Source organism: Xenopus laevis, chromosome 1L (assembly GCF_017654675.1).
Source record: "Xenopus laevis strain J_2021 chromosome 1L, Xenopus_laevis_v10.1, whole genome shotgun sequence".
In the NCBI taxonomy this organism is placed as follows: Eukaryota; Metazoa; Chordata; class Amphibia; order Anura; family Pipidae; genus Xenopus; species Xenopus laevis.
This window is the reverse complement of record NC_054371.1, coordinates 10,661,294-10,805,472: the sequence shown is the minus strand read 5'-3', so window position 1 is coordinate 10,805,472 and position 144,179 is coordinate 10,661,294. Positions and strand designations below refer to the sequence as shown.

The 144,179-nt window shown below is 42.6% G+C and overlaps 2 protein-coding genes across 5 annotated transcripts in view; both read left to right on the top strand.

Moving 5' to 3' along the window:
* The window catches only part of rnf145l.L (RING finger protein 145-like L homeolog), a 16,700-nt gene extending 4,176 nt beyond the window's left edge, over positions 1–12,524 (top strand). The window contains exons 2-13 of one of the 3 annotated variants that reach the window (XM_018227402.2): positions 1–201; positions 3,479–3,587; positions 3,685–3,776; positions 5,753–5,988; positions 6,069–6,244; positions 7,335–7,475; positions 8,258–8,440; positions 8,602–8,749; positions 9,716–10,072; positions 10,577–10,862; positions 10,947–11,311; positions 11,559–12,524. The exon at positions 1–201 is cut by the window's left edge and continues 215 nt beyond it. In XM_018227402.2, coding sequence (XP_018082891.1) covers positions 36–201; positions 3,479–3,587; positions 3,685–3,776; positions 5,753–5,988; positions 6,069–6,244; positions 7,335–7,475; positions 8,258–8,440; positions 8,602–8,749; positions 9,716–10,072; positions 10,577–10,862; positions 10,947–11,311; positions 11,559–11,654 — 2,355 coding nt within the window. In that variant the 5' untranslated portion in view covers positions 1–35 and the 3' untranslated portion in view covers positions 11,655–12,524. Of the gene's footprint in view, positions 202–3,478; positions 3,588–3,684; positions 3,777–5,752; positions 5,989–6,068; positions 6,245–7,334; positions 7,476–8,257; positions 8,441–8,601; positions 8,750–9,715; positions 10,073–10,576 lie in introns of all 3 variants that reach the window. The other 2 variants (XM_018227376.2, XM_041586871.1) reach the window with 2 other exon arrangements.
* Positions 12,525–24,272: 11,748 nt separating this feature from the next.
* coe3l.L (COE3-like L homeolog) lies at positions 24,273–97,690 on the top strand. Of its 2 annotated transcripts, none has more exons than XM_018227422.2 (16): positions 24,273–24,829; positions 55,053–55,209; positions 55,378–55,441; positions 58,083–58,138; positions 58,665–58,738; positions 62,836–62,904; positions 73,502–73,583; positions 76,403–76,520; positions 76,649–76,779; positions 77,373–77,499; positions 82,591–82,679; positions 90,790–90,855; positions 91,081–91,258; positions 93,929–94,114; positions 94,367–94,570; positions 94,833–97,690. In XM_018227422.2, exons 1-16 carry the CDS (start codon positions 24,696–24,698, stop codon positions 94,862–94,864), a joined length of 1,767 nt encoding a protein of 588 aa, XP_018082911.1. In that variant the 5' UTR covers positions 24,273–24,695; the 3' UTR covers positions 94,865–97,690. The 2 variants fall into 2 exon arrangements, with proteins under 2 accessions (XP_018082911.1, XP_018082903.1); XM_018227414.2 differs by having other exon boundaries at positions 76,646–76,779.
* Positions 97,691–144,179: the final 46,489 nt, after the last annotated feature.

Below are 144,179 nucleotides of genomic sequence, written 5' to 3'. Positions count from 1 at the left end.
ACCTCATTCCTCTGCCCCCCAGTCTCCTCTCGGACATGTCCAGACTGGAAGACATTGCCAACGTGGTGCTCAGGCTTCCCAGCATTGTCGTTTTGGATCTGTTATACCGATGGGACTTCCAGGCATTTACGGAGCTCAGCCGACCGACATACGAAACAAACTTTTTCAAGTCGAAACACTTGTGGAATATTTATTACCTGGGTAAGAAGCGTCTGCTCATTACAGACCCCACTTTCCTAATGGGGATTTGAGACGTCAGTGTGGAGATTGGGTCCAACTAAAAGGACTTGGGCTTTTTCTAATACATTTACCTGTGGGGCACTGCAAAATCAAATCTCTGCAGCTGGACTAGTTACTATCAGTCAGCGCCAACTAGGGATGCACCGAATCCACTGTTTTGGATTTGGCCGAACCACCGAATCCTTCGTGAAAGATTCTGCTGAATACCTAACCAAATCAGAATCCTAATTTGCATATGCAAATTAGGGGAGAGAAGGTGAAAACATTTTTACTTCCTTGTTTTTTTTCACACAATTTCCCTTCCTGCCCTAATCTGCATATGCAAATGAGGATTTGGTTCGGTCAGACAGAAGGATTCGGCCAAATCCGAATTCTGTTGAAAAAGGCAGAATCCCAAATCGAATCCTGGATTCAGTGCATCCCTAGAGCCAACAGCATGGATCAATATGCCAGGGCTTTGGCTACTGATACTGTACATGTTTGTACTTCTCTATCCGCATGGTCACAGTCCAAGGTGAATTCTAGTTTGAACTCACAGGCAGGTGAGGGATCACATGTAACAACAAGTAGCTGACTGAAAGTACTGACACTTGGGTTGTTGAAAAGTACAGGCATAGGACCTGTTATCCAGAATGCTCGGGACCAGGGGTTTTCCCGATAATGTATCTTTCTGTAATTTGGATCATCATCATAAAAATGGGATCATAAAATCCCATTTTTACTTTCTTAAATGAAAAAGAAACCTATCTCCAATATACTTCAATTAAAAAATATGTACAGTTTTATAAGAAACCTGACTGTATGCAGTGAAATTCCCCTTTCATTTACTCGCTCTGACTGCTGAGGAAAGGAAACTTCAAACGGTCCCTAACTGCTCTGCAGGGAAACGACCATACTTTCAAATGACACGGAGGAGGGACTTCCCAGAACTGGAGCAGCTTTGTTTGTTTCCCTGTAGAACAGCTGGCGACCATGTAGAGATTTATATCTGCAGCAGTCAGAGCAAGTAAATGCAGGAGGAATTTCATGCATACAGTCAGGTTTTTTATAAAATTGTACATATATTTTAATTGAAGTACTGTATATTGGAGATAGGTTTCTTTTTCAGTTAATAAAGTAAAAATTGTATTTTATTTTTGCCTTTACATCCTCTTTAATGTTTCCAACTCCAGGGGCAGGGACAAAGATCAGGGAGCCAGATTTAAACAGATAAACTGGAATTCTCAAAAAAGGATTATTTTGCTGCAACAGCAGCTTTTTGTTCATGGATCCGCACACACAAATTTCTGCAGTGGGGAAAGTACCCCTTCTTTATTGATTTATATCCCCAACATCAACGTTTCGGGGGGTACAACCTCCCTTCATCAGGATAAAATTACAAGTGCAGCAAAAACCTTTAAAGGCATAACCCCGCCTCTTTTCCGTTGTGGTCACAAATTCCCGTGTATCCATTATTTCAATTAACCCTTTCCAAATATAATACATTTTCGAATTGAAAAATCTTTTTCATGAAGTGCAAAGTAAAACGTGAATAAATAGTTCATAAAAAATGTGTAAGTCCAGTGTACTATAGGAACCTAAATCCCCGATAATGATGAGTGTAGTACCATATCCAAAAACGATTTTTTTTGCTTTTTAGGTCAAAACAGGTAAGATTTCAACCATAAGTAGTAACATATACAGTATAAATGGTATAAAACATTATTATTTACTACCTTTGTTGCTGTTATATAATATTAATATAAATATTATATAATATTTATTTCTATTCCCTGATTTTTCTCATCTGTGAGGGGAGGGAGAAAAAAGGGAAACAAAACTGTTAATTATCTACACCCTAACATTTTTATCCATGGGGTATAGAAAACAAAAGGGAAAACAAGACAGGGGGCCAGAAGACCTATTCATCATCCGGGTGTGCAGTGCAACACTTACATTTCACTTATTTTGCTGCAGCCACTGGTTCTGCAAAAACTATAAAATCCACATTAGATTACATGACAACACAGGACCCAGTGCAGTCTGTATATTCTGATTATTAATCAGTCTTGCTGTATAGGCTTCTGGCAGATCATTTTGATAATTTTTGATGATCCCTAAGCTTAACCTCCCAACTGAAGCCCAGATCACACTGAGCATGTGCACAGTCTTGGTCTTGCAAAGATGTATAACAAAGTTACAAGATGGTGACCCCCTGCAGCCAACTTTGAAAGCATAAATCATTTGTTTGATTAGGCTTCTGGTGCAGTAAGTTCATGTTAATGTTTAGTATACAAAATACAGCATTTCTAGCATTATTCTATTTTACACTTTAGTTTCCCTTTAAGTCTACTAGAAAATCTTTTAAACTTGAAATAAATCCAATAGGCTGGTTTTGCTTCCAATAAGGATTAATTATATCTTAGTTGGGATCAAGTGCAAGCTACTGTTTTATTATTACACAAAAAAGGGAAATCATTTTTTTTAAAAAATTGAATTATTTTGAATAAAATGGAGTCTATGGGAGACAACCTTTCCGTAATTCAGAGCTTTCTGGATAACGGGTTTCCGTATAACGGATGCAATATCTGTATTTGAAAATAGACATTCACTGCCCCTATGAGGGTCAGGCCTTGCCAAACCAAGTCAGCAGCAGCTTATTGGCGTGTATGAAGTCAAAACCATGGCAATCCTGATGTTTATCAGAATAGGGGCTCAACATGTGATCCAAGCACAGGGATGGGCAGATAGGGCAAATATTAGCCCAAATGAGTAATTTAGATTATATTTATCAAAGAGGGAAGTTAGAGATCTCCACAGTCCGCTAGAGTGAAATTCCGCCATTCTCCATTCATTTCTATGGGATTTTATAAGGCGTATTTATCAAAGGATGAACTTTCACCCATTGATAAATACTCTCTTAAAAATCCCATAGAAATGAATGGAGAATGGCATAATTTCACTCTAGCAGACTGTGAAGATCTCTAGCTCCACTCTTTGATAAATATCCCCCAAAGACTTCAGTAGTAGCTGCTCTAATGGTCCGAGCTCAGTACATCGGTGTCGCCATTAAACACAGTTTTCAAAGGCAAAGCGAAGAAAGGATTATCCAGAAACTCATCTCATGACACCTGCTGTGTTTTAAACATTTTCCTATATGAAGGGACAGCAATTTATTTCTGCCGTCCCCAAGGGGCTGGAACCTTTGTCCTTCTCTCAGTGTATCTGTGTGAATTTGACATTTATTTTGATTTTCCAGCTCATTTCCTATGTGCTGTTCTGCTGCTCCTTCCCCTGCGGTACCTGGTCAATATCTACCTGTATCTGCTGACAGCCCTGCTTTTGTATGTAGCTCACCGGACTACAAGGTAAGTCTCTCTGTGAGTAATGTTCATTCTGGCTTTCTATGATTTCTGTTTGCTGTGCCTTTATGTCTCCCCCTTTCCCTTGCTTTGTGTCCCGCAGGGATTCTATTCAGCAGGAGATGGACTCTGACTTCCCTGGGGCTCTGTATGACGACCCCAATGCTCTGACCCGCATCATCACTGCACTGACTGGTGAGAATGTAACTGCCGGAGATGTGAAGAACTGACAGCAGAGTCACATAATCTGTACATATGAGCAAAGGCTTAAATCAAAGGTGTATTAGCAGCTTTTATTAAAGGGGAACTATTGCGAAAATTAAAATTTAATATTAGCTTCATCATACTGAAGTTTTCTAAAAATAATCAATTAAACATTCTGCATTATTTCTGAAATAATCAAGTTTATATTCACTATTCCTCTCTCAGCATCTGTTTCTTCTCATTCTCTCTTCATGCAGCAGTTGGGTGTCAGGTATTCGACAGTTAGATCCAATATATCTTATAGGGGGCTCCTTTTGCCTAGAAGATATATTAGAGCTCACTCTATTAAACTCACCAGACATCATGTCTCTCTACATGCAGGATTTGTGCAAAAGGCAGTTATTACATAAAAAGTAACATAGTAAGTTAGGTTGAAAAAAGACACACACCCATCAAGTTCAACCTTTGAACTCTATTTTAACCTGCCTAACTGGCAGTTGATCCAGAGGAAGGGAAAAAAGCCCATTTGAAGCCTCTCGAATTTGCCTCAGAGGGGGTAAAAAAAATCTACCAGACTCCAAGATGCAATGGGACCAGTCCCTGGATCAACTTGTACTATGAGCTATCTCCCATATCCCTGTATTCCCTCACTTGCTAAACACCATCCAACCCTTTCTTAAAGGAGAACTAAACCCTAAAACCCTGAAAATTAATGTGGCTAAAAATGCCATATTTTATATAGTGAACTTATTGCACCAGCCTAGAGTGTCAGCTTGTCAATAGCAGCAATGATCCAGGACTTCAAACTTGTCACAGGGGGTCACCATCTTGGAAAGTGTCTGTGACACTCACATGCTCAGTGGGCTCTGATTGGCTGTTGAGAAGCTAAGCTTAGGGCTCGTCACTAATTATCCAGCAGAAAATGAGCTTCCCTGGCTGTAATATAAGCTGATGCTACAGGTTTGCTGATTATTCAATTCTGATGCTAATTGCACTGGTTTCTGTGCTGCCATGTACGGTAGTAATTATGTGTATTAATTACTAATCAGCCTTATATTGTGACATTTCTATTCTATGTGTACTGTATATTGTGAGTGGCTCCCTAAGCTCAGTAAGTGACAGCAGCACAGAGCATGTGCAGTGAATCAGCAGAAAAGAAGATGGGGAGCTACTGGGGCATCTTTGGAGACACAGATCTTTACTGCTAAAGGGCTGTGGTTGCCTTGGGCTGGTGCAGAAGCACAAAACATAATGTACAACATTTCTAGCTACTTTCGTTAGGCTTTAGTTCTCCTTTAAAGCTATGTAATGTATCAGCCTGTACCTCTGATTCAGGGCTCTCACTATAACAAACCCCTTCCCAATATTTAGCTGGAACCTCTTTTCTTCTATTATCTAAGTTATTTTGTTGGATTTTGTTTGTACTGGAGTCAGTTATTTGAGTGAGCTCTAATACATCTGCTAGGAAAGGAAGCCCCCCCCCCCCATAAGATATATTGGATCTAACTGTCAATGATTATCTGTCACCCAACTGCGGCATTAGGGAAAATGAAGAAAAACAGATGCTGAGAGAGGAATAGTGAAGATAAAGTTGATTTCAGAAACAATGCAGAATATTTAATTGATGGTATTTATAAAGTTTCTTATTTCAGTATGATAAGGCTTATATTAAATGTTAATTTTCACGATAGTTCCCCTTTGGGTAAGGCCACACGAGGAGATTTTGTCCGACTAATCGCCTCGTCTTTTGCGCGACTATCTCCCCGAACTGCCTCAGCGTTTTTCCCCATAGGCTATAATGCAAAGCCACCTACGCTAATGCACACGCGGCGATGCGTTTTCAATAGTCGCCCAAAGTTGCCTCAGTGAGGCAACTTCAGGCGACTATAGAAAACACATCGCTGCGTGTGCATTAGCGCAGGCGACTTTTCACGATGACCAAAGAATTGAATGGTTTCTTGTTTCAGGCCTGGTGATTGTGGCCACTCTGTGCTCCCTGCTCTTAAAGACCCGGAACGCCTGGCTCTTCTGTTCTCCGGTATTGCCGCTGCTCGGCCGGATAGTTGGACTCCCGCTTCAGGTTCTGCCTCCGCTCAACAATGTCTCCATATTCCTGACTGTGCTGGGATCTCTGTTCTACCTGCTGTCCAACCTGGGTGTGCTACTCAACCTCTTCCGCAAAGTGTATCAGGAGGTAGTGCAGGTACTGGGCCAAGAGCATCCTGGGTATAAAATGTTCAGGAAGTGGAAGTGGGTTGATCTCTGACGTCAATCTTTCTGCAGGTTCAAGAGTTTGACAGGCTGGTGACCCTGGGAATGCAGCTTTGGGCTCATTTGGCCGTGCCTCTCCTTTTCCTCGTCTTTTGGTTGGTGTCGTTCAGTTTCCATATTGTCTCTTTCCTGTCATCCAAGCCCGGAGCACTGGGCCAGCAAGGGCTGATTTTCATCTTTCTGAACAGGTGCCTTTTATTCCTGTACTGGGTGCACTGCCATTATTGGTGGGAGACTAGATTCACTTACTAGGGGGTGGTTCTAGCTTGACAATGGGTAAGAGAGCAGTCCAAGAACAGAGCCGGAACTAGAGGTAGGCAGAAGAGGCACTTGCCCAGGGCGCAATGCTGTGGAGGCTCTAGGCAGGTGCCTGTTCAAGATTTTTCTGCCTACCCTAGTCCAGAATTCGCTCCCCTCTGCAGGTCTCGCCTACCCCCTCTCTCGCTCACTCCCCTGTCCATCCCTCCTCTGTCCGTCCCTCCCACCATCCCCTGTCCATCCCTCCCTCCTCTGTTCGTCCCGCCATCCCTTGTCTGTCCCTCCCTCCTCTGTCCGTCCCTACCTCCTCTGTCCATCCCTTCTGTGTCCTTCCCCTGTCCATCTGTCCCTCCCCTGTCTGTCCCTACTGTGTCATCCCTTCTGTGTCCCTCCCCTGTCCTTCCCTCCCACCCCTGTTCATCCTTCCCTCCCCTGTTCATCCATCCCTACTTTTTCCCTCCCCTGTCCATCCCTTCCCTGCCCCAAACTGCACCTCCGCTTCCCCTTCTTGTGTGTACGTTAAGGTGCGTGCAAATGCGAGGGGGGGGATAGCTGAGCGGGTTGCTTAGGCCGCCTGGTCGGCTTGGCCCGGCCCTGCCCAAGAACAGCCGTTACCCGGAATCAGAGCTCTGTAAGTAGATGTACTTATCCATGGGTAGTTTGGTACTGGTCCATACACTAACAGACCAAGTTGATTTGCCTTTAAACCAGTTTGTTCCCTTTTGATACGGATCCCCTTAGCCTAGGAACACACTAAGCCTCCTGTATCATTACTTAAAGTTTCTCTCCTTAACAAGTCGTGTAACATTTGGAACGGTTTGGAATCTCCAGCTAAAAGGTGTATTCCATGCAGATATAATTACCAGCAGCTCCTCAGTGGGTGTAAGAATCAGATAACTACTGTGATATAAAGGGACAGGACCTGCTTGTGCAGCACAGCGCCCCCACATGGCAAACTCTGTTCAGTGTTCTGTATTGTCTCTGCCATCATATTCTCCCTGACTCTCCCTCTCCATGCAGTGCTGCCGAGTGCTGTGGGACTCCCTATTGCCTTATTGGTCTGACCTTCACTGTCTCCTATTTGGCCCTGGGAATGCTCAATTTCTGCAAATTCTACCTGCTGGGCTTTGATGCCTTTCGGAACGGCAATGTCATGCACAGGTCAGTAGCGACCAGTAGGAAATGGCTTTGTAGTCTATAAATATTCCTAGTGGTTTTATAAGGTTAGAGTTGCTCCTAATATACTTTGTTCTATACTGTTTAAAGGAACGGTTCAGTATAAAAATAAAAACTGGGTAAATAGATAGGCTGTGCAAAATAAAACCTGTTTCTAATATAGTTAGTTAGCCAAAAATGTAATGTATAAAGGCTGGAGTGACTGGCTGTGTAACATAATAGCCAGAACACTACTTCCTGCTTTTCAGCTCTCTTGGTTACCAGGCAGTAACCAATCAGTGACTTGAGGAGGGCACATGAGACATAACTGTTGCTTTTGAATCTGAGCTGAATGTTGAGGATCAATTGCAAACTTACTGGACAGTTATGTCCCATGTGACCCTCTTATAGTCACTGACTAACTCAGAGTTAGAGAGCTGAAAAGCAGGAAGTAGTGTTCTGGCTATTATGTTACACATCCAGTCACTCCATACATTATATTTTTGACTAACTATATTAGAAACATTTTTTATTTTGCACAGCCTATCTATTTATCTAGTTTTTATTTTTATACTGAACTGTTCCTTTAAAGGAACCTCCGCCCATTTGTCATTGGTTTGATATTGATGTGCTCCCTCTCTCTCCCTTCCCTCCCTTCTTCTGCTAATGTCTGTCTCTGGGATGCTTCTTGTTGATCTTGCCTCCTGCTGTCTCTTGTTGACAATGTATTTGGGTTCCATAGAAAGGTACAGTATGGAGTAATCTGAAATGTACCCAAATATATACAGGGGCGTAACGGAAGGGGTGACCCTAATGCTGCTGGCTTTGCAGACTGGGCTCCTCGATCTTCAGGTGCTTCAGAGAACCTTCCTCCTTAGCATCATCCTCTTCATTGTCGTCACCTCCACACTGCAGTCTATGATCGAAATTGCCGACCCTATAGTGCTGGCACTTGGAGCCACCAGAAACAGGTACTTACATTGTGTCAGGCTAATTAATGGGTAACCCTTCTTTAGAATGTGGGCAGAAAAAAACGACTGCTTATGGAAGAGTCCAAGCATCCTAATTGTGTTGCTCCGTGGAAGTGGCTGAACAGCGCTGCTATTTGGGTCATTGTTGATCTTTCTCCTAGGAGTCTATGGAAACATCTACGTGGGGTCAGTATGTGCCTCTTCCTGCTGGTGTTCCCCTGCTTCATGGCCTACAAGATTTCTCAGTTCTTCCATATGGATTTCTGGCTGCTGATCTTGGTGTCCAGCTGTATGCTCACATCCCTGCAGGTAACCGGGGGCCTCCCATCAGGATACACAGTAGATAACAGATAAGTACTACTATAGTTATTATAAACAAGCTGCTGTGTAGCCATGGGGGCAGCCATTCAAGCACAGGATACACAGTAGATAACAGATAAGTACTACTATAGTTTATATAAACAAGCTGCTGTGTAGCCATGGGGGCAGCCAATCAAGCACAGGATACACAGTAGATAACAGATAAGTACTACTATAGTTTATATAAACAAGCTGCTGTGTAGCCATGGGGGCAGCCAATCAAGCACAGGTTACAGAACAGATACCAGATGTAGAATCCCATTGTATTCTATTACACAGCTTATCGGTACCTGTGCCTTTTCTCCTTTTTTAGCTGAATGGCTGCCCCTCCCATCTTTCGAAAGCAAACCCATAACTTTTACCAGTGCATCTCAACAGTACATTATATTTTAATTTCTTTAACTTTTTGGTGTTACTGTTCCTTTAAACTCAGTAAAAAGTACTTTTTAAGGTTTAAAACACATTATTGGATATTCCCTTTAAATCACATTAAATCCCTTGCCCTGCAATTGCCCAATTTAGACCTTCCATGCTGTGTGCTTCCTGATCTTGGGCTGCTCTCTTCCCCATGGTCAGGCTTTATAAGAGAATCCAATTTCCCTTTGGTTTTTACCCAAGTATATAGTTCTTACTCTCCATATTCAGTGTTTTTGCGTTGCTCTCTTTCCCATAGCTATTATGGGGGGGGGGGGGCTTGTATCAGACTAAATTGACTCCCTGCCAATTTTCCAATTGAATTGGTTTATACAGACCTGGGTACAAGTCTGTACCGGGGTAAATACTGGGAGGAAATTGGGAGGTTCCTGTCTGACCATGGCAAGGAGAGCAGCCCAGAATTACAAAACAACAACAAGGCGGTGGCACAGAATATATGTTGCACCGGGACTCTGCTGACTTATGTTTTCTCTTCTGAAGGTTCTGGGGACACTATTTATTTACGCCCTGTTCATGGTGGAGCTTTTCCATGACAACCAGGTGGAAAAAATAGATGAAATTATTTATTATGTGAATGCGGTGAGTCGCGTCCTGGAGTTCCTCGTGGCTGTTTGTGTCGTGGCCTACGGCACGTGGGAGTCTCTGTTTGGCGAGTGGAGCTGGATGGGGGTCTCTGTGATTATAGTTCACTCCTATTTCAATGTCTGGCTCAGAGCTCAGTCTGGGTGGAAGAGCTTCTTGCTGAGGAGGGAGGCGGCCAAGAAAATCAACTCCATGCCCAGGGCTACTAAGGAGCAGCTAATGGCACATAATGATGTGTGTCCCATTTGTTTCCAGGTAAGTGAAAGGCAGAATATATACGTGGAGCAAAACAAGAGAATCACTGCTTTACTGCACATTCTGTAAGTGAGGTAGTAGCACAGGCTTTTATCCAGTAGCCCATAGCAACCAGTTGAATGTTAGCGTTGTTTCATCTAATTATACTGGATTAGTCCAAGATAATTCAGCTTGTTTCTTCACTGGGGCAAATTGTGGCCACACCCTTATTTATAACTTGTATAACTCTGAATCTGAAGTAGGACCAATGCTGTGAGCTTGAATACTAAGCCAGTTTCCAAGGATGCTCAGTGCTCCTCATGATGGCTGAAAGCAAAAAAAAACATTTAGACTCACACTCTAAATCCTGATGGCTCAAAACGCCAATATCTAGTAAAGCAGTAACTACCCTAATCCTTTCAATAATGCCCACCGTTCTATTTATGTATCTGCAACACACTTGTGTACTGCCCCCATCTCTCTTCTTACACAACTGTCATCTGAATCTTTGTACTTCCCTTACAGGACATGTCTGATGCCATCATCACCCCGTGCAGCCATATCTTCCATGGAGAATGCCTGCGCAAATGGCTTTATATCCAAGACACCTGCCCTATTTGTCACCAGCAGGTGAATCCCCTTGTAGAGGAACTAGGAGAAGACAAGAGAGAGGAGGATGAGGAGGAGGAGGCGGCAGATGAACCAATGTGGGAAGAGGCCACAGCCCATAGATACAGAAGGAACCACTGTAATGCAGACAGCGAGGAGGAGGAGCTACAAGAGAGCGGCCTGGATGCAGCCAATGGAGAAGGAGGAGGAAACAAATGTAATGCAGACAGGGGGAGCGAGGAGGTGGAGCTACAAGAGAGCGGCCTGGATGCAGCCAATGGAGAAGGAGGAGGAAACAAATGTAATGCAGACAGGGGGAGCGAGGAGGTGGAGCTACAAGAGAGCGGACTGGGTGCAGCCAATGAAGAAGGAGGAAACAAATGTAATGCAGGGCCCCAGAGAGAGGAGGTGGAGCTACAAGAGAGCGGACTGGATGCAGCCAATGTAGAAGGAGGAATCAAATGTAATGCAGAGCACCAGAGAGAGGAGGTGGAGCTACAAGAGAGCGGACTGGGTGCAGCCAGTGGCGAAGGAGGAAACAAATGTAATGCAGAGCACCAGAGAGAGGAGGTGGAGCTACAAGAGAGCGGACTGGATGCAGCCAATGTAGAAGGAGGAATCAAATGTAATGCAGAGCACCAGAGAGAGGAGGTGGAGCTACAAGAGAGCGGACTGGATGCAGCCAGTGGCGAAGGAAGAAACAAATGTAATGCAGAGCACCAGAGAGAGGGGGGGGGGAATTAGAAGAGAGAGCGGACTGGATACAGCCAGTGGAGAAGGAGGAAACAAATGTAATGCAGAGCACCAGAGAGAGGAGGTGGAGTTACAAGAGAGCGGACTGGATGCAGCCAATGTAGAAGGAGGAATCAAATGTAATGCAGAGCACCAGAGAGAGGAGGTGGAGGAAGAAGATGGTGGAGAGAACTCAGCCCAAGGAGAAGAATGGCATCTAGAAGGGGAGGGACATTTGGAGGTAACTGAGGGTGGAAAGTAAGACAGTCAGCCTGGGAGGCCAGGAGAAGTCATTCAAGAGATGAAAGTCAGGGAGCTGTGCAGGAGGAGGCAGACATTCAGTAAAGACAACGTGGTTGGGGAAATTGATCTCAGGCACCCCCTAAACTTTACCCCCTGGATGTGCTCTAGGACAGGACAGGACAGGCTTCCTATGCTACAGCTTTGCCCAAAGTGCCAGTGAACTAGAATTCACATCTCTGCTTATTGCCTGCAGAACAGAGCTGGAGAGAGAAGGGGCCTCACTTTAGCAGATTTAGGAGACTGTTGGAGTTCATTTTGTGCAGGAAATTCCACTATTTTGTTAAAGTTAAGCACTTCCTAGAAACGGGGGGTCCTTTAGACCAAAGGGTTAAATGACAATTCAGGGACTATAAAACCTGTGCTGGGAGGAGGCTGCAGGGCGAGTTGATCTTGTTCCGCAGTGTTGCCTTTGGAGGTTACATGTCACAGAGGTGATCGGCTAGAGATGTGGGGGTGAATGTATCCTGCACCCCTGTTAGAGAGAGAGACTTGTAGTTTTGCCCCAGAACATGATCCAGTTAATCAGAGGTCAATCCATTCAGTAGGGTCAGAAGTTGGGGCACCCTGAGGGCCAAGCAGTGTGTCTGGGGCACCCGATGGCTGGAGACTGGCGCAATTACAAGAAGTATTTCTCTGCTTCAGGGTCCATAACCTACGCAGCACAAACACTGACCAGTGGCCTTAATTTCTAGTGTCTGCAGCCGGGGCGATGGGAATGATTGGGTTCCTGCGAGTCTGTTCTTGTGTGGCTGCCATATTGTTATGCCCTGAGGCCTTTCCCTTGTAATATGCAATGCCAATGCACTAAATAAATGTATGAAAAGACCAACTCTGCTGTGTCTCTGTACCTCCCATCCCACATACCCACTGTACGTATTCCCTCCTATTACATTACAGCTATGGGACCTGTTGGCTACAATTCTCTGGACCTGGGGTTTTCCAGATAACAGATCTTTCCAGAATTTGGATCTTCAAATTATTGAGTCTTTCTTATTGAGAAGGCTGCCCAAATGAAAATCTCCAGCTAGAGGCAAAGTGGATGTACAGAATCAGTCTGTGCCCCTTTAAAGTGGACCTGTCACCCAGACACAAAAATCTGTATAATAAAAGTCCTTTTCAAATTAAACATGAAATCCAATTTCATTTTTTTATCAAAGCATTCATAGCTGTTGTAAGCTCATTTAAAAATTTCAGCTGTCAATCAAGTATTGTCTGCCCCTCCTCTATGCCATGGGCATAGAGGCGGGGCAGACAATTACTTTCACTTTTCATTCAGCACTTCCTACATGTCACTGCTCTCCCCACATTCCCCTGTTCTCTTCACCATTTAATTGTGTAACCAGGACATGGGGATGGACATTGTGTCCCCCATTCTGGTGCACAAGATGATACAAGGCTTGTCTTAATAACAGTGTGCACAAAATGGCTGCTGCCTGCTTGCTATCATTTTGAATTCCCAGACTGAAGGAAACAAAATTCAAATAATTTATATAGTGTAATTAAAGTTCATTTTGCTTGACTGATGTGATAAAATAGGATTTTGAATATTTTTTTTGTGTGACGGGTCCCCTTTAAGAAGGCTTTTAATCAATGAATGCTTGCGGGAGGGGCACTGCCTGAACCTCAATCATATGGAGATGGATGTCCAGTTGCAGGTATAGATAGTCTTGCTACACTACAGTAGGGTCACTTACATTATAAAAATGTTAACAATGTTGGCCTGTGACGTAGGCCAAAAATCTCTGTATTCAGTTTCAGGCCTGTTGATTTTCAGTTAGTAACACTACTACTCTAGCTGAGTACAAGCAGCAACTCTTACTCTGTCCGTGTGTCCTGCTGCAGGTTTATCAGGGTCCAGCCTTTCACTGCTGCACACGAAACTGAAACGTCACCATTATAGTTACACAGAGTGTCAGTTAGCAAATTGAACACTAGATGGCGCATTGTACCCACACTATGAGCAGAGCAGTGGAGTTGCACCTCATCAATCATTTTTGGTAACTGATGTTGTTATTGGGTGATTCACCTTTAATTTAACTTTTAGAATGTTATAAAATCTCATATTCCAGGCAACTTTGCAACTGGTCTTTGTCTTAATAGTTTTGCGTTATTTGACTTATTTTGATGTGTTTGCTGCATGTTACTGTGCTTGGGTGAACTTACTAAGGACTATCACCACTAGGGGGCACAAGTCACAAGCCATAGAGCTAACATCTCACCCTGCTGATGCTCTGGGGCCCAGGAAGAAGCTGTCACCATTCCCAGCAATAGGGATGTGGTCTCATTCCTGTTAATAGGAGAAGTAATTCTGTACTTGGGGGTTCGCATTGTATTTAAAGGTTTGGGCATAACTTCCCCTTGAACTTCTCAGCTAAATGACCGCACACATTGATTTGTATGTTTTTTTTGCCCCATGGTCTGCTCGCTATGATCACAACTGAGTCCAATGGATATTGCCCATTTAGTAAAACAGCTCTATGTGGGCAGTAGCCCAGAACAACCAATCGGCAATCAGTTCTGTTGCTCCAGCACCATTGGAATGATTAAAGCAAAAAATGTGATTGGTTGCAAAAGGTTATTTAAAAGCAAATTATCTGCAAAGCATGTGAGTGCACATCTGGGGAAGGATACATGAAATATTAATTTAATCATAAAGTTCATGGTGCGTTACCATTCTACATTATATAGAGAGCAAGGTGACGACGCTCGGAACAGCCGGAAACACTTGAATTCAATACTTATTGTCGTGTAATTGTATTACTTATACTGTATGTGTGTGTGCGTATATATATATATATATATATATATATATATATAGTCCAAAAATAAAAGGAAGCACTCACGGCATAAAGGTTGTTAGAAGTCCTTTACTGAATCATATAAACATCTACGCGTTTCGGTACGTCAAGGGACCGTCCTCAGGACGGTGATACATATGTTTTAAATACAACTTTTTTGCATATTCAAAGACCCTTGGTGCTGGTTTTTCTTGATTGGATTATACACTAATTACATCCGTGCACAGGGGCAGCCACAGCATGGCTTATCTGATATGAGGTGCTGTCTGTTACGAAAATATATATATATATAGCAAGGGCACTGCTGGGGAAGATTTATGTTTTCCTGTGGAGGAACAGGCCTGGGACAGAGGACCACATTAGAACATACAAGGACTCAGACTGAAGAATTAGAACATACAAAGACCTAGACCATCCTGTAGGCAATAAGAGCATTTATACAAGAACCCAGACTTTCCTGTAGGCAATAAGAGCCTTTATACAAAAACCCAGACCATCGTGTAGCCAATCAGAGCATTAGAACATACAAAGACCTAGACCATCCTGTAGCCAACCAGAGCATTTCTTTTATACAAAAACTCAGACCACCCTGTAGCCAATCAGAGCACATACTAAGACATAGACCATCCTATAGCCAACAAAGCATTTATATAAAAACCCAGACTGTTTTTTAGCCAATCAGAGCATTTATACAAAAACCCAGACCATCCTGTAGCTAATCAGAGCTTTAAAACATTCCTGGCATGGGCAGCCTGTAGAGAATGATAACAGAACAGCCCATAGGCTGGAGGAAAGAGCCAATCGGAGCACAGGGATGTTATGTTTTGGGATTTTATCAGAGACAAGTGGCAATTCCAGCAGAAACAGCACCACAAGATTTGAGATTTGCTCCATATGGAAAGCAGGTAATTTATTGACTGTGAGCAGCAAATCGCTTTGTCTATTTCTGTTATTAACTGCCACCTCCCATATGTCCCTTTTCTTTTATACTCTCAACATATACCTATATCTTAAATACCTATATCTTTAGTATATCTTATATACCTATTTACTCTTTAATATTTGGATAGATAATGGGTGAATACATTTTGTTATGATACATCCATTGAGAAGCCCTCTGTTGGTTCATTCATGTGACTACTGCGCTGGCTGCTCTCCTCCCCAGTGTTATGTGTTAGAGTTCTGATTGGCTGGCTAGGATGCTTAGGGAACTTACATTTACATGGAACAGAGGCTTCCCCTGCTGGAGAGAGAGGGAACTGCAGCTCCAAGGAGCAAGCAATATGGCAGCTTAAATGCCAGGGCTGCCATCACAAATCACGGGGTCCCGTACAACATAATCATCTGTGCCCCATTCTCATAATAGTTATTAAACAAACACACATTAGTGGCCAGGGTTTTAAAAAAAAAAAAGCACAGATAGGATGATTAAAAAATGTTCACGCAATGTAGCCCTATTTTATTTATGTTAAACACCAACGTTTTAAAATAATTATTTCTAGCTTATCCAATCACCATGCGGCTCTACCAGGACTTCCTGAAAATACCAATAGTCCAGAAGCTGGGGAGGTGAAAGAATTGTGTAAAAGAAGCTCCACCCGATTCTGGGGCCCCGGCTGCAGATTGAGTTCAGCAGCCGGACCCTCATAAGACCCAAAAAGCCCCTCAGCCCCTTCCTGATGGGGGCCCTGACCTTGGGTGCAGCAGATGCAGATATAGAGCAGGTACCTGTACAATGTAATTTAAGTAACTAAAGATAATTAGTTGTCCCTTTAACTCGCATGGGCTCCCTGCCCGGCCTCTCTGTCAGTATAACAAGACCTAACTGTCAGCTGCATGAAACTGACGCTCTGATGTGATTATGGCTCGGTGAGAGTCACAGCTGGATTCCTCCGGAGCTCAGCAGCTCACACTCGGGCTGGGGTCGGGAAGCAATCAATATGGAATGCAATGGAACTAACAAGGTAATCACACTGCAGAATCACTTAGCAAATCACTGAGCTCCAAGTGTGGGCTCATTCCAGCGCTGCAAGAGGGGCCCAGTCAGGCCTAATCCACAGCAGGATCACAGAGCAGATAATTAGCGCTTCCTGAATTAGCTCCAGGATATTAATAACATATCACTGATATCACATTACTGCTTGTTCTGCTCTTCCTACAGCTGATCAACTGCAGCCTCTCTGGGTCTCCCTGGCACACACAATTAAAGGGGAAGTGTTCTGGTGTTTGTCATTATATAGTAAAAGTACAGAGAACGGCAACCAAGCGCATAAAGGGCATAAAACATCTCAGTTATGAAAGTCTGGACAAGCTGGGGTTGCTTCGATTTTAAATGGGGACTTTTCCGAGGATATGATCGTTATGTATAAATATAAAAAGAGGCTGACAATACCAACCACCAGCATCTCCCATTGTACTAGCTGATATATACGATTCAAAGGGGTTGCTCAGCTTTGAGATAACGTTTAGCATGGTGTACACAGTGATATTTGAATTCGAAACTGGAATGTGAACAGGAGAGGACCTGATTAGAAAGATCAGAAATAAAATGCAGCAATAGCAATACATTAGCAATGCATTTGTTTTTTAGATGGGGGTCAGCGACCCCCATTTGAAAGGTGGGAAGAGTCAGAAGAAGAAGGCGGATCATTAAAAAACTATAGAAAATAAATTACTAAGACCAACGGAAAAGTTGCTTAGAATTGGCCATTCTATAACATACTAAAAGTTAACTTAAAGGTGAACCACCCGTTTAAGAAAGGGTCAGATACCTTTTTAGAATGGCAGAAGATATGGTACAAGGAACGTCTTTCAATTTCATCTCCACTGGATTAATCCGACCCCACGTAATAGAATTACAGAACTGTATAAGCACAGGGATGGACACGATGGAGCTGCCCAACACATCTCTTCAGCTCATCCCTGCACTGACAGTTCTGACTTTAACACCACTTGGAAAAGTGCGCCTGCTTTTCTTTTCACGTTATTCATCACCTCTGGGTTCTGCAGATTTGCTGCCTAATAAATATGTGTTGCTGCAAAATGTTCCAGGAATCAGGAGATCACAGGAAATCTTTAACCTTTTTGTTGCGGTAACTAATTCATTTTCTATTAGGTTTTCTGTTAGAAAAAATGAGAAATGTAGTCTGTTATTATGGGCTGAGTCTTGTAACACATGGCAACCAATCATCAGTTAGCTTTTACTGCCTCTTGCTTAGTGAGTAAACACCTGGTTGGCAGTCATGAGTTCCATCGGTAGATCTACAAAGAGTTTCAGTGAAGGGCAATAAAATACATTCAGATGGATCCTCTGACTTTAAAAGCCTGACCAACAGGGTCTATTCTCCCATGAAAAGTACCTGCTGGGGGTTTAGTCTTCTACAAAGGTATGACTCTCTCCAGCTGACTCTCTCATTGCTTTGTCCACCTGCTTGTAACTACAATGAGGAACACCGATTCCTGACTAGTTCCTCTCCCACTGATGCCCAGTCTTCTTTCAATGGCCTTCATCGCCAATCTTAAGGCCCCACTCTAGCCCTAGGCCTGCTCACTCACATGCTTCACTGGTGGGCTTCCAGCCACTATCCTTACCTCAAACAGTTCCTTATAAGAGCTTCAGACTAGCACAATTGTCACTCCAAGGGTGAGCTATTACAGGACAGTGTTAAGCCAAGCATTTCCCCCCAGACTAAATGACATTGGTAGTTCTTGGGTCTGGTCCCTCCAACTAAAACAGACTGCTATTCTCCTCCTTCTCCTGTCACCATAAAACGTCATTTGAATGCCTTGAAAGGTAATTTTTGTTAAATCCCCTCCACTTTTATACAACAGAGAAGAGCCTCAATGCTACTTAACGGGAGTCTACAGGGACCTCCTCCAAAACTTTCCCTGGGTGGATGGGGTGCAATCTCCACCTACCCATAAGTGACCATATTTCCTATCTAGGTACCTGTAATTTACTTTTACACTATAGAGAAGGACTTTCTACCTCTAGAACTTGCCTAGATGGGGCACCATCTCCACCCACCACCTAAGTGACCCAGTGCTCTACCTAGGGTTCCCCGTAATAGCACTCTTTTCTTGAGAAGGTGGAAATCAGTTTTTGTTACTTCCCCTCCACCTTTTATGTTATAGGGGAGAACCTTAATTCCACTCTCCCTGTCTAAATGTGGCACCATCTCCACTCATGCCTAATTGTCCCTGCTGTTCTAGGGCTAATAAACTTTGAGTAGATGGAAACACAAACTACAGAACAACATAAAAATATATTGGTTGAACTTTACTTCCTTCCTTTACTTCAGCCCAACATATTTATGAACCTCTAATAGAAAAAAAAAACCCTTTCCCTATAAAGAATTACACAATTCTCTGGATGAAGGTTACCTTTTATATGCTATAGATTTAGAGGAATGCCTCAATACTAGTGACAGGGGCCAACAAGGACCTCCTACCTCTAGAACTAGATTGGTCACCATCTCCACCCACCCTCACCTAAATGTTTCTGTGTCCCACCCAGGGTACCTATATTTCAACCCAAAATATTTATGACCCCCCAATAGGAACAAACTGTTCCAAATGTAAAATGACATAATTCTCTGGATGAAGGTTAACAAACTATCACCATTATTCCCACCTAGTAGGACAATGCATTGCTACAGACCAAGTTCTAAGAGATACTGAGGAAGGACAGAAGAAATGGAATACAATGTTTGAATTGAGAAGAGGAGGATGAAATGAAACCTATTCAGGCACAAGCCCCCCACATGCCATCATCTGATGAGTCTACAGTCTGGCATCTGTGTAGCCAAGATGTGTTTAGCGCCAGGTTCCCACCAGGCTTACACCGAACTCCTCTGTTGGACAATGGGGAATTTTAATCATATTCACATGTGTTTTTTACTCCACACGGAACAGAATGATGGATCAGGAGAGCAGTTAATGGCACAGCACATTAACAAAACACTTGGCTTGGGTCGGGACTCGGATTTCATAGTTGTTTTTTTTGTCAGAGAAATATTTTAACCAGAAAAATGAAAGCCCTGTGGGAAGGATGAGAATAAATTGTGGTCCTTCAAAGACAGAAGATTCCAAGTTTATTAAGGAAATGGGAATCCAGTACACGATAAAACTCCAATAATAATTTCTTTCCAGGATCTGCTCCCCCTCAGGATTCTGTCTTCCTATAGAGACCTGGAAGAGAAGAACCATGACTGTTCCAGGCCCAAAATACCTTAAGGTATTGGAAGCTGCATGATGTTTAGTGGGCAAGACAATAAGTCTCCACCAACCCACATCTAAGTCACCTTGTCCCCTGCTAGGGTGCCCCTGATGGGAATTTCATTTGCTTCTTCCCATCCAACCTTTTTTTTAACATAGGGGAGAACCTCAATACTTTGTATGGGTCTACTGGATCCTTCTACCTCCAGAACTTTCTCCTGCCTAGATATGGAACCTTCTCCACCCACAACTAATTGGCCTCTAGCTAGGAGCCCCCTCAAGAGAGGAAAGCATTTTTTATTACTTTCCCTACACCCTTTATGCTATAGAGGAAAGCCTCAATACTACTTGACAGGAGTCAGAATGGAACTCCTACCTCTAGAACTTGCCTAGATGGGGCACCATAGAAGATATTGAGGTTAGTAAGGGAATCCAGGGCATGGAAACAAATCAATAATACATTTATTCCAGGATCCTCCCTTTCCCCCAGGATTCTGTCTTTCCATAGAGATCTGGAAGGCAAGAACCATGACTCTTCCAGCACCAAAAGCCCTTTAGGTATTGGAAACTGCATTGTGTTAAGTGGGCAAGGCAACAAGTCAACTTGGTGAGGTGTTTCCCTCCCCAAACCTTGATAATAAAGTATATAAGAGGCTGTGAAGTCCATGTCCATGATACTGTGGGTCTGTGGGTACCCAACCCATTTCAGGGCTCTAGTATGGATCTGTATATAGGAGGCTGTGAATTAAATAAGTCCATGTCCACAATACTGCGGGTCTGTGGGTACCCAGCCCATTTCAGGGCTCTAGTATGGATCTGTATATAGGAGGCTGTGAATTAAATAAGTCCATGTCCATAATACTGTGGGTCTGTGGGTACCCAGCCCATTTCAGGGCTCTAGTATGCACCTCTGGTGCTTCCTACAGCTGCTGTACACTGGCTGCATTCCAGTATAATCCTTAGCAACACCCATACACCTTTGCTCCATCATTCACCCCAGGAACAGTACCGGCTGGACAAGAGTTAAGAGCTACAACACCAAAGATTGAAACTTGGCCAGGCTGTGTTTGTAGAACTCCTAAAAGGAAAAAAAACAATGAGGGGGTTGCTGGGAATTGCAGCTTCATTGCCCCAAACCAGAGTTATCCATATTCTCTTGCTTACGCCGGTGCAATAAACAGGACACTAATGTTGCACCCTTCCAGGTTTCTGGTCACTGGTCATGAAGGACTTCTTTTAAACTAATATTTTGGTTATCATGCCCACAGTAAGGGCAGGGCCGGATTTACATAGTGGGCGCCCCTAGGCCCAAGGCCGTTCGTTGCCCCTGTCCCCTCCCCTTTGTTTGTGCAAATTTTCATCATCGGGAATGGAGCAAACGGGATTTGCTCTCTGGAAATTTAAAAAAAGATTGTATCTCCAGCGCATCCCCAGTGTTTTTGAACCAATGTGGGCGTGGTTGGACAGCATGCCGTCCCCCTAAAATCCTGCCGCCCTAGGCCTGGGCCTTTGTGGCCTTTCCACAAATCCAGGCCTGAGTAAGGGGTGACTGTTGAAAAACCAGAGAAAGAATGAAAACAAAACCATCTCCCGTGCAACCAATCCAAATGTCATGCCTTGCATTTTATCCACTGGGGAAAGAGATGAATCCCGTTATCTAATGGAGCAGAATTTCTGCCACTTACTGCTGTATATACAGTAATCACGATCAGCCTGAACGTGTCTCTTGTCTAAACTGCCCTGCCCAGTCTGTCCTGCTCTATGGAGTCTTAAATAAGACATATTCATGAGCCAAGAAAAACCACAGGTACTTTCTAATGGAAATATCAAGTGCCATAGAGTGCAGCCTCAATGAACATTATCTCTAAATGCTTTTAGGGAATGTCATGGTCTTACTGATCCTTTAATTCCAGCTCTATCCCAGAGTCACACAGGGGCTCATTTATAAACACTAGGCACATTTGCACCTGGGCAGTAACTCATGGCAACCAATCAGAGGCTTGCTTTCATTGTTCAACCTGCAGGCGGCTTAGAAAAGCTAGCTACTGATTGGTTGCTATGAGTTACTGCCCACGTGCACATTTGCTCAGTGTTTATAAATGAGCCCGGGTCTTGTCACTAGTGATCTGCCGATCAGGATTTCCCGACCCGCATGCGACCCTAACCCACCCTCCCTTCCGGGTTCCTTTTATAGACCGTGCCGCCCGCCCCGCTGATGAGCAGGCGCAGTGTCTGTAGAAAAAGAACCAGGAAGCCGCCATTTGACACTTCTTTGCGGGTGTCGGCCATTGTCCATATATAGGGGAAGGGGGGGGCATTTGCTGGCACTTGTACTTCATAATAAAGGATATTATCCTGCCATATGTACTGTATATATATATATTGTTTTGTTCTGTTTTAAAATGACACAATTCTTTTGAATAAGAACCTTGGATAAGCTTACATTTTGTGGTCAGCACCCCTTCTACAGCTCAGAGCAGCAGTCTAGTTTAGCTCCGCCCCTTCCTTCTGTGAAACTCTTCCTGCTCCTGGATTGTGTGAGGAATTAGCTCCGCCCCTTCCCTCTGTGAGAAGTTTCCTGCTCCTGTATTGTGTGAGGAATTAGCTCCACCCCTTCCCTCTGTGAGAAGCTTCCTGCTCCTGGATTGTGTGAGGAATTAGCTCCGCCCCTTCCCTCTGTGAGAAGCTTCCTGCTCCTGGATTGTGTGAGGAATTAGCTCCACCCCTTCCCTCTGTGAGAAGCTTCCTGCTCCTGGATTGTGTGAGGAATTAGCTCCGCCCCTTCCCTCTGTGAGAAGCTTCCTGCTCCTGGATTGTGTGAGGAATTAGCTCCGCCCCTTCCCTCTGTGAGAAGCTTCCTGCTCCTGGATTGTGTGAGGAATTAGCTCCACCCCTTCCCTCTGTGAGAAGCTTCCTGCTCCTGGATTGTGTGAGGAATTAGCTCCGCCCCTTCCCTCTGTAAGAAGCTTCCTGCTCCTGGATTGTGTGAGGAATTAGCTCCGCCCCTTCCCTCTGTGAGAAGCTTCCTGCTCCTTGACTGTGTGAAGAAAGACTGTGAGTTCTAGAGACTATAATGAGCCTGTGTGTAGCTGTGTAACTACATTCATTATTTAGTCTTATAGGTACAGCTTGTCTGTGGGTTTTACTACAACCATTTGTCACACACAACATTAACCCCTACAGTTCCTTGTCCCGCTGCTCCATTGTGTCCCCACCTATCCCTGGTCTCACACTCACCTAATGGGCCTGCAGCCTCAGGGGCCCCACACCCTCAGCCAGCCGGGCCCCTCAGCCAGAAGCCACACCTCCCCCGGCACATACCTGTACCTTTTCCTGCACGCTGGGGTCAGGGAGGGAGGCAAAGCAGCAGTAGTGCAGGGAACAAAGCTTTTATGGACGTAGATCATAATGGGACAACATCGCTAAAAGTAGACCCCACAATAGTAAAGTATTGGCACTCCTGATATAAACTCTATGTCCTCTCTACAAAACCTGTCTGTGCCCTTTGCATTGACACCCACCTTCACTTATTTACACCCTCCATGATGCCCGACCCCTTCTTACCCATTACCCCTCTCACAGAGGCAGAAAGGAGTCAGCAGGGGATATAAATGTAAGGGAGAGACAAGTAGCAATTGGGGCACATTATGTGAGGGCAAATGAAGGAAAGGATGAGACAGTGAGGGAGAGGCTAGAGAGAAAGCATTCCACTAAGGCACAACCAGTGACAATGAGAGGGGCAGGGAGAGAAGAAGGAGGCAGTTGTGTAGAAGACAGAAATCAATTGAATATAATGGCTGGGAGTAATGGGGGGAGGAAGGTGAGACAGACAGATTGACTGGGAGTGAGAGGGGTAAGAGTGGAAGAGACAGCCTGGAAGCAGTTGTGATAAGGAAAGGAGCAGGAAAGACACAGGAAGAGAATCAGATGCACACGAGTAGAGACAGTTAATGGAGTTGAATGAGGGGAGTGAGAGTGGAAAAGACAGTTGTGATAGAGTGTATGAGAGGGGCAGATGTGGAAGAGACAGAGAAGAGATAGATGACCAAGAGAAGTGACAGCCAGTAACGGGTGAGTGGGATACAATTTGGAAGTAATGGCAGAGTTAATAAGAAGGGCTGGAACAGAAGAGACAGCCAAGGAAGAAGTGATAAGTAGGGCAACAGCCAAACTAGGAGTTAGAGAGGGTGAGTGATAAACACAAGGACTAACAGTGAGTGAGAGGGGCAGGACAGTGAGTGAGAGGGGCAGGACAGTGAGTGAGAGGGACAGGACTGAGTGAGAGAGGCAGGACAGTGAGTGAGAGGGGCAGGACAGTGAGTGAGAGGGACAGGACTGAGTGAGAGGGACAGGACAGTGAGTGAGGGTGAGTGAGAGAAGCAGAAAAGTGAGTGAGAGGGGCAGGAGAGTTAGTCAGAGTGAGTGGAGCAGGAGAGTGAGTGAGGGTGAGTGAGTGAGTGAGTGAGTGAGAGGGGCAGGACAGTGAGTGAGAAGGGACTGACAGTGAGAGAGAGGGGAAGGACAGTGAGTGAGAGGGGCAGGACAGTGAGTGAGAGGGGAAGGACAGTGAGTGAGAGGGGCAGTAGAAGAAGAGACAGTAAATGAGGGAAGCAGGAGTAGAAGAGACAGGGGCAGGAAGGGAAGAGACAGCCAGGGAAGAAGGAGGAATGAGAGGGGCAGGGAGCGCAGAGCAAGAGGCAGCCCGGGCTGGATAAGGGGAGGGAGGGATTCAGCTCTTTCCCACTCCCCTCCTGCTTCCCCAGGGACCCCAGGATCTCAGCCTCCTGCCAGAGAATCTGTGTCCTCCTCCCAGTTCCTCTCTCTTCTACCTGAGATCCGCATCCCTCCCGGACTGACTCCATGGAGCCAAGCGCTGCCCGGAGCCTGCCCTAGGGGGGTAGGAGCCCCGGAGCCGAGGAGCAGCCAGGGATTCCCCTTGGATTTGGCACTTTATCTCCCTAGGATTATTTCTGGGGGGCACATTCATGTTCTCTATCCAGGATTCGCTCTCCCGGGGCGGGCTGAGCATGAAGGAGGAGCCGCTACCTGCCGCCCTGTCCTCCGTCCGCTCCTGGATGCAAAACTCTGGAATTGTGGACTCCAGCACCGCCGCACAAAGGTCAGTCTGACGGGCACTGGGCACCGGGAATTCCCACACGTGGAAGTGTCACAGACAGCACCGGGGCAATAACCAAGTAACCTCTATATAATAACCCCACATAACCAGGACACAGAGAAAGTACCTGTATATAATAACCCCACATAACCAGGACACAGAGAAAGTACCTGTATATAATAACCCCACATAACCAGGACACAGAGAAAGTACCTGTATATAATAACCCCACATAACCAGGACACAGAGAAAGTACCTGTATATAATAACCCCACATAACTAGGACACAGAGAAAGTACCTGTATATAATAACCCCACATAACCAGGACACAGAGAAAGTACCTGTATATAATAACCCCAGATAACTAGGACACAGAGAAAGTACCTGTATATAATAACCCCATATAACAAGGGCACAGAGAAAGTACCTGTATATAATAACCCCACATAACCAGGGAACAGAGAAAGTACCTGTATATAATAACCCCACATAACCAGGACACAGAGAAAGTACCTGTATATAATAACCCCACATAACCAGGACACAGAGAAAGTACCTGTATATAATAACCCCACATAACTAGGACACAGAGAAAGTACCTGTATATAATAACCCCACATAACCAGGACACAGAGAAAGTACCTGTATATAATAACCCCAGATAACTAGGACACAGAGAAAGTACCTGTATATAATAACCCCATATAACAAGGGCACAGAGAAAGTACCTGTATATAATAACCCCACATAACCAGGGAACAGAGAAAGTACCTGTATATAATAACCCCACATAACCAGGACACAGAGAAAGTACCTGTATATAATAACCCCACATAACCAGGACACAGAGGAAAGTACCTGTATATAATAACTCCACATAACCAGGGAACAGAGAAAGTACCTGTATATAATAACCCCACATAACCAGGACACAGAGAAAGTACCTGTATATAATAACTCCACATAACCAGGGAACAGAGAAAGTACCTGTATATAATAACCCCACATAACCAGGACACAGAGAAAGTACCTGTATATAATAACCCCACATAACCAGGACACAGAAAAAGTACCTGTATATAATAACCCCACATAACCAGGGAACAGAGAAAGTACCTGTATATAATAACCCCACATAACCAGTACACAGAGAAATATCTGTATGTAATAACCTCACATAACCAGGGAACAGAGAAAGTACCTGTATATAATAACCCCACATAACCAGGACACAGAGAAAGTACCTGTATATAATAACCCCACATAACCAGGGCACAGAGAAAGTACCTGTATATAATAACCCCACATAACCAGGGAACAGAGAAAGTACCTGTATATAATAACCTCACATAACCAGGACACAGAGAAAGTACCTGTATATAATAACCCCACATAACCAGGACACAGAGAAAGTACCTGTATATAATAACCCCACATAACCAGGACACAGAGAAAGTACCTGTATATAATAACCCCACATAACTAGGACACAGAGAAAGTACCTGTATATAATAACCCCACATAACCAGGACACAGAGAAAGTACCTGTATATAATAACCCCACATAACCAGGGCAGGTACCCACAGATACAGGGGCACATCTATTATACCCACAGATACAGGGCACAGCTATTATACCCATAGATACAGGGGCACAGCTTTTATACCCACAGATACAGGGGCACAGCTATTATACCCACAGATACAGGGGCACAGCTATTATACCCACAGATACAGGGGCACAGCTATTATACCCACAGATACAGGGGCATAGCTATTATACCCACAGATACAGGGGCACAGCTATTATACCCACAGATACAGGGGCACAGCTATTATACCCACAGATACAGGGCACAGCTATTATACCCACAGATACAGGGGCACAGCTATTATACCCACAGATACAGGGGCACAGCTATTATACCCACAGATACAGGGGCATAGCTATTATACCCACAGATACAGGGGCACAGTTATTATACCCACAGATACAGGGGCACAGCTATTATACCCACAGATACAGGGGCACAGCTATTATACCCACAGATACAGGGGCACAGTTATTATACCCACAGATACAGGGGCACAGCTATTATACCCACAGATACAGGGGCACAGCTATTATACCCACAGATAAAGGGGCACAGCTATTATACCCACAGATACAGGGGCACAGTTATTATACCCACAGATACAGGGGCACAGCTATTATACCCACAGATAAAGGGGCACAGCTATTATACCCACAGATACAGGGGCACAGTTATTATACCCACAGATACAGGAGGTGACAGTAATAAGACAGTGACCCAGGCAATGAGTAGTGGCTCTGGGGCAGGGGCTCAGGTTGGTACCTCTGAGGCCGAAGTGTTCCCTCTGCTGCCAACAGCTATAGGAGAGACTAGGTGCCAATGTTATTATATCCCCAATGCACTGGATCTGCCCCTAGTCCTGGTGCAAAAGTGATCCCACCTATGAACGGATTTCCCAAAAATAGTAATTTGAGATCAGGAACCCAGTGAGTTGCGTATAGATATAATTGTTATTTTCGGGACAGCTCTGGGTATTACTGGGGGTTATTATATACAGAACACTGCTGGTATTACTGGGGGTTATTATATACAGGACAGTGCTGATATTACTGGGGGTTATTATATACAGGACAGTGCTGATATTACTGGAGGTTATTATATACAGGACAGTGCTGGTATTACTGGGGTTATTATATACAGGACAGTGCTGGTATTACCTGGGGTTATTATATACAGGACAGTACTGGTATTACTGGGGGTTATTATATACAGGACAGTGCTGGTATTACTGGGGGTTATTATATACAGAACAGTGCTGGACAGTGCTGGGTATTACTGTGGGTTATTATATACAGGACAGTGCTGGTATTAGTTGGGGTTATTATATACAGGACAGTGCTGGTATTACTGGGGGTTATTATATACAGAACAGTGCTGGTATTACTGGGGGTTATTATATACAGGACAGTGCTGGTATTACTGGGGGTTATTATATACAAGACAGTGCTGTTATTACTGGGGTTTATTATATACAAGATAGTGCTGTTATTACTGGGGGTTATTATATACAGGACAGTGCTGGATATTACTGTGGGTTATTATATAAAGGACAGTGCTGGTATTACTGGGGGTTATTATATACAGGACAGTGCTGGTATTACTGTGGGTTATTATATACAGGTCAGTGCTGGTATTACTGGGGGTTATTATATACAGAACAGTGCTGGTATTACTGGGGGTTATATACAGGACAGTGCTGGTATTACTGGGGGTTATTATATACAGGACAGTGCTGGTATTACTGGGGGTTATTATAGGACGGTGCTGATTTACTGTGGGTTATTATATACAGGACAGGGCTGGTATTACTGGGGGTTATTATATACAGGACAATGCTGGTATTACTGCGGGTTATTATATACAGGACAGGGCTGGTATTACTGGGGGTTATTATAGGACAGTGCTGTTATTACTGGGGGTTATTATATACAGGACAGTGCTGGTTACTGGAAGGATTGGGATTATAGGGACAGGCTTTATGACTGGGGGGTTATTATATACAGGACAGTGCTGGTATTACTGGGGGTTATTATAGGACAGTGCTGTTATTACTGGGGGTTATTATAAACAGGACAGTGCTGGTATTACTGGGGGTTATTATATACAGGACAGTGCTGGTATTACTGGGGGTTATTATATACAGGACAGTGCTGGGTATTAATGTGGGTTATATATACAGGACAGTGCTGGTATTACCGGGGATTTATTATATACAGGACAGTGCTGGTATTACTGGGGGTTATTATATACAGGACAGTGCTGGATATTACTGTGGGTTATTATATACAGGACAGTGCTGGTATTACTGGGGGTTATTATATACAGAACCATGCTGGGTATTACTGGGGGTTATTATATACAGGACAGTGCTGGTATTACTGGGGGTTATTCATATACAGGACAGTGCTGGGGTATTACTGTGGGTTAATATATACAGGACAGTGCTGGGTATTACTGGGGGTTATTATATACAGAACCATGCTGGGTATTACTGGGGGTTATTATATACAGGACAGTGCTGGTATTACTGGGGGTTATCATATACAGGACAGTGCTGGGTATTACTGTGGGTTAATATATACAGGACAGTGCTGGGTATTACTGGGGGTTATTATATACAGAACCATGCTGGGTATTACTGGGGGTTATTATATACAGGACAGTGCTGGTATTACTGGGGGTTATTATATACAGAACAGTGCTGGACAGTGCTGGTATTACTGGGGGTTATTATATACAGAACAGTGCTGGTATTACTGGGGGTTATTATATACAGAACAGTGCTGGGTATTACTGGGGGTTATTATATACAGGACAGTGCTGGTATTACTTGGGGTTATTATATACAGGACAGTGCTGGGTATTACTGGGGGTTATTATATACAGGACAGTACTGGTATTACTGGGGGTAATTATAGGACAGTGCCGGGTATTACTGTGGGTTATTATAGGACAGTGCTGTTATTACTGGGCGTTATTATATACAAGACAATGCTGGTATTACTGGGGGTTATTATATACAGGACAGTGCTTATATTGCTGTGGATTATTATATACAGGATAATGCTGGTATCACTGGGGTTATTGTATATATGGCATTGCTCAAAGTCAGAAGGGTTGTAAACAGTTAAATGCTGATTATTGATGGGACTGATTATATACAGCATAGTGTTAGACATTACTCAGATTTATTTATATTATAAGTATAGGATAGTTCTGGATAATTCTTATATTTACATGTTAAAGGGGTGGTTTACCTTCAAGTTAACTTTTAGGATGTTATGGAATGGCTAATTCTGAGTAACTTTTCAATTGGTCTTCATTATTTTTTTTTTTACAGGTTTTTAATTATTTGCTTTCTTCTTTTGACTCTTTCTAGCATTTAAATGGAGGTCAGTGACCCCATGTGAAAAACAAATGTTCTGTAAGGGTAGGGACACACTGGGCGATTTGGGGAGATTTAGTCGCCTGGCGACTAATCGCAGCGACTTTTCTCCCCGAATGCCTCCCCTCACTCTGCGCCTGGATAAAATGAAAAGTCGCCGGCGCTAATCACACACGGCGATTCGTTTTCCGAAATCGCCCGAAGTTGCCTCACGAGGAAACTTCGGGCGACTTCGGAAAACGAATCGCTGCGTGTGATTAGCGCAGGCGATTTTTCATTTAACCAGGCGCAGAGCGAGGGGAGGCATTCGGGGAAGATTGGTCGTGGAAAGTCGCGGCGATTAGTCGCCAGGCGACTAAATCTCCCCAAATCGCCCAGTGTGTCCCTACCCTGAGGCTACAAATGTATTGTTATTGTTACTTTTTATTACTCATCTTTCTATTCAGGCCTCTCCTATTTATATCCCAGTCTCTTATTCAAATCAGTGCATGGTTGCTAGGGGAATTGGACTATAAATTGCTAAAAGTACAAACTGGAGAGCTTCTGAATCAAAAGCTAAATAACTATAGGATATTGCTACATATTATTGGGGGTTACTATATATATATATATAGTGAATAAAGTACCCCCTCTTGTAAAATATAAGGATATTATAAGTTACAGAGGAGTTTCAGGACCATATAAAAGTACAAAGCCGAAGGCCGAGTGTTTTTATACAGGTCATGGAACTCCGAGGTGACTTCTAATATCCTCATATTTTGCAACTGGGGGCACTTTATTTATTATAATACAGAAGTTTCAGTGAGTCATGTGACAGAAATGACATCAGAACTCACCGTTTATAAGGATATAATTTACAGGATATTCATGGCTTTTGTGTATTATATATATATTGTCACTGGGGTTATTATATATCACTGGGGTTGTTGTTATTATATATATATATATATATATATATATATATATATATATATATATATATATATATATATATATATATATATATATATATATATATAATTTTGCTGGATATTAAGGTGATATATATAGGATATATTATATAGGAGGACAGTGCTAAATATTTCTGGGGGTTATTTTTTCTATGTGGTTGTTGGATTTCACTGGAGTTATTATATACAGGACAGTGCTAGATATTACTTGTGATAATAGTGCTTAATGTCGTTGGGGGTATTATAAACAGGATAGTGATGTATATAAGTGATGGACAGTGTTTGATATTACTTGGAGTTGTTAAATACGTGATAGTGTTGGATATTAAAAAGGGTTGTTATATTCAGGGCAGTGTTTATTTTTATTATTATTACTAGAGGTTATTATTTACATGCTAGTGCTACATATTAGAACATTTCAGTTGCCAGATTGTGCTGGATATTACTGTGACACTAAGGGGCAGATTTATCAAGGGTCGAATTTCGAAGTACAACAGACTTCGAAATTCGACCATCGAATTGCATTACTTCGATATTTGAAGTCGAAGTTTTTTTATCAAATTTGGCCATATTCGCTCGAAGTCAAATCGTTCAATCGTACGATGAACGGTTTTATCGATCGATCGAACGATTTTACTTTGACTTCTAAAAACGTAGCCAAATGTTGGCTATTGGTTCTAGGAGGTCCCCATAGGCTAACATAGCAATTCGACAGGTTTAAGGTGGCGAAGTGTCGAAGTCAAACTTTTATAAAGAGACAGTACTTCGATTTTCGAAGTCAAACTTTTTTACTTCGAATCGAAGTCGAATTTAGGCCTATTCGATGGTTGAAGTACCCAAGAAATAGTTCGAAATTCAACGTTTTTAAATTCTAAAATTCACTTCGACCCTTAGTAAATGTGCCCCTAATTGTGAGCTCACACAGTGCAGTCCCATAGTGACTCTCATCCTTAGTTCATACAGTGCAGCTCCGGGTTTTGTAAGTCACAGCAGCCAATCAAAAGCTTGTCAACCAACAGCTGACCAGTAATCGCTACCTCAATTGGTCGGTATGGCTACTCCACCTGAAGATAATGTTGCACCTGGCTAGAGCAGTCAAAATGATACTAAGGTTCTAGACTGGCTGCTCCGAGCCTTGTATAGTCCACTAAAGAAGAGGAGTAGGCAAATCTTGGTTTTCTGCTTCATATGAAATGATGCAGGCCAACGACTCAAAAACAATCAATGTACCTTCTCTCCTTCTTTCTTAACAAAATGTTGTGCCTTTCCATCCATCCTCCAGCTTGAAATAGGCCAGAGAAATACACAGACTTAAAGGAGAACTATTGCGGAAATGAAAATTTAATATAAGCTTCAGCATATTGAAAAAGAAACTTTCTAAATATAATTATAATTAAATATTCTGTACTGTTTCTGAAATAATCAAGTTTATCTTCACTATTCCTCTCTCAGCACCTGTTTCTCTTCATTCTCTCTTCATGCAGGAGCTGGGTGTCAGATGAATGATCCAATATGTATCATGGGGGGCTCCTTTTGCCTAGAAGATGTATTATAGCTCACCCTATTAAAACCACCACACATCATGTCTCTCTACATGTAGAATTTGTGAAAAAGGCAGTTAATTTGTTTTTGTTTGTACTGGACTCAGTTATTTGAGTGAGCTCTAATACATCTGCTAGGAAAGGAGCCCCCTTATAAGATATATTGGATAATCAATCTAACAAAATAACTGTGTTTTGCAAAAATTCTACATGTAGAGAGACTTTAATGTCTGGTGAGTTTAATAGAGTGAGCGTTAATACATCTGCTAGGAAAGGGAGCCCCCCTATGAGATATATTGCATCTAACTGTCACCTAACTCCTGCATGAAGAAAGACCGATGCAGAGAGGGATAGTGAAGAATAACTTCAATATTTCAGAAACCGTTCAGAATTTTTAATTGATTGTATTTAGAAAGTTTCTTATTTCCGTATGAGGAAGCTTATATTAAATTTTCTTTTTCGTGATAGTTCCCCTTTAAAGGGAATGTAAACCCCAAAATAAAACTTTACATAATGTAAGAAAATGTCGTTCTAAGTAACTTCCCATTAGACATTCTTTAGAAAATGTCATTGGTTTTCAAGTTGTGTGTAAATGTAATTGTTATTGAAAGCACTATCTGTGTCATTTCTCCTGAAGCAATGTAGCCGGGGGACTCTTGTTACATTGTTTGCTACATTGTTTTAAAAGAAATGGAGGCGACAGATAATACTTTCAATGTGTATATAACTTAAAAACTTTTGACATTGTATGATTAATGTGTATTGGGAAGTTGCTTAGAACGCCATGCCACGCCATTAGGCATCATTTTATTTTAGGGTTTGCATCCCCTTTAATAATCTATATCTGTAGAAGTATTTAGATCCGTGAGGTTAGGGTGTAGGGTTAAGCAGCTCGGTTATTGTAAAGGAGGTGCAAGTGGTTTCTCTGTGGTTTTCGGCTCACTGACTTATCCCTTTAGTTCTGCGTCAAAGGAGGGTCAGCGGCAGCAGCTTTACCTTGTGTTTTCTGTTTTGACTTACGCTTGTCTTATTATTTAACTGCTAGAAAGCATTTTATACACGGACACGGCTTGGCCGATACTATATACATGATTAGGAAAGCTGTATTCTGGTTATCTTCAAGATACAACTCCGGCAGCCTTTTCTTACCGGCAATCATTATAGTTCAACCGCAGCCTTGACTGTGTTTACTGATATTACAGACCCCACAGACTCCCTGCATCACCTGATAATTAGTGCCACTAATCCAGAACAATTTACCATTGGGGGAGAGTTTTGTTACCCTAATTCTAAACAGATCCACTGATTTTTAAGGAATCCCTTCTAACGACAAATTTCCTCTAGAATCCTTCCTGTTTTTTGCCCTGGGAAATGTAAAATCGAACTCCAGCAGAAGTCGTACGCACAGTATAATTGGACTTTATCATCCGGTGCCGCTACCTGGGTTTTATCATTAGCCCCAGAGCTAATATAGCTCCCTTAATCTGTTGGGGGTCTCCTTAAATACAACTCATTATTATTATATATATTATTATCAACTTATTATAGATTTATACTGAGAAACACTTTCTTCTGCTGCTGCTGCTGCTGAAATAACTGGAATTATTGAAAATAACCTGATTTAGCAACATAAAAATAAATAAATAAATATTGTATTCAGATGCTTTTTCAATGGATTATTTAGAGTGTAAGCTCTTGTTTTGCTGTATTTTATTTATTGGAGAGAATTATTCCTCATTTTTAAAGGATTTATAGAAATTAGAATTTCATAATTTAATAGAAATTTGATAGAATGAGTTTTGATTTGAAGCCGTGTGTTTGGTATTAACATGCCTTGTATTTCGGAGGCAGCCAAGTGGCGAGTTTGATGGGAAACACTGGCGGAGCGCAAATTACACGCAGATGGACCCATTCCAAGTTATTAGGATTGAAAATACGGAGAACTGTTTAGAATTTACACCTCTCCCTCTCGGCAGCTGCGACCGCACCAGCAATGAGCACCCTACACACCCGCAGTCTTATAGGGCGACCCTGTTTTACTCCTTCCCGATTAACCCCGTGTTACACAAATTCTCAGGAATCGGTGATAAGGACAATAAAGAAAGGTTTGATGGAGGAAGGGTTAAAAATACACTCAACCCCAGTTTGCTTTTTCCAGAGGATCAGGAAACAAAAAATGTGAAATCCGGGAAAGTGTAAAGTTAGGGTACAGAAATTCTGTAAACAACAAAAACAACCTTAAAGCGCAGGAAACATCCAATTCATGGGGTGTGGGAAACAGGGTTTTTTTGTTTGTTTTTTTTAAGTAAAATTAGGATTTAAAATGCAGAAAAGCATATTTAACAATCTGGAAAATGCTTCCATTGAAATACATTGGAACATGAAGGAAAATCCACGAAAAAGGTGTAGGTAAAATTGGGGTTTGACTTTATATGAAGCAGAGCTTCTGCATATTCACTGTATAAATAACATCTTCTCTATTTACTGTAAGTGAATTTAGGGAAAATGTCCTTTTTAAAGACGACCAATGGAATTCAGTACAGAAGGCGCAGTGTTAATAAATGGCGCCCACTGCCCCTCCGTCGGAATATTATATCATCATCTGTTTCTAATGTATTATTTATTATTAAGGATTATGTGCAAACCACCGGCGTTCTGCGCAGGACGGGGCAGAGAGGGAGAAAGCTGGGAGGCAGGAGGAACTCCAGGCAAGAGATCAGCGGGGCTTGTTCCCTTGAGCTTACACTCTAAAATTGAGTAAAGGGGAACATTTCCTTTGGCAGAAAACAAATCCACTTTAGTTATTATTTAGTGTTTGTAATTACTTTATGGATATTTTTATATCTTTTTAGTGATATTGGGGTACCTGTAGGCACCCTGCTCATGCTGTGAGTCCCAACGGATGGTGGGGGCAGTTTGGTTGTTAGGCTGAGGGAGCCCTTGTCCCCTGGGAAACAGACTGCGATGGAAAGGGTTAAAGCTGGGCACTAAGACTCCATTTATCTAAGGTCCTAATACCAGGGGGGACTAAGCAAATCAGAGATTGTTGCAAAATGACAACTGCCATCATCAGCTGTCAGCTGGGAGTAATAGGCTACGCATTCCTGAGATGAATAATAATGTCAGGCAACTGTCATACAGTGTCACCAGTGACAGTTTCTGGTGCAGGAGGTCCCCATCTTATATTTGGGACCCAGGGCAAGTTTCTTCTCTTTCTTACAGTCCAGAACTCTTAAATGTAGAGGGGTCGGGGAACATGTCTCTGGATAGAACAGCCGGGGTGTGTGTGTTGGTTCAGACGAGTTTACCATATAAGATATTTGGGGTGAGAGTAGGGCTCCTGGAATTTTTGAAAAGGCTATAGAAGGGTTTGGTGTGTGAAGCGAACAAATCTAGCAACCCGTGCCTGTTATATAAGGACACTTCTATTTTATGACATGGTAAAAACAACAACAAAAGTTACGTTTAGCAACAGCAATCTTGTGGGACACAGGTGAATGGGGTTTATAAAGTGGGATGGTGAGGGAAATAGAGATATACAAGAGCCATAATCTGGGGTACAGGTCAGTGGGATAGTATAGGGGTAAGGGGGGGACAAAGGAGAAAGCAGTGAGACACGGGCAAGAATCCGATTAGATAGGGAAAAAAACGGCACCAATGAAACGGCTGAGAATTCTCAACCCAAACACAACTCCTCAATCCTCTGCCTGAAACAAAGCAGGGACGTCATTGTCATTGTTTTTTTGTAAAATATACTAAATATATATATATTTATATATAAAAAATAGTGGCATTTTTACACTTTTAGGTAAAATATATAAAAATACTGTAAAATGTATAACTACACTGGATAGTTACATGTTTTCAAAAATAATATGAAAAAAAAAACCTCATATTTGTTTTTAATTTATGCAGAAATTTGGGGATTTCTGTTAAAAAATATAATTGTCTTGGAAGAATAAAATAATTTGTTTTCCAAACCGTCAGTCTGGAAATATCCAGATAAAGAGGTCAGATTTTATTCGATAAGAAAGAATGTTGAGAAAACCATAATTAAAGTGTAAATAAGGAGAAAGTGGAGTGTATATGTGTGTATATATATATATAATACACAAAAGCTATGAATATCTTGTAAATTATATCCTTATAAACGGTGAGTTCTGATGTCATCAGTTATAAACGGTGAGTTCTGATGTCATTTCTGTCACATGACTCACTGAAACTTGTGTATTATAATAAATAAAGTATCCCCAGTTGTAAAATATGAGGATATTAGCAGTTAACTCGGAGTTTCATGACCTGTATAAAAACACTCAGCCTTCGGCCTTGTGTTTTTATATGGTCATGAAACTCCTCGGTAACTTATAATATCCTTATATTTTACAAAAGGGGGTACTTTATTCACTATATATATGTATTGCTATGTATGGGTATATGTATGTATTAGTTCATATTTGTATATCAGCCATAACTTCGGTTGCAGGGGGCCCAGCGGTAACTTCTAATATCCTCATATTTTGCAACAGGGGGTATTTTATTTATTATAATACACAAAAGCTATGAATATCTTGTAAATTATATCCTTATAAACGGTGAGTTCTGATGTCATCAGTTATAAACGATGAGTTCTGATGTCATTTCTGTCACATGACTCACTGAAATTTGTGTATTATTATAAATTAAGTACCCCCGGTTGCAAAATATGAGGATATTTGTATGTGTGTAAATATGTATCTATGTATAGTTTAGCATGACAGAAAGGCCAGAGCTGTACACTGGGGTACAAACCTTACAGTGAAACTTCAGTTTTATATCCCCTGGTTCTGTAAAGCAGAGACAGCTTTGAGCTGTGATTGGCTGGTGATGTACAATTGCAAAAGTCACATTTCTGTATTTAATCAATATCAATGATTATTGTATTCACTACAGCTCGGCAGAGAGAAGGCAGTATACAGTGAAACCTGACTTCTACATACCCTGACAATCTTTTATTACACCATTTTTTTTTTTAATGGTCCCACCAATTTATGCTGCATTTTAATGCCTCTTGCACAAGGGGAATCTGGGTAGCAGTTAGCACTTTGCAGAAGAGGATTCTGGGTAGCGGCTATCTTATTGCAGAAGAGGATTCTGGGTAGCGGCTATCTTATTGCAGAAGAGGATTCTGGGTAGCGGTTATCTTATTGTAAAAGGGGATACTGGGTAGCAGTTAGCTAATTGCAAAAGAGGATTCTGGGTAGAGGTTAACTTATTGCAGAAGAGGATTCTGGGTAGCAGTTAGCTAATTGCAGAAGAAGATTCTGGGTAGCGGTTAGCTAATTGTAGAAGAGGATTCTGGGTAGCGGTTATCTTATTGTAAAAGGGGTTACTGGGTAGCAGTTAGCTAATTGCAGAAGAGGATTCTGGGTAGAGGTTAACTTATTGCAGAAGAGGATTCTGGGTAGCGGTTATCTTATTGTAAAAGGGGATACTGGGTAGCAGTTAGCTAATTGCAAAAGAGGATTCTGGGTAGAGGTTAACTTATTGCAGAAGAGGATTCTGGGTAGCGGTTAGCTAATTGCAGAAGAAGATTCTGGGTAGCGGTTAGCTAATTGCAGAAGAGGATTCTGGGTAGCGGTTATCTTATTGTAAAAGGGGATACTGGGTAGCAGTTAGCTAATTGCAGAAGAGGATTCTGGGTAGCGGTTAGCTAATTGCAGAAGAGGATTCTGGGTAGCGGTTAACTTATTGGAGAAGAGGATTCTGGGTAGCAGTTATCTTATTGCAGAAGAGGATTCTGAGTAGTGGTTATCTTATTGCAGAAGAGGATTCTGGGTAGTGGTTATCTTATTGCAGAAGAGGATTCTGGGTAGTGGTTATCTTATTGCAGAAGAGGATTCTGGGTAGCGGTTAACTTATTGCAGAAGAGGATTCTGGGTAGCAGTTAGCTAATTGCAGAAGAGGATTCTGGGTAGTGGTTATCTTATTGCAGAAGAGGATTCTGGGAAGAGGTTTGCTGATTGCAGGAGAGGATTCTGGGTAGTTATTTGCACATTGCAAAAGAGGATCCTCTTGGGGGGGAAAGGGTTAAACTAGAGAAATGTATGTGGGAAACATTCAATGTTGTTTTTTCCCCCCCTTAATCTTCACTATTCTTCACTCCAGTTCTGTATGTAGGGAAAGTGGAAACGCCCTGAAGATTTATATTCGAGGCAAAATCCCCCTCATGTCCCAGAGAGGCTGTTGGTTCCTTTCCAGCTCCGCTCTCTCCCCGCCAGAGAGTTATTAGTGTGAGCTCCGGGCCCAGGTTACAGCTTAACCTTTTATGTTACTGGGGTGCCTGAGCAATGTTATAAAGGGGAACTTTCATTAATAATACATTAATAATTCTATTTATAAATACAATTACTACCCTCTGTACGCTCCTTCGCTGCTGGTCCTGACTACATGTACCATGGGAAGTATATAGAGCTATTCCAGATGTACTGGGAAATAAAGCACCAGGGGGTTTTGAACCCTTATATATTTATATACAGTCATGATATTCTCCCCCAATCTTCAACTGAGCGCCAGGCCTGGAATAGGTCCGCTGAACTTGCTCAGCTTGCACCCTGCTGGATTGCACCTACTCAATTGTGACTCCCCAACACCGGGGGGGGGGGTTGACAATTGTGTCAAAAATATTTTGTTTGTTCGTTTAAACAGAATCATACACATTTGGCTCAGTATCATAATCACAGAAACTGTGTCGTTACCGGAAACTTCTTCTGGAAACCCGATTTGCACGGGTGCTATTTGTATAAGGCTGCATTCTTAGCAGAAAGATAAATGCAGATTGCAGAATTTATTGTGTGGGTATATAAGAGGGGTTGAGAGAGTTTGGGGCTTTGTACTAAATCAGGAAACTTAGGGACTGTTCCTGCTGAATTGTGCTTAGTACAGGGGAATACCTATGCTGTCATAGTTTTATGGGATCTCTCTGTACAGACTATGAGCAAACTTAGGGGACTGTTCCTGCTGAATTGTGCTTAGTACAGGGAATACCTATGCTGCTATAGTTTTATGGGATCTCTCTGTACAGACTATGAGCAAACTTAGGGGCTGTTCCTGCTGAATTGTGCTTAGTACAGGGAATACCTATGCTGCTATAGTTTTATGGGATCTCTCTGTACAGACTATGAGCAAACTTAGGGTCCTGCTGAATTGTGCTTAGTACAGGGGAATACCTATGCTGTCATAGTTTAATGGGATCTCTCTGTACAGACTATGAGCAAACTTAGGGGACTGTTCCTGCTGAATTGTGCTTAGTACAGGGGAATACCTATGTGCCATAGTTTTATGGGATCTCTCTGTACAGACTATGAGCAAACTTAGGGAGCTGTTCCTGCTGAATTGTGCTTAGTACAGGGGAATACCTATGTTGCCATAGTTTTATGGGATCTCTCTGTACAGACTATGAGCAAACTCAGGGGACTGTTCCTGCTGAATTGTGCTTAGTACAGGGAATACCTATGCTGCCATAGTTTTATGGGATCTCTGTACAGACTATGAGCAAATTTAGGGACTGTTCCTGCTGAATTGTGCTTAGTACAGAGGAATACCTATGCTGCCATAGTTTTATGGGATCTCTGTACAGACTATGAGCAAACTTAGGGAATGTTCCTGCTGAATTGTGCTTAGTACAGAGGAATACCTATGCTGCCATAGTTTTATGGGATCTCTGTACAGACTATGAGCAAACTTAGGGGAAAAAGAAACTAAGTCTGGGGGAAAGGACGGTTGTGGCCAAACACGCTAAGGACCACAAGTAATGATACATTTAACTCCTAAGGTTTCAAGTACAAATGGGATTGTAGAGATATTTTTGGTGCTGGGGGTTCTCGTAGATATATATATAATCCCTGCAATAAAACAAGCCACGGCTGCTGTTTATTTACCCATAAAGGAATATTCAGCTTCCATATTATTGCTGAATTTCCAGGTAAAAATATTTCAATCTGTAGCTACAGGTCACATGACACAGGGGAGGCGGAGTAAGCGGCTGTATCACAGAGACTGATCTATAGGGAGGCCCCCTGTGCTATTCTCTATTTAGAGGGCACCTGTTTTTCTCAGCAACAACAACCTGCCTGATGGCCTCTCTGTGTCCCCCGGGGCCCCGGCAGCGTCAGATTAATTAGAGGGGAGCGGCAATTAGCAACAGGCTTAAAAAAAAAAGATAATCGTTGAAATTCCCCAGAGGAGCAAAGTCTTAAACCCACTGATTGGAACAGCTGAGCCTTTGTTTAGTTTCTCTCTCAGTTCCATTTGTTTTTACAATTCCCGGATTTTATATGTTCAGCCATTAGTGGGTCACATGTTCACGTGGTTTCTCCAATACAACACCTTATGTATCATATAGATTATCTACTGTACAGTTGTGTGTTTTTATGGGCTGAATGATAATTTGGCAAATAGAACAGATGCCGAGTTATTTGCTGGACTGTCTCCAATACATCCCTTCCCCTGGTATTCTTCTGCTAACCTAATATTTATATCTACAGTCCAACCTCGATTATACACTCCCTTCCCAGAGACTATTATCCACTGTTACTATAGGCACCATCTCTCCCTACTATACCTGCTATCCCACAGTCACACTCCCTTCCCAGAGACTATTATCCACTGTTACTATAGGCACCATCTCTCCCTACTATACCTGCTATCCCACAGTCACACTCCCTTCCCAGAGACTATTATCCACTGTTACTATAGGTACCATCTCTCCCTACTATACCTGCTATCCCACAGTCACACTCCCTTCCCAGAGACTATTATCCACTGTTACTATAGGCACCATCTCTCTCTACTATACCTGCTATCTCACAGTCACACTCCCTTCCCAGAGACTATTATCCACTGTTACTTTAGACACCATCTCTCCCTACTATACCTGCTATCCCACAGTCACACTCCCTTCCCAGAGACTATTATCCACTGTTACTATAGGCACCATCTCTCCCTACTATACCTGCTATCCCACAGTCACACTCCCTTCCCAGAGACTATTATCCACTGTTACTATAGGCACCATCTCTCTCTACTATACCTGCTATCCCACAGTCACACTCCCTTCCCAGAGACTATTATCCCACTGTTACTATAGACACCATCTCTCCCTACTATACCTGCTATCCCACAGTCACACTCCCTTCCCAGAGACTATTATCCACTGTTACTATAGACACCATCTCTCCCTACTATACCTGCTATCCCACAGTCACATTCCCTTCCCAGAGACTATTATCCCACTGTTACTATAGACACATCTCTCCCTACTATACCTGCTATCCTATAGTCACACTCCCTTCCCAGAGACTATTATCCACTGTAACTATAGACACATCTCTCCCTACTATACCTGCTATCCCACAGTCACACTCCCTTCCCAGAGACTATTATTCCACTGTTACTATAGGCACCATCTCTCCCTACTATACCTGCTATCCCACAGTCACACTCCCTTCCCATAGACTATTATCCCACTGTTACTATAGGCACCATCTCTCCCTACTATACCTGCTATCCCACAGTCACACTCCCTTCCCAGAGACTATTATCCACTGTTACTATAGACACCATCTCTCCCTACTATACCTGCTATCCCACAGTCACACTCCCTTCCCAGAGACTATTATCCACTGTTACTATAGGCACCATCTCTCTCTACTATACCTGCTATCCCACAGTCACACTCCCTTCCCAGAGACTATTATCCCACTGTTACTATAGACACCATCTCTCCCTACTATACCTGCTATCCCACAGTCACACTCCCTTCCCAGAGACTATTATCCACTGTTACTATAGACACCATCTCTCCCTACTATACCTGCTATCCCACAGTCACATTCCCTTCCCAGAGACTATTATCCCACTGTTACTATAGACACATCTCTCCCTACTATACCTGCTATCCCACAGTCACATTCCCTTCCCAGAGACTATTATCCCACTGTTACTATAGACACATCTCTCCCTACTATACCTGCTATCCTATAGTCACACTCCCTTCCCAGAGACTATTATCCACTGTAACTATAGACACATCTCTCCCTACTATACCTGCTATCCCACAGTCACACTCCCTTCCCAGAGACTATTATCCCACTGTTACTATAGACGCCATCTCTCCCTACTATACCTGCTATCCCACAGTCACACTCCCTTCCCAGAGACTATTATCCACTGTTACTATAGACACCATCTCTCCCTACTATACCTGCTATCCCACAGTCACACTCCCTTCCCAGAGACTATTATCCACTGTTACTATAGACACCATCTCTCCCTACTATACCTGCTATCCCACAGTCACACTCCCTTCCCATAGACTATTATCCCACTGTTACTATAGGCACCATCTCTCCCTACTATACCTGCTATCCCACAGTCACACTCCCTTCCCAGAGACTATTATCCACTGTTACTATAGACACCATCTCTCCCTACTATACCTGCTATCCCACAGTCACACTCCCTTCCCAGAGACTATTATCCACTGTTACTATAGGCACCATCTCTCTCTACTATACCTGCTATCCCACAGTCACACTCCCTTCCCAGAGACTATTATCCCACTGTTACTATAGACACCATCTCTCCCTACTATACCTGCTATCCCACAGTCACACTCCCTTCCCAGAGACTATTATCCACTGTTACTATAGACACCATCTCTCCCTACTATACCTGCTATCCCACAGTCACATTCCCTTCCCAGAGACTATTATCCCACTGTTACTATAGACACATCTCTCCCTACTATACCTGCTATCCCACAGTCACATTCCCTTCCCAGAGACTATTATCCCACTGTTACTATAGACACATCTCTCCCTACTATACCTGCTATCCTATAGTCACACTCCCTTCCCAGAGACTATTATCCACTGTAACTATAGACACATCTCTCCCTACTATACCTGCTATCCCACAGTCACACTCCCTTCCCAGAGACTATTATCCCACTGTTACTATAGACGCCATCTCTCCCTACTATACCTGCTATCCCACAGTCACACTCCCTTCCCAGAGACTATTATCCACTGTTACTATAGACACCATCTCTCCCTACTATACCTGCTATCCCACAGTCACACTCCCTTCCCAGAGACTATTATCCACTGTTACTATAGACACCATCTCTCCCTACTATACCTGCTATCCCACAGTCACACTCCCTTCCCAGAGACTATTATCCCACTGTTACTATAGACACCATCTCTCCATACTATACCTGCTATCCCACAGTCACACTTCCTTCCCAGAGACTATTATCCACTGTTACTATAGGCACCATCTCTCCCTACTATACCTGCTATCCCACAGTCACACTCCCTTCCCAGAGACTATTATCCCACTGTTACTATAGACACCATCTCTCCCTACTATAGCTGCTATCCCACAGTCACACTCCCTTCCCAGAGACTATTATCCACTGTTACTATAGACACCATCTCTCCCTACTATACCTGCTATCCCACAGTCACACTCCCTTCCCAGAGACTATTATCCACTGTTACTATAGACACATCTCTCCCTACTATACCTGCTATCCCACAGTCACACTCCCTTCCCAGAGACTATTATCCCACTGTTACTATAGACACCATCTCTCCCTACTATACCTGCTATCCCACAGTCACACTCCCTTCCCAGAGACTAGTAGTCCCAGTAGCAGCGAGGCTACAACTATAGGAATCATCTCTCTCTACTGTACCTCTTATACTCTTAAGTATTTTAAATGCATAGTAAATGGTGGTCATTTATCTAATTGGGTCCATTGTATGTGAGGAGCAACTATTTCCTTGGGTTGGTATAATAATATAATAATAATGGTGAGCATCTGTGTTCTAGTAATTATAGTATGTACTCATATAGTGCAGGAGTGCCCATACTTTACTAATGTGAGGTCTACTTTTAGTGATGTTGTCCCATTATGATCTACATCCATAAAAGTATTGTTAGCATTTTGTTCCATGGAAAATATTACTTTAATATTATATTGATTATGAGAGAATTTACTTTTCTATGTTTGACAAAAAACTATTTCTTATGTGACCTTAACATAATAAATATCTGAATGAAAAGAATAAAACAGGAGGGTGATATAGACAAGCTGTTTGTTGACAGTGTCTTGAGATCTACTGATCACCAGCTTAAGGTGTACTGGTAAATCCTGATATACCTTTTGGGCACCCCTGATATAGTACGTATATAGTATGTGTATCTGTGCCACTGCGTCCATAGAAATGAATAAATTATGTCTCTCTACTTTACTGGATGTCATATTTTTGTAAGCAAATTTCTGTATCATTGGACCTATAGATATTAGACTTTCCCACTCTTACTACATTATGAGTGACAAACCAGTCACTATATACATATGGCTTTTTAATAAATAGGGATGGTTTATCTCAGCAGTGAATGGGGAGGGGGGGCTCTGACTTTCAGGCTGGTAGTGATGAACATTTGAAATATTAATCTGATTAATTAGGGTATAGAATTAATTGTTTTGCTATTGGTTCAGTAGTGAGGGTGATTCTGACTCTTTGACTCCAAGTTGGATGAGATTTTTTTCAATAATGAAACAAGGGGTTATATGGGATTTTGCTCCACTGCCGTGTGTAGCAGAGTTTGTCCTACTCCTAGTATTTAGTCCTTACCTGTTTTAAAGCAGATATCTGATTGGTTGCCCTGGGTTACTAGACCTGGAGCAAACTCTACTATTTTTATGATATTTTCCTGATGTATTTTAGGATTTTAAGTGCACTAGTTAATGGGTGGAAATAGGGTAGAGCATCAGAGCTCATGTTTCCATATAAATGAATTGACTCATGTATATTCCTTTACAATAACACTTTGCACGTCACATTGCAATCAGTTCTCATGGGCTCATGTGGGGACTGGGTCCAGAACCTTTGGTGTCTGTTGGTGCAGCTTACTGTGACTAGGGTTGCCACCTTTTCTGGAAAAAAATACCAGCCTTCCTATATATTTATCTTTTTTTCCTATTAATAACATTGAGATCAACCATCAGTTTTACCCTAACTATGACCAGTCCATTCGCTTTAGGACAATCAAACATATTTCCCCGCAGCCTGAGAGACAGTTTGTGAGTGTGGGAGTGAAAGAGAGAACAAGAGGGTTGGAGAGTGTGTGCTAGTGATGGACAGAGGCAGTAGAGAGTGTGTGACTCTAAAACCTGCAGTCAGATTGAGAATGAATAAGTGTGAGAAATTCAGAAACAAAGAGACAACGCTCATGAAAGAGACAGAGTGTGTGTGTGTTAGCATAAGGGTGAGAGAGCAAATATGGTAGAGTAAAAATGTGTGACGGAGAGAGTGTGGCAGAGAGGGAGGCAGAGAGAAAGTAAGGAGACAGAGAGAGTGGGAAAGAGAGACATAGAGAGAAAGAGACAGACAGACAGAGAAAAAGTGAGGAGACAGAAAGAGAATGGGAAAGAGAGACACAGAGAGAAAGTAAGAAAGAGACAGACAAAGCAGGGAGACAGAGAGAGAGAAAGAGAGAGAGAGAGAGAAAGAAACAGATACATTGAAATTGAGGAGACAAAGAGAGATAGAGAGAGAAATAGAGTGAGAAAGTAAGAATATAGAGAGTGTGGGAATGAGAGAAACAGAGAAAGAGAGAGAGAGACAGACAGTGAGGAGACAGAGAGAGCGAGAGACAGTGAGAAAGAAAGAGACAAACAGAGAGAAAGCGAGAGACAGAGAGAAAATGAGAAGACAGAGAGTGTGGGGAAGAGGGACACAAATAAAGCGAGAGAGAGACTGAGAAAGTGAGAAAGAGACAGATATAGAAAAACTGAGGAGACTGAAAGAGTGAGAAAGAGAAAGACAGAGAATAATAGAGAGACAGAAATAAAGAGAGAAAAGTGAGGAGTGAGAAAGTGAGACAGTGAGAAAGAGACAGAGAGAAAGTGAGAAGACAGAGAGAGTGTGGGAAAGAGAGATAAAGAAAGAGAGAGAGAGACAGAGAAATGTTTCTGCAGAGATATTACCCAGTGATTGAGCAGAGAAAGGCAATTCCACTGTACTGTGAGATACACTGGGAGGAGAATAAAGAATATGGGAACTGGATGCACATGGTTTACTCTGCTGTGTAACTATGAATGTTCTCTGTAACTATGAATGGTCTCAGTATGCAACTGTCATAGGATGAGAATGGTATATAGGAGGTGTAGTAGATAGAGACAGTTGGTCAAGATTTTTTTTTCATTATTATTATTGTTACTATTATAATATACACCTGTATTTCTAAAGCAAACATAAATGGGTGTACACACTGACCATAAACCTATTTACAAAACATAATAACTGATAGAAGAGGAAAAGAGGGCCCTGCCCAGAAGAGCTTGCTATCAAAAAATGACCATAGGGTAAGAAGGTGACAGTAAAGTAAAGTGAGACAGTAGTAGTAGTATCTGATAGTAGATGAAGGAGATGGTAGGGCAGGATGACAAGAGGAACATATTATAAGAGTGATTCCCATCCTGTGATCTCTCATGGGACCTGGGAGTTATACTGCATGAACATGGGACGTGGGTTACTCTATGTTTTCTATCTCTGGTTGTGGCCCGGGCATCTCTGTGCCTGATTGGCTTCTGGCCCTGTGCCATGTGTAGCATTGGTTGGAATTAGGAGACAGAAAAGTGTCTGTTGCTTGTATTGGGGCCAAATAGCTGGGCAGCTCTCAGCAGCTCATATGATCCCTGTGCTTGTCCATTTAGCTGCCTGGCCGTTAGCGCTGGGTCTGGATGAGCTGTCTAATTGCATTAAGCTGCCTTCTGGCCGCCTGCTTCTCTGGGAGGCACATGAGCTCAGGATGCCGCTTACTGTAACAGCCTCATTTACTAGAAAACGCAGCGATTTGCTTGAATAATTAATGGCAGCCGGTCGCAGCACTCAGAGGAACCATGAGATGGAATTATGATGGATGGTCTGAGATGGGAGCGCCGATCCCCCTGCCGTGTTGAGCAAAGTAACAGGCCAGACACATATCTTACTGGGCTAAAGCCTTGGGTCGATACCTGCCCTTCCTTTGGCTGCTTTGTTTGGAGATGCAGTGAAATCACATCTCATTTGTGTGGCTCCATGGTCAAAATATGAATAGAAAGTGTTCCAAAACAAGTCATTATAAAAGTGAAAAAATGATTGTGACATAGAAAACGGTGCCTAACGCATTTTGTGCCAGATGGGCCATCCATTCACTCTGCTCAGTCCCCTCTTTCTGGGGGGTTCCTACCCTTCTGGAATTGGCTGCTAATTGGCCCTGCCCTGGAGCATAGGGGCGACAGCAGGAGGCAGGGTGAGTGCAAAAGTCTTCACCTCTCTTCCTACATAGCAGTAATGATGTGCTGTGTGGCTGGTGAAGATGCCGAATTCACTGATGCACCACAGAGAGGAATGGCCAGGAGAATGTAACGTGGAAGTTGGCTGGTGCTATTGAGTATACTGCTGTATATACTATAGTGACTAATGTGACTGCCCCTCTAGTGGGCAAAGCAGCAGTGTGCTCTGAAACGCAGATCCACAACTGGGGGGGGGGGAAGACAGTATCAGACCTATGCAGAAGTAAGGGGCTAACACTTTAACAGGCAGAGAGCTATGTGCATTCACCCCTTCTGTGTGTGTATGTGTGTGTCTATCTATCTATATATATATATATATATATATATATATATATATATATATATATATATATATATATATATATATATATATATACTTTATAATATTTAATAAGTACCAGCCATGTATAAATCACTGTTATAGGGCCTCTTTGCTTGAGGCTGGATTACTGGTGTAGTCCTTGAAATTACAACTCCCAGCAGCCCTTATAAGGCATTTAGGGTCTATTGTCACTATTCTGCGCCAAGGTGTTTACCTTGCCTTACTGTCCCATCTTTTTCTACTGTCTAAATCTTGTCCTACTGTCACCATTGTACTCATCTTGTCCTACCGCTTCCATCTGACTCTACAGTCTTTATCTTGCCCTACTGTCTCCTTCTCACTCTACTGTCTCCATCTTGCCCTACTCTTTCTATCTTCTCCTAATGTCTCTATCTTGCCCTACTGTCTTACTCTAAAGTCTCTGTCTTGCCCTACCGTTTCCATCTTCTCCCAATGTCTCCATCTTGCCCTACTGTCTCCATCTTACTCTAAAGTCTCCATCTTGCCCTACTGTTTCCATATTGTCCTACTGTCGCCATCTTACTCTAAAGTCTCCATCTTGCCCTACTGTTTCCATATTTTCCTACTGTCTCTATCTTACGCTGCAGTCTCCATCTTGCCATACTGTCTCCATATTACTTGACTGTTTCCAGCTTACTCTACTGTTTTCATCTTGCCTTACTGTGTCCATCTTTGTTTAATTTCTCTATCTTGCCCTACTGTCTCCATCCTACTCTACTTTGTCCATTTTTCTCTACTGTGTCTATCTTGTGCATTTTTCCTATCTTTTGCTACTACCTACATTTTGATTTACTGTCTAGATATTGTCCTGCTTTATCCATCTTCAGTATATTACATACTACCATCACCATCTTAGTCTGGTGTCTCCATCTTGCCTACTCTACTTGCTTCCCACCTTTCCAACCTACATAAATACCCTGAAAGCTTGTGGAATCATCCTTCCTATAGTAATGCGGCTGGCAGTTAAGCTACCAAAGCATTGAAAGAAGCATTAGTACCACAGTATACTGATTTTACTCATCGCCACTTCAACACAACTGAACACCCACTAGTAAATAGTAGTATAATAGAACACTGATAGCACAGTACTCACACTAACACAGAGGCAGTCCACTCATTGACACTCCCAGAGGAGTCATTCTTGGAGAGAGAATATGATGTTAACCAGCTAATTACAGACCTGTAAGCCTGATGTCTGTTTTGGAGAATATAACCTAAAGTTTATTGCAGCATAATATTCAGGGTTATATTTTGGGGAATAAATTCTGATCAGTAGGGTTTCAGGAGAGACAGATGTTGTCAAATACATTTCCTTCTTTTCCCAAGAAAGAGAATAGCAAGTTGGAGAGTGTTACCATCTAATTAGATCTCTCAATACCCTTGATAGATTGCAATAAATGATTGTGACTAAATGAAAGTACAGTGACCTTTATTACGTTCTGTGTTTATGAAGAAAGCGCTGACTGAAGTTTACTTTAAGTTGACTCAAGTTATAAGGTGCAATCTGATTTTATTTAATAATGATTGTACTAGAGTCCTGCGCGGAACCAATTTCTAAGACCCGGACCCGAACCAGCAACCCGAAACGCAACCCACATATTTAGCCACTATGATCTGCTACCCAACCCGGACCCGCAACTGCCTTGTTCGCAACCCGACCTGCAACCCGCCGAGCACCATTAAACAGGAAGTGACGGTGCTGCAAACCGGAAGTGACATCATCAAAAGTGGGCGGGACAGAAACAAGTTTCATAAAACTTTAAAATGAGTAAAATATAGACAGTATTACATTAGATAAGACATTTAGATGAGACCCGCAGAGCCGCAGGTATTTCCATACCTGAAAATCCTCCCCTCATTCCGCTGGGTGCCCGCTGCAGGACTCTAGATTGTACAGCGCTGTGAAATATGTTGGCGCTATATAAATACATGTTAATGCTAATAATAAGCAATGTCTTAGCATGTCTATATATATGCCATAAAGATATATGCACCAATACAAATCCACGTGGCGCATGCTGTATCTTTTATGGGGGGAATGTGGACAAATGAGGATAATTGTAGTACAGTTTTGGTCTCTGGTACACTATTAAAGAGTACAGAGGAGAGCAACTAAGATAAAAAAAGGGTCATGGAAAATCTCTGGTATAAAGAAAGACTGGACAACATTAGAGAACAGGCACTTGAGGCAGAATGTGATCACTATGTATAATACAGAAGTCTGGTCCAAACCCTCCCCCCCACAGATCACTATTAGGCCGGCACTTGTGCAAAACCTCTTGCACTTGCTTCATCTGCAGCCACTTCCAGATCCTCCCGGCGGATTTCCCAGCAATAAAGCAAATTTAAGCAAATATTCATGAATTCACGCCGTGCTGATTGCTGTAGAGAGCACTCTGCCTGTAAGTGCCATAATGGAAACATTTTAAACATAATGTAACTGTATATTAACATTGCAGAGAGCGTAAAGCACCATCATTCCCAGATCGCCAGATTACGGGAGGGTAATGAGCTCAGCTTCAGACTTAAAGGTTCATTAAATATAGCTCACATATTGACCTGGTAAGTTGGCATCTCCTATTTTGTAGCCTTATAGCATCTCCCTACGCACACAGGGTGCTGGGCGCTTGTATTGTATCAGGAGTAGAGATGAGTAAAATATTTCTTTGTTAAGTAACGCCCATTGACTCTAATGTATCGTAAAGAAAATGTTGCATGAAACACGTTTGGAGATTTTTTATTTTGATGTTTCACAAAGTGCCCGCAAAGGGTAATGGGTGCAGTGTTGGACTGGCCCACCGGGATACCAGGAAAACTCCCGGTGGGCCCAGGTGTCAGTGGGCCTTTTGCTTCTAACCATTTGGCCTATTTCATGGTCATTCCCTATTCCTTTATGGTAAAACAGAGGCTTAATAATGGAAGTATAGTATAGTAATAATAATAATAACGTATATTAAGTAGATATAAAAGACTAGGAGAATAAAGAGGTTGATTTCAGAGAGGAGGAATAATAGCTTGGAAAGTAGGTCCATGGTCACGGTTTACCGATGGGCCCACCATCTGGTTTTCTGGTTGGTCCCCTGGCATTCCAGTCTGACACTGAATGGGTGCGATTCGCCCACGGCTAATCAGAAGACAGATGGAGGAGGACGTGCATGTTTGGTGTGAGGGTTAAATCCGGGGACAGGATGACGAGGGTGCAGAAACAAAATCTTGGAGACACGCCCACTTTTTTGGTCACACCCCAATAAACCACTCCCCATTTTGTAGTCTTCCTGTTGGGTTCCCTATTGATTTGCTCTCCCTTTCTCTACAGCCCTCTATATTCTTTCTCCATTTCTCCTCTCTTCATTACTTACTCTCCTGAGGTTCTTTCTTCTTAATCATTCTCTCCCCCATTCTATATACACTCTAATGTTCTCCCTATATCCATTCTGCCTTCCATTTCTTCTCTTTATCTCCCCCTAGTAACCACAGGCCCACCAGGATTTTACCCGGGTCTCCCAGAAGGCCAGTCTGAGACTGGTAGTACCCCTGTAACCCACATAGGGCACATCAGCCCATGCAATGGAGTCATTCACTTTATTGGGATCAAATAGTGGCGACTGCCCTTAGCCCTGTGCATACAGAGCAACAGTTGTTGGTAGAAGAGTGGGGGTAACAGGAGCAAGATGGTGATAGTAAGTCAATAAGTCAAGATGACAGTAGGTAAGATGGTACTAGGGTTTGGTCTGCACTGACCAGCCTAGAGCTCATCAGTTGTTGTTGAAGTACCCTACATCAGGATTTCTGGTAGTTAAACAACAGCCTAATAGTTATTGGTTGAACAGACATGTTGGACAGTTCTCTTTTTTGATAATACCTGCCATAAAGCAAGACTGGTCTTCTGTTTGCCAGAAAGGAAAGAATACCAGGAAATGGCTTCCCCCATGCATGAATGGAAAATGTCAATAACTTTCACAGCAGTTAGGCTGAAACTGAACTGCTTTACACAATACTGTGCGCCGTTTCCAGGTGAAAGCAAAGTTCTTCTGTTGACAGTGTCCCTGTAAGATCCTATTAATTCATAGGGCAGTTCTTCTGGTGCTTCATCAGGTTTTTTGTTACTGAGACCCCAATACTTTATATTTACTGCAGTATTATTGGCAGAAATCCTTATAAAAGATACCTGTACTACGCTTACTGCTCGTTGCATGTGCATATATAGATACATATACAAACATACAAACAGGGCCACCATCAGGGGGGAGAGTTGTAGGGGGCCCGAGGGTAAGGGGGGCCTGGCCACGCCACACTTACTTGATTAGCGGGCCCCCCGTCTTTCTGAGAGCTGCTGACTTCGGGAAGGCATGGACGTTTAAGAGGCCCTGGCCATCATATTTCTTATAATGTGGGGGGGGCCTGGCCACCAATTTTGTCCTCCAATTTTTTTTTTCTCATGTGGGGTCCTAGCCACCAATATTTTTAAATGGGGGGCCCTGGCCACAAATGTTTTTTATGGTGGGCCCTGACCACCAATAGGGGGCCCAGGAAATGTTGTTGTATGGGGCCCTACAATTTCTGATGGCGGTCCTGCATACAAATAAGAAGAGATAGAATGACAGAATGTTGTGAAATCAGGATAGAAGGTGAGATTCAGACAAATGGACTTGTGAAGGGTATTATGTGGTTTTATGTCTTGAACTGCAGTTACTTTATATGTTATTTTTGTATGTGCTGTCAGTTACAGAGGACCTTGTAGGGGCTTGTGAACCCCAGTTCTCACCATGAGGAAAGATCTCAGTGGGTGTATATTGTTTTTTTTATTCACCCCATGGCTTCTCTGTGCCATTGCCAGATGACATATGGGGATAGGGATTGCCTATCTCAGGATAGTTTGTCAGGATAATGAAAAAAAAAACACAGGGACAAGTGTTGTTGGAAGGGTTACTGCCTGCTCTGCAGTAGAGCAAATCCAGGAATTCATCTGTGTGTAAAATAGAAGGACAGGCTAAAGAAAGGTTGACAGTGGACCTTGTCATGTCCCTGATTGTCCTGAATCACATATATATTTATAATTATATACATATATATTTAGCTTGGCTAAATCTGCATTGAACCTGGCAACCCCTCTCTCCGAAAAGGCTCCGTACCCTGGTGCAGCTGTGAGAGGAAATAGATGGGCGAGTAAAGTTTCAGCGAGAGGAATTTTGCACTGGAATTCAGCCTATGGAGTCCTGCAGTCATGACACATAGGGATGAATAAATCCAGTCCCTGCCTATATATTATAAATGTGCTCCATGGAGCCAGACATGCACAGATTTTTTAGTCAGTTTGGCTGATTTTAATCTCATTGCCTCTCAGTCCTAATTCTGTGTGCTCTAAACGAAAGGGCTGGAAAGTAAGAATTCAGGCTATCAAATGCCCTGGAGTGCTGGAGACAAAGGATATTTACAGCGCATTTTATGCCAATCAGCAGCTAAATGAATAAAACTGATAACTGTAGTCGTGCCGCAGACACTCACTAGGTGGCATTGTTTCTTTTACCTGCCTTGTGTTTAGTCTTTGTCACACACAATCTGTGCAGGCAAGACATAGTTACTGAGCTAAGTTCTGTGACACTTATTATAAGATGAGGATATTTCGCAGGAACTGAATCCGTCATTGCTGAGCTGCCACTTAATAAATATACGTCAGTATATTCCCTTTGTAAGCATGGAACGTCGTCACAAAACTTTGTCTGTTGATAGTGTTGGTGTTGAGGTGGGTAATAAAAGACCTGCTTTGAAGGCATTCAAGTTAGCTGGGGCAGCCAAAACATTTATCATATTTATTAATGTTAATAAGGAAGCCAATAAATCATGCAAAAAAGCTAACATTTAGAGGGAAAGGGGCTTGCAGAGAGGAGTAAACTTAATCCAAAATTATTTTTAAAGTAGGTAAATAGTAAAAAAAAAAAAACAGGATGGGGTAAGGGACCCTTAATATCAGAAGGGTACATTTGGTCGATGAGAACAGGGAAAAAGCAGAACTCTTATTTTTCGTCTGTCTACAGAAATGAGCAACCAACTAATGAAGGTTTCATCCTTAATAGTCCCAATTCCAGTAATACAACTAATGCTGCATGGTTCACACAAGAGGAAATTCAAAAGAGACTAGAACATGTAAAGATAAACAAAGGTCAGGGACCAGATGCTATTCATCCCAGGGTACTAAACAAGCTTAGCTCTGTGATTGCCAAACCTCTTAATTAATTCGGGATTCATTGAGGTCTGGCATGGTGCTGAGAAACTGGGGAATTGCTAATGTGGTGCAGCTATTCAAAAAGGGATTCCGAACTCAGCTTCCAAACTATAGGCCGGTTAGTCTGACATCAGTGGTAGAAAAGTTTTTGGAAGGGGTATTAAGGGATAAGATACTGGACTTAATATAGATCGTATAGATCTTGCCAGACTAATTTAATTGCCTGTTATGAGGAGGTGAGCAGGAACCTGGACTCCGCAATGGCAATGGATTTGATCTACTTAGTCTTTGCTAAAATACTGATACAGTGCCACACAAAAGGTTACTGGTTAAATTAAGGAATGTTGGCCTGGAACATAGTATTTGTACCTGGATAGAGAACTGGCTAAAAGATAGACTACAAAGAGTGGTGGTAAATGGAACATTTTCTAATTGGGCCAGTGTTGTTAGTGGAGTACCGCAGGGCTCTGTACTAGGTCCCTTGCTTTTCAACTTGTTTATTAATGACCTGGAGGTGGCCATTGAAAGTACTGTTTCTATTTTTGCAGTTTCCTTAATTTTGTAGATAAGTTGTCTAATTCTGGGCAGTGTCATTCTGTGGCTACTAAAGCAAATAAAGTTCTGTCTTGCATAAAAAAGGGCATAAACTCAAGGGATGAAAACATAATTATGTCTCTTTATAGGTCCCTGGTAAGGACTCACCTTGAGTATGTACTACTGGGTTGGTAGATTTAGCAGCAAGTGTTTCCATCCATCTGTCCGGCTGCTTACCCTGTCTCCTCTCATTCCTCCTGCAGTGGGATAGGCCTGGCCCGAGCTCACTTCGAGAAGCAGCCTCCTTCCAACCTGCGCAAGTCCAACTTCTTCCACTTTGTCCTGGCGCTGTATGACCGACAGGGTCAACCGGTGGAGATCGAGAGAACGTCCTTCATTGACTTTGTGGAAAAAGATAAAGTAAGGGGGGCAGTTCAGCACCCACACATTTACATCACATGATTACTGGGATAGTCTAGAGGAATTCATACAGTATGTGGGTTTAGCAGAAACCCATAACAAACTAATCATCAATTACCTCAGAAAGCTGATTCTTAGATGACTGATTGGCACTTTTTGTGTTCCCAGGAGCAGAGTGGGGAGAAAACCAACAATGGAATCCATTACAGGCTGCAGCTTCTTTACAGCAACGGTGAGAGGTTCACAGGTTTTTTGGATAATCTATTGCTGCACAGGCATCAGTAATCAGTAGGCACTCGGTCACTGATAATTTATAATCTGAGACATTTATAATCTATCACTTTATGGGTATTAGTAATCAGTAAGCACTCAGTCACTGATAATCTATTGCTGCATGGGCATCAATAATCAGTAAATGCTCAGACAGTGATAATCTATTGCTGCAGGAGCATCAGTAATCAGTAAACACTCAAACACTAATAATCTATTGCTGCACATGCATCAGTAATCAGTAAACGCTCAGACAGTGATAATCTATTGCTGCACATGCATCAGTAATCAGTAAACGCTCAGACAGTGATAATCTATTGCTGCAGGAGCATCAGTAATCAGTAAACACTCAGACACTAATAATCTATTGCTGCACATGCATCAGTAATCAGTAAACGCTCAGACAGTGATAATCTATTGCTGCACATGCATCAGTAATCAGTAAACGCTCAGACAGTGATAATCTATTGCTGCAGGAGCATCAGTAATCAGTAAACACTCAGACACTAATAATCTATTGCTGCACATGCATCAGTAATCAGCAAATGCTCAGACAGTGATAATCTATTGCTGCACATGCATCAGTAATCATAAAACATTCAGACACTAAGAATCTATTGCTGCACATGCATCAGTAATCAGTAGACGCTCAGAGACTAATAATCTATTGCTGCACATGCATCAGTAATCAGTAAACGCTCAGACAGTGATAATCTATTGCTGCACATGCATCAGTAATCATTAAACGTTCAGACACTAATAGTCTATTGCTGCACATGCATCAGTAATCAGTAGACGCTCAGAGACTAATAATCTATTGCTGCACAGGCATCAGTAATCAGTAAACTCTCAGTCACTGATAATTTAATGCTGCACGGGCATAAGTAATCAGTAACCACTGAGACATTTATAATCTATTGCTGCATGGGTATCAATAATCAGTAAATGCTCAGACAGTGATTAGCTATTGCTGCACGGGCATCAGTAATCAGTAAGTGCTCAGACACTAAATCTATTGCTGCACGGGCATCAGTAATCAGTAAGCACTCAGACACTAATAATCTATTGCTGCACGGGCATCAGTAATCAGTAAGTGCTCAGACACTAATAATCTATTGCTGCACGGGCATCAGTAATCAGTAAGCACTCAGACACTAATAATCTATTGCTGCACGGGCATCAGTAATCAGTAAGTGCTCAGACACTATTAATCTATTGCTGCATGGGTATCAGTAATCAGTAAGTGCTCAGACACTATTAATCTATTGCTGCACTGGCATCAGTAATCAGTAAGTGCTCAGACACTAATAATCTATTGCTGCACGGGCATCAGTAATCAGTAAATGCTCAGACACTATTAATCTATTGCTGCACGGGTATCAGTAATCAGTAAGTGCTCAGACACTATTAATCTATTGCTGCACTGGCATCAGTAAGTGCTCAGACAGTGATAATCTATTACTGCACAGGCATCAGTAATCAGTATGCGCTCAGACACTAATAATCTATTGCTGCACAGGCATCAGTAATCAGTATGCGCTCAGATACTAATAATATATTACTGCACAGGCATCAGTAATCGGTATGCGCTCAGACACTAATAATCTATTATTGCACAGGCATCAGTAATCAGTATGCGCTCAGACACTAATCGGTTGTGGGGAGAACTTCCCAGTGCGGGTATAGACGTGGGTCGCGGTTTTGCGGGTCGCGGGTTTGGCTGCGGGTCTTCTCAATAGCGATTTTTACTTTTTTTTCTGATCACGTCTACTTCCGATGAAGTCACTTCCGGTTTACAATGACAGCACTTGCTGATTCTTGATGGTCAGTGGGTCCGGGTTGCGGATAAGGTACTTGCGGGTCGGGTAGTGGGTCCAAGCGGGTAAGAATGCGGGTCTGGGTAGCCAAAATCAACAAATGAATTAAATTGTTGTGTGGCTGGTTAAATCACAGTTGAAATTAAAACAAAGATGTCTATAGGGAAGCACTTCTGCACACACTGCTTAGAAACACATTGTTGTCAAAGATCGCCACAGTCCGTTAGAGTGAAATTCCGCCACTCCATTCATTTCTATGGGATTTTGAAAGGCATATTTCTCAAAAGGGTGAACTTTCACTTTCACTCACTGATAAATACTCTTTTAAAAATCCCATAGAAATGAATGGAGAGTGGCGGAATTTCACACTAGTGGACTGTGATGATCTCTACTTCACTCTTTGATAAATATACCCCAAGGTGTTGCCTGAAATAGCAATAGCCAGATCAGAGCACAGCCCCACATGCAGTTTCCTCCAGGAACACTCTGGAGAACACAGAGAAGGCAGCTGCAGACAGGCAAGTTGGGGCTGAAATGAGACATCTTGCCGTAGGACATTTATAAAGTCTGTAAGGATTACATTTACACTCTGCTGCACGAGGTTCCCCAGATAAATCCTGCCAGACACAACTTGGGCTGAAAACGGTTACAGTCCAATTAGATTGAGAGGCTTGCCCTTTAATTGCATGAGTGTTTCTGCTAGTGCTGACAGGGCACACGAGGGATCTCTACAGTCATAGTATTAGACCATGTCTTGTCTTACTTTTCTTGTTTTATTTGCCCCAGGACTCAGGACAGAGCAGGACCTGTATGTGCGGCTCATTGACTCAATGTCCAAACAGGTATGTACTAGCCCATTACTATTCTTTCCTTGCCATTCAATACAGAGGTGTGGGCCCCGCACATTGTAACTCACCAGAAAGCTCAGCAATGGCTCATGCCGTGATAGCACCTCTACAAGCCACTCACCATGTTGCATTAACAAGGTGCAAAACGCCACGAAGTGGGGCAACTCCTTGTGCTTCAAGAATAAAGTGCAAAAAGCTGCACCATATGGCACGGTTGCGGTGAGTAGGTGACAAATGAGTAGGAGCTGCCATGTCATTCAGAATCCAGAAGACTCAATGAGCTCCATACTTACTATGCGATTGCAAGTATAGTAGGATTTTTTACATGCTGGGCTCCCCGGTGCTTGTCATGGCTCAGCACACAGATCCCATTCCTGGTGCAAGTGCATTCTACCTAGGGACCTTTCAACTTCATGTTTACTGACTATTTTGTCATTGTGAAACTTCTTGTGATATTTAACTGTTGTTACTATGTCTGTTAGAAGGGCTGTGGCTGACGTTTGTTATTGTTCCTGTACAGCCAATTATCTATGAAGGACAGGATAAGAATCCAGAGATGTGCAGAGTGTTGCTCACCCATGAGATCATGTGCAGGTGAGTCAGTATGATCTGTTATACAGATAGCTAGAATGTCAGCCATAAAGCACGGCAGGACTGCTGCTTACAATGGGGATCAGATAGGATCTGTGCAGCCACTGGGACAGAATGTTCTGTTATACAGATAGCTAGAATCTCAGCTGCCATAAAGCAGGACAGGACTGCTGCTTACAATCGGGATCAGATAGGATCTGTGCAGCCACTGGGACAGAATGTTCTGTTATACAGATAGCTAGAATCTCAGCTGCCATAAAGCAGGACAGGACTGCTGCTTACAATGGGGATCAGATAGGATCTGTGCAGCCACTGGGACAGAATGTTCTGTTATACAGATAGCTAGAATCTCAGCTGCCATAAAGCAGGACAGGACTGCTGCTTACAATGGGGATCAGATAGGATCTGTGCAGCCACTGGGACAGAATGGTCTGTTATACAGATAGCTAGAATCTCAGCTGCCATAAAGCAGGACAGGACTGCTGCTTACAATGGGGATCAGATAGGATCTGTGCAGCCACTGGGACAGAATGTTCTGTTATACAGATAGCTAGAATCTCAGCTGCCATAAAGCAGGACAGGACTGCTATGAGAAAAATGTATTTTTCTTACCAAAAAAATGTATCTTCTCATTCAGTTTTCCAAAACATATTGCTGGGCAACAATTCTTATGTATGAAACATTTTTTGTTTTTGTCCCACATTGTGTTTCTCATTTCCCATTGTTGCTTTGCTATATCAGAAATACAAGTCCATAGAAGTAAATAGGCTGCAGGGTTTATCAGGGTTTAGCAGAGGGGGGCAAGGAGGACGAGGAAAAAGAGAAATAATAAATGGTGGAATTCTGCTTTTGGATGAGTTGATGCTTTCAATCTATTAATTTTTTGCAGTGATCTTATTGGCATGTCTGGGGTTCATTTGTTCATTGTCCATTTTCTGCATTGATCTTGCATGTATGGGGTTAATATGGCTGTTCCATAGCTGGGGGCTACTGACTTGCGGGTGGCTGGTCTGTGAGAAGGGTCCAACAAGTCCCACCTCTTCATGACATCAGAGATAGGCAGGGGCAGGTCTATAAAGGCAGGTGGTGCGCCAGGTTTGGAAGCAGGCGGTTTAGGGTTAGGTGCACACATTCCTAATTCAGATGCAATGTGAAGAACGACTCCTTGGAAACCCTAGTTGGCCAGTTTGGTTCATTCCTCACTGTATGTGGGTGGGGTGCTGAACAATTCAGCAGGAATGTGACATTAACTACTCATTCTTTCCTATTATTGCCATTTTTTAGCAGAATCGTACAAAGAATGACGATTTAAATGAGTGAAATCCAGTTAACTCCCCTATAATTATATCCACAGCCCCATGTGAAGAATAATTAGAGTTTTCTGGCTGCTCCCCCGGACAGCTTTAATATTCTGCAGCAGAATTCATTGGCACAGGGGCATCATTTCTATACCCCTATAAAGTGTACTTCTGTACCCCACCACCCTGCATGCGGCCCATGTTCACTTTAGGGGGTCCTTTTTCCCTTTGCACCTACATCACTGTATCCCCAAGCACTGTATACATTCCCTACAGGCACACGCTATAGTAAAGTAAATACTGGGCACACCTGTTGTACACTGGCATTGGTACAGGCTGAATGGCTGTATATAATAGGGAGCAGGACTTTGTGAAATAATGGGGGTGCAGTTCAGTAAGAACTTCTCCATCTGTATACTATTATAACATTTCTGTGCTAATATTCTGTGCATGCCTTTATTATACCATTCATTCTCTACTATACCATACATACCGTACCCTACTATGCTATTCATTCTCTACTATACCATTCATACCCTACTATGCTATTCATTCTCTACTATACCATTCATACCCTACTATGCTATTCATTCCCTACTATACCATTCATACCCTACTATGCCATTCATTCCCTACTATACCATTCATACCCTACTATGCTATTCATTCTCTACTATGCCATTCATTCCCTGCTATGCCATTAATTTTCTACTATACCATTCATTTCCTACTATTTGATTTATTCCCTACTATGCCATTCATTCTATACTATGCCATTCATTCCCTACTATACCATTAATTTCCTACTATTCCATTTATTCCCTACTATGCCATTCATTCCCTACTATACCATTCATTTCCTACTATTCCATTTATTGCCTACTATGCCATTCATTCCCTACTATACCATTCATAGCCTACTATGCCATTCATTTCCTACTATTCCATGTATTCCCTACTATGCCATTCATTCCCTACTATGCCATTCATACCCTACTGTGCCATTCATTCCCTACTATTCCATTTATTCCCTACTATTCCATTCATTCCCTACTATACCATTCATTTCCTACTATTCCATTCATTCCCTACTATACCATTCATAGCCTACTATGCCATTCATTTCCTACTATTCCATGTATTCCCTACTATGCCATTCATTCCCTACTATGCCATTCATACCCTACTGTGCCATTCATTCCCTACTATTCCATTTATTCCCTACTATGCCATTCATTCCCTACTATACCATTCATTTCCTACTATTCCATTTATTCCCTACTATGCCATTCTTTCCCTACTATACCATTCATTCCCTACTATACCATTCATACCCTACTATGCCATTCATTTCCTACTATTCCATGTATTCCCTACTATGCCATTCATTCCCTACTATGCCATTCATTCCCTACCATACCATTCATTTCCTACTATTCTATTTATTCCCTACTATGCCATTCATTCCCTACTATACCATTCATACCCTACTATGCCATTCATTTTCTACTATTCCATGCATTCCCTACTATGCCATCCATTCCCTATGCCATTCATTCCCTACTATACCATTTATTCCCTACTATGCGATTCATTCCCTACTATTCCATTTATTCCCTACTATGCCATTCATTCCCTAGTATACCATTCATACCCTACTATGCCATTCATACCCTACTATGCCATTCATTTCCTACTATTCTATTTATTCCCTACTATGCCATTCATTCCCTACTATACCATTCATACCCTACTATGCCATTCATTTCCTACTATTCCATGTATTCCCTACTATGCCATTCATTCCCTACTATACCATTCATTTCCTACTATTGCATGTATTCCCTACTATGCCATTCATTCCCTACTATACCATTCATTTCCTACTATTCCATTTATTCCCTACTATGCCATGCATACCATAATGTATTATTTATACCCCTGTTTTACAATTTAAACCCCTACTATGCCACTCATTCCCTACTATGCCATTCATACCCCTTCATATGTTATTCATACCCTTACCATGACTTTACTATTGTACTATTCTATTCATACTGTGCTATGGCATTTACACCTTGCTATAACAGTCACAACCTCCTGTTCATTGTATTCCTACCCCTAGTATTGCATTAATACCCAACTTTTAATATACTCTCATACTGGGACAAGACATTGTGGTGTCTTTCTTCCTATACAAACACTTTTTCCAAATAAAATTGTTCAGTGATGGGCACTGCTCATTCAAACCCCCTGGAAGGTATGGTCGCTTTGTACTTGTACCCCCCCCCCAAAGGAGTCAACAGAAAAAGTTACAATTCAATCTTTGTTTTCTCCATTGTGATATGTGTGCGGAACTCCCCTCGGGACTCTTGTTGCTCCCAAGCTTCCCCACTGTTGCTAACGCTTTCCCCTGTTTGTTCCAATGGCAGAGTCACGGGAGCAATTATTATCTGATTATACTAACGAACTGAGGGTAATGAACCATGGAGGAGCAAGTGACACTTTCTAGAAGATTCCAGATCCCTAGAGAGGACTAGAAAATTATGTTTGTCTTAGGGGTTACTTTGTAGGTCTAGGGGGGGCAGGAGGCCCTCAAATGTGCTTAATCAGACTCTCTGCATCACCCCAATAGCACCCCTGGATCCTGCATCCAGTTTCTTCTACCATGAAAGCTTTAAACCTAAAGAACCCACTTCCTGGGACAGAATAGCTTTACAGCCCCACCTGCTGTATGGAAATGGTATTGCAACATAAGGGGGTTTAAGGATTGCAATAACCATTTCTTTTATTCCGTTACAGTCGGTGTTGTGACAAGAAGAGCTGTGGGAACCGCAACGAGACGCCCTCTGATCCAGTGATCATAGACAGGTAATGGGATCCTTGCTGTTGTGCAATTGGTCCTGCTTTATCATGTGATCTCAACAGAACTGTATAGTATGGCGAGACTCCTCCCACTTGTGTTGACAGTAATTGATCATGTTGTTTGGGGTAATAAGTCTGTTCCTTTGTAAGGGAAGGGGAAGGGAACTTTTAAAGGAGAATGACTCCCAAAAACTGCTTTATTGCATAGAATATATATATATATATATATATAATATATATATATATATATATATATATATATATATATATATATATATATATATATATATATATATATATATATATATATATATATATATATATATATATATATAGAATGCTGATGCACACCAGGATTTTTCTTTCAAAATTTACTTTCTTTATTTAATCGACGTTTCAGTCCACGTCTGGGACCTTTATCAAGTCTTGATAAAGGTCCCAGACGTGGACCGAAATGTCGATTAAATAAAGAAAGTAAATTTTGAAAGAAAAATCCTGGTGTGCATCAGCATTCTATTACTATATAAGCCGCTCTGTCTTGCACCCAGGTGAAAGCTTTTTTGAAGTGTGTGCTCAAGCCTTTACATATATATATATATATATAATATATATATATATATTATATATATATATATATATATATATATATATATATATATATATTTATATATATATATGAATCACAGCATTTAAGAGTTTTGTTATAAACTTGCAACTAGGGATGCACTGAATGCACTATTTTGGATTCTGCCGAATTCCTTGAATCCTTTTTGAAAGATTTGGGCGAATACCAAACCACATCCTAATTTGGATATGCAAATTAGGGATGGGAAGGGGAAAAAATGTACTTCCTTGTTTTGTGATAAAAAGTCACGCGATTTCCCTCCCCACCACTAATTTGCATATGCAGATCCGGATTCAATTCGGCCGGGCAGAAGGATTCTGCCTAATCCAGAACCAAATCCTAAATTCGGTGCATCCCTTCTTGTAACCAACAGGGTCGGACTGGAGCAATGGGGGCCCACATGAAGGGCCCTCCAGACAGTCACCGGGGGCCCCCTCCCGGGTCCCCTGTGAGCAGCTGTTGAACACCGATGCACCGTGTGCCTGTGCGTAGAAGTGGATTTTTTTGGGGGGATGCCTGATTGGGATAGCAGGTCTGGGCCAGCGGGGGCCCATGAGGGCTGGAGCTCACCGGGTTTTTTCCCCAGTGTCCCTCTGGCCCAGTCCAACACTGGTAACCAATGATTTGTTTATTCACTCTTTTTTTTTTTCCATTTCTGTAGCCTCCCTGGTGTATCTGTTATATTGCCCCATTTATAACTCATCCTCCAGGGACGTTTGGTTTAGTTTGTAATTTGTACTTTCCTTTTATAGAAACAAATAACAGTAAGTTTGTCTTACAAATATGATGCCGATCCCTCCTCTCACTCATTAGGGATGCACCGAATCCCCTATTTTAGATTCGGCCGAACCCCCGAATCCTTTGCGAAGGATTCGGCCGAATTCCAAACTGAATCCGGATCCGAATTTGCATATGAAAATTAGGATTCGGATTCAGTTCGACCAGGCAGTAGGATTCGGCTGAATCCTGCTGAAAAAGGCCGAATCCTGAACCAAATTCTGGATTCGTTGCTTCCCTACTACCAGTAACTCCGGGATAACTAGCTCTAGTAGAGAACTGTCAGGTGCAGTCTCTTTGGAGAGGTGCTGGGATCCCGGTGTGAGTGACAGAGACAATTTCTATAGAACAGCAGAGTGACGGTCCCATTGTCTTCATGCTCAGAACAGCTTCCCCCCAGTATTGGGCTCCATCTATGTCCCAATGGGACCCTGTACCCCCTGCCTGCATGAAACACTTTTAGAAATGTAAGGAATGTTCTTGAAAAAGTAGGGTTTCTGGTTAATTTATTGAAATTTTTTGCAAAAACCCTACTAGTCTTGTAAACCAGTCCACTTTCTGCCAGCTGAATTGTCTGGCTGAGCAGAGGAGACGGCGGCACTCAGCACACTGGGCTGTAGGACAGGAACCAATCAGCAGCTAGGCTGACCTGATAGGGAACTGAAGCCTGTCGTTGCTTGTGTGACTGCAGGGCTGTTATTGGCTGTCCCCCTCCTAATGTGTTTCTGGCAGGGACAGTTAGGAAACGCCCTCCCCTCATTTGAAACAAGGACAGTAGTTATGTGCAGGTCGGCCCGATACCCGCGGGACCCATCGGTTTACTCGAGGTTCAGGCAGGTTGGGCCGAGCTCAAAAACCCCTTGCAGGTCAGGGGCGGGTTCGGGTTGAGCTCTTCTTCCTGCTCCTCCCATCCATGACCTTACACTGCCGGCTTCCTGTCTCTTTCATATCTTCGCTTTTGCCCCACCCCTTTTGTGACTTTTGTGACAAATAAAGGGGCCATTTTTGAAGACAGGCCAAAGTAAAACCTGCACCATATAGTAAACAATACTGCCTACAAAATAATGGGCGTTTTATTTATCCACTGTCACAATACACACTACTTGCTTATGCTTATTCACTGTATCTCATCCTTCTACTTAATAATTATGGTAACTACTCACTTCTACCTGTCGGATTTATCCTCCTATAGTCCTCCAGGGATATAAGATTCTCAGCCACGATGAGTAATTCCCTCTTGGACTTGAATAAATACTTACTCAAATCGAGCCTGGCCCCGAAGTTCCCCCTGGGTCTGACTTGAACCAGATTCTCTCAGGAAATTAACCAGACAGCTTTATTTGAGGTATACGTTAATACAGAGTATTACAATGCAGAGTATTAAATAATAGCTCACACGTCCTGAAAGCTCGTGAGGACGTTGGGGGACATTTCAGTAATATTACATGCAACCTGATATCCACACTATCTACTCACAATTACTACATATCATTTATTATACTACTTACTTTTACTATCTACTAATTACTCATGGTAACTGCTCACCTATCTCATTATAAGCTACTTCATTTTACTTACAGTATATACTCCTTACTCATAGTAAGCTCACTTCTGCATAATCACCTTACACATGATAGCTACTTACTTTTACTTACAGTATCTACAGAATCTACAGTATTCATGGTAACTACTCATCTCTGCTTATTTACTGTCACCACACCTTACTTATGATAACTACTTACTTTTACTTACAGTATGTACTCCTTTCTTGTGGATACTACTCACCACTACTTATCCAGTCACTACACTTTACTTATGTAAACGACTTACTTTTACTTACTTACAGTATCTACTTCTTACTCATGGATACTATTCACCACTAGTTATTAGCTGTCATTTCACCATACTCTGTCACCACACCTTACTTATGATAACTACTTACTTTTACTTATAATATATACTCCTCATTCTTAGTAACCACTCACCTCTATGTATGTAAAAATGTAAAAAAACAGAGAGCACATACCAGAGCTGTCACACAGTGCTGCATATTTATACCAGTAGGCCCATGGTAACTACTCACCTTTACTTATTCACTGTCACCACAACTTACTTATGATACTTACTTTCACTTACTTACAGTATCTACTCCTTACTCATGCCAATTACTCACTTCCATTAACAGTAACTATTCACCTAATTGCTCATTTCGGTTTACTCAGTGTATGTTCTCTTTACTCATGGTAACTACTCACTTAGTAACTACTATTTACATATGGTACCTACTCACTTAGTATTCACAAAACTACTCATGTATTTACTCACTATAACTACACCTTACTCTTGATAGCACTTAGTTTTGATTACAGTATCTACTCATAGTTATTCATAGTAGCTATTTACCACCTTTTTACTCACAGATACTACTGCTGATAAACCAGTAGAAACTATGCATACATACATACTAGGGATGAACGAATAGCCAGAAGTTGGGTCGGGAATCGCAAAATCCAAGACTTTTTTTATGTAGGTTTAAACTGATTCTGAGAACCTAGCAGAAGCAAAACCGATCCCTAACTACCGCCTGACTTCAGACTAGAAGTTGACAATTTTTTCAGATTTTTTTCAAATCTAATTTTCTTCATTGACATATGCAAATGTGGGTTTGGGTTCAATTCAGGATCTTTCAAAAATTTTTGTTGTGGGTTCAGTATTTGGGCAGTTCCTGTAATTGTGGATTTAGTTCATCCCTAGCAAATACTTAGGGACTCATTGACGGCTGCACAAATATGGAGGCCACTGTTGCACATGACATTTATTTCAGATTACACTTGCGTGTATTTGCCACAAGCCTAATTGCCTCCAGCCTGTCTGTCTGATGAATCATGTGCCCAGTGGTACCCACATAATCCCCTCTCACTGTGTTCTTCTCAGTTCTTCTCACTCTAATCTATCTACTAACCCTCCTGCCAGGCTGCTAGCTGAGAATGCTGGGAACAGTAGTTCAGTATAACGTTTTAGAGTCCAGGGCTGCAGATCCAGCTCAAAATAAATGATTAAGCAGCAAATATTGTTTCCATGAAGAGTATTTAATCCTAACCTAACATCTCCAGCAGCCACCACAGTTTATCTCCTCTCTGCTACCTTTATCCGAAACCTGGGAAGGTGGGGTACTGGGTTTACCATAATAAAAAGGAGAGATTGGAGGGTAGTGATAGAGAGAGGATGACATTTCCCTCCCCATTGTCCCCGCTGATTGCCATCTCCTATGTCCTGTTCATGATTCCCGGCCTGTCAATCACAGAGGGGTCTGTATGGGGGAGGGGGGCAATACTTTTCATTCAGTTATGGGGTACAATTATGTCCGTCATCTCTCTGAGCTGCACACTGTCCAGGACTCTTTCTACTGATTATTGGATCCATTCGTAAACAAAGAAAATGCTAATGAACCTCCAAATAAATGATACATCTAGACTTCTTGCCATAAAGCAAGACTGGGCTGCCGTTGCTTTGTTTATGAATCTATAGAATAATACAATGCCTTGTATCTGTATATCGGCTCTGATTGCTAAATGGAGCTAAAGCCCAGTGACAGTTAAACAGGCCGTTCCCCAGGCTCAGATCTATTCAATACTAATTTGTTTCATTTGCTACAAACGGACCCATCTATCAGTGGCCGTCGGGTGCCTCGTTAGTGTCATGTTTAGGCTCCGGCCCCATCAGTTGTAAGTGGTGAACCAATGATCCGGACATAATCTGCTGCTGTAAAGTACAATTGGGTTTATTAGGGGGACAGGGCTTGGCTGTTGGGAAATGGAACATTATTGATTCCCATATGTAATGTCATTGATTTCCTGGGGCAGCTATTGATCTGCTGATGTGATACTATCAGTTGTGAAACGCCAGGCCGTCACTTATCCTTCGGGGATAATGAGCAGTTAATTGAGCCAGTCCTGAGATGCTGCTCCTTGTAATGATTCTGGAATGACACTTGTGTGTGTAGGTAGGGGGCCCTCCAGCTTGGGACTAACAGACTTTATCATTACTGGAGATGCCTGTGCTAACTGAGGACCATAGAAGTATCTATTAAGAAGATGCAGAAATAAAATTGGCCCAAAACAAATGGGTGCCATTTTGGTTGGTGATGGTTGGGTGCCATCTTGACTGATACTGGCTGGGCAACATTTTGATTTGTCGTGGGTGGATACCATTTTGACTGGTGACGGGTGAGTGCTATTTGGAATGGAATTGGCTGGGTACAATTTTAATTGTCAATAGTTGGGTGCCATTTGGACTGCTGTTGGCCAAGTATGTTGACGTATGTTGAGTGAGTGAGTGACATCCGAGTAGCTGAGGCCTCCTTCCAAGGCCAAAGGCGGCTGCTACAGGCGGAAGATTGAGCTGTGACCGGGAGCTTAGCACTTGTTCTGAATTTAGGGAGCCGTACATGACAACAAGATGGAGACAGTAGGATAAGATGGAGACAGTAGGAAAAGATGGAGACAGTAGGGCAAGATGGAGACAGTAGGGCAAGATGCAGGAAGTAGGGCAAGATGGAGACAGTAGGGAAAGGTGGCGATAGTAGAGCAATATGGAGACAGCAGGGTAAGATGGGTAGAGTATGCCAAGATGGAGACAGCAGGGCAAGCTGGAAACAATAGGGCAAGATAGGCAGTAGGGCAAGATGGAGACAGTAGACCAAGATGTTGACAGTAGGACAAGATGCACAAAGTAGGGCAAGATGGAGACAATAGACCAAGATGGAGACAGTAGACCAAGATGTTGACAGTAAGGCAAGATGGTGGCAGTAGGGTAGGACTGCAACAGTAGGGCAAGATGAAGAAAGTAGGGCAAGATGGAGACAGTAGACCAAGATGTTGACAGTAGGACAAGATGCAGAAAGTAGGGCAAGATGGAGACAGTAGACCAAGATGGAGACAGTAGACCAAGATGTTGACAGTAAGAAAAGATGGTGGCAGTAGGGTAGGACTGCAACATTAGGGCAAGTTAGCAAAAGTAGAGGTACATTGTGACTATATGACAAGATAAATTGTAGAGTAAGATGTCAACAGCAGACCAAGGTGATGTCAAGTGATGTCAACTTTTGGATAATTCAAATTCATAGAAATAATAAGTCCTTACATTCTTACAAAGTGTGTCTTGCCTCAGGCCTTGTGAAATAGAGTCATCTGCTTAATCTGGGCATGGGATCCTTTTGGATTACCCGCATGTTGCACTCTTATCATTAATGGCCACTCTTGGAAAATATGCTCTTGAATTCTGGATGTGTCCCAGCCACAGCCGTAAATGAGCCCAAATAGTAACAGTGTATACCCACTTGCCTACACAATGGGACTTTGTGGTATCTGCTGCTTGGTACAAGCCCACCTTACAGCAGCCCAACCCCAGTGGTTTAGAGAGCTTGATAAGTGCCCTATCAACATGTTAATCAAATTACTTAGGAGCCAAAATTGACGCTTTTCATTAATTATACAAGATTATTCTAATTGCAAATTCAAATTTATTCACTCTGAACAGAAGGTGTTCTGCAATGTTTCAGGGAATTTGCATATTAAATGGGGAGAGCGGCGCATGATGTATGCTAATTTATGCATATTGTCTTTATTTTTAACTTGCAGACCATATGCACGGCTGCTGCCTAAGTGGGTGAAAAAGTCGCAAGGAGTTTTAGTTTGGTGCTGGAAACTGAGGATTGGGTGGAGGCAATACTGAGTGAGAAGCCACCTCGTCTATAGGTGGCGATCTAGAGACAGACCCATCTAGAATTCTTTAGGGAATAAAGATAAGGCAGATAAGATGTGGGGTAAAAAGAGTTCTAGAACACTAAGCAATGAGGCAATTCTGCGTATGTATGATCTTCAGGCCTCTTGGCTCATTGTCATTGACTGTTTGTTGGCTGAGAGAAGGACAAAATAGTGTGAACTATACCTGTGGCACAGGGAATGTATTCAGCCTGAGAACAAAGGGCAAAAGTCTTCTGTTATCATTCGACTGAAGAAAACTCTTTCAATATATACTGTATGCCTTATATGCCCCAAAAGCTTTAGGGGATATTTTGATGTGTTTTTTTAGTTTCCATATTGCCCATGGATTCATCATACTTGGAGTTACAATACTGCAAGGCCACAGTAAACCATCCGGAGGTACTGTCCATTAGAGGTGCCTAAAGTAACAGTGGATAATAGTCTCTGGGAAGGGAGTGTGACTATGGGATAGCAGGTATAGTAGGGAGAGATGGTGCTTATAGTAACAGTGGATAATAGTCTCTGGGAAGGGAGTGTGACTGTGGGATAGCAGGTATAGTAGGGAGAGATGGTGCCTATAGTAACAGTGGATAATAGTCTCTGGGAAGGGAGTGTGACTGTGGGATAGCAGGTATAGTAGGGAGAGATGGTGCCTATAGTAACAGTGGATAATAGTCTCTGGGAAGGGAGTGTGACTGTGGGATAGCAGGTATAGTAGGGAGAGATGGTGTCTATAGTAACAGTGGATAATAGTCTCTGGGAAGGGAGTGTGACTGTGGGATAGCAGGTATAGTAGGGAGAGATGGTGCTTATAGTAACAGTGGATAATAGTCTCTGGGAAGGGAGTGTGACTGTGGGATAGCAGGTATAGTAGGGAGAGATGTGTCTATAGTAACAGTGGATAATAGTCTCTGGGAAGGGAGTGTGACTGTGGGATAGCAGGTATAGTAGGGAGAGATGGTGCCTATAGTAACAGTGGATAATAGTCTCTGGGAAGGGAGTGTGACTGTGGGATAGCAGGTATAGTAGGGAGAGATGGTGCTTATAGTAACAGTGTGGGATAACATCAGGTATAGATGAGTCAGGAATTGTTTATGTACTCACTGTAATACCCAGTGAGAGCTATGGTAGGCACGCTGTTACAAGTTGTGTGAGATGCATATACACGCTGTAGGAGGCTTTGAGAGTTATAGTATAGAGTAGCAACACTTTCAGTTTGTATAACACTTGACTGTCAGTTTGTGTGTGTGTCTGTTTCTAAGTTACTGTCACAATGAGCTGCTAATAAGGATATGTGCCTCTGTGTGATGGTGCCCGGCAGGCATGTATAATTCACAATGTGCTGCCCGTTATCGGATGTGTCCCAGCAGTATAAATATTTGATGATGCCGGGAAGCCTTTGGGAGCGAGTGTGTCTGGCTCTTCTCTCTGTCTGGCTCCCACTTGCCGCTTGTCTCTCTTCTACATTTGCCTTTGTGAGGATACACCAGCCCCAGCGAGCTTTTGTGTCACACAATTTTGCTTCTGCGACCCACAGACCTGATAAACCTCTGGTTTCCCAAATATAATTTTGGAAAGACACTGCATTGTCTCCATGTCCAAAAAGAATCTTTCTTCCACTTCCACAGGTGCTGATAATACTTGTCTCTATGTTCAGCCAACATCACGACTGAAGCTCCGTGTATCTGTCGTTTTACCTGTCACTGAACAAGAACAGCATCTGTTTTTATGGTTTTGAATGGCTTCAAGTCTTTCACATTATTATTTGCTTATTTTTATTTATCCAACTAGAAATACAGCATGGCCTTATATTTCCCTTCTGATTTGTACTTAGTATAGGGAAATACCTGTGTTATTAGCAAATGTCTGTTTCTGCTGAAATGTGCTTAGTTCAAGGAATTCTGAGTATCACTCATGTATTATAAGGGATAATGTACCCCCTACTGTAAATGATAAGGATATTAGACGTCACTGAGGGGTGTTCTGTGACCATATAAAGACACAAGGCTGCAGGCTGAGTTATACAGGGAACTCTGACTATCACTCATGTATTATAAGGGATAATGTACCCCCTACTGTAAATGATAAGGATATTAGACGTCACTGAGGGGTGTTCTGTGACCATATAAAGACACAAGGCTGCAGGCTGAGTTATACAGGGAACTCTGAGTATCACTCATGTATTATAAGGGATAATGTACCCCCTACTGTAAATGATAAGGATATTAGAAGTCACTGAGGGGTTGTTCTGTGACCATATAAAGGCACAAGGCTGCAGGCTGAGTTATACAGGGAACTCTGAGTATCACTCATGTATTATAAGGGATAATGTACCCCCTACTGTAAATGATAAGGATATTAGAAGTCACTGAGGGGTTGTTCTGTGACCATATAAAGGCACAAGGCTGCAGGCTGAGTTATACAGGGAACTCTGAGTATCACTCATGTATTATAAGGGATAATGTACCCCCTACTGTAAATGATAAGGATATTAGAAGTCACTGAGGGGTTCTGTGACCATATAAAGGCACAAGGCTGCAGGCTGAGTTATACAGGGAACTCTGAGTATCACTCATGTATTATAAGGGATAATGTACCCCCTACTGTAAATGATAAGGATATTAGAAGTCACTGAGGGGTTGTTCTGTGACCATATAAAGGCACAAGGCTGCAGGCTGAGTTATACAGGGAACTCTGAGTATCACTCATGTGTTATAAGGGATAATGTACCCCCTACTGTAAATGATAAGGATATTAAAAGTCACTGAGGGGTTCTGTGACCATATAACAAGATTAGGAGTTGTTTTATTCAGGTCACAGGAATTAATATGACAAAGTTGAGATCACAACAACACAGAATCTACCTGATGACTAGTGATGAGTGGATTTTTTCCCAGGCATGGTTTCACTGCTAAATTCTGCATTTCGAATCTGCAAATTTTTTCACAAAAAATTTGTCTCTACAAAAAAGTCGCAAAGGAAAAAAAGTTGCCAGGACAAAAATGTCAGCACAAGAAAAATCACTGAGTGACTTTAATACATTTTGAGTGAGAAAAAAAGTTGCGCATATACAAAAAATCAGGTGAAAATTTGTTGCCTATTGACTATTAAATGTGTTTTGTGAATTTTTCAGCAGTTTTGCGAGTTTCTCTGCAAAGCAAAATGGGACAGACTATTGATGACATAACTAAGAATTATTTGTAAAAACATATTTTGCAGGTTATTCAGTGCTCAGGTTTTATAGCAGTATACACTATTCACTTTATATCCTAATAAAGGGAGTATATTTCATTTTCAAATTCTCAAAAAAGTCCACTACTTGACAAATTAAGTGAACAATCCTTATTCTATAAGCACTTCAGATTTGAAGAACTGAGAGACTTGGTAGTAGACTTGATCACCTACTCACATTCTCCCAAATCCTTCTGTCTTGCAGATTCTTCCTTAAGTTCTTCCTGAAATGCAATCAGAACTGTCTGAAGAATGCAGGGAATCCTCGGGATATGAGAAGGTTTCAGGTGAGTGTGATTATACCTGCCGTGGGATGGTGATGTGAGTAGAGCAACAGTTGTAGGTAGGATGCCAATGCTAGGGCAAGATGGAGATGGCAGGAAAAGATAGAGACAGTAGGGGGAGATGGAGACATTAGGGCAAGATGGAGATGGCAGGACAAGATAGAGGCAGTAGGGCAAGATGGAGATGGCAGGACAAGATAGAGATAGTTGGATAAAGTGGATATGGCAGGAAAAGATAGAGACAGTAGGGCTATATGAAGACAGTAAGGCAAGATGCAGATGGCAGGACAAGATAGGGACATTAGGGTAAGATTGAGATGGCAGAACAAGATATAGACAGTATGGCAAGATGGAGACAGTAGGGCAAGATGGAGACAGTAGGGCAAGATAGAGACAGTAGGACAAGATCGAGACAATAGGGCAAGATGGAGTCAATAGGGCAAAATAGAGACAGTAGAGCAAGATGGATACAGTAGAGCAAGATGGATACAGTAGGGCAAGATGGAGATGGCAGGATAAGATAGAGACAGTAGGGCAAGCTGGAGACAGTAGGTCAAGATTGAGACAGTAAGGCAAGATGGATATAGTAGGGCAATATAGAGACAGTAGGACAAAATAGAGACAGGGCAAGATATAGACAGTAGGGCAAGATGGAGACAGTAGGGCAGGATGGAGACAGTAAGGCAAAATGGATATAGTAGGGCAAGATAGAGACAGTAGGACAAAATAGAGACAGGGCAAGATGGAGACGGCAGGGCAAGATATAGACAGTAGGACAAGATGGAGACAGTAGGGCAAGATGGAGACAGTAGGTCAAGATGGATATGGCAGGTCAAGATATGACAGTAGGGCAAGATTGAAACAGCGAGGGGGAAGATTGAGAAAATAGGACAAGATTGAGACAGAAGGGTAAGATGGAGACAGCAGTTGAAGATGGAGACAGCAAGGCAAGATATAGACAGTAGGGCAAGATGGAGACAGAAGGGTAGAAGATAAAGATATCAGTGGAAGATGGAGTCAGCAGGGCAAGATATAGACAGTAGGGCAAGATGGAGAACGCAAGGTAAGATAGAGAGCAAGGTAAGATGAAGAAAGCTGGACAAGGTGTGCTAAAACAGGTCTTGTCTCAAGATCATCATGCAAAGAACCACCCCATCTTGACCAACTGATCATTCAGGCTATAGGTGCAAGACCAGAGTGAAGAACAGAATGCATGTAGAGTGCCTGTACCTCCAATTTCCATTTTTGTCATTATTAAAGAGTTCATAAAGTTTTCAAAATAAGGAAATGCACCTCTGCACTCTAAAATTAGTCATTGAATTTCTCACTCAGGATCACATAATCTCATTCACTCATTTCTGAATGCTGTGTCAGCCAGGCCAGTTATGGTGAGAATGGGGAATACCTAGCTTGAAGGTCAGTCAGGTTGAGATTTGGGTTGAATATGATTTTGCTGCACTAGATATTCTTGAAACTATGAGTGACTGATACACCAACATTATCTTATATCTGTACTCAACTGATGAGCTAGGGGGGCTGGCCAAAGATTAGACCTTCATTTGGGGCTGTGGATCCAAGTAACATGTGGCTATGCCCGTGTCTAGGTGTGCAATGTTTTAGAGACCCCTACAGTCTCACGGTACAATATAAGCAATGGATATTGACTCTGGGGAGGGGGTGTATCTCCCCCTGTTATATTTCAGTTTTGTGCTCTGACTGTGGCATTATTAGACAAAAATGTGTGTCTAAAACACTGACATAAGAAACAGTCAAAAGGTCCCGTAGACATTCTCCAGGCACCACCCGTACTTCTCAATAACCCAGATATTTCCTGCGGTTGGTCTTTCCCTATTGCCGAATAAGACGGCAACGTTACATTCCCCACTTGCCGGCATTGGAAGTGTTAAGACCCCAGGAGGCAGATCCTGGATAGAACTGAGAAACTCACCAGCTATTTTCTCACAGCGGGGCTTGTCTGCTCATTAGGGGGCTCCTTAAAGAGCTGATAATTAGAACATTCTAATGTGATTAGAATCCCACTTCATTTACATAGCTTGTCACAACTGAATCTCTCTCTTCCATGAAAACATTAACTAAACATTTTTAATAAGCTTGGTAGTATAGACAGGTGTAGCACCCTGGCCAACCTACCTGCTATATATCAATAGTAATTCATGGAGAAAACTTCTACAGACAGGTAAATAAATGTACATAGACCCTCGAAAACACATCCCTAGTCTTCTCTTCTATCATGTTGTTTACAATAATCAACCAAGTCCTCTTGTATCTCTGCTCCATCTCCGTGCTAAGCTCTTATTGGTTATTCTTTGCCATTACCTCTTCATGTTGTTCTGATGGAATGACATAGCCGGGCTATAATTTCATGGAATTTGGTATTGTGCACTGAACTAAAACTCCTTTTGGGTTTCTTAACTGTCACCTCTATCAGCTCTTCTTTTTCTCCATGGGTTCCACCATTGGCTGCCTCTGTTCTTCTTGACTTTCTTCGCCTACATCTCTTCTAAGTTCTTGATTCATTTTCTCCACGTGTTCCACCATTACCTGCCTGAGCTCTTCTTGACGTTCTTCACCTTCATCTCTTCTAAGTTCTTAATTCATTTCACCTTCAACAATATTTTTGTACCATCACCTGTTTAAGCTCTTAGTGGATTTTACCATGACATCTCTAAGCTCTTCTAGAATTTCTGGTGAAGGATGTTCCATATCACCTCTCTCAGAATATCTCCTCTTTTGCCCCTTTACAAGGCCCTTATCCTTTCCTATTGAGCAGTGAGCATCTTTGGTGTCTTCTCTTTCCTCAGGTCGTGGTTTCTACAACAATAAATGTTGATGGGCATGTACTTGCTGTATCTGACAATATGTTTGTTCATAACAACTCTAAGCACGGCAGAAGGGCTCGCAGACTGGATCCCTCTGAAGGTAATTCTTTTGTCCACTGGTTGAAGGGGATGTGCAAGCCCCCCGATGTGTTTGACTGTGTCTGCTTGTGCATCTCTGTCCCCTCTAACACTATCTCTTTTTCTCCCCGACGCCACTCCATGAAGCAGCCACTCCCTGCATCAAAGCCATCAGTCCGAGTGAAGGCTGGACCACCGGAGGCGCTACTGTCATTCTCATAGGGGATAATTTTTTTGATGGGCTGCAGGTTGTGTTTGGCACAATGCTCGTATGGAGTGAGGTACGTTTGACTCTTCATTTCATTCCAGGTTTGTTTAGGGGCATACGGTCAGATATCCTTAGTCCCACTTTCACAGTATATTTTTGTGCCTCGCCACTACCAGGTGTACAACCTGTGTTACCCCTGGGGAACTCTGTCTTACTAAATGGTTCACAGGTAAATCCTCCTTCTAATGATACCTGACACCTTGCAGAAAAAGTTGTCTGTGAGACCCAGTTATACAGAGATAACTCTGCCTGCATCTGTCCTCAGTCCAACATTTTTTGAGATAGGTATCTTAATAAAGAATTTGTATTCAATCATACTAGGTAAGTCTCTGCTGGTGCAGTAACCCATAGCAACACACAAGCAGATTTTTCTCTACTAGAGCAGTTATAACAATGAATATGAGCAGCATTAACATATGGTTTATGTATAACCATTTATTAATACATGATGAAACTGCTGACTAAATGCGGTTCTAAGCCTTCAGACACCTCTATTGTTTGGGTCACAACATACTGTATTTCCGGCTACCTCTCAAGTTGGTTGTGGGTGACCCACTTTGTGTTTCATGTCCATATAATGAAGTGTCCAATCTCTCGTTACTACAGTTGATCACTCCGCATGCCATACGAGTCCAGACACCCCCGAGGCACATACCAGGAGTGGTGGAAGTCACCTTATCCTACAAGTCTAAGCACTTTTGTAAAGGTGCCCCGGGACGGTTTGTCTATACAGGTTAGTAACCACCAAGGCATTGTTATGAGCTATGGGGGCCCAGAATGCATTCCAGTTAGGGGGAGATTTGGGGTGAGTGCTTCTTTGTGCCCTGGTACCCCTGGAACTATAGCAGGGTGACTATTACCCCAATGTTTCTATATATCTGTAACCTTGTTATGAGCTAAGGGGGCCCAGTCTGAAGGCCAGTTAGGGGGGAGATTTGGGGTGAGTGCTTATTTGTACCCTGGGTACCCCTGGAACTATAGCAGGGTGACTGTTACCCCAATGTTTCTATATATCTGTAACCTTGTTATGAGCTAAGGGGGCCCAGTCTGAAGGTCAGTTAGGGGGAGATTTGGGGTGAGTGTTTATTTGTACCCTGGGTACCCCTGGAACTATAGCAGGGTGACTGTTACCCCAATGTTTCTATATATCTGTAACCTTGTTTTGAGCTAAGGGGGCCCAGTCTGAAGGTCAGTTAGGGGGAGATTTGAGGTGAGTGATTATTTGTACCCTGGGTACCCCTGGAACTATAGCAGGGCGACACCCCAATGTTTCTATATATCTGTAACCTTGTTATGAGCTAAGGGGGCCCAGTCTGAAGGTCAGCTAGGGGGAGATTTGGGGTGAGTGCTTATTTGTGCCCTGGGTACCCCTGGACCTATAGCAGGGTGACTGTTACCCCAATGTTTCTATATATCTGTAACCTTGTTATGAGCAAAGGGGTCCCAGCCTGAAGGCCAGTTAGGGGGAGATTTGGGGTGAGTGCTTATTTGTACCCTGGGTACCCCTGCAACTATAGCAGGGTGACTGTTACCCCAATGTTTCTATATATCTGTAACCTTGTTATGAGCAAAGGGGTCCCAGCCTGAAGGCCAGTTAGGGGGAGATTTGGGGTGAGTGCTTATTCGTGTCCTGGGTACCCCTGGAACTATAGCAGGGTGACTGTTAGCTCAATGCCCCCTAAGGGGGGCTTTACCAAAAAAAAAAAAAGCCTGACAATGACTGGCTTATAAAATAAGGGAGAGATCCAGAACACTTCGATGTTGACATGAATTGATTATGTGCAGAGCTCTATGATTGCAGATAGATGGTTCTGAATCTCAGGATGTGGCTAAGGGAACCCATCTACTGGCAGGACCTGTAAGTCAGGGATCTAGAAGGGAGGGGAAGTGGAAGCGCATGAAGAAATGTGTTAATAGCAGCTGCTCCGAGGAAATGAATTGTCTGTTTGGAAAACTCCCTTTTGAGGCAAAGGTCCAAGTTACATTTGTTTTCTGGAATCCTACCCACTGAATTTTCTCAGCGCCCTGCCCTTGACAGCTGCTTAGAGGGACTTGTACAAACTGCTTTGCGCCGTGCCCTGGACACATGCCTACACTGTCAAAAGTCTTGGCCTGTCGTTCTTTCTCCCCTTCCCACTTTTTTGGGGGTGAAATACTGCCAGCGAGACCCGAGTTGCACTACAATCCTATTCTCTTCTGCATTTTTTTTGTGATATCAGCATATGTTTTTCATTATTAATAAATTGTTTTCTTAGCCTGCCAAATATTTTGCAGTAAACTGATGGCAGATGAAGTATTAACCCCGTTGCTGTGTGTAATAACCTTACTAATAACTCAAATCACAATCATTGAGATCTGGGGAAAATGGCCCATCTCCAGTTAATTTTGCATTAACTGCTTCGCATCAGGTCTCAAGGAAACTTCAGTTATATACAGTCCTGCCCAAGTCATATATTCTAAATGTAGAAATTGTGTTCCTTCATTTCCATTGAGCTTTATTTAATGAATTTGAATAGGGGGCAATGTTGGAAACAGCCATTGGTAGGAACAGTGCCAGTATGGTAACAGAAGGTCAAGATGGTGCCTGTAGAGCATTGTGACAGTGGAGCAGAGTTGAGACAGTTGGGTAAGATGGAGACAGTATGATATGATGGGCAGAATAGGGTATGGATATTGTAGGGCAAAATAGTTAAAATTGGGCAAAGTGGCAACATTACGACAAGATGGAGACAGTAGGACAGAATAGAGAGAGTAGGGTAAAATGGAGACAATAGGACAAGATGGAGACAGTAGGACAAAATAGAGACAGTAGGGCAAGATGGAGATAGTAAGACAAGATGGGGACAGTATGACAAGATGGGAACAGTAGGGTAAGATGGATACAATAGGACAAGATGGAGACAGTAGGACAAAATAGATACAGTAGGGTAAGATGGAGACAATAGGACATGATGGAGACAGTAGGACAAAATAGAGACAGTAGGGTAAGATGGAGATAATAGGACAAGATGGAGACAGTAGGACAAAATAGAGACAGTAGGGTAAGATGGAGATAATAGGACAAGATGGAGACAGTAGGACACAATAGAGACAGTAGGGTAAGATGGAAACAGGACTAAATAGAGATAGTAGTGTAAGACAGAGACAATAGGTCAATATGGAGACAGTAGGACAAAATAGAGACAGTAGGGTAAGATGGAGATAATTGGACAAGATGATTACAGTTACAGGGAAAGATGGAGACAGTAGGGAAATATGGAGAGCGTAGCACAAGGTAGCGCAAGCACAAGGTAGTACAGGACAGTAGGGTAGGATGGTGATGAAGAAGAACATGATGAAGAGACTAAGGCAAGATAATGGCAAGATGGAGACAGTATGACAAGATGAAGAGAGTAGGGGGTTAGATGGAGACAATATGACAGGATGGAGACAGTAGGGCAAGATAGAGACAGTAGGACAAGATGGGGAAATTAGGGCAAGATGGAGGCAATAGGACAAGATAAAGAGAGTAAGGCAAGATGGAGACAATAGGACAAGATGGAGAGAGTAGGGCAAAATGGAGACAGTAGGGCAAGATGGAGACAGTAGGGCAAGATCATGGGTCGAGATGGAGACAGTAGGAAAAGATGGAAACATGACAGAATATTTACAATTAGGCAAAGTGACAACAGTAGTACAAGATGATTACAGTTGAGAAAGATGTCAACCGTATGGAAATATGGAGTAGCACAAGGTCATGACTATAGGGTAGGATGAAGTTAGAAGAACAAGATGAAGAAATGAAGGCAAGTGGCAGTAGGACACAATGGAGACAGTATAGTAAGAAAGGAGAGAGTAGGGCAAGGTGGTGATAGTAGGGTAAGTTGGAAATACTGTAGAAGTAGATGAAGAAACTGAAGCAAGAGTGTGACAGTAGGACAAGATCTTGACTGTCGGGCAAGATGGAAATAGTAGGGCAATATAGAGACAGTAGGACAAGATTGAGACAGTAGGTCTAGATAGAGACAGTAGGACAAGATGGAGACAGTACGGCAAGATGGAGACAGTAGGGCAAGATGGAGACAGTTGGGCAAGATGGAGACAGTTGGGCAAGATGGAGACAGTAAGGTAAGATAGAGACAGTAGGACAAGAAGGAGACAGTAGGGCAAGATGAAGACAGTAAGGCAAGATGGAGACAGTAAGGCAAGATAGAGACAGTAGGACAAGAAGGAGACAGTAGGGCAAGATGGAGACAGTAGGACAAGATGGAGACAGTAGGACAAGATGAAGACAGTAGGGCAAGATGGAGACAGTAAGACACGATGGAGACAGTAGGACAAGATGAAGACAGTAGGGCAAGATGGAGACAGTAGGGCAAGATGAAGATAGTAGGGCAAGATGAAGACAGTAGGGCAAGACGGAGACAGTAGGGCAAGATGAAGGCAGTACTACAAGATGGAGACAGTGGGGCAAGATGAAGACAGTAGGGCAAGACGGAGACAGTAGGGCAAGACGGAGACAGTAGGGCAAGATGGAGACAGTAGGACAAGATGGAGACAGTAGGGCAAGATGAAGACAGTAGGGCAAGATGAAGACAGTAGGGCAAGATGGAGGACAGCAGGTCAAGATATAACAGTAGGGGCAACAGGGAGACAGTAGCACAAGATAGAGACAGTAGGGCAAGATGCATACATTAGGACAATATTGTTATAGTGATGGTGTTGGTGACATTAGGGCAATCTCCATTGCTGTACGGAGGAAATTTGCATATTCAGGAACAATACCCTCTTCTGTGGGTGGGCTGCAATTTTCCAGCACCCCCTTTTACTGACTGCAGCTGTGGGCCTGGGGTGCAATATTAAATCCTACTAAGACTGCTGATGCGGGAAGAGAGAATATACTGGGCCCTCTGCTGATGAAGCCCTTTTGCACATTCCAGTATAGAGAGCTCCACTACTGGGGAAGGGGTTAATTGGTGGCTGTTGAGTAATGCCTCATCTCAGTATAACAAGCCTCCCATAATATGGGGGGTGGGATGAGAAGAGCTGACACTCCAATCAATACAAATTACTGGAGAGAAAAGCAGAGCTGGAGGGTCGGCGCTTGCAACATATGTTTTGTCTAAATCAGGCAATCGATCTCTGTGGCAGTGGGTAGTGGAGTCAGATGACACTTTGAGGAGGAGGAGGAGGGTGGATGGGGTGCAAAAGGTCGGAGGTCGTGTAAACCGCCTCTCATTTCCACCCCACCCCCCCATCCGGATCTCATCAGATCATTACTCATAGGGCTGCTGAGAAGGAAAAGGGTTTATTGATCATGTGCTGGGAAATAGATACCACAGACTAATTGTATCAGGGGGAGAGATGAAAGCTGGGGGGGCGGGGGAAGCAAAATATGTTTAACCCCTACAGAGGACTTATTTGGCAGCCTATTAGTTAAATGGTGGTTCTTAAAACCAGAGTGTTTAACCCTTCCCTGTCCATCTGGCATGGTAAGCTTTCTTATTACTGGCCACATAGATATCACTTAGATTTTGGCACAAGTGCATGCCGCAGACCACACCGTTTCTAAGGAGCCATGCAACATGCCCTTGAATGGATTACTAAAGGCCTATGTAGCGTGAGGAATTCCTGTGCAGGCAGGTGAATCTCCATATTCCTCAGGTTTGGAAATGAATTGTAAGCTCCGCAGCTTCAGCAGAAACAGCCGATGCATACCCGCATAATAATAGTAGTAGGATTTTTACAATATCCCATTCTCCCCTCTGTGATTTCTCCCAGTGAAGACCCACCTACCTTTGGCAAGACCTAAACCCCCTATTCATTTTCCCTGTTATCTCCTCAGCGTTGAACGAGCCAACTATCGACTATGGATTCCAGAGACTACAGAAGGTGGTTCCCAGACACCCAGGAGACCCGGAGAGATTACCCAAGGTAAGTGCATGCTCACTGCTCACTATAACAGGTCGGCCAATGGATGATACTGACCGGTCCTTACATTGAGATGTCAGTCTCAGGTTCCATTGACTGGATGCAGGGAGTGCTTGTTCTGCTTTATTCTGCCCCCTCCCTGCCTTCATGTCACAAGGACAGACCCTTTAGCCCCTCGGCCCTCCCACCCTTTGTGTCAAACTTCCCAGCCTCTTAAACTGTCATATGAATGGGCAGAAGTGAAATCCGTAGGGATAGGAGGGAGGTTTGATGAGGAGTGACGGCTTAAAGCAGCTGCCAAATTGAAGCCATTCATCACACCGTGACACAAATCTTTTATTTATTATTTATTTTCTCTCTCTGTTGGGGAGAAGGTTGTCCACTTGGCTGGCTCTATGCGTAACATGGGTCGGAAGTTACAGTTAAACTCAAGATTAGCGACCCTCCAGTCTCTGTGCCCCCAGCAGGGGTTTGGGGTAGGGTTGCCATCTTTTCGGTTTTTGTTTAGCCTGTTTGGGTCTGAACTGTCTGTTCGGTTTTCAGCCTTATGAAACCTGAACAATAATCTGGCCAATGAATAAAAAACATTTAAATACTAAAATACTCACCTAAACATGGCTTAGTTACTATCAAGTACAGTTCATTCATATTATTACAGATACAAAAAAAAAAAAAGCAAATCAATCAAAATTAAGAATGTTTTTTTCTAAATTAGCATTACTGGATAACTGATTTCTGTATAATAGATGCTATACCTGTAATTAAAGAATCGGGCTTTCTCAACAAGCAGAATATAACGAGAGATTGGGTTGGCACCTGTGTGGTTTTGAACTGGGCATCAACACTTTAAAACATTGTGAAAATTGGATAAAAATCCAGCCAGTTACATCTAAGTGATGCAATAGCCTCGCCCCGGTGTCATAACTTCACCAACATCATTGTGCTGACCTCTGATGTCATCATGTCTGTTCCTACATCACTGCCCCACCCCAATGCTATCTGCCCGCCCCCCGTGTTCAGATTTAGCCATCAGCAGAGGTGGCAACCCTAGTTTGGGGCCTGCAGACCCTGGCCATCAGGGAGGGAGAAAAGCAGTGGTCCTGGGAAGGCGGGGCCCACCGGGTTTTCTCCTTATGCTTCGCCGGTCCAGTCTAACCCTGCCCCCTCCTATTGTGCGACTGGCAGGGACCATTAGGACACGCCCACCCCTCGTTTGAAACACAGCAAGGGCCGTAACAGATCTACATGAAGCTCCAATAAAGGGGCCATTAGAGTAAAACCAGCACCGTATATTAATTATTCATTATCTGTTTTTTTTTTTCTATTTTATGGTCTAAGCTGTGAAATTTGACTCGTGAATTATCCAAACTCGATTCGAATTTTTCAAAAAATTCTAATTCAATTTTCAAGATTTATCAAACTCTGGTGCTTTAATAATTCGACTATTCGCCACCGAAAACCTGCCGAATTCACGTATAAGTCAATGGGAGAGGTCCAGGGACCAATTGGGACTCAGTAGCCTTCAAATCGAGCTTGGTCGAATTTGAATCGAATTCGATTGGAGTCTTCGTGTCGGTGAAATTCATCTGAGTTTAGATATTCTATTTTTTTTTTATAAAAAAGCACATGAATTCGAAGTTCGACCTTTAATAAATGTGCCTCCCTATGTCTCCTTTAAGTTAACTTTTACTGAATGGTCAGTTCTTGGCAACTTTTCAATTGGTTTTAATTTTAAAATTTTTTTATCGTTTTTAAATGATTTGCCTTCTTCTTCCGACTCCTTCCAACTTTCAAATAGGTGGGGGGTCACTGATCCCAGCAGCCAAACAACTATTGCTCTTCGAGGCTACAATTTCATTGGTATTGTTACATTGTATTACTTACCAGCCCCTCTCCTATTCTCATTCCAGTTTCTTATTCAAACCACTGGTTGCCAGGGAAATATGGATGCTAGCAACCAAATAGCTTCTGAAATTCCCAACTGGAGAGCTGCTGAACAAAAACCTTAATATTTTTTTTAAAAAAATACACACACACAAATGATAACATAGTAACATAGTAAGTTAGGTTGAAAAAAGACACACGTCCATCAAGTTCAACCTTTTTACTTTTTTCCATAAAAAATGAAGACCAATGGCAAATTGTCTCAGAATATCCCTCTCAACATCATACTAATAGTTTGTTTAAAGGTGAACAACCCCTTTAACTCCCTTGTAGTGGAACACGTGAAAGAACCACTGCAGGGGTAGCGTAAACGTGAGAGCCGCCATGTTTTTCTCATTATGAGTTAATTATAGGGATCTGGCAGATAGCAGCACAGGTATTATATCTGCGGCCATTACGGGCAAATGAAATTAACCCCCGGGGCTGAGTGAATTCTCCATTCCTCTGCTCACTTGGCTGGAAATATGAACCATTGAACTTATAAACGGAGCCGATATATATGAAATCAGACCCTTTATTATCTGAGCCCCATTAGCAATTACATGCCGACAGTATACAGTAAGAATTCTTTAGAGAAGATTTGCAGGAAATTCTGGGTACGTATTCTTATTTTTCCTAATCCTGACATTATATTTATACATTGCTCACGTCATGTGACAGGAATGCTTCCCATGAAATGCACTCGGCTCCAGGAATGCCCAGCGTATCCCTTACACCCACTGCTCGTTGGAAAGTGAGCTTTCATCTTGTAGCCACAGAGAGTTTTATTCTTTTTATCCTTTTACTGCAAGATCCTGAAATAAGGAAATATTGTGGGTAGAGAGGCTTTAGTGCAGTGCAACTTGGCCGGTTACACTACCCAACGAAATAATGTTTTTTGCACAGAGCATGAAAAAGGGACATTTATTGGCAGTGCCCTATTTTGACTTATTTAAAGTCAGCTTTAGTGTTTTGTTAAAGGGGTGCTTCTCCTTTAAAGGAGAAGGAAAGCTACCAAAGTGGTTTATTGCCAATAGTTTAGACACAATAGTGGAAGTTATAAGACTATATTTATTATGCAGAATGCTTTACCATATCTGAGTAAACTCTCCGTTTGTTTAGGATAGCAGCTGCCATATTAGCTTGGTGTGACATCACTTTCTGCCTGAGTCTCTCCCTGCTCACTCATAGCTCTGGGCTCAGATAACAGAAGGGAGGGGAGGGAGGGAGAGAGGATCAAACTGAGCATGCTCAAGCCCTGCCCTGGAGGTTTAAGCTGAAAACAGGAAGTCTGATACAGAAGCCCATGAGTACACAATAGAAGGAAAGAAACTGCTCCAGTCCAGATGATGAAAATCTGCACGGGGGTGCCCGCTATGTAAATCCGGGCTGCTCCTATTCCTCTCCTCAAATCAATGCATGGTTGCTAGGTTAATTTGGACCCTAGCAGCCAGAGTGCTGAAATTGCAAACAGAAGAGTTACTAAAAAAAAACACAAATAATATACTACTACAACATATTCCTTAACTTAATGAATGAAACCAACAAAATGGAATACTATGCCGTGAAAAATAACCAGTCTTTAAATAAATACCATAGCAAAAGGTTACCATGGAATAATAGTACCTATTCAGATGGTTTTCTATTTCCTTAATTCCAGAGAAACTATTGGACCAAATTTTTCTTTTTATTATTACTTATAAAACTTATTTCTTAACTTCTTACCTAGTAGGGATCCACCGAATCCACTAATTTGGTTTCTGCCGAACCCCCAAATACTTTGCGAAAGATTCGGACGAATACCAAACCGAATCCTAATTTGCAACGCAAATTAGGGGTGGGAAGGGGAAAACTTGTTTTGCGACATAAAGTAATGCGATTTACCTCCCCGCCCCTAATTTGTATATGCAAATTAGGATTTGGATTTGGTTCGGGCAGGCAGAAGGATTCGCCCGAATCCTGCTGAAAAAGGCCTAATCCCTAACCGAATCCTGGATTCGGTGTATTCCTAGCACCTAGCACTAGAACATTGTTTTGTTTTGTTTATGGTTTTTTTTTCTCTTTTCTTTCTTTCTGGTAATCTACCAGTACATAGTAGATTAAAATACATGCTTTATCCTATTGTATTGCTATGAAAGTAAAATGTAAGATTTTGTAAATGATATATCTCAACAATTTAGGAATAATCTTTCTACTATGTTGGTTTCCTTTTTTTTTTCTTTCCTGTAATTGATATTTTAAATTACTAAATAAAGGAAAAATTTAAGTAAAAAAAACACAAATAATATAAAATGAAAACTAATTACAAATTGTCATCGGAATATCACTCTCTACATCATACTAAAGGTTAATTTAAAGAAATAGTTTTTCAGAGGTTTATTATATGTGTGGAAAGGGAACCATAGAATATCAGGGTTGTGGCTTGGGGATTGATGAGTTTGTTTATAAAGAGAGCTCATTGGAGGGGAGTGAGTGATGGACATAAATAGAGAGTTCCAGGCAAGGGACCACTATATAGTATGAGTTAGAGACAAAGGAATTGTACAAACATGTGTCCAATTGGGGTGACATGAAGATTTGGTTACGTGGAAAATTTACTCTTCACACGTTCAGTGGAAAAGGCATCAGATAGCAATGAAATGCCAATTTATCAGACTTACACCGATCATGAGCTGCAGAGAATGAACCTCTTTAATCTAAAGATGAAGAAAGCCCGGCCGTGCAGTCTCTAGGGGGCTGGCGGGTAAAGCAAGAGGCCGAGTAATAGAAGAAGTACAGAAGTACATGAGCTGGGCCGATGAGTGAATTGAGAAGGGAGTTCCGGCAAACAAAGCCAAGACAGGTCTTCTAACGATGATAAATGATCTGAGCCGAGAAGAGTGTGACAAGCCCAGTGTCCTGCAAGAGCAACAAAGGATGGAAACTCCGACAGCTTTAACGCATTATCACCCAACACACACTCACATAGATTCATTATAATGTGAATTTTAACAACATTCTTCAGTTTAATCATTTATTAAGATGATTAACATGACCCTTTATTTAGTGGTGTCAGTGATTAGTCATGATTGTACATCCACTATTAGGATACTGTTATGATACATACATACTGTTTTATAGAGGAAACAATTAATAATAATGAAGCAAAGGATCTATCATAAATCTATATTAACTATATTTGTTTGGGGGACCTGACAGAGAGAAGCTGCTCGTTCAGAGCTCTCAGAGTCTGTTGTAGCTTTTAGTTCTTTACTTTTCCAAGTGATGAGGTTCAATGAGAGCTCTTGACATAACAGGACTTTGTGGGTAAGAGCTCTCCATTTTTCCTGACCCTCTTGCAGATATTGATGGGTGGGAGCTCACCTTATCTCTCGAAATGTGAGCTACAACCAGTTATCTTAACATATAGTTGTTGTTCAAGGGCCTGATTATATTAAAATCATAATATCATACAAAGGAGTGTGTGGAGCCCTTGAGTCAACTTGGATCCATAATAATCTTGGAGGACAAGATCTGACCTGTGAGTCTCCAGTGACTGCCCTGCTCTTGATGATTACAGTTAAGAAATCTGGTAGCTGTTGGTCAATGATATGTCTTTGTTTCTCTAGCAGATGGTTGTTGGGAGCTTTTTGTGTCTCCAGTAGACCTTAGTTGGGTTGGTGGAGGAGAATGCTCTGTCTCTCTAGTAGATGTAACCAGCTAAGAAATGTCTTTTTTTTTTGTCTGGTTGATGTTGATGTATTTTCTGACTTTGTAGCTGGACACTGGATGTTGATGTGCAAGAGTTAATTGTTCCTCCTGCAGATGTTGGTGGATGAAAGTTCTCTAAGTTTTTAACTGAATTCACAGTTTTTACTTAGTAATAATTGTTGGTGAGAACTATATGACTCTTAATCAGATATTGGTGGGTGAGAGTTTACTTACTAGCAGGGATAAACTACTTAACCAGGTTCTAAAACTGATCTTGGATCTTGAGAATGTTGCATTTGGTTTGATGGTTAAAGGAAAAAGGTTAAACAAGTGAGGAGCATGAAAGTAAGAAGACTTTTTGAGCTTTGTCCACCTATTGAAGACCAACGGTTGCCCCTGACATCTTATATAATAAGAAGAAAGACCCTTGTAGTTATAGAATCAGTGAGCCAAAGAGAAACAGATGCAATGAAGGTGGATAGTAGTGTCTACTATGATTGTGAAGTGATCATAGGGCAGAATGAAGGGCTGATTGTTAGTGGAAGTATCTGAAAAGATACAGGTTGGACTTATGTGAGTTGATCAGTCAGTTACTGTTGCCTTGTAGCAGAAAATAACTACTGCTGAATCAATATGTTTGTCATTGTCACAGAGATACCTGGAAGTTGCTATATTACTAGCCTCATGCTGATTATATTAGAGACATCTTCTGGTTCAGTAGGCCTGATGGGACTGGGTGTTTCATTATAATGATTTATCCAAGTCTGGCTTGACCACAGATATGGACCAGTTTATACAGTGCACATATAAGTAACTCTTAGTGCTAGCTGAGCTGACCAGGGACCCCCGATGCCATGGTGCTGTTACAGTTGGGCCATCATATTGGCTAGTTGTGAATTTAACTGTCAGCCAGGACCAGTTCCCCTTGTAAACTCTTATATTTTGGAGGTTATTGATCTGGTTCTGTTGTCCTCCCAATCATGTTTATAATTACTCCTCCACCAGATCCCTTGCCTAACCATGAAGAAAACAATGTTGCAACATCTTTGAATTTAGAAGGGCTTCTTCATCTAAAGAGATGGCAGTTTCCTCTGAACAAACAGTCCCAAAGGGGGAATTTGATGGCTGCCCATTTTTTTAAAAGCCTTAATATCTATGTAACTCTGTAAGGTGACACGCCTGAACAGAGAAGAAACCAAGTCCCAAATGTATTCCCTAATTTAACCTCTTGCTATTGGCACCATCTAGACCCCGGGGGCGCAGGTTGAACTGAGCTCAGCATATCTGACTGTTTTGCTCCTTACTAAACCATAAAGAGTAGCCGGAATATTTTTACACCAGTGTGCTTGATGTCATATTAGCGAATCCCACGGGGGCGCATATCTCAGCAGGGCAGCCTGTAGCGAGTGGCCCAGGGAACATCAGACAAGACCTGTCTCATTCCACAATGAATTTAGGATGCTCCAGTAAGCTGCTGAAAGCTTGTCTAAGGAAAGAGGTCGTTATTCCCTTGCTTCAGTGAACCCGCCGTCCATGGAGAGCCCTTGACCTTTATTGGTCCTCTTGTGCTGTTTCCTTTTAATAAACTGCCTTTCTCTTCTTCTTTGTATGCCCATCCTTTACCACACTTTCTGTTTGGGTTATTTCTTGCACTCACTGACTTCATGGTGTTCAAGTAGAGAGATCCACCACTGATATAGGACCTTTGCTAAAGTATTATATAGTAATAAGGATAATAACAGTGATCTGCTGTACTGCTTTGTTACTGTTGTGCAATGCAACATGTATTTGCCTGAAATAGAGGCAAAATTGTATAGAGAGAGATGGATTTGCCAGCATCGGAAGGAATATTAAAAATGCAAATTGGTTTATAGAAGGCACCAGTAGCACTGAGCATATAAATCCTCACTAAAATTACATATATCTGAGAAAAAGATAATTGCTTTTTTAAAACATTTCATATCTGGAACACTGCACTGATTACAAAATATATTTCTCCCCTTTAAGTTTTAAGCGTTCCAGTTCAGCCTGTTACTTGACTTATACAATTATACCCTCTATCTCTGATAGCTGCCAAAAGACCCACCCACATCTTCCTGCCACTCCCCCCTGTAAGCTGCCACCAGATTGATTTAGTCCCACCCACTGCCTGAGTCATAGACTCCTTGCCCCTCCCTCTGTAAGCTGCCACCAATAATTTAGTCCCACCCACTGCCCAAGTCACAGACTCCCTGCCCATGTCCAGTGTCGGACTGGGCTGACGGGACACCAGGAAAAAACCTGAAGGGCCTCATGGGCCAAATCCATTCCCTTTCTGAAGCCATTGCTGCGACCTTTGCAGCTGGGGCAAGGAGCCATGGGGGTGGTGTGGGGACCCCCGAGGCAGCAGCCCCAGGGTCCCCCAGTCCAATGCTGCCCATGTCATTACAGAGGTAAATGAGCTCAATAATTTGCATTTTCTCTGTATCCTGAGCACTATTATCTTCCCATTCATCCACAGGAGGTGTTATTGAAGAGAGCAGCGGATTTAGTGGAGGCTCTGTATGGAATGCCGCACAATAACCAGGTAACGTTACCCTTCTTAGGATATTGAAACACATGCCTGGCATGCAGGGCACATAACCCATCCTACAGAGTGCATTCCTGCCCTAGTGCCCATTCTTTCTCTTGTGTGGCGCAGTAATTACCCTAGCATACTTTTTAGTGTACAAACCCTTCCCTATGATGCAGGAGGAATTAAAAACTTTAGGGAGAGAAAAGCAACAACTTCTTCTGTCTCTCATCTTTATAGGATATTATCCTGAAACGAGCTGCTGACATTGCTGAAGCCTTGTATAGCGTCCCCCGTAACTCCAATCAGCTTTCCTCGCTGACAGCCAATCACCCCCACTCAGGCATGATGGGAATCAACTCGTTCGGCAGCCAACTGGCCATCAACATTGCTGAATCCTCCCAGGCATCGGAACAAGGTAAATTTATCATGACAAGACCTAGCAATGGAACACAGTGGGTGGATTTAGAATCACTCCAACATCAAGTAAAGGGGTGACTCCCCTGGTTTCTGGAGTCTTTTATGTAGAACTCTTCCAATTGATTATAGGAGAACAAAAGCCATAGATAAAAGGCAGTTCTTTTGGACAGGCCCTACATCTCTCTTTTTGAACTGCACCAGTTTAGCACCCCAAATCTGGACCATTTTCATTACCTGTTGAGAAAAAAGAAAGTAGAGGTTGACGGGTGCATCTCCCACTACTTTATCTTCTCCTGCAACTGATTACCACCACTGAGCATGTGCAGTCACAGTCTGTCCATTCCTAAATTCAACTGAGCATGCCCAGTGTCTGCACTAGCTAACCAGAGAAGAATTAGCAGCTTAAGATGGTGCCCGACAACAAAGACGTGGCTTCTTTTTTTTTTTACTTTAAGTTGCGGTGAGAGCAGAAATTGAAAACATCCTAAAAGCGTTTCATCTTAAGTGCTGGCTTCTTAAAATTCAATATTTTGATGTGAGAATTCAAGCTAAAATGGAAAATCTTTTTGTAGTTGCGCATATTTTTCCCATTTATGAAAAATTGATTTTAGGACAAATTATTAGGGATTTTTTTTATGGAAATGTGTATTTTTGTACTACTTATTATAGCATTTCTCTTTTTTTTCTCCTAAAATTGTTGACCTGTTTTGAGGCGGCACAAAATCCCTCTGGTCAGTATCCAATCAAATTAATGCAAAAAGGCAATAAATAATAGAAAATAAAATGAAAATTATAGATTATCCCAGGCTCCACTAAATGGAATTGAATGCGTCGGGAAACAGACTGATGTCACAGAAATGTTTTCGGCTTCTGTTTAGATATCAGTTTGGCAACATTCAGTTTTTATTAACACTTCCTAATAATTATAGTAAATCTGTTATGTGTGAGAACTACAGAAGATCATTAAGTTGTACAATAGTATGCAATTGTACAATAATTTGTAGGGAGAGCTGTAGAATATTTTGCAGAAACAATTGTACAAACTTTTGTAGGGAGAGTTGTAAAATATTATGAAGGGAGAGATGTACAATCACTTGTCGAGAGAGTTGTATATTATTATGTAGTGAGAGTTGTATAATATTATACAGAGAAAGTTGTACGATATTTTGTAAGGAGACTTCTACAATATTATGTATGTAGAGTTGTACAATATATTGTAGGGGGATTTTTACCATATTCTACAGGGAGAGCTGTACAATAATATGCAGGCAAAGACATTGTACAATATTATGCAGGGAGAGGTTTAAAATATTATGCAGGGAGAGTTGTATAATATTATTCAGGGAGAGCTGTACAATATTATACAGGGAAATCAATTGTACAATATTATGCAGGAAGAGGTTTAAAATATTGTACAGGGACAGTTGTACAATATTTTGAAGGGATAGTTGTAAAATATTGTGTTGGGTAAGTTGTAAAATATTATCTAGAGAGAAATGCACAATATCATGCAGGGATGTACAATATTATGGAAAGGATGATATACAATATTATGGAAGAAGCATTATAAAATATTATGTAGGGAGAGTGGTAATATATTATACAGGGAAAGATGCACAATAATTTGTAGGGAGAGCTGTACAGTATTATGCAGGGTGAGCAGTTGGACAATATAACGTAGGGAGATTTTTACAATATTATGCAATGAGAGGTTTCTATTATTATTAAGGAGCGTTGTACAGTATTATGCAGGGCGGGGAATTGTACAACATTATGCATTGAGCGGAGTTGTACAATATTATGCATGGAGAGGAGTTGTACAGTATTATGCAAGTAGAGGTATTGTACAATATTAAACGGGAGCATATTCATCATCACTGCAGTCCAATGGTCTATCTCCCATGGGAACCCTATGATGGAACTGTTGAGGGCAATATGTATATTTTTCCCCTGTTAAAGGAAAACTATACCCCCAAAATGAATACTTAAGCAACAGATAGTTTATATCAAATTGAATGACATATTAAAGAATCTTACCAAACTGGAATATATATTTACATAAATATTGCCCTTTTACATCTCTTGCCTTGAACCACCATTTTGTGACTCTATCTGTGCTGCCTCAGAGATCACCTGACCAGAAATACTACAACACTAACTGTAACAGGAAGAAGTGAGGAAGCAAAAGGCAGAACTCTGTCTGTTAATTGGCTCATGTGACCTTACATGTGGTTTGTATGTGTGCACAGTGAATCTTACGATCCCAGGGGGTGGCCCTTATTTTTTAAAATGGCAATTTTCTATTTATGATTACCCAATGGCACATACTACTTAAAAAGTATATTATTATGATAATGGTTCATTTACATGAAGCAGGGTTTTACACATGAGCTGTTTTACTCAGTATCTTTTAATAGAGACCTACATTGTTTGGGGGGTATAGTTTTCCTTTAATGCTTCCTTTATTTTAGGAGATCCAAAATGGTAGATCATGATCTTCTAGTAGATCTTGAGTTTATGACTTGGTGGCTTTCATCTGATTAACCTTACACTAAATCAGTTATAACTCCATAAAATCACTCATTATCTTCAGTTATCTGTTACATCTGTTACAGCATGATCATTTTAAATGCATGAAGAATAATGTGGTTTGGACTCTTTTTGTCAGGTTACACCAGGAATACAAGTAGCGTCTCCCCACGTGGTTATGTACCCAGCTCAACCCCACAACAGTCTAATTATAACACCATCACCTCCACCATGAATGGATATGGAGGGTCAGCCATGACCAGCCTGGGAGTACCTGGATCTCCGAGCTTCCTTAATGGCTCCACGGCTAATTCTCCATATGCAAGTGAGTATTCTCTACATGGTTGCTAATCATGTTTTTGCCTATAAAAGGTGTCAGCTTGCCGTAGCATTCCAATGATTAAAAAGCAAATCTGAGATGCGTGTAATACATTATTTTGAAAAACAAAGTCACTTGCCTTAAACCCTAATTTGCTTTACTATGAGAACAAATGAGTTTCTTCTTCGATTAGATGTATACCATGCCATAGCAAATACTTGTCTTTAACAATGAATGCCCTCTTAATGTTGCCACCAGTTATGCCAGCAAGTCCTCCACTTGGAGCATCTTCCATCACCCTTTCATCCAGCGCCAACTCTGCCACACCTGCAGGAATCTTTTCCTTCTCTCCAGTCAACATGATCTCCGCGGTCAAACAAAAGAGTGCCTTTGCGCCTGTAGTGCGGCCGCAGACCTCTCCGCCTCCAACCTGCACAAGCTCCAGTGCAAACAACCTCCAAGGTGAGCCTATCATTGCCCTCACAGTGCTAATTTGGAATTTCTTATGTTCTTTTTATTGTTAGGCTTGATCTTTTAGTAAACAGGCAATTATAGGGGTTGGATGACAGAAGAAGGAGTGAGCGTCCGCTGTAGACTCTTTGGGGTAAATGTAATAAAAAGGGACACATAATATAGAAAGCATTCAGTAACCTAGGGAAAATTGATCTCTTAGGCAGAGGAATGTTCTATAAAGGAATTCATGCTCTTCTGGTGTCTTTTTCAGCCATGTCTGGCCTTATTGTGCCACCAATGTAGACGAAGACACCTAAAACCCAAGGAAGAGTAACCACACAAAGGAAAATGCTTTCTCCTTTTGCCGCCGTAGATAAGGTGGAACCTGGCACTAATTTAACATCTTCTTATTGGGCTGCAGATACTGGAGATGAAGAGACTGAAAACCCAGGATCTGTCACATTGTGGTTGGTGGAACCAATTGAGATTTAACATTCCACCTTCCTTGAAGCCCATGTAAGAGAAGCCGCTAAAATCCACTGAAAAGGTCATATTGTGCCTTTTCATTTCTGCCTTTGATAAAGGACAATTATCCTTTTAGGACCAAACAACTTTCCTTTTTTTTCTCAAATCAAGTCTGTTACGGACCATTTTTTTCCTATTACGGTGAATTAACTGGAATTTGTAACTTCTGATAATGGCTAAAGACATGTAGTCATCCTAAAGACCAATCACTTTCCCCAGCCACTGTCCTCTCATTGTTCATTGAAACTGGATCCTATGGAGAGCTTACACGCATGAGACTGGGCCATCATATCGTAGCTCCAGACAAGAGATAGAGAGAGAAGCCAGAGGGTCGAGTCCTAAAAAACTTTCCCTAGTCTGTATGAAGGATGGATTCTGAAGAACCATATTTTGAGGTTCATCATCACCATTAATTATCTCTCCGTCCTACAATCACAGAGACGATTTCCATGATTATAGACCATTTTCTCTTGTGTGTAGTCCTCCTTTTCAACTGCACTGTGACGTGGGCCATTGTAGCACTTACTCCATACAAATTATAGGATGTTGACATGATTTACAGGTCATGGGGGGCAAAACAAGTCTTTTCTACTGTGCTTTCCTTCAGAACCTCTTTGAAACTGCCCTAACATGTAATGCAAATGTTAACGAGCACAAAATATACACGGACCAAACAAAAAGTTAGGTCAGAGATGAATCTTATTGGACTGTCAACGGTAATACTAAGGCATGCATATTTCATCAATGTCAAGCCTAAGAACACAGTAACACATACAGCAAAGGGATGGCTGATGATTGTGTTTTTACACAAACAGAATGTCGTTGACCACTTTTATACATTCAACCTCAAACCCAACTCAAAGCACATGGGAGAGAGCTGAACCCTCCTACCTACACTAACCAAGTAGACATTAATGGTTAGTTAATTCCAATACACCTTCCTTTAGACTCCTTACTCTTGCAATTGGTGGTGGGGATGTAGTTTTGTAATGCTGTTTCTAAACCAGTGGCCTTAGGCATGAATATAAAGGGCTAGGTTAGAGACACAGAAGGTTTCCAGTGCTAAGAAAACACTTTCCTTATTTATAATGACTTGTATTTATTCACCCTCTCCTATCCCTAGTTCAGAGGCATTCCCGTAGCCTGTTTGTATATTTGTGTGCAATAAATTCCCACTGCAACAGGCCTCTGAAAAGCAACGGTTCCCTCTTGTTGTTAAAGAATCTTCTTCCTCACTCTTTAAGCATCTATACCACCACTAGGCACTCACTAACATAAGATGGGGCGGGTGGGGGACACAAGAAAATCCACACAGTCCTTATAACTGTAGCGTTTGTAAGAAAACCTGTAAGGTTCTTTGTGTAAAATGTATGCATATCTTGTTGTGAAAGTAATACGACCCAATCAGTGGTAAGCTGTGCCTGTATTCCCACAATTCTGACCAATCCACTGGCTTCCATCTTGTTTCTCTTCTGTACAAAAGAACAAGAAACCACCCTCTACATCTCCATGGCCAACGTAGAATGTGCAGGAATATATATCTCCTACCCATAAACAGAAGGAGCTCAATGACTGTACAATAGGTACATCGTTCACAGGTTAGGAACCAACTTAACCAACAGAGGCAACTACCAATTTGTTTTTATCATCAGCAATGTCAATGTTTTTGATCTATTTGAATTCATTATTCGTCTTTCAGTCAACTGACTGCAACGTTGCTTGGGTAACTGGGACAATTGCAACTGTACAATGATTCCAAACTGGAGAGATTCAAAATAAAAATGTTTTAAAAATGTCGAAAACGCACTTACATTTAAGGTGAACATCTAAGGAGAACATGCTCAAGTTAACATTCATTGGAATATAGAGAGATACATTGACTGTTGTTCTTTTAGTTCTGTGTTTCTCCAGTATGACAGTTATCTTGAAATTTGACTCAGTTGGCTTGGCAAGGGTACCAGATGATCATCAGCACTATCTTATATGCACCGTAACCCTATAACACCTAGTTAGCATGAGCTACATCTAATTTCTGGAACGGTGGGTGGGCCTGGATGTTGGGTTAACTGGAGGGCCCTTGGAGGTCCAGTCTGACACTGTTTCTAGGGTCACTAACCCCATTATCTGCCATGGTTTGAAGGACAGACTGATGATGAAGAGAGGACCTTAAAAAGAGATAAAAGTAGTAAAAAAAACCTTGCTTCCTACACTGTGACGTTGGTGTGCTTTCTGGGACGTAGATCATTTACCAATGATTTCTAAATGGATTGGGCATCCTGAAAAGTGGGAAGTGTTTTGGTAGATCAGGAGCATAACAGGGAGTTGATATGGTGAATTGAGAATTGTCCCGTGTTCATATTTAAATGTTGAGGGGTATGCATATGATATCTGTCATATCTGGTGGTAGAGAGAAATTAAGATAATGGATATCAGAAAGGTCTGTGTGTACCTTAATGATTTCCTCCCACCAGTAATTGTAGACTTGAATGCCTCCAACTGTTCAGATTGAATCTTCATTCTCCTACTAAATGTTCAATTCCTTTTAGAACAAAAGGTCATTCCTACCTGTCAGCTTACTCATGAAATAAAAATATCAAAATCTGACTTTGACTTGCCTTCAATTCTCTAAATAAAGTGTTTGAGTACTCCTGGAGAAGTAAGCAGAGAAGGGGTATTGTTCTAGAGAGAAGTCATACAGTTCAGTAGGTCCGTGGGGCAGGTAAACATGGGAGTGCAAAGGAGAGGAAACGTGAGGTATGAGGAGCTCAAAACAGGAGAGAACTTCAGATCTTGCCTGAAAGAGGACTATGAGGGTAACAAAGATAAGAAAAAGACGTGGCCTAAGAACAGAATGTGAGACAGTCCTTGAAACCAAATAGGAATATTGCCAAAGAACCACAGTAGTGCTGGAAAGGGGTGAAGTTAGTGTAACATTAAGGGTATGGGAGTGGTCAGGATGAAATGTAGAGGAGACTGGTGAAAAAGAAACATTTGGGAGAAATCAGGCACAGGTGTGGTAATGGCTTGAAAGAAAATAAAATATGGTGGGACATATGGAACAACTGTGATTAAATATTATTGACTAGGAAACAAAAGGAAGAATGTATCAAGATGGTTCTTGTTGGCGTCAGGTATATATAAGGGATGAGAAAGGGAAGGAGTCAAGTGGGAGTGGGTATTGATATGAAGTTGCCCTTCCATTTGTTTCCCTACCAGCCTCTACTCTATAAGTTGCAACAGTAGTGGGGGGAGGGTTACTTTTATTCAGCCACAAGAGCATTAGTGAGGTTGGACACTAATGTTGGGGATCAGGCCTGGCTCACAAAATGTTCCAGTTTATCCCACAGGTGATCAAATCAGGGTTCTGTGCAGGACAATCAACATCTTCAACTCTCATCTCAGCAAACCCAAAATGTACAGACCTGGCTTTGTGCAATGGAGCATTATTGGGCTGAAACAGGAAAGAGTCTTCTCCAAACTTCTTTCACTCCCATCTCAGCAAACTCATTTTTGTATATTACTGTACCTTACTGTGTCAATATTGCAGGCAGTCTCTGTCCTAGCTATCAGCATGTGTCTCGGCATGAATGTTACTCATTTATAATGCTGCCAATAACCAATCACATTTCATATTGAATCACTGGCAGCTCTGCTGGTGGCCAAGCACTGGGACCGAAGTCAATCAGAAAGTTTGAAACACAAAACATTGCAACTGGTTACCATTCTGTTTGGGTACTAATAAAAAAAGCTCAACTTTCTCCAAGTCAACATTCTCCAAATGAATGCAGCCTGGGACGGTAAGGATGGGCATGGCCCAAGGTCCACCATCATTAGAGATGTTCTTCTTGTGGTTTCCCCATTTTTAGAGTATGGTTTATCCATTCCCATGGCTGTTGGTGGTAGTGATGCACCTGAGCATCTTCATTGATGAATGACTAGTTCTTCATTGTCCACTTTAGTAAATTGAAGTTCATCTGCTAAAAGTTAGTTCTATCAGACATTTCAGGGGGCTGTGGGGAACCACCCTGCTCTGGGTCCACTTGTACCCTAATAGAGGCCCTGATATAGGCACTGCATTGAACTACTCTTTTATACATATTATTCTCTGTTTAAAAAACACAATTAGGCACCACGATCTTACTGTAGCCTCCACTATGTGGTAGTCCCATCCTGAGTGTAAAGGTCATAGTAACTCTTGTTCTAGGTATATGAGCCTGATTGGGGCATTTGTGGGCCAGTACTATCTACATGAACTAAGTAATGCCCCCACTTGGGATTTGAGTGGATCTGAGGACCATGTGCTACTCAATAAATAACATGGATGCTTGGAAAACAAGGGCTTTCTAAACAATCATTTATCCTGATGTGGGAGCTGACCGCAGAATGGTTTTAATTGTGATCTGCATTCTTTCCCACAATTTGGCAGTGAGGAGATTTAGAATAGAGTCCAACAGGCAATAAAATTGGTAACAAGTCCAAGACCCGTGGGAAACAAGAACACTTGCCGAATCCCATGCCCCCCCCCCAATGTTTGTAGGTTGATTTCAACCCCATTCTCTGCATCACTTCAGGCCACACTGTGTAAAAACTCACGTGAAGAATATTCTGTAACATTTCCAGAACTGAAGCCAAAATAACCAGGAAAAGTCTTGTGTTGTGTCACTGCAGTTACTCACGTTGTCTTGGTCATAGTACAGGACTGTATCATTATCAGTTGGGGGAGATTCTAACAAGTACCAGTTACTGACAAACCAATTCCAATTCATGTTCAGCACTTGTAGTATCTCCTTCCAAGTGTGTCTGGTGTGTGTATTGTTTTAATTTTCACATAACACAAATGGCTCTGTTACACTTCCACCAAGGAGAAAATTGCTTAAATCATACTGTGCACTAAACACTAACAGCCCAACTATTATCGTCCTTCAGTTATTTGGGCCAACACTTTATCAAAGATTGTTCAGTATTCACATTATTCCCTGTCCCAGTAGAGCTTACAATCTAAAGTAACTATCACACTATCACATTCACACACAATCTAATCCTACTATACCTGCTATCCCACAGTCACACTCCCTTCCCAGAGACTATTATCCACTGTTACTATAGACACCATCTCTCCCTACTATACCTGCTATCCCACAGTCACACTCCCTTCCCAGAGACTATTATCCACTGTTACTATAGACACCATCTCTCCCTACTATACCTGCTATCCCACAGTCACACTCCCTTCCCATAGACTATTATCCACTGTTACTATAGACACCATCTCTCCCTACTATACCTGCTATCCCACAGTCACACTCCCTTCCCAGAGACTATTATCCACTGTTACTATAGACACATCTCTCCCTACTATACCTGCTATCCCACAGTCACACTCCCTTCCCAGAGACTATTATCCACTGTTACTATAGACACCATCTCTCCCTACTATACCTGCTATCCCACAGTCACACTCCCTTCCCAGAGACTATTATCCACTGTTACTATAGACACATCTCTCCCTACTATACCTGCTATCCCACAGTCACACTCCCTTCCCAGAGACTATTATCCACTGTTACTATAGACACCATCTCTCCCTACTATACCTGCTATCCCACAGTCACACTCCCTTCCCAGAGACTATTATCCCACTGTTACTATAGGCACCATCTCTCCCTACTATACCTGCTATCCCACAGTCACACTCCCTTCCCAGAGACTATTATCCACTGTTACTATAGGCACCATCTCTCCCTACTATACCTGCTATCCCACAGTCACACTCCCTTCCCAGAGACTATTATCCACTGTTACTATAGGCACATCTCTCCCTACTATACCTGCTATCCCACAGTCACACTCCCTTCCCAGAGACTATTATCCACTGTTACTATAGACACCATCTCTCCCTACTATACCTGCTATCCCACAGTCACACTCCCTTCCCAGAGACTATTATCCACTGTTACTATAGACACCATCTCTCCCTACTATACCTGCTATCCCACAGTCACACTCCCTTCCCAGAGACTATTATCCCACTGTTACTATAGGCACCATCTCTCCCTACTATACCTGCTATCCCACAGTCACACTCCCTTCCCAGAGACTATTATCCACTGTTACTATAGGCACCATCTCTCCCTACTATACCTGCTATCCCACAGTCACACTCCCTTCCCAGAGACTATTATCCACTGTTACTATAGACACCATCTCTCCCTACTATACCTGCTATCCCACAGTCACACTCCCTTCCCAGAGACTATTATCCCACTGTTACTATAGGCACAATCTCTCCCTACTATACCTGCTATCCCACAGTCACACTCCCTTCTCAAAGACTATTATCCACTGTTACTATATGCACCATCTCTCCCTACTATACCTGCTATCCCACAGTCACACTCCCTTCCCAGAGACTATTATACACTGTTACTATAGGCACCATCTCTCCCTACTATACCTGCTATCTCACAGTCACACTCCCTTCCCAGAGACTATTATCCACTGTTACTATAGGCACCATCTCTCCCTACTATACCTGCTATCCCACAGTCACACTCCCTTCCCAGAGACTATTATCCACTGTTACTATAGGCACCATCTCTCCCTACTATACCTGCTATCCCACAGTCACACTCCCTTCCCAGAGACTATTATCCACTGTTACTATAGACACCATCTCTCCCTACTATACCTGCTATCCCACAGTCACACTCCCTTCCCAGAGACTATTATCCACTGTTACTATAGGCACCATCTCTCCCTACTATACCTGCTATCCCACAGTCACACTCCCTTCCCAGAGACTATTATCCACTGTTACTATAGGCACCATCTCTCCCTACTATACCTGCTATCTCACAGTCACACTCCCTTCCCAGAGACTATTATCCACTGTTACTATAGGCACCATCTCTCCCTACTATACCTGCTATCCCACAGTCACACTCCCTTCCCAGAGACTATTATCCACTGTTACTATAGGCACCATCTCTCCCTACTATACCTGCTATCTCACAGTCACACTCCCTTCCCAGAGACTATTATCCACTGTTACTATAGGCATCATCTCTCCCTACTATACACCACAGCCATGAAACATTTCCCCAGCTCTCCAGTAGAACTCTAAATGTAAAGTTATTCTTTAATAATTATCCTGGTTGTTATATATATACTATACATATATTATATATGCCCATTGCCCAACTCCTCTTTGTAGTTAAATTAACACTAGAAGGCATTAAATAATGGTTCCAACTTGGATTTTTCACATATAGTTTTAGGGGGGTTTATGTCCCCTTTTAAATTGTCCTGATATAAAAGATTGGCAATGAGAATGAAAGCCGTTACCCAATCAGAGATTAGTCTGTTCCTCTTTGCTGTGAGATGAAGCAGAACTAGACAGCTCACAACTAAATCTGAGAGTCGGTGGATTTGTGGCTCTGGAGGAGATGCCGTAATGCTCTGGTATCAGTAGTAAAACAGAGACCGGAACCAACATTCCCTTCAGCTGCTGAGAACTGGCGAGAATCAAAGCGGAGAGACATAAAGCAGAGAAAGATCAGGTCTCTGTGTCCTCCCAGGGCCGCCTGTCGCTCAAGAGCTTTTATTTGAAGTCATTGCGAGAGGAACTTGGCCAGAGTTTCCCCAATGACATCACTGCGCAGATTAGTTTGAACTTATTTAGGCTTTTCTGCTGAATTCCAGGCCGGGAACTCACTTGTACAGGGAAAAGCTTTTAGATCCATATAGATATATATATATGAAGAAGCAGAAATTATCAGAAAGTTAGACATAGAATTACACACAATCCCAAGCATCACAGTCACATCATAATTTAATGACATCATCATGACATCACACTCACACCATTATAATATATAGAGCCCCCTGCAGTGTTATTGCCGTAACCCAATAGCAACACAATTGCAAAGCTATATCTTGTTACCATCACAATGTGATGTCAGTAACTATATAACATCACTGTCCAATCATAATGATGCGAGGAAGATAACAATACAATGATGAGAACTAAGAGTAGAAATGCAAATACCAGGGGAATCAATCATTTCTATTTGGATTTGATCTACCTAGTTTGGGAGGTAAATTAATAGGGCCCTGTGTCGCTATGACATCATAACGACACTACATAGGTGTGACTAAAGTATGCAGTATTCATGCTATGACTTTTGATAAAAACTGAAATTGGCTGCAGCAGCATCATCAGCTGGAGGAGGGCAGGTCAGGCTCTACTATCCAACACCCTTATGAATTTGCCTGATATAAGTGATGTCACAACAGTGACTTCAGCAGTCCTCGATGATACAAATGATGCACAACAGAGACTTCAGCTGTCAGCATTCGGTGCTATACATATGCAGGCTGGCATCCTTGTTCTGTGTCTTATTAAATTTGGGTTAAGGGGTATTTTTTTCTTAGGAAAGAGTGATATCACAATAACAGCCCAATATTGATATGACTGACACTCTCTGTTGCGACTACTGCACAGTGATGGGAGGATTATCAGTTATTTGCTGTCTACCCCACAGTATAGTATTGGGTGTATGGAGTCTGTTATAATAATACAGAGAGTCCCGGATAGAGAGAACTATCACTTGTCCTGCCGACTCCCCTGGCATAGAAGGGGTTAATTCTTTAGGAAAGGAGACAAATACCCATTACTGTAGTGCTGAGCAATAAATCAGTCAGGTTAGGGGTTTGTATTAAGAATTCCCCTGGGTACCGTTCCCACAGATAATACTTCCAATGTCCCCCGCGCCCCCTGCTGGTCATTCTGCTTCTGTAGCCCCCCAGTGTCCTGAGCCCACCCTCATTTATTGAATTAGTCACTTCCACACGCTCTGCTCTCCTCATGGGCCCAAATGGCCCTTCTTTTTTTTTCAACCTTTTCCATATCTTTAATGGGACGTGAAAGAATGAAGGTCTAAATGCAAAGAATGTTCTACTGAAAGAATAATCATATACATATATATATATCTCTATATATACCACCATCATCATCATCATCAGGTCATTCATCTGAACAAGTTCTGATATTCAGACCAGTCAATAGTCAAGGAAACTGAGTGTAATGTCAATCATATTTCAAACACAAAGGTAGGAAACAAAAGAAATGTAATTACATAAGTATAAACACTGACTAGTGATGTCATTATCCCTTATAATACATGAGTGATACCGTGCAAGGACCATTATGCCTCAGTGTGAGTAACACAATGGCCAATCAATGGGCTGAGGATAAACACATTTCTCTTGTCATTTGATATCACTGAGCACCTCACAGCAGAAGGTTAATGGATGACTTTCGCATCTCCCCCCAAGTCTGGGAGAAATATTACTTTCTACTTCTTGGCTTCTGTACAAGGACAATTACTGACTGAGACATTCCCAGCCCCCCGAGCTGCTCAGAACAGTGATCAGTGCCGTGTATCACATCCGAGTGTTCCCTGGGACAAGTATTGATGTACTTACTTGTACTTATCCCAGAGTGTCCTCACACTATACTGTCTACTGCAGTCTGCAGCTCACACTGTCTCCATCTTGTCCTACTGTCTCCATCTTGCCCTACTTGTTATGTTTTGGGTAGCCGAGGATAAGTAGAGTATAACAGTGCTTTATTAGCAGGCTCTCATGCAGCCATTACACAACAGTAACTTTCACTTTTAAGCTGTCAGGAAGTATGCACAGTATAAGTCTGAGCACAGTGACAACTACAGGCCATTTGTATAAACACCACATATTCCCCCTATAGTGGGAAAGCATTTGGGCAAATGTAATGTAACAACAATGCATCTTAAAGCAATAATATACATTAATCACATCACATAGTCCTGGGTCCATGCAGGTAGTTTTCTGATTCTCTCAGTACGCCTTATAGGTTCACTAGTTGACATCAGGAGTAGGAAAATGTCCTGCATCAAATGGAGCTTCTCCAAAGTCATATCTAACAGGAGCAAGACGAATTGCTTTCCATATGCGACCATCAGACATTTCATATGTGTATGGTCCTCGCTGGCATCTCACTTCAAGTGGTGTAGTAAATTTAGATTGTCCTTGTTTCAGTATTCCTGGTTTCTTAATTCTGACTAAAGATCCAGGCTGAAAGTGTACTTCTCTTGCACCACGTTTTCTGTCTGTATAAGCCTTGCATTTGGCTTGTTGACATTTCACAACCAATGTCAGCAGTAGATGATTTTGTACAGTATTTTGTGGAAGTTTGATGTCTGCAACATGTAACTTAGTGCGCATTTGTCTGCCATGTAATAATTCAGCTGGAGATGATTGGGTTGTTGCATGGCACGTTGCTCTGTAGTTATGTAGGAACTCTATTGTAAATACTTTCCAAGATTTCCCAGTAAGATTTGCTGTCTATAGTGCTTCTTTCAGACTTCTGTTGAATCGCTCGATTTCTCATTTGCTTGTGGGTAAAACACTAAAGATTTCCTATGCACAATATTCCTCTCTCTTTGAGAAAGGATTCAAACTCATATGAGACAAACTGTGGTCCGTTGTCTGATATTAACTCCTTTGGATTACCTTCTCTGCTGAAGACTGTAGACAGAAATGTTATTACTGTAGCTGATGTTATATGAGAAACAAATGCAATTTCAGGCCATTTGCTGTAATAGTCTATCAAGGTTATAGCAAATCTATAGTCTATAGGAGCATCTGTAAAAGGAAAGACAATATCAATAGCAAGTTTTTCCCATGCTGAATCAGGGAATTGTACTGGTTTTACATCTGGTCTCAACTTAACTTTGTGTACAACGTTCTTTGCACAACCCAGTGAAGTGTTGCTTTGTGGTGACACTGGCTGTGTGGCAGACACTGGTGCTGTAGTAATGAGACCATCAACTAATTGTGGGTTTAATGCAGCAAAGAGATCCCTTCCAAGTATAGCAGTTCCCTTATTCACAATGTAAAAGTCACATTTTGCAGTATTTGATTCAAATTGTACAGTCACTGACAAGTAACCAAGCACAGGGATTGGATTCTTTAAGTAACTGACCAGTTTCAGGGCAGATGCAACAAGCAGATCTTTTGCAAAGTATTTCAAGAAAATCTCCTTTGGTTGTATAGAAAGAGCTAAACCTGTATCAGCATCAGGTTAATGGAGTGTCCCTTGTCAGCAGAAGCAGTACTGACACTGACAGTGCATATAAACTTGTCTGGAATAAATGTACCAGCTTTATCCACACTTAATACTGTAACATTTGTAGTAGTGACTTCATGAACATCTTTAGCAGAACTACGGCAGATCTTAGCAAAATGTCTTACTTTTGTGCATTTGCAGCACCATTTAGCTTTTGCAGGACATGCAACATGATTTGTCAGTGTGTTGTGTTGAACCACAGTGAAAGCAGTATTTTCTATTTGTATTTGCTGCACGGTTTTGCAGTGTAGGTGAATCCCTTTCCTTAGCACTGTATTATGCCTGTGACTGTGCATTATTAGGCCACAGTGCTGGATTCACAGTCTGTACATTCCCAGCAGTTCCCTGACTTAGAGTTTTAGCCTCTGCCACTGCTGTTTCAATCAGGCTAGCAAATGTAATAGCCTTTGCAAGGGTTAAATCCTGCCTTAGGAGCAGTCTCTCTCTAATGCGAGGTGAGTTTGTTTTTTCCACTATTTGGTCTCTTAGCATTTCATCTGTTAGATTCCCAAACTCACAGGTAACAACCAGCTCTCTCAAAGCTGCTACAAATTGTTCTGTGGATTCGTCATTACGTTGTCCATGTTGGCGGGATTTATATCTTTCAGCAACCACATCTACTCTTGGCATGAAAAAGTTCTTTATAGCAGTAAGAGCAGTTTCATAAGTCTCATCAGTTAATGGTAATGTATAGAATATACTCTGTCCCTCTGCTCCCAGGCAGTGAATAATAAAGCTTTCTAGCAGCAGAAATCTCCCCTTGGTCAGCGACAATAATGTAATTTTCATACGAATCCAAGCGGTAAAAGGTATGGTAGGCTCACCAGGGTTTGGAAGAAAAGGGGCAAGCTGCTGCAGAGGTAGAAGAGCCATCCTTGTCGCCATTTATTATGTTTTGGGTAGCAGAGGATGAGGAGAGTATAACAGTGCTTTATTAGCAGGCTCTCATGCAGCCATTACACAACAGTAACTTTCACTTTCACTTTTAAGCTGTTGAAGAAGTATGAACAGTATAAGTCTGGGCACAGTGACATCTACAAGCCATTTGTATTAACACCACACTACTGTCTCTATCTTGCCCTTCTGTCACCATCGTGTCCTACTGTCTCCATGTTGCCCTACTGTCTCCATCTTGCCCTATTGTCACCATCTTGTCCTACTGTCTCCATCTTGTCCTACTGTCTCCATCTTGGCCTACTTTCTACATCTTACCCTACTGTCTCCATCTTGCCCTACTGTCTTCATCTTACCCTACTGTCTCCATCTTGCCCTACTGTCTCCATTTTTCCTACTGTGTCCATCTTGCCCTACTGTCTCCATTTTGCCTTACTGTCTCTCACTTCACATACTGTCTCTATCTTGTCCTACTGTCTCCATCTTGCACTACTGCCTCCGTCTTGCCCTACTGTCGCCATCTTTTCCTACTGTCGCCATCTTGCCCTACTGTCTCCATCTTGCCCTACTGTCTCCATTTTGCCTTACTGTCTCTATATTCACCTACTGTCTCTATCTTGTCCTACTGTCTCTATCTTGTCCTACTGTCTCCATCTTGCCCTACTGTCTCCATCTGGCCCTACTGTCTCCATCTGGCCCTACTGTCTCCATCTTGCCCTACTGTCTCCATCTTACCCTACTGTCTCCATCTTGCCCTACTGTCTCCATCTTGCCCTACTGTCTCTATCTTCCCCTACTGTCTGCATCTTGTCCTACTGTCTCCATCTTGCCCTACTGTCTCCATCTTGCCCTACTGTCTCCATCTTGGCCTACTGTCTCCATTTTGCCTTACTGTCTCTATATTCACCTTCTGTCTCCATCTTACCCTACTGTCTCCATCTTGGTCTACTGTCTCCATTTTGCCTTACTGTCTCTATATTCATCTACTGTCTCTATCTTGTCCTACTGTCTCCATCTTGCCCTACTGTCTCCATCTGGCCATACTGTCTCCATCTTACCTTACTGTCTCTATCTTGCCCTTCTGTCACCATCGTGTCCTACTGTCTCCATGTTGCCCTACTGTCTCCATCTTGCCCTACTGTCGCCATCTTGTCCTACTGTCTCCATCTTGTCCTACTGTCTCCATCTTGTCCTACTGTCTCCATCTTGTCCTACTGTCTCCATCTTGGCCTACTTTCTACATCTTACCCTACTGTCTCCATCTTGCCCTACTGTCTTCATCTTACCCTACTGTCTCCATCTTGCCCTACTGTCTCGATTTTTCCTACTGTGTCCATCTTGCCCTACTGTCTCCATTTTGCCTTACTGTCTCTCACTTCACATACTGTCTCTATCTTGTCCTACTGTCTCCATCTTGCACTACTGCCTCCGTCTTGCCCTACTGTCGCCATCTTTTCCTACTGTCGCCATCTTGCCCTACTGTCTCCATTTTGCCTTACTGTCTCTATATTCACCTACTGTCTCTATCTTGTCCTACTGTCTCTATCTTGTCCTACTGTCTCCATCTTGCCCTACTGTCTCCATCTTGGCCTACTGTCTCCATTTTGCCTTACTGTCTCTATATTCACCTACTGTCTCTATCTTGTCCTACTGTCTCCATCTTGCCCTACTGTCTCCATCTTTTCCTACTGTTGCCATCTTGCACTACTGTCGCCATCTTGCCCTACTGTCTCCATTTTTCCTACTGTGTCCATCTTGCCCTACTGTCTCCATTTTGCCTTACTGTCTCTCACTTCACATACTGTCTCTATCTTGTCCTACTGTCTCCATCTTGCAGTACTGCCTCCGTCTTGCCCTACTGTCGCCATCTTTTCCTACTGTCGCCATCTTGCCCTACTGTCTCCATTTTGCCTTACTGTCTCTATATTCACCTACTGTCTCTATCGTGTCCTACTGTCTCTATCTTGTCCTACTGTCTCCATCTTGCCCTACTGTCTCCATCTTGGCCTACTGTCTCCATTTTGCCTTACTGTCTCTATATTCACCTACTGTCTCTATCTTGTCCTACTGTCTCCATCTTGCCCTACTGTCTCCATCTTTTCCTACTGTTGCCATCTTGCACTACTGTCGCCATCTTGCCCTACTGTCTCCATCTTGCCCTACTGTCTCTATTTTGCCTTACTGTCTCTATATTCACCTACTGTCTCTATCTTGTACTACTGTCTCCATCTTGCCCTACTGTCTCCATCTTGCCATACTGTCTCCATCTTACCTTACTGTCTCTATCTTGCCCTTCTGTCTCCATCATGTCCTACTGTCTCCATGTTGCCCTGCTGTTTCCATCTTGCCCTACTGTCTCCATCTTACCCTACTGTCTCCATCTTGACCTACTGTCTCCATTTTGCCTTACTGTCTCCATCTTGCCCTACTGTCACCATCTTTTCCTACTGTCACCATCTTTTCCTACTGTCTCCATCTTGTCCTACTGTCTCCATCTTGCCCTACTGTCTCCATCTTGTCCTACTGTCTCCATCTTGGCCTACTGTTTACATCTTACCATACTGTCTCCATCTTGCCCTACTGTCTCCATCTTACCCCACTGTCTCCATCTTGCCCTACTGTCTCCATCTTGGCCTACTTTCTACATCTTACCCTACTGTCTCCATCTTGCCCTACTGTCTTCATCTTACCCTACTGTCTCCATCTTGCCCTACTGTCTCCATTTTTCCTACTGTGTCCATCTTGCCCTACTGTCTCCATTTTGCCTTACTGTCTCTCACTTCACATACTGTCTCTATCTTGTCCTACTGCCTCCATCTTGCACTACTGCCTCCGTCTTGCCCTACTGTCGCCATCTTTTCCTACTGTCGCCATCTTGCCCTACTGTCTCCATTTTGCCTTACTGTCTCTATATTCACCTACTGTCTCTATCTTGTCCTACTGTCTCTATCTTGTCCTACTGTCTCCATCTTGCCCTACTGTCTCCATCTTGGCCTACTGTCTCCATTTTGCCTTACTGTCTCTATATTCACCTACTGTCTCTATCTTAACCTACTGTCTCCATCTTGCCCTACTGTCTCCATCTTTTCCTACTGTTGCCATCTTGCACTACTGTCGCCATCTTGCCCTACTGTCTCCATCTTGCCCTACTGTCTCTATTTTGCCTTACTGTCTCTATATTCACCTACTGTCTCTATCTTGTCCTACTGTCTCCATCTTGCCCTACTGTCTCCATCTTGCCATACTGTCTCCATCTTACCTTACTGTCTCTGTCTTGCCCTTCTGTCTCCATCATGTCCTACTGTCTCCATGTTGCCCTGCTGTTTCCATCTTGCCCTACTGTCTCCATCTTACCCTACTGTCTCCATCTTGACCTACTGTCTCCATTTTGCCTTACTGTCTCCATCTTGCCCTACTGTCACCATCTTTTCCTACTGTCGCCATCTTTTCCTACTGTCTCCATCTTGTCCTACTGTCTCCATCTTGCCCTACTGTCTCCATCTTGTCCTACTGTCTCCATCTTGGCCTACTGTTTACATCTTACCATACTGTCTCCATCTTGCCCTACTGTCTCCATCTTACCCCTCTGTCTCCATCTTGCCCTACTGTCTCCACAGTGCTACGCAATATGTTGGCGCTATATAAATACATGTTAATAAATAATGTTAAAAATCGTGTCCTACTGTCTCCATGTTGCCCTACTGTCTCCATCTTGCCCTACTGTCCCCATCTTACCCTACTGTCTCCATGTTGCCCTACTGTCTCCATCTTGCCCTACTGTCCCCATCTTACCCTACTGTCTCCATGTTTCCCTACTGTCTACATCTTGCCCTAAGTTCTACATCTTACCCTACTGTCTCCATCTTGCCCTACTGTCTCTATCTTCCCCTACTGTCTCCATCTTACCATACTGTCTCAATCTTGCCCTAATGTCTCCATCTTACCCTACTGTCTCCATTTTGCCTTACTGTCTCTATCTTCACCTACTGTCGCCATCTTTTCCTACTGTCGCCATCTTGTCCTACTGTTTCCATCTTGTCCTACTGTCTCCATGTTGCCCTACTGTCTCCATCTTGTCCTACTGTCTCCATCTTGGCCTACTGTCTCCATATGGCCCTACTGTCTCCATCTTGCCCTAGTGTCTCCATCTTTCCCTACTGTCTCTATCTTTCCCTACTCTCTCCATCTTGTCCTACTGTCTCCATCTTTCCTAGTGTGACCATCTTGCCCTACTGTCTCCATCTTGCCCTACTGTCTCCATCTTGCCCTACTGTCTCAATCTTGCCCTACTGTCTCCATCTTTCCCTACTGTCTCAATCTTGCCCTACTGTCTCCATCTTTCCCTACTGTCTGCATCTTGTCCTACTGTCTCCATCTTGTCCATACCTGCAGACATTCTTCCTACATATTGCTGCTGTGCTGGGCCATAATGGGATGGGGGGAGAGAGAGAGAGAGGAACCGATGGAGATTTATGTTCTGGCTTCAGTAGTTTTGATGGACCTTTTCCAGCTGAGTAATTAGAAACAGCTTCCCTGTCACTCTCCATTGCCAGACTCTTGGCTTGTGCTGTGAGAAAATGGAGACTCCCCCAGGGAAACATCAGGAGAGAGATGGAGCATTCGTTTTCGGAAATTGGGAAGATGTGTGCAGTAGGAATGGACAGAAAGGAAGAGACTTCTTGGTCAGGAATGTGAGAGTTTGGCTCTTGCTGGTGATTCTGTTGGGCTCATGTGTCTACTAGCCTGGTTGGGGGCTAGTATCTCCCTTTATCCCTGTATTGTTAGCAAGCTAAGGAGGTGAGAGGGGGTGTATGGTGATTGTTAATGTTACATTCAAGCACCAACAAGGTCAGGTAATGGTAACAGTAAAACAATATAATGGGGCAATGGTTTATATTCGGAGGACTGTTCAGCCTCAAGGCTCTCAATAGGTCAGGGATTAGGTTTATGAGATGGTTCCTGCTGACTTGTGCCCTGTGTTGGCATAGTTTTATGCGTTCTCTCTCTGTGGGCAGATGTAACAGGTTGTTCCTGATTAATGGTTCTTGGTTTAGGGGAATACCATCGACTGGAGAGGGCCGTTGGCTGTCAGCTGAGGAGAGAGGAGGCTGGGAGTTATAGTTTATCAACAGCTAGAGGGCTGCTGTTTGCCTACATGGAATATAATGGGAAAGAGCGAAATGACAGCAGCTCATTAAGCTGCAATGTGGAATGAATTAGATAAACAGATGTATTTGCTAGTGCACTGGAAGATTCCAAACAAAGACTCCGTGAGTGCTCCGTTCCCCAGGGGCTGCTAATTACAAACCAGGGGTCAGTGTCAGAATGAAAGGAACTGATGTAATGTGGGTTGGGGAAGAGCAGAAAGGCTTATGAAACACGGATCCAACATGATGGGAGCATCCTGGTTCCCAAGTGCGGAGAGATGAGGAAGGAAAACACATGATCTCAGAGAAGGATCCGACCAACCACAGAACCCTAATGAGGCAAACGAATCACCGGGTCACTGAGAAATAGCAACCGAGGTTCTAGGTGAATCCATTAAATGTCCATCAGCTCATGTATTAATGTTCACTGCAGGAGACAGGGAACTGAATGTGCTCCTTGTGGGGAATGATATATATAGTGGAGGGTTTGTGTGGCCCAATCAGACATGGCTTTACCAACAAGGACAGGGTCGGTGTTAAGCCACCTCTAGTCATCAATGTACCCCACTTGAAAGTGCTTCAATCTTTAAAATATTTCATTTTGGGTTTAAACCCCTTTAAAAGTTCCAATAGCTGCCCCTATGGACAAAAGTGGACACCACCGAGCTAGAATAGTGTAATAAATAAATATGGTTGTATCAGAACAAGCAGAACCACTGAACTTTCAAAAGCTAATTGCATAGAAACTAGATCCCATGTGTTAGAGAACAGGACATAGAAACACTTTAGTGATAGTGTTATCCATAGGCTCCCACATTCATGTGACCTGGGGGCCCTACTATCTCTATTCTACCTACTGGCTCCATCTTACCCTACTGTCTCAACCTTACTATTCTATTTCCATCTTACCCTACTGTTTCCATCTTGCCCTACTTTCTTCATCTTGCCCTATTGTCTTCATCTTGCCCCATTGTCTCCATCTTGCCCTACTGTCTTCATCTTGTCCTACTGTCTCCATCATGTCCCAATTTCTCCATTAACCTACTGCCTTCCTCTTGTCCTGCTGTCTCCATTTTGCCCCACTGTCTCCATTTTGCCCTACTGTTTTGATATTGTCCTACTGTCTCCATCTAACCCTAATGTCTTCCTCTTGCCCTGCTGTCTCCATCTTACCCCACTGTCTCCATCTTGCCCTACTGTTTTGATATTGTCCTACTGTCTCCATCTTACACTAATGTCTTCATAGTTACATAGTTACATAGTTAAATTGGGTTGAAAAAAGACAAAGTCCATCAAGTTCAACCCCTCCAAATGAAAACCCAGCATCCATACACACACCCCTCCCTACTTTTAATTAAAATTCTATATAACCATACCTATACTAACTATAGAGTTTAGTATCACAATAGCCTTTGATATTATGTCTGTCCAAAAAATCATCCTCTTGCCCTGTTGTCTCCATCTTACCATACTGTCTCTATGATGCTTTTTCCATCTTACCCTCTATCCCCATCTTGCCCAATTGTCTCCATCTTATCCCACTGTCTCCATCCTGCCCTGCTGTCTCCATTTTACCCTACTGTGTCCTTTTTGTCCTAAGGCTGTTATATTATTCTATTGTCACCATCTTTCTTGGCCGCATCTTGTCCATCTATCTCCATGTTTTGATGCTGTCACAGTCTTGCTCTCCTGAGTTCCGCTTCTCCTGCAGAGAACATTTATCCTTGAGCTGTTGCACTTCCAGCATAGATGGACATTTAATTGATTCACCTAGAATCTCAGTTGCTGTTTCTCAGTGACCTGGTGATTCGTTGGCCTCATTAGGGTTCTGCACTGGGGGAATATTTATTTACAGGTGAGTGGGTCTAACTGTACTTCTATTATGTTTACTGAACATTCCCACCAAAATAATGTAAAATTAGTCCATTATATACAGTGTAGCTTTGCCTTTAAAATGACAGTCAGCAGGGAGGGCTACAACATGGCCCTCTACTTCCCAGTTGTCATAGTGACCAGCTTGGCTTGTGTCCTCCAACACTGGCCCCTGCACCTCAAGCCGGACTCACTATCCAAGGCATGGGTATGGATGCAGCCAGACAGATAAAAGGGTCACACTTTTGTACCTCTGTCTGTATATGACCCCTTTGGTCTCCAATGCTCAAAATGGACTTTACTGAAATAAAGAAAGTACAAAGACGAGCAACTAAACTCATAAAGGGAATGAAAAGTCTAAATTTCAGCCTTAAATACTCTTCAAACTATTCTTTCCTCAGTTCAGTTCCTTCAATATTCAATAGACAAAGAACTCTGAGGTCTCATGAATGGGCTGACGTGATAGATCTCATTCCCAATAATAATACACAGGGGCCAAATGGAATCATCTCTGTTCTTTGTCCTCTCCACAATCTTCACTGTCTGGCTGAAGACAATAACTTCCTCGGCCTGGGCAGCATCACTCGCTCCTGCCACTGGATTTATGTAATGCCCTTATCCACATATCTATAGATCCCTCCGGCATCTGTTCTATTGGACGAAATATCAGCTGCTGTTTCCTCCAGCAGTTACTGGCCGTTTCCTGAAGGGGGAATAAGCTTTGTAGATAGTGAGAGGGGCTGCTATCAAATTGTGTGTGTGCTGTGAGTGTGTGCTGTGTGCAACACAATCTCCTTGATAAGCTGAAAGCAGAGACACAGGCACCCAAATGAAAACACCATTATACAATATTATAGGATGGCCAACACATGGGCACGCTAGAGGTATTTCATTAAAATTCATAAATTAATATGAATGAAGTGCAGTGTAGGTTCTTAGGGTACAGTTTTGCCTGCCTTAGAAATACCACTTTATTACTTGCACCTATGGGAGGCCAGAATGTAATATTACTGGTTGTTTAAACTATATGACGTACCTAAACCCAGACATCTGATGATGCCATACTTCCTAGACACACAGAACCCCCAACCTCTATCACCGGCTTCACTAACTAATGTTACACTCTTGTTCTGATAGACCGGGGGGATAAGGGAGAAGTTCCATCCATTGGGGAGTATACAACTTCTCCAGCAGGTGTCCTAGCACAATTAATAGCCACCATGTATGTCGTGGGCAGCTGGAAGTAAACCAGTTGGCTCTGAAAAATTGAAGAAAAAATAATGATTAATTTAATAGGAGATTCTTTGCAGGATGAGATCAAATGTGTTTCTGCATCAAAGCAACGGAAACAAGTGTACAATGTAATGTAGGGTGACTGGGCGGAAGACGTAGTAAGGATTCGGTTTTATATCCAAAAGTTATAGAACCCGTCTTTGTTCTCTCACTCTTAAGAACGAAGATGTGGAACCTCAATTAAACTGACCAAAACCATGGGGTTTGACGCCAAACTGGATGAGAATAGGGTGGCTTTGCCTGAGGAATTTATTCTGCAACACCCCCGTGGGGTTCTATTAATTAAAATCCAATCTAATCCATATGGATTGCCAGTTGAGCATTATCTGGGCTCCCAGGTGGTGGTTGAGTGGATAGTGGTGGGAACATGCTATCCAGATGATGCTATGGAGGCAGATGATATTGGCATGCAGACAAGGAGTAACCATATGACGGCATGTTGGGGGTAAGCAGTTGTGGGTCTACTTGTGTAAAGATCTAGGAGATGCCAATTTGTGGTCCAGAAGACACAGATATCCTTAGATAAGGGTCTCTCCATGGGTAAAGGCCTAGCAGATTGAATGTAATGAGTGGGCAGGTGTGAGTCTTCTTGGCAAAGGACATGGAGACTTCTACCTAAAATTTACTTGCCCATTCAGATTTGCATTCAGGAGGGAAGTTGACGTGACTTCCCAATTATGGACTTAACCAAATCATTTTTTCTTCCTACATAAAACTTTAACTTGTAAAAAGTCTTTTGCTCCTTGCCATCGGGCTCACGAGAGCTTTTGTAGCCTAGAGCTCAGATTGGCCCATAAGCAGAGAGCACAGTAAATGACCCCTTAATTGGATCTCTCCAAGGAGCACGCTTCCTCTTTGTTTGGATAACACCAGGAAACATTCGCTTTGTTTAACATGCCCATATTGTTTCAGTTAAACATATTTACTGCTCTCAGGACCCCCTGTAGAGATGATATCAATCCGAATGCATTTGGCTGCTGGGAATGTGTTGTTTCCCATATGGAGAAATCAGGACAGTCCCTTCCTTAGAGGAAGTACATGTGATTCACCATCACATTATGGTACTAAGGGCACAACTCATTTATAAACACTAGCATAACCTATGAGAAAGTATTTGCAGTATGTACAAACCCTCTGTTTTGTAAGTCTGCCCCCCCAACCGGGAATGTAAATGGGGTGTTAATTTCATGGGCCCTTGGAAACCTTCTGCCCTATGAGAAGTCCTGGAAAGCTGGACAGGAAGTCATATTTGTCTATTAGTTTAAATTCTTCTACAATTTACTCTCCATTGGCTCCTAGTGTCACTATTTTATGTTCTCAGGGCTCCTTCCTCTAACTGGGCTCAACCCAGTGGTGCTGTTCCAACACCCATCTTCTCTGCAAGATGGCGCCAGCACAGGCCCTTTGTAAGGGTCAATAACATTGAGGTAAGTCTACAGTGGGAAGTCCATGGAATCACCTCTCTGTCTTTCCTTCAGATTTCCTTTCCAAACACTCAGCAAACCCCTGGCCACCATCATTTATTGGCAGGTCCAGTAGTCCCTACCAGGATCCATGGCACCACCACCTTGAGCTTTAGCTTAAACTTTTCTCCAGCCACCACATTTGTAGTGAATGATAAAGACGGTATCCCATAAAATGGGTGGAGAGGGCTGAGCGAGGCACATTGTCACGTGGATTAACCTTCTAATTGTTTGTGACACTGGGGAATTAAAGGGGTCGCTCAACTTTCAATTAACTTTTAGTATGAGAGGGATATTCTGAGACAATTTGCAATTGGTTTTCATTTTTTATTATTTGTGGTTTTTGAGTTATTTAGCTTTTTATTAAACCCCACATATTCGACCAGTAACACTCACTCTTACATCAGATTCATTGAGCGTTACTCCCTTGTATACAGGACCCGCCGGACCCCCACTAATAACCACATTCAACCGAGGGATTTCCTTGCCTGGTGCCCTTTATTCAGCACAATCATGGAAGTCCCTGGGTGGAAAGATAAACACATTATATTGGAGTAAATGGAGTAAATGCCACAGAGGGGAAGGTTTAATCACACGGAAACAATGATAAATATAAAGGACCCTATTGTAGCCTCACTGGGGGTCCTGCTGGGGGCAGAGAATGTATTCAGTTTATTTGGCTCCTTGTTGTTTCCACTGTCAGGAATGATAAAAAGTCGCCTGCTGTCTCCCGGCCAACATTGGTATCACTGTGCCCCAATGACTCCCAATACCCAGCGCCCTCATTACATTAACTGATAATAACAAAGTGACTGGGCCAAACTCACACTAATTCGACATAGTGGAACCCACTGTACACAGATTACACTGACTGAGTCCATATTAAATAAATCCATTACTCTGACCCAATGGATATTACTGGACCCCACAGTAAATTATAGTTCCGGCTCCCAAAAACAAGTTGACTTGTTTAATCAATATTTATTGAATTTGTATATGAATATAATATATATAGGGCCTCTATTCCTCCTGGGCCCCCTGCAGCCGCTGGGTCTGCCTCCTCTGTAGTTACGCCGCTACTCTGACCCCTACATCAGGCACAGGGGCAAATACATGTTGTACCCCACTCGCCTCTAGATCCCCACTAGGTGCCTAATATGTAAGGGAAATATTTATCTGCACTGAGCTAAACTACAACACCCACTATCCTTCAGTTGTCAGGGGATGCTGGGAGATGTAGTGCAGCTACACAGGCTGCATTTCCCTCTGAATACAGCTGAGGGCTGGGTCCGTCTCCCTTGTTTCTGGCCAGTGCCAGCACCTTCTGACAGACAGACAGACACTATGGGGATCCAGGAGTTAAAGTTCAATTCTGTCCCCCTGTGACCTGTTCGCTGGCCCCTCTAAGATTCCCAACTTCACACCAACGCTCCATTGTCCAGTCGGGGGGCTGCCCCAGCGCTAGCAGCAAGGCATGCTGGGAAAGGGGTGACAGAGAGGGGCTTAGCTGGGACTCCCTCCAAGGCCTGTTTGCACAGCTGCCTGGCTGCTCCCCTTTAGCTGTAATAAAAACCCCTCAGAGGGAACATTAGAAATGTGAACTTCCTACATCATACTTGGCAAGGGGTCCCGGCCCTGTAAACACCTCACTATTCACAATAAAAGTGTGGGTGAAGGAAGGGAGAGCAGCGGCCGGGCCCAGGGGAGCCTTCAGGACAAAGCCTGAGCCAATGCACTGGATTACTACCCACTGCTTACACTCTAATGCTGCCCAGCCACCTGCACTGTTATGTGTCATGCACATGTAGCCCCTCTCTACTGCATTTATTCAATATGTACCACTAGGAGCTACCACATTGCTTGCAGAATCATATACCCTGACACTGTTCATAAGAAACAATATGGCAGCTCCGACCCATATGTATAAATACAGAACTATAACCACAAACAATATAACTTAGCAGCTGAATTTACTTTCACAGCAGAGGTTCCTGTCTGACCATGGGAAAGAGATCAGCCCAGGAGCCTACAGAGAATCAGGGCCGGGAAGTGATTGAATTCCTATACCTGGGGAAGTGATTGAATTCCCTCCCATACCTGGGGGTAAGTTACTAATAGGTCCATGTTTTATCCCAAGTGGATAACACTCACAGCAAAGGTCAGTGGGGCCCGAAAGAAAAGCCCAATACCAATACAGGAATAGGACCTGTTATTCAGAATGCTCAGGACCTGGGGTATTTAGGATAATGGATCTTTCCATAATTTGGATCTTTATACTGGAAAATCATGTAAACATTACATAAACCCAATAGGCTGATTTTGCTTCCAATAAGGATTAATTATATCTTAGTTGGGCTCAAGTACAAGGTACGGTTTTATTATTACACAGAAAATGGAATTGTTTTTGACAATCTGAATTATTTGGATACAATAGAGTCTATGGGAGATGGCCTTTATGTAATTTGGAGCTTTCTGGATGACTGGTTTCCGGATAACGGATCCCATACCTGTACTACAACTAAAACAAGGATACTATTGTCATGGACCATAATGCACTGCTGCAGTTCCTTACGCCTCGGGAGTGTGTTATAAGGAGCAGAATGGAAGCGAAACGGCAGCCAAGAGGCACCTTAATCCTCACTAATGAATTCACTTGCTTTAATAATACCCAAACCAGGAATGTGCTCGGAATCTGCCAGCTCCGAGTTCTACCCAAGGAATGTTGGGCTTTAACAACTGAAATCATGTGCCGCACCCCCCCCCCATCATCTCCGAGATTCCTGCCTCCCGCATTGGCTTAGAGTTTAGTTATCCAGAATGTCACTCTAAGCAGTGGCTTTAAACTGATTTGTAAATGTAACTGCTATTGAAAGCAGCGTCTGTCTGTCTGTCTGTATTCACCAGATTGTTAACAAACCTAGAGGAGTACTGACCTGCTACATCGTTTCAGTAGTTGGAACAAGGACCAAGTTCAGGCAACAAAAAGGGATAAACTTCCTTCAAGTGAATAACAATGATGAAAGTTGTATGATTGTGATTGGCTAGAAGTTGATATATCCCTGTGAATGGTCTAATGCTCCGACTGAATGATCTTATGCTCTGATCCCCATATTGCCTGGTCACAAAGCTCCTCCCCACCTTTCCAGGTTCCAAAGCTCCATCCCAACTTGAATAGTTCCAATACTTATCCAATCTTCCCAAAGTTCTATCCCACCTTGTCAGGTCCCAACTTGCCTTACCCTAACTCCACCCTATATTGCCTGGTCCCTACCTTTACAGGTCCCACAGCTTCAACACAACTTGCCTGGTTCCAATGTTCATCCCCACCTTTGTCAGGCCTAAAGCTCCACCCCATATTGCCTGGTCACAAAGATACTTCTCACCTTTTCAGACCCCATAATTCCACACTACTTTTCCAGGTTCCCAAAGCTACATCCCAACTTGCTTGGACTCCAAACCTTTCAAGGTCCCAAAGCTCCATCCCACATATCCAGGTCCCCAAATTCCACCCCATATGTCTCAAAGCTTCTCCACATATTTTCAAGGTCCCAAAGCTCCATCCCAACTTGCCTGGTTCCAAAACCCAAACCACAAATTAAAAAATGATTCCCCACCTTTCCAGGTCCCAAAGCTCCATCCCACCTTTTCAGATCCTTAAACTCCACTCCGTATTACCTGGTCACGTAAATAGGGTAGGATACAGAACAAAGAAGGGGGGGGGGAAGTACAGCAAAGTCCATTGATTCAGAACATTATTTACATCATGTAAACATCCAAATAATGTTGTTCTCATCTCAAGGCAACATTAACAGGTGCACATCGGTCCAAATGTTGCCAAATTTTTCAGGACAACCTCGGGCTTCATAAGTTAGTTTAATCAACGGAGAATTCGATTAACATATTGTACCCATTCACCATTTTTTGGGGGGGAGGAGCCATCCATTTCATGATTATTGTTTTCTTAGCATAGTAAAGAAGGGACCTTAATAGAACTTTTGTCCTGGTTGCATTTAGAAAGTCGTCCACTTTCAGGGGTGCAGATTGGGGGGAGGTCAAGGATTTCCCTTATGTGATGCGTGGCCTCTGCCCAATATCTATGGATGACGATATTTCCATATTTGAGCCCTGTTATCCACGAGGATGTTCTGATCTGAACGGCCAGCGGCTCAATAACCAACGCAAAAAGCAGGGGGGACAGAGGGCACCCCTGTTGGGTCCCCCTTCCTAGCTGGAATTCATTGGTGACAAACTCATTGACCTGAACTTGGGCCGTCGGATTTTGATATAGGAGTTTAATCCACTTAATATATTGCTCTTCAAAGCCATATTGCTCCATGATCCGCCATAGGTATGGCCATTCAATAGAATTGAAGGCTTTTTTCGGAGTCAAGCGATACTATCACCCTGGAGCCTACATTGTCGTGTGGAACCTGCATGTTATAGTAGAGCCTCCTTAAATTTACATCAGTGGAGCGATCAGGCATGAAACCTGTCTGGTCTGGATTTACTAGTTGGGTGATAACCAGTTTGAGGCGATTGGCCAACACCTTACCTAGGATTTTAGCATCTACATTTAGAAGGGGTATCGGGCGGTATGACCCACAAGATTCCACATCTTTCCCCTCCTTGTGCATCAAGACAATTAATGCATTACTGAATGATGGGGGTACTGTCCCCTGATCGTAGGCCTGTGTCAGGATGTCACATAGTGTACCTGTTATTTTTTTCCCAATGCCCTATACCATTCCCCTGGTAGACCATCAGGCCCGGGGGATTTTGAAATCGCCATTGCATTTATCGTCTCTTGAATCTCCGTGGCCATTATAGGGCTATCTAATAGTGCAGTATATGCGGGATGAAGTTTGGGGAGAGGTATGGCTGCTAGGAAGTCTTCTAGTTGTGTCTGGGTATAGTTGGCCTGGGTGTGGTATAGTTTGGCATAATACTCTTTAAATTAGTTAGCAATTTAACCAGTATCAGTTAACATTTGGCCATATTCAGTTTTGACTGAATTACCGTCTTGGGCACTGCTATTTTGGCAAGAAATGCCAGGGTTTTACCTGATTTCTCTCCTTGTTCAAACCCCCTTTGGGAAGCATATAGTAATTTTTTCTGGGTTAATTCAGCGAATTTACACTTTAACGCCATTTGAGCTTGAGAGTATGTCCCCCCTCTGTGGGTGCTGCAATATAAGCCGCCCCGCTCCACTTCCTCGGTAGCCTGCTGTACCTGTACCTTAGTATTGGCCCTAACAGCACTAATTGTTTGGATAATGTCTCCTCTAGCCACCACCTTAAATGCATCTCACAGGAGGGCTGGGGATGTTGAGTTACTATTCTCTTCCCAGTAGAGCTCAGCCGAGGTCTGAATTTTCTCTATTACCTCCTCCCGTGAGAGCCATAAAGAGTTCAGTCTCCACCTTTTTGATCCCGGGTGTGGATACAGTTGTAACTAATATGTAAGGGGGAGTGATCAGAGATGGACCTTGATTCATAATTAATGTCCACTGTTTTAGCGGCCATGTCCGGGGAAACCAGGGCCATATCTATTCGTGACAGTGTTTGATGGTCCCTGAATGACATGAATATGTCCGGGCAGAAGGGTTCCTTGCTCTCCAGATATCAAGTAGCCCTATACTGTCAGCCCAGTTTTTTAGTTTAGTTGGTCTGCTGTCTATGGAATTGAGCTTATCAAGGGCTGGGATTAGGCCACAATTAAAATCTCCAACCCAGCACTGAGGGAGGAGAGGCAGAGTAATCACCTTCTGCATTATCTGATCCATAAGTTCCATGTTAAAGGGTGGAGGTACATAAACATTAACCAGTAGAAACTCAGTAGATCTTATTGTACAATGCAGTATAATGTATCGCCCATAATGATCTGTTTGAATCTGGTGTAGTATGTATGGAAGGCTTTTTTAAATAAGGATAGCAACCCCTCTGGCATGGGAGGAAAACGTGGCATGATACGCCTGTGCTACCCATCCTCCGCCCTATTAAATGGGTCTCCTGGAGGCAAACTATTTCCGGGGCCCATTGCTTTAAAACTGTGATAAGAGCCCTTTTTATTTTATCGTTGAGCCCCCTAATGTGGTCGCCATTTATGTATATGACTGTGCTAGCTGGACACTTCACTGTACTTGAGTATAGGGGTAAGGTAGACATAGGGAAGAGGGAGAAAAAGTCCACAAAACATAACGCTAACCCTCCCTGCCCACCCTGCAAACTGAGGTGGGCCTTGACCCCAAACTGAAATATGAAAGCATTTGCATGGGACGTTTCAACCATTGCAATAGTAATTTGTACTAAACATATTATGTTACCCAATTCTCTCTGAGTCCGAATATTGAGCAGAGTCTCCAAATGTCCCTAGGTCTTGTTGTTGACCCTCCAGCTCTGTGGTGTTCAGTAGTCCAGCAGGGGGAGCGTGTATGGGGTAGTCGATCACTTGAAGTCATCTGAACCTTTTCATGACTCACACTGGCGGTTGTTCAGGCTCTACGCGGTGAAGCTGGTGCTCCTTGTCACTCTTGCCAGTCCATGGCACTCTGGGGTGAATCAAAGAAGCGCGTAGTCTCACCATCTATCAGATGGAGTTTTGCCGGGAACACTGTTGAATAGGAGATGCCTTTATCTCTTAGCTTCTTCTGGACTTCAGCAAACTTTGCACTTCGATCGTATAGTCCAGGAAGAACAGCAGCTTAGAGTTCCCTATGGTAATGTCCCCTTTCACTCGCATTTGTCTCAGGATAGCGTCTCTATCTCTATAATTGAGGATTTTGGCTATCATGGTACGTGGAGGTGCACCCAGGGGTGGTGGGCGTCCCAGGATTCCATGAGCCCGCTCTATTAAGAAGAGAGGAGCACACCCAAAATCTTTATTCAATAATCTTAACAACGTCATTACACTGTTGACAGCAGCTACAAAGAAATTGTTATTCTTAAACTGGTTATCTGTATCTACACCTTCAATAAAGGATATTTTGTCCCTCTTAAATCACTTATGCTGGCAAGAAGCGATAAGGATTACGATTGCTGATCCTCACCTTAAACAAGATTTCATTAACAATTGGTCATTATATTGGGACTAACAAACTCCATTCACTTTGACTGCTACATTTATAATTGTAGTTTGTAACTCATTTCAAAATGTTTATTTACATTTGTGATGTGTTTGTGGTCACTTACATGTTCCGGCATAGCCTTAATAATATCTTTCTTATTCTACTTTCAAGATTAGCTGAGCATTATTACATTAATATGGTTTGTTTTACTTTAGTTTTCTACTTAGCTCTAATAACAGCTTAGGTGTATTCTCCATCATCAAATTCTTCTAGGACACCTAACTCTCTAAGCTGTATAGGTTTGTGTTATAGTCCTTCAATGGACCAATGTTATATCTTGCTTGTTTTTGTAAAACCCAATAAAAGAAGAGAGGAGATAGGTGTCACGCTTCAATATGTTGTTTAATCAGGGCCTCAAGGAAGAGTTCTGGGTTGGGCCCTTCTTGGTATTCCAGTGACGTGGATGTTATTGCGTCTTTGTCGGCCCTCCAGATCATCTGCCCTGGCTCTGCACATTTTGAGTTGTTGTTGGAGATCCCTGATGGATTGCGGGACTTCTCTTGTGGCATCCTCGATTTCGGAGATTCTCCGCTTCCGCAGTCCACTCAGACACCTTCTGAGGATCTTGGTGCAGCAGCGCCAGGTCTGTTTCAACCTCCTCGATCCTAGTGTCAATTTTCACCTCCACCGCAGTCCTGGTTTTACGGATTTCATGGAGGACTTCCTGCAGTGTTGGTTTTGGGTCGGGCTGATCCGCACACTGACCTGGTGGAGGTTGTGAAGATGGCAAGATGGAAGATGTTCTGTGTAGACAGGCGCCATCTTGATTTTGCAGCCTGGCAAATTTGTCCATTTTAGCCACTGTTGTGTCACCTGCTTTTTTGTGGCCCCCCATCTGCAGCTATGCAGGTGTCGTTATGTAGCCGTTTGCTCTGTTTTGTGGCTGTGGAGACCTCTGATCAGTCTCGGACCAATTAGACTGGAGCTCAGTCTTTCTACATAGGTGGTTAGACCACGCCCCCTTCCCCAACTTTTTACACCCCATAATTCCACCCCATATTTTCAATCACAAAGTCCCTCTCCATCTTTCGCAGTCCCAAAGATCCAACCCACCTTTCCAGGAGCCAAAGCTCTTTTCCACCTTCCCAAGCTCCGATCCAATTTTCCAGGTTTCAAAGATCCATCAAACCTATCCAAGTCCCTGCACATTCCATCCAAGCACTAATAAGCCCCCCTGCTCTTTTACATTAGTGTCACACCCAGAAACCAGACCCAGATGTTACTGAGGATGGAGAGGAGAAAGTGAACCCAGATTTCTTTGCAGGGTGACCCTTCCCTTGGAAACGAAGAATAAAAGCCTTAAACAAAAAAGAAGAAGCAAAGAGCACTAGGGTTCATGAATGTGCCTACTCAGGGAGAATCTGGCGTATCCAGATATGATTTACGGGCAGATAGAAACCATATGTATTTATGTTCCTGTGCGGGTCAGGGTCGGACTGCTCATTTTTCAGCTGATACTATGTTTTAGTGTTTAAATGTCCTGCTGCATTTCTCCTGGCCAAGTCTCCCCACATGATATAGAGCAGGGCCCTTTGTAGACAGAGCACTTCCCTGGGGGGCTCAAAACCACAGGGGTCCCATGTGTAAATCCATAGGTAAAGGCACAACAACTAGAGGATATCTGATATTCCTACCCCCTCATTTGTAGGGTTAGAGAAGGTCTTCTTCAATCAGAGATGTAGAACTGCATCTCTCAGCATCTTCTTACTGGCCTATTGAGTGTATTATTGTATAACTGCAAAGGACTGGCCCACTTGCTTTGCACAGACACCTTGATGGCAGATTGATCGGTCGCTTGTCCCGGTAGAGTCGCGGGTGACTGCTGGGCCCGTGCTTTGCATGCAATCCCATTGTATCTGCAGCCCATAGTTCATTGTAATACAATCCAGTGTTGGACAGCTAACATTAACCATCATTTAACCTCAGTGGAAACTTTGCAACCAACTCCCAGCTTTCCTTAAGTGGAAAAACATGTGTTGCGTGTAAATCACAGACATGTGGAGGGTTCCGATGGCCTGACATAATTGGAGTTGAAGGGCTGTAGCCTCATGTTGTAGGAAGGGTGGGTGCTCGGTACTCACATACAGTGTATGCCAAGAACTCAACCCATAGCACAGGTGTTCATGGTGGGCTAGTGTAATAATTTCCTGCTGTTAGTGAGTGAAAACGACAAAATAACCACACGTCAGCATCACGGGCAACATTTAATCAGTTCTGTGCTGCTGCCAGAAGGGAGGAAGTTTAGGTGTTGCCCATGTCTCCTACCCATGCATTTAATACATCAGGCCTTATGATATTGGCCCAGGGTATCAGTAGTATCTTCTGTACATGCAAACAACAAGTAGCGCTATATGATACTGGCCCAGGGTATTAGTAATATCTTCTGTACATTCAAACAACAAGTAGCACTATATGATACTGGCCCAGGGTATCAGTAGTATCTTATCTATACATTCAAACAACAAGTAGCGCTATATGGTACTGGCCCAGGGTATCAGTAGTATCTTATCTATACATTCAAACAACAAGTAGCGCTATATGGTACTGGCCCAGGGTATCAGTAGTATCTTATCTATACATTCAAACAACAAGTAGCGCTATATGGTACTGGCCCAGGGTATCAGTAGTATCTTATCTATACATTCAAACAACAAGTAGCGTTATATGATACTGGCCAAGGGTATCAGTAGTATTTTATCTGTACATTCAAACAACAATTAGAGCTAAATGATACTGGCCCAGGGTATCAGTAGTATCTTATCAGTACATTCAAACAAAAAGTGCTGTATGATACTGGCCCAGGGTATCAGTAGTATCTTATCTGTACATTCAAACAACATGTAGAGCTATATGATACTGGCCCAGGGTATCAGTAGTATCTTGTCAGTACAAACATCCAAAGAGTAGCGTTATATGATACTGGCCAAGGGTATCAGTAGTATCTTATCTGTACATGCAAACAACAAGTAGTGCTATATGATACTTGCCCAGGGTATCAATAGCTTCTGAGAGGGTATGAGTAGTCTGCTGTTGGATCAAGTTTTGTACAGTTGTCTTATGACAATGGCCTAGTCCATGAATAGCCTTATATCGGTCATTGCAAAGATATAATTCCTTTTTCTGATGGCAGGGGTACCTGTAACATATTTACTGTGCTTAAGCCAAGGCAGAACAAGTGAACTCACCACATATTCTTGATGCACATCTCTAGCTGGGAGTTGTAGTACAAGAGCTTGAATAATCCTGCCATAGGCATTGCCTCTCTATCCATTACCCACACTGAATGGACAGGTGTATTTTACTAGGGACAGATAAGAGCATTGTGATATAATTCAGTGCCACTAAGAGCTGACAACTCGGAGTTCTTTGCCTCCAGCAGATTAGGGGGCTAACGAGGCCCATTTCTATTATACAAATCTCTCTTCCATTATGGCAACTTACTGTAAATCAGGATCTTATTTGAAACTGGAAATGGAAAGTAAACGTTTTAAGGGACTGATAGAGTGCGGGAGGCGGGTATTAGAGTGAAGAAAATACAATTTATTAAGAGGAAACAAAGTCAGAGATGCCCCGGGATGCCTTTCCTGAAAGCTTGCATCTAAAAACATCAATTTACTAATAAAGGTGCTCTCTCTAAACAAACCCGTGTTATGGATAAATCCACTTTCCTCCCAGATTTCATTAACCTGTGGAGCCTGAGCTACATTAACCTTCTCAGTGTTACAAGCAGCTCAGGATCTTGAATTTTATCACCAAATGCCATTGATCAGGCTTGTAATGAAGACATATTTATCATGTTACTGCTAATCTAAGCGCTGCCTATTGAACACCTGTCTTTAATGCTTACAGGCTCATTGCAGACTGCTGAGGAACCGGCGGATAAACTGAGTATTGCTGAGTATAAAGGAACATGCTGCTTACTGGTTCAGCTGGAGGCCTAAAAGTTGGACATCAATGTCCTCACTGTTGGTGGGAAGATCAAAATAGCTTGGAGGAGGACTTTCTTGATTTGTTTCGAAGAAGTAGTTATTTATCCAGGGTTTTATACATTTTTGGGAATTAGGAGATTCTTTTGTTCCCTTTGGGAGACTGAATTTAAAGCTGGACAGTTGAGTTGGGTCTGTTCCGTCTACTACATGATCTGTTTGCAGAACAAGTTGGAAAGGCTGGACTCCATGGCCTTCTATAGTTTTTCAGCCTACTGTATTGTAATATGTTATTAGAAAAGGTTTCAAAAGGACTTCTGGCTCCTCAAACAAATAATTTATCACAGCAGGAGGCACAAAGCCTCTCATTTGTTCAAAATGGATCATCTGCCCCAAGGGTTTGTGGAGACCTAACAAGGATTTTACTTCGACATCTAGTAAGTTCTTGGACAGTATTGTTAAGAAATTTCCATTGGTATTGATTAGTTTCTTCTTTGGGTTTATTTGTTAAAACTGCTTGTTTAGAGAAGATCTTGCAGAATATGCCAACCTTGAATGAGCGATATTGGGGCGATCCGATTGGATCACAAGACCAGGAATTCATGGGATCAATGACCACATCAACGAACATATGCAGTCCTCGATTTGACTGGGAATTTTAAGCTTGTCCAATCATCCTCGGGGGGGTTTTCAGGCAGATACCGATTGCTGAAGCCCATTAGAGATCCCCATCTACTCTCCAATAAGCTGCCACTTTGACTGTTGGCGGCTTTTCTCGGCCAATGGCTATACATCAGTTGGCTGATGCTATTTTTGGCTGTAGTCAGAACCAACAGTGCAAACGGAATAAAAAGGGACACACAGATACTGCGTCCAGTTTTTTGCACCCACTTTAATGCTTCTTTGATTCAGTTATGTCTCTGCTATGATTTCCAGGGCTACGTTGCTGATAATACTGAACTATATAAGAAATATGCAAAGGCTGTTCTAATCTTACAATGAAATAAAAGTCTCTTTAGTTCATTATTGTTTCTCCAAGCCCTGCAAATGGCTCTAAATCTGATATTTTACCTGAATAAAGTCCTTCCTATGGATTTGCTGGTTAGGAATTCTGACAGCCGCTGGTATTTCTGGCATTTTCTCCCCTGCACCCCCATCACAGCACTTTCTCTTCTCGCATTTTCTCCTAACAGTCAGACTAATAAACACTAAGCTTCCTAATGTTTCTCATTAACCCCCATGCTGAGCAGCGCGTTATATAACCGCCCTGGAGAATGGGCTGCGTGGGTTTCCCTGGGAATTCTGCTGCTTTCTGTTTAAGGAAAGAGAGATCCAGATCCATTTGGGGTAGAAGGATTGTGCTGGGCACGTTAGTAAAGTCTAAGCAACTTTCCCCTTATACAATATCTTTAAAACCAGTGGAAATGTGCAGGTCTGGACTGAGAGTCAAAATAGGCCCTGGCATTCGAAATATTCAGAGGCCCAAATAGTCCTTCAGCAGCCCACTAAATAGTAACTGTCTATGGGACATTACATGTGTAATGAGTATACAGTATATTGGGAAGAATTAAATGAGGCCACGTATTATTTTGGGGTTTTCCATGCTTTTGAGCCCTGACTTTCCAAGGTTCCTCTGGTATGAAAGGTTTCCCAAGTAGAAAGGAAATATTATATGACGAGGAAAGAAGGGATTTAGCCCAAGTTTCCAGGGAAGGAGGAAAAGGTTCCCCCAGGCAGGCAGGAATGGGTTAAATGACAGAATATAAAATGTTTATTCTTACACTTACACCATTTGTTACTGAAACCCTATTAGGTAGCAGCATGGAATCATTTGGGCTCATTTCTCCTCGGTGGGGCTCCAATAAATAACGGCCATAAAGCAGCCCTATTACATTTCACTTGACAAACCCACTCGTTGTAACTCTACTAATTGATTTCAGTCCTCTCTCCGGAGGTCAGTTGCTGCAGATCAACCTCCCAAACTCTATATGGTACATCCCACAGATATCATGGTGTGTGTGGCACATGTATAAAGTAGGGATCCCATCAATGACCTATAGATAACATGTCTATGGAGACAATGATGACTAATGGGTTAAAATACCGGCAAGGGGTACATTTAAATTTTCTGTAAACTGCAAAGGGTGAGTGTGAAAGTCTGGGAAGGATACCAATAAACTGTTTCTACAGAAGGAACAATTAAACATACTTATTTATATTGCAATCAGCCTCTGTCCTTATTCCTTTCCTACACAGTAAGCAGAGAGCTCCATCATCTCTTTACTTTGTTTCAGTCACCCCAGCCTGTACCACAGTGCCCCCCAATGGCTGCTTCACCTTACAGAGGAATTTTAGTGGACCCCCATGATTTCTGCTGGCTGCAAAAGCAGGAATTCCATCTCTTAGTATTTACTGAGTTTGTCCATTGGTCTCTGCACTCCATTAGTGTTTCTATCCTTATGTCTGAGCCCTCTATACTTCCCCCCTTATCCCACCACATCCATAGCATTCTACTTCCTCCCTGAATCTTCCCAATACCCATGCCCTCTCCACCTCCAATACCCATGCCCTCTCCACCTCCTCTCTTCTCCTTCTCCAATATCCATGCCCTCTCCACATCCTCCCTTCTACTTCTGCAATATCTATGCCCTCTCCACCTCCATTCTTCTCCTTCTCCAATAACCATGTCCTCTCCACCTCCTCTCTTCTCCTTCTCCTTCTCCAATACTCATGTCCTCTCCACATCCTCCCGTCAACTTCTCCAATACCCATGCCCTCTCCACTTCCTTACTTCTGCTTCTCCAAAACCCATGTCCTCTGAACCTCCTTCCTTCTCCAAAACCCATGTCCTCTTCCTCCTCACTCCTTCCTGGATCTCTTAGCATTTATTTCTACCTTGTGTCTACCAAGTGGCAAACCCTACAATTTGCACAGAGTCCTACTTCAGCCATTTAGAAAAAGATCAATTGGTGACTGCAGAAAACTCATTAGTGATGTGGCTGACATGCTGAGGAAAGTGGAGGTTACCAGGAAGGGACTTGGTTAAGGCTAAAATCAACAGACACCGGGAGCAGTGCAGTGTAATATGTGTCAATGCTTTTGTCTTTGTACATTGGGTTATTTGTGTACATCCCAAGAGATAAAGGCAATGTATGTGCGTATGTGCAGATGGTTCCATGGTTATTGCACTTTCTAACTAATTATAGTGAGAAATTCTCTGGAGAATTAGAGCCTCCAAGATCATATCCATATCTTGTTTATTAGCTCAGAATCTTCACTGAAAACTACAGTGAATACAGATATCCTTGGCCACAGGGATAGATATACCTCTATTTAACTTCTAGGTAACCTTCTGCCCCTCTATTCAGGGCCGGATTTACATAATGGGCGCCCCTAGGCCCACTGTCGTTCGTCGCCCCTGTCCCCTCCTCTTTATTTGTGCAAATTTTCATCATCTGGAGTGGAGCAATGGGATTGGCGCACAGGAAATTTAAAAAATGATTGTATCTCCAGCACATCCCCAGTGTTTTTGAACTAATGTGGGTGTGGTTGGGCAGCATGCCGCCCCCCTAAAATCCTGCCGCCCTAGGCCCGGGCCTAGGTGGCCTTTCCACAAATCCGGGCCTGCCTCTATTATCTATCAATGTATCTATCAGTCTCTCTGCCTGTCTGGCGTTGGTGAGAACAGTACATGCTTAGGCCAGTTGAATACAACAAGCAGTGCCTGGGGTGTACAGTACAAATATGAGGCAACACATATATGTGTATTCTCTAAGGCTCCATTGAACATGGGTGGGGCTTTGCTCAGAAAGCATCAGATAAAAGATGGCTGAACACAGCAAAACTGATAGCAAATTCATAGCAAGAAACAACAGCTCTTCTCGCTTAAAGAATATGAGTTTATATGCACAGGGCAGAAAGGAATGATATGTCTAGTAAAAATGAATCCTGGTTGTATTTGTGGTTACTTGTCCTTTAAAATAACCTGCTCACTAGTGTTGCTCAGAATCATATTGGGACAAGGGTTACTTTAGAAAATACTTTGGCCCAAAAGCACTGAAAGGGTTACTGTTTATTGCTAATGTGATCTGTGACCATCTGGCTTGCTGTTTGCTTTCTGCAGAACATTTCGGCCAAGGGGTGGGGGGTGGAGTTTAGCCCACAGGAATATGAAACGTTAATTGCCGTGGATCTGGAGGAGCCGGTAACCTTGACGGAAGCGAAGATGCTGAAGACCTGGACTGGTCCAGAGGCGAGAGTGATTGGTGCAGAGCAAGTCCCCAGTTTACCATAGGGCCTAATGAAAGTAATGCTGAAATCAGACAGCTTGGCCCTAAAGTTAACGAGGGGAGTAATTCCCAGACAAGCGCAGCAATTGTGATAATGTTCTCTGATTTCCAACAAATAAAGCTGCTGCACATTAAATCCCACAGCAATCAGCTTTCCAGCCAGTCCCAATAAACCTGCTGTCGGAGAGAAAGGCAGGAACAGGCTGAGGCTGTCACCATAACTTGCTGTAAGGGGTTCAAATAGGGGTGTCTGACCTGGGTCCAACATACACTGGGGCCCTGCTCAGAGGTAAGAGTGGAGAATAGCAGGTATTGGAGGCCAAGGCAGTGTCAGTAGGGTACAATGGAGCCAGTAGGAGATGATTGTGGCAAAATGGCAACACTTGTACGATTAGATAGTAGGATAAAATGGAGACTGGAGGCCCTCAGTAGGACATGATTGAGAACATAGGCCAAGATGTTGTCAGTAAGGTAAAATAATGACAGGGGGTCAAGTTAGAGACAATAAGACAAGATGTCGGCAATAGCACAAAATGGAATAGAAACAGAAGTGAAAATGGAAACAGTAATGGAAACAAGAAACAAGATTGACACAGTAGGACAAGATGATGACAGTAGGGCAAAATGTATATAGTAGGGCAAGATTGGAACAAAGTGCTAGTTGGAAACAGTGGGTCGAGGTGGAGACAATAGGTCAAGATGGAGACAATAGGTCAAGATGAAGACAATAGGTCAAGGTGGAGCCAATAGGTCAAGATGGAGAATATAGGTCAAAACAGAGACAGTAGGACAAGATGGAGACAGCAGGACAAAATTTAGACAGTAGGGCAAAACTGGAGCAGCTGGACAAGATGGAGACAGTAGTATAAGATGGAGACAGTAAGACAGATGGAGACAGTAAGACAAGATGGAGACAGTAAGACAAGATGTAGATAGTAGGAGAAGTTGGTGACAGTAATACCGCCTAATTTCACTTCCTGGTTCTGCCGAATGCCAGTTTGAGAAAAACGTAAGCTTGATAAATTATTTTCCATTAGTGCTTAATAATATAAGATAAAGTCTAAATAACTATGTCTCCATCACTAATATCTCCATACTGTCTCCATTATCCCTGCTTTCTTTAGATTGTAAGCTCTTGTGGGCAGACTTCACAAGCTAAGCCTATGCGCAATTACAACTAACCCCCCCACCTGTTATATGAATCCAAGCTGCCAGGAACACTAGTGGGTAGATCTGTGTTCTCAGGTTCAAACCATTCCATCAAGGGGTGGGTTGTTACTCTCAGACTGCAGTGAGGTTTGTGCTGTGTTTTTTCTGGGAGAAAAAGCAGGGCAAACAAATATGATATGGACTGACCTCCCTCTACTGGTCAAAGCCTCAAGCTGCAGCCTCAGGACAGGGCAGGGAGGCTCTGTGGTTATTTGATACAACCAGCCTGTGTGTAACATGGTAACCAACTCACTGCAATGGCACATACACATTGTGATATCACCAGTGCATTCTGGTCAATGTTTTAATAATATATCTGTTTCCATTTCTATACACTATTGGGACGTGTGCCCAGTAACAAAGCCTCGTTTAGATTTGCTCTTTCCCAGAGACGCAGCTCTCTCCATTGTGACCTCGACTAACTGCTTGCATTTGTGAAGCTTTCCGGGATAGAAGGATTTATCCGCCACCTCTCTGCTATATTAACTGACAGCAAATCAAGAGGGAGCCATCCGCTCAGTAACTTCCGCCCCACCTGGTACTTTCCCCAGGACCTAACTCATTCCAGAGGGGGGTGCAATGCAGACAATATGTGAGCACTCCGGGGGTGGTGAGAGGAGACTCGCCAAGTTCCAGCTTTTTTTGTGGGAACCAATAGGAAGATTGCTGCTATTATTTGTATGTAATAATATTTAAGCTGTAGCTGTTCTGCGGCTTGTGAAGAAGCAAATCATTGTCTCTGCTGGCAGCCGTGTGCTGTAAATACTGTCAGATGTTCCTTCCCCACCACAAACTCCACATTCACTACAGTGTCAGCGGCCCGGTCTGATTTACTCACATCCTATCAGTTGCCCGGTTTCTGCAATATGGAAGCCCAAGTATTATTTCTTCATGGTTGGATTTGGAAACTAAGAGGAGTTCTGCTTCCAGTCCTGGTCCAAGTTCACATCTACTAATAACCACTGAAAGGAGAACTAAAGCCTAACTAAAGTGTGATTCTGTACCAGCCCAAGGCAACCACAGCCCTTTAGCAGTAAAGATCTGTGTCTCCAAAGATGCCCCAGTAGCTCCCCATCTTCTTTTCTGCTGATTCACTACTAGGGTTGCCACCATTTTTTAAAATGTCTTACCGGCTGCTGGGGGCGGGGGCACAAAGGGGCGGGTTGTGACGTCAAAAGGGGCGGGTCGTGACGTCAAAAGGGGCGGGGCTGTGCCACTGTCGCTAGAAGAAGTAAAAGATAAGGTAAATTCCAGGGGATTGGGGGCGATTGGGGGCAGGCCAAGGGCTCCTTTTAATGGTATGACAAATTTACCGGCAGCTACATTGCCGGTAAATTTGTAATACCGGCCCCGGTCTTGGCCAGTATTTTACCGGCTAGGCCGGTAAAATACCGGCCGGGTGGCAACCCTATTCGCTGCACATGCTCTGTGCTGCTGTCACTTACTGAGCTTAGGGAGCCACTCACAATATACAGTACACATAGAATAGAAATGTCACAATATAAGACTGATTAGTAATTAATACACATAATTACTACATGGCAGCACAGAAACCAGTGCAATTAGCATCAGAATTGAATAATCAGTAAACCTGTAGCATCAGCTTATATTACAGCCAGGGAAGCTCATTTTCTGCTGGATAATTAGTGACGAGCCCTAAGCTTGGCTTCTCAACAGCCAATCAGAGCCCACTGAGCATGTGAGTGTCACAGACACTTTCCAAGATGGTGACCCCCTGTGACAAGTTTGAAGTCCTGGATCATTGCTGCTATTGACAAGCTCAAACTTTAGCCTCGCGCAATAAGTTCACTATATCAAATATGACATTTTTAGCCATATTCATTATTAGGGTTTAGTTTTCCTTGCATTCCCCAGTTCCCAACAGGAATTAAAAGGTGCAAAGGTATAGTTGCCTATAGCAACCAATCAGCAAGAACAATGTATTGGTCACCTGTTTTAAAGCAAAAAATCTGTTGGTTGCCAGATCATGTGACTCCCTGGTAGATAAATATATAGGAAGGTCAGTGATCCCAATGTTATTAATAGGGAATAAAGATAAATATATAGGAAGGTCAGTGATCCCAATGTTATTAATAGGGAATAAAGATAAATATATAGGAAGGTCAGTGATATGATTCCAATGTTATTAATAGGGAATAAAGATAAATATATAGGAAGTCAGTGATCCCAATGTTATTAATAGGGAATAAAGAAATATATAGGAAGGTCAGTGATCCCAATGTTATTAATAGGGAATAAAGATAAATATATAGGAAGGCCAGTGATTCCAATGTTATTAATAGGGAATAAAGATAAATATATAGGAAGGTCAGTGATCCCAATGTTATTAATAGGGAATAAAGATAAATATATAGGAAGGTCAGTGATCCCAATGTTATTAATAGGGAATAAAGATAAATATATAGGAAGGTCAGTGATCCCAATGTTATTAATAGGGAATAAAGATAAATATATAGGAAGGTCAGTGATCCCAATGTTATTAATAGGGAATAAAGATAAATATATAGGAAGGTCAGTGATCCCAATGTTATTAATAGGGAATAAAGAGAAATATTTAGGAAGGTCAGTGATCCCAATGTTATTAATAGGGAATAAAGATAAATATATAGGAAGGTCAGTGATCCCAATGTTATTAATAGGGAATAAAGATAAATATATAGGAAGGCCAGTGATCCCAATGTTATTAATAGGGAATAAAGATAAATCTATAGGAAGGTCAGTGATCCCAATGTTATTAATAGGGAATAAAGATAAATATATAGGAAGGTCAGTGATCCCAATGTTATTAATAGGGAATAAAGATAAATATATAGGAAGGCCAGTGATCCCAATGTTATTAATAGGGAATAAAGATAAATATATAGGAAGGCCAGTATTTTTCCCAGAAAAAGTGGCAACCCCCTAGTCAGTATCAGTAGCCCCAATACCAGAGTGAGGCTGACCTTGTTCTCACAGTCCTGCCCTGAGAACTCTCACTAGGACACGGCCGACATATTGGGACACACAAACCCATTTGATTTTATTCTAGATGTGTATGGCCCCACCAAACCATCCCCCACCCCCGTGTGCTCACTTACAGCCTCTCCAGCCCACCAGGCAAATACCAGCTCAGTGGTGCTTTTCCTGGAAGCTTCTCAGTATTGTCTATAAGATTATCCAGTGAATCACAAATCTAATTATCCAAGGACGGAAATATTTCCTCGCCATAGGAGTTAACCCTCTCCCCACTGCACGACTGCTGATTAGATGTGAGAGCTGGGGGGCTGCACGTTGAACATTTATGGTGCAAAATAACAACAATTGATTTTTTCAGTAGTGTTTTTCTTCCAGAGGGGCCCTTCTGATTCTGGGGCAGATGTTCTTCCTGCCCTACCCTAAATCCACTCTAGGCACTGGCCTGTTCTATTATTCTGCGCTCGGGGTGGTGTGTCCGGTGTGGATGGTGCGTGGGCCCAGAGTCACATTCCTCCCGGCATTTCACTGTGAATGAATGAGCCCACATTAGCCAGGAGCATCCCCTGGGGTCTCAGGATGGGGAGGAACAAGAGGGTAGTGTTTGGGAAATCATCTTGGAGGATTAATATGGAAGGGGAGATGTGGGGAGAGATGAAGGGAGAATGGAAGAGGAGAGACTGATGACTGCACGGGAAAACATCTGGAATTGTTCTTGTGCTTGAGAATTTCACTGGGGAAGGAAAGTGAAAGGGGCCAGAAATCTAAGAAAAAGGAAAAGTTTTCCAAACAATCGTTTCCCTGTGTCATATGGAATAGAGTGCGGGCAGGACCCTCGCCGTGCTGGGTGTAATCAGTGTGGGCAGGAGCAGGGAATGGCATCCATATGTCCAGTATCCTGCGCGCCCAGAGCATTCCTACTCAGCATATCTGTATTTATACACAGGGCAAGGAGCTACCATATTGTTTCTGTTACATTGTACAATTAGGGTTGCCACGTTTTCTAGAAAAAGTTACCGGTCTTCCTATGTTTTTATCGTTTTTACCTATAGTAAAATACCGGCTAGACGGCAACCCTATGTACAATAAGAGGGTTTAGCCTATTGTGTGCCTAGAACATTTTTTTTATATTTGCATTTACATGGGTGGAAGCTGCCATATTGCTTTAGCTGCAAGAGTTGCCATGGCCTCTTAGTAAATATTATGTGTGCCCACTGCCCAGACTGTATAGTAGCATAGTTAGGGTAAAGACCTTTAAGATCCTGTAGTACGACATGGAGGGTACATTGTATACTCTATATATGTACATTGGATACTCTATTTCTATAGCAAGGGCTCTGTGTATAAAGTGTAAGGCCACATTAGTATTTATGCCCACCCTGTGGCCCTTGGCTCTCCAGTGTCAGTGGGATGCAGGGAATACTGGAAAATGCCTCATTTGGATTTTATTTCTCAGGTTTAGACCCCCAACTATCCTTTATTGCCCAGGGACCCCTCTCCCTCTATGACATCATCTGGACGAGCTCCAAAGTACCTGCCATTACCCCGTGTTACTCTAATGCGGTTATAGGAATTAAACACAGAAATGTCATTAAAGCCGAGCTCTTACACAATCCATATGCCGAACACAATCTGAAATCTTTCTGCTCAGATTATTTTTATATATCAAATTACATTTTATTAAAATTACAGCTGCGGGTCACCAGGCCGGTAATTGTATTTTATTTTAAGAGGTGACGTTACATCGGTTGTCTTTTCTGGGGAGCTTGATGAGATAGGGGGCGCTGCATGTTTAGTCTTTATAAATTATTATCTGAATTTTAATTTCTTTGCAGAGATCTTTATACTGATTAAAACGATGGGTCAAAAATGTTATTGCTTTATACTTTAGCAGATAAAAATTTGACCCATGGTTTTCTCACCAGTTTTAGCCCAAGGACCATATCCCATAAGTCGGCAACAGAAATGCGCCAGAGTTTGGCTTGCGCAATGCATTTGAAATGGAATAAATTTGGCAGTACCCGTAGCTGGAGGAATCCCATGTAAGGTCGGGTAACCCAATTCAGGACCACCACTTTTCTAGAATATTAAAAGGAGGTGAACCATAGGGAAAGGAGGTTTCTAGGGGGGGGGGCAGAGTGAACTATTGGGACTGATGAGCAAGTCAGCTTTTTAACATTATATTTCTGTTGGGGGGATAATAGTTACGCCACTGATGATATGCTTATAAATTATTATAATTTTAATGTACTTCCTCTTCATATCTGTGTTTCCTTCTTGGGGTATCTGGCCTGCCCTTTGCCTCCCATTCGTATAAGCTAATGTTTTCACAAAAATGTGAAAAATCAACGCCCAACTGCAAGAGAACAATTCTGCTCAGATATTAGCCTCGGTAGGGTTAACTTCTCTAAAATAACAGTTTTTTATGACTTCTAACAAAAAATGTATGTATTTCAGTGGAAAATCTGCTCCTCTCTCAGGCAGCAGCACATGGACCTGGGTGGGTCTGTCTGTCCAGCCAACATATCGTCATTAGGCCGGGATATAACAATGAAAAAATAATGGCTTCCAGCTGCGCATAGTGATGACATCAACTGCCACCTATTACCCTCTGCATGCGGCAACCTCGGGGCTCCTGAGCCGGACTGACTCGGAAATTCCTTGTGGCAGGTTCAGCTCAGCACAAAGCCAGAAACCTGCTGTTAGGAGAAGGTCTGTTTAAACTGCAATATTACAAGTGCATGTTGAAGTGTAATAAAAACTTTACACTTTAATCCATTAAAGGGCCAGTAACACCAGAGTATGGAAAGGTTTTACACTGTTACTAGGGATGCACCGAATCCACTTTTTTGGATTCGGCCGAACCCCCGAATCCTTCGTGAAAGATTCGGCCGAATACCGAACCGAATCCGAACCCTAATTTGCATATGCAAATTAGGGGTGGTAAGGGGAAAACATTTTTTACTTCCTTGTTTTCTGACAAAAAGTCATGCAATTTCCCTCCCGCCGGATTCGGTTCGGCTGGGCCGAAGGATTCGGCCGAATCCGAATCCTGCTGAAAAAGGCCGAATCCTGGCCGAATCCCGAACAGAATCCTGGATTCGGTGCATCCCTAACTGTTACATTTACCTGCCTCGGAACACTATATAAAGACCTGCCTTGTTTCTTGCATGGCCTTTACTTTCACATTGCTGGGCTTTCATATTCAAGCCACAAATATGGATTACCTAAAGTTCCCGTGGGCACACATCCTAGATTTGTCCTTTAATACTAAGGCCTGACTATGACTGTCAGATTGAGAAGTTTCCCAAACCTCACGTCAGTTTTTACTGTATGATTGCTAGCCTCTGCTGCAAACTCTAAATGTTACCGTAATGTCATGCTGTCTAGCCCCTCGATTTGCTTTTCATTAATCTTTATTTACTTTCCCTTGAAGCCAACAAAGACTGGGAAGAGCACAGATGCCGAGTTGTTTTACACCAGCTTAGCGTTACTCCCGGGGGTATCCAGGAGTCCCTCTGTCAGCCGACTATAATATCATGTCATATACAGGAGATCATGTGCGCAGTGCTTTATTAGCAACGAGCGTTAAAAGTGTTAATTATGCCTAATCCTTCTTAGAATAAATGCAAAGCTCGGGATCACTTTACAAAAAGGCAGCCTTGAACTCCACTCCTCTGAGATTTTCCTTTGCAAAAGTAAGAGATAAAGGGAAGAGAGGCCAATCTGCATAATGCTTAACAAGCTTCATTCTCTAATGATATCATTACCTCCTCGCCCAGCCACTGAACTCCATAATACGCTCATCTGGTTGGAAGAGAGCCGATGGGATTTCACAAGTCATTTACTGACCTTGCTTTACACTTTAAGAATGTGTCCCCTATAGCTTGTGCATTGTGGCTTCACCCTAAATCAGCAGAACTCTAATTCAGGTCTCACCATTATCTACAGGGGTTCAAAAATATTCCTTATATGAAGAGGTAGTCATGGATAGAATGGTGTCCAGTATGAAGGGCAGTGCGATAGCATCAAATGCAGCAGGGACCTACTCAAGAAACAAGGACCCACTCAAGGTCCTACTTACTCTTGTGTTCTTAAGTAAGTCCCTGAGGAATGTGAAGTTGTAGGAATTAAGATCTGCACCTTGACTTCTATGACCATCAGAAACTCTCACAAAAGAGTGTATTGTCTCTTGTCCAGGTTGTGGGTAAATTCTACCCTCATTCAAACAGTTCATGTACTGGGACCTTGGAACCATGTTCATTAAAACTTGGGACCATGTTCATGAGTATTAAGGAGCAGGCATGTGACTATTTTGGAATAGTATTTGGGACTATGTTCAGGAGAATTTGGGACCAAGCCTTTTTGGACCCATGTTCATGCAAATTTGGACACATGTTCATGAGTATTTGGTGCCATGTTCGTGAGTGTTTAGAACCATTTTCATGAGAATTTGGAACCATGTTCAAGAGAATTTTGGACCATGTTCATGAGAATTTGAGACCAGGTGTGTTACTCTTTGGACATGTTCATGATTATTGGGGACCATCTTCATGAGTATTGGAAGTAAGAATGTGAAACTGTCAGCAGACCGGGAGACATACTGCATATGTTTGTGGGTGAAAAGTATGAGAAAGTAAGTATGAGTTATTAAAGCTACATAAGCTTAACTTCTGGTGTGCCTATTAAAATATACAAATAAGGTCATAGTTATAAGCCAAACTAAAAGAAATGAAGGTGGGGTAGCTGGGCCCATTCTCCAATGACATGAGGATCTTGGAGAAGCACAAAGTAGACCTGCTGTTGTTCAGATTGAAAGGAACTGGCTAAGGTGGTTTAGGAATCTAATGAGAATCCATTTTGGATGAGTTCCATTGAAGCTATTCCACACCATAATGGAGGAGGTCTAGAACACGTGACATGATCCCTAGTGTTGCAGACAAGACTTAAAAGTAAGTCTAAATTTGCTACTGCCACTGTGCTACTGTCACAATCTTGACCTACTGTTGCCAACTAGCCCTACATTCTTAATCTTGTCCTGAGGTCACTATCTTCAACTACTACTGCCATCATTCCCTACTGTCACCATAATGTGCTACTGTCATCATTTTTTCTTACTGTCACCATATTACCCCACAGTTGCTAACTCTTCTTGAAGCTGCTGCTCTACAGGGTGTCTCTGTTTGAGTTACAAAGGCACATGTATTGGATTACTGCTAAATACAGATCGACATGTCAATTGGAGATTCTATAATCTTATGAAATGCATTAAATGAAAGGGCCATAAATATCCATATAAAGAGTCAACCAAAGGTCAATATGGGTCAATATGTTGAAAAAAAAAACATGTTGCAAATAACTTTTCCTGCTTTTCTCTAGTTAATTTGCATTGGTAAATAAGTCTCTGTATATGGGACATAGCAGAGACAAGAGGATCAGAGAACCCATTGCTTTTTCAATGAACTCTTCCAAAAACGCTCTGGTGTCCAAGTTACTATATAAAGGGTCCAACAACATCTTAAGATCCATAGATGACCCATCCCTGTAGGCAGGGCCTTAAAGTGACACTTAATGTTGAAACTTTGCAAACTTGTATATGTAGGCCTCCTCACTAAGAGTCACATCCAGCCAAGTATCTAGCCTCTAGATTCGACTGCACTCAATCTCCATTGTTTATATGGCATTGTTCAATAGCTTCCCATTTACTAGCATGTCTCCCTGCCTTCTCCTGGGATATCTGGACCCAATACAAAACTTAGGAGATGGTGGAAATACCCAGTCATCTGTAATCAGGGGGAAACCAGCATTCCTTCCAGGCTTCTCTGAATGGACCTTCTGTTCCGAGCCTCCCTCTCCCCCAAATAAAATTCCAACAAATCAGCACATGGATCCCTACAGGGAAAATACAGCTCTTCTCCTCGTGATCCATGTAAGCACTCCGGGTGCTCGCTCAGCACGTTTTTTACACGTGTGCCACAATCCTTTCTCACACACACACACAGCAAAGATCTATTAGTGAGACACACCAATACATCAGCCCATTTTGTCATCCCACTGATTTATTTACAGGGAAAATGAGTAATGGATGGAATAATATATATCACACGTAATGTTGCTCCATACCCAGGCTTATTCACTCCCTGGGAATGCACAAATAATAAAATAAAGTTCAGCCCATACCTCTGCTTGTTCCAGTCTGGCCAGCTGCAAGGAAGCCCTTTTTAGTGATTTAGTGGGAAAATCCCATGGGGACGGTACAGTGTTCAGCCCAGAATAACACCCAGTGTATATCATTATGTTTCAGCAGAAACATTTTGTGGGACTCAGAATAAGGCTGCTAACACTATTCCCTCCGGTACTGGCCAAATAAAATGGGTTGACAACTGTCAGGCCTAATTTAGCTGACTGGACTAATGATCAGATGACATGGGGGATAGGCTCTCTAGATCCATATTGGCTGTTGCCCATCACCAATCCCCAGTTGGACAACTGCTGGAAAATGTGGCCTTCACCACTTGGTTCCTCATTAGAAGCGATGCAGAGAACATTCGTGAACCTTCCTGGAAGGGGTACAGCACATGATTGAGTAGCTTTGTATCATCCCACTTTGTTTATATGTTACTTTCGTAATAAATAACTGGGTGGCACAGCAAAAGGAAGGATGGTCTCCTTTGATAATATATATGCCCAATATAAGCCTCCCCAAAGGAGACTAGAAAATATAGAAATATAACATTAGTGACCCCCTAAGACACCCATCTCTGCCACTATCATAACTTGCCCCCTTACACACACACCCTGCCCCCCCCAATGATAGTATGTCTCCTGCTTGAGATATAAGGAAAGCCCTGTGCTATTTCCTTCATCATTCTCATGAGTTTTGCTATAAACGAGCAGGGGGCCAGAGCGTTGAGGGTCCTACCATCTCCCCCTATCCAGCTTGGAGTAATTTGATGCTAAGCATCCAGCTAACAAACCATGATTAGTTCCAGCTGAGTGCTCCACAGCCAGGGATGTAACCTTCTCCACTTTCCCATGGGAATCCCCATCACTTGGCCTAACAGCTCCCCTCCTCTGGTACATTTAACAGCAGGACTCTCTGCTGCCAAACCCAGTAACCCGGGGAGCTTAAATGGGCTCAGACTGAATATTAACTCCTCCCGGGCTCCTCATTTTTATTCCACTGATCCACTGGATTTTAGGGTCAGCGGGAAAGAGATGAGTCCATGGTGTGTTATGAAACAATTCTGTTTTTTTATTATTTCCCTTTAGTCATTCCTTTCTAATGGCTGAGTAAAAAGGATCAGGGATACCCCAACATTCTGACTGCAATGGGGAGACCCCAACAAGCTATAAACTGTGCCATGGAAAAGGTGCAGTAAACTACAGATACAGGTTTGGAGGGGGGGGGACAATTTAGGTTGTTTGTGAAAGTAATCTGAGAATAGGTTTGAGCAATATCACTAATTATATTAATCCCATTTATCCTTCCTGCTTGGTTAATGACAGTGTTCTCTTCCACTCTGTCTCTCCACCATATGCGCAGCTCCCTGATATTCGTACACAATTACTCATCAGATGAGATTCAGGCTGCCTAAATGCTAGTTGTGAACTCTCTCCAATTTTTCAGAATTCCTTCCTGATTCCAAAAGGACCAGTCCCTGGATCAGCTTTGTACTAGAAGTTAATACCAGTAACCCTGTATTATCTCATTTGCTAACGGGGCATCCGACCCTT

Coding starts and splice junctions, on each gene's coding strand:
- coe3l.L (XM_018227414.2), top strand. CDS start 24,696: ATGTTCTCTATCCAGGATTCGCTCTCCCGGGGCGGGCTGAGCATGAAG. Junction 55,442..58,082: donor GCAGCTTCTTTACAGCAACG/GTGAGAGGTTCA, acceptor TATTTGCCCCAG/GACTCAGGACAGAGCAGGAC. Junction 76,521..76,645: donor CAGACTGGATCCCTCTGAAG/GTAATTCTTTTG, acceptor CACTCCATGAAG/CAGCCACTCCCTGCATCAAA.